This window comes from Clarias gariepinus, chromosome 3 (assembly GCF_024256425.1).
Source record: "Clarias gariepinus isolate MV-2021 ecotype Netherlands chromosome 3, CGAR_prim_01v2, whole genome shotgun sequence".
Taxonomy (NCBI): Eukaryota; Metazoa; Chordata; class Actinopteri; order Siluriformes; family Clariidae; genus Clarias; species Clarias gariepinus.
Window position 1 is genome coordinate 29,746,490 of NC_071102.1, and position 121,011 is coordinate 29,867,500.

Genomic DNA, 121,011 nt, shown 5'->3' on the forward strand with positions numbered 1-121,011 from the left:
TTACATAAATAAATAATTAAAAAAGAAGTCACCCAACCCCCGCCATCACTCCCCCCCCAAAAAAAACATGTCATGTTGCCATAAGGGCAGATTGTGAAGTCCTTTGTGTGTTTCTAATTTTCATGTGTTGGAAAGCACTGAAACCCCTCCACAAAATGCTTTGCAGTGTTCTTACAAAATGCACTTTTTATCCTTATAGCGGTAATAAGTTCTTTTAGCAAGCTAATTAATACATGCCTGGTGCCTTCCAGAAACACTCACACAACAGTGTAAGTTATTAAAAAAGTAATACATTTTAAATATTTTTACATTTTAATATATTTTAAGTAAAAGTTCTCAATAAAACACCATCTAATTGAGAAATCCACAACAAGCACTTCTCAGTAGCACTCCTGTCGTATAATCAGTAACAACTGTTTAAAATGCATGACTTAAACCTGTAAATAAAAAAATTAAAAAAGCCAGAAAATACAAGAAAACTCCCCAGGTCAGGGATCCAACCAGCTTAAAACAAAAACAAAAACAAAAAAACTTAGGGGAAAAAAGCAATACATTATTGTGATAATGACTTTGGCTCATGTGTGGTCATGCAGAAGAGACATTCTTTCATTGGAGTTTTGTCTCAAACAGGGGAGTGTTTCTGGGGTGGAGTCTTCATGTAGATAAACTCTCAGTGCAAAGCCCTTAAACCTCTGCTCTGGTCCTGTAGCTACCAGTGTGCATGTGCTAAGCCAGGGAGGGACACTTTGCAAGAAAACATTCTGTTCCATTTAGAACTGAAACGTTTTTCACACATAAACTGAGGTAAGTGCTACTTACTGAAACTGGTACATTTTTGTATTATTACTACAACACAGTGAAATCTTAAATGTTAACTCTTTTAGAATTGATTTCAGTCCAGCCTGACCTATATTAATACCGTACTGTGATAATTCAATACTGTTACTTCAACATTGTGCATTTCGCTGTGTACTACTACTACTACTAAGCTCAACTGTAAGGAAGTAGTTAAACAAGCATAGTGTAAATAAAGAACTCAGCATTTTTGTCAGTGTTCTGTGAAGTTTCCTGTTACTCCCTGCAAAAGAGAGGCATTTCAAACATCTAAACACAGATAAAGATAAAGAGAGGCTTAAATGAATAAGATGGATTGCAGGCACTGATCATAGTTCAACATAATTTCAGACCATATCATTCATTAAATCTTAAGGTTGAGACAAAAATATTCCATTATTATTAGTTTTGGTTGGTAGCCATCATGTAATGGGGGAGAGCTTCCTGACAGGTGGGATTTGGCTATGACCACTATGACTAAAACGGACAAAATCAGGAAGAAAAGGGAATTCCATAAAACAAAGAAGCAAAACAACAGCACTGCACTTCCCATATGACATTAGCTGTCATGCAGAAAGATGAATCATTTCCATTCAGTCAGGTGTTAAGCAATATTTTTACATCATCAGGAAAGAATGTTATTCATCACTAAGGTAGCTGTTAAATGTTTTGCCTTTTGATGGCAAGAGCATTGTTGAACTTCCACTGCATTTAGTTGTGTATTTCTAAAAAAGATCTTTTTCTATTTTTGCTCTTTTTGAGGGAAATAAATACATTATATTCTTATAGTCCCTACATACTGTAAAAAGTGGTACAGTACCCCCCACCCCCTGACAAAAAAAAAAAAAAAGTACCACCATAGTCTACTGGAACCAGCAGATCTCAGTATAAGCACAACAAAGGCAGGTTACAGAAATTCAATTCCATGAACTTCCCTTTTCATAATAATTCTGCAATTTAAGGAAACATTGTTTTATGTTGCTCTGGTCGAATTCTGGCAAACAGCAAACAAATAAGTTTTGTTTCTGTCTATATAATACAATTTGTACAAAGATGTCTTAAACCTTAATAGCTAAGTAAATGCATTGCTTTGATACAGACATAAGTCTAATCTAGTTTGCAGTCAACAAAATGACAGTTAAATTGACTCTCCTGTGCCACACTCTTAAAATTAAAACTTTTGCCAAAATCTTAGAATGTAATGTTCTCCTTGTTCACTTTTAGATGCCATTAAACTCTAAACTGTTGTACTGCTATTGGTGATTGCTGCATTGGAATCCCATTTGCTTTCATAACTGCCATAGTTATTTCATGGCTTGGATTCAATGCAGTTCTAGGAACATTCCTTAGAATTTCTTTTCCATATTGACATGATAGCATCATGCAGTTGCTACAGATTTGTTCCAAGAAAATGGCCCCATGCCATGACACCACCTCCACAAGCCTGAACAGCAGACACAGGAACGGATGAGATCTAACTTGAGTTACTGTTGTCTGTTGTGCTATCAGCACAAATCAGCCTGGCCATTTTCCTCTGACCTCAAAATAGCATTTTCGTAGAGAGAACGGCTACTTACTGAATATGTTCTCAGACCATTTTCTAAATCTTAGAGTTGGTTGTTAGTAAAAATTCCAATAGATCAACGTTTAAAGTCATTAAACTACCCTGCCCCCCCCCCAATTTTGATGATCAGTTCAGCAGATCATCTTGAGTTCCTGCATTGTGATTGGGTGATCACATATTTGCGTTAGGGTTTATTTTAACCGGTGTACCTAATTAAGTGCATGGTGAGTGTATTTCAGTGTATTTATTATTATTATTATTATTATTATTATTATTATTATCACAATTTACTGATCAATTTTAGTATTTAATATCAGTTCATCAGGATTTATTCTGTAGGTAAATAAATGTATTTTATCTATATTTTTTATATCTATTATTGAGTGAAACTTTAGTAAATTAAAACAGAATTTGTTGATCTGCTAACTGGTGATCGGAAATGCAACATTACAGGGAAAAGCTAATGGCTAGATTTGTTTTGTATCTGTTGAACTCAGTATTTTGTGTGATTCACTAAGGTGAACAAACTGGTAGAGGCAACTGTATGTTCTATTGGGATACACCCAATATCCTTCATAGTGACAAACATTTCGTAAATTAGTGTGTCAACGTCTGTATTCAGCTGCATGTCTCTTAATTTTTTGCAAAGGACATCAGTCTATGCCACTATAGACACTATGTCACTAAGATCATTGCTACCTCCAATAGAGCCATTAATCTTAGCCAAATACATTGTTAAACATCCCAAGCAGTTGTTTGATGACCAGATAATGAAGATAGATATTTTCCCAGATGTGTTATAGCTATGTATCAGCCTTCTGCCTGCAATCACTCTGATCATAAAAACTCTTTAAAGATGGTGACTTTTTAAGGATAGGCTAATTTTTAATTTGACATAATAATAATAATAATAATAATAATAATAATAATAATAATAATAATAATAGTCACTAAAAAAAATCTTGCATTCTTTCGTTCACTGCATTCACTGAATTGTGCTAAATGCTGTTGTACAACAAGTATTTGCTTTCTACCAAGTCTTTATTACTGTCAAGACTATAAAGGCATTTACTCTTTTTTAATTTGAATTGTCCTTCTGACAATGTCTGCTGTTAATGCAATGGAGAAATTTAAATGGGATGAGAAGGTTAAAATAGCAAAGATCCTTTATAGGCTTGCTAGATAAGGTCAAAGTCGAATGGCGATAAATATGCTACTAGTATAATGGCAATTGGAAATTAACCACTAATTAAAAAAAAAAAAAAAACCCTGGCAGTCTTATACGAATTCAAGCAGTGAGATCACCATAAAGATGGGTTGAATTATCAGGCTACTTGGTTTTCTTCAAAATGTAAATTGGTTTACAAATCCAAAGATAATGTTCATTTTGTTTAATACAAGCACTAAATAACTATCAGGTAATAATTTAACTGACCATTGCATGTTAAAATATTAGTGTTTAAATGACAAGAAAAAAAGTGACCACAATAACAAATGTGCATACGGCGTGAATAAAATAATCAATAGGATAACCCACTCTACATGTTTATTTATTTTCTTGAAAGTAAACATTCACAGCAGTTACTTTTTTTTAGTTAATTCTTCATTGGGTTAAAAAACTTAGCGATTTTAAAAGGAATTTTGCAGTTGCACTTTAATTACTGAAGTGATGTACTTTCCATATGTTAAAACATCACTGAAAACTTCTTTTTCATGTTTCATACATTATTTAATTTACAGGTTAAATTACAATTTATTTTATTCATTTACAGGTAATCAAACGATCTTCAAAATGTCAAAGAGACAAGAAGCTGTGTTCAGAGGCATCAAAAAGCAAGTATCAGCTCAGAACTTGCTAGAATCTAAAATCATTGATAAAACCATTTTTGAAGATCTAAGTACTGGTAAAGTCACAGTAGATCAAGTAAGCAATATGGATTCAGTACGCAAGTACTTGCAGGGCACCGACTGTATTGCAGGAGTGTTTGTGCAGTCCACCAAACAGACCATGCGCATCCATGAAGCAAAATGCAAAGGACTTCTGACGCCTGGAACATCACTGGTTTTATTGGAGGCTCAAGCTGCTACCGGATTTATAGTCGATCCCTTGCAGAACAAAAAACTATCTGTAGAAGAAGCTGTGGATCAGGGAGTTGTGGGGCCTGAATGGAAAAACAAGCTACTTTCTGCAGAGAAGGCAGTCACTGGCTACACTGACCCACACACTGGAAACACCATCTCATTGTTCCAGGCCTTAAAGAAAGATCTCATTGTCAAAGATCATGGTATCCGTCTTTTGGAAGCACAGATTGCCACTGGAGGCATCATTGATCCAGTGTACAGCCACCGTGTGCCTGTAGAGGTGGCTTACCAGAGAGGATATTTTGATGAAGAAATGAACCAGATTCTAGATGACCCAAGCGATGACACCAAGGGTTTCTTTGACCCCAACACACAGGAAAACCTCACCTACTTGCAACTACTTGACAGGTGTATGAAAGACCCACACACTGGGCTAAGGCTCCTTGTCATTGCGAAAAAAGGAGAGTTTTACTTTTACATTGATGAACGTACAAAGAAAATCCTCCAGTCCACAACGACAAACAAGGCATGGGGAAAATTCCAAGGAAAGGAGGTTTCCCTCTGGGATCTCATCCACTCCGAGTACATTGAAGAGGAAAAGAAACGAGATCTGATTCAGCAATTCAAATCTGGCACAATAACAATTAAAAATTTCCTGGAGCAGGTACTAACAATTATACGACAGAAAACATCCAGCACGACTGTTACGACTACCACCACTACAATTGAAAAAAAAAAATCTTTTTTTCGTGGAATCAAAAAGCAAGTAACAGCTCAGAACTTGCTGGAATCTAGAATCATTGATAAAACCATTTTTGAAGATCTTAATACTGGTAAAGTCACAGTGGATCAAGTAAGCAACATGGATTCAGTACGCAAGTATTTGCAGGGCACCGACTGTATTGCAGGAGTGTTTGTGCAGTCCACCAAACAGACCATGAGCATCCATGAAGCCAAATGCAAAGGACTTCTGACCCCTGGAACATCACTGGTTTTATTGGAGGCTCAAGCTGCTACCGGATTTATGGTCGATCCCTTGCAGAACAAAAAACTATCTGTAGAAGAAGCTGTGGATCAGGGAGTCGTGGGGCCTGAATGGAAAAACAAGCTACTTTCTGCAGAGAAGGCAGTCACTGGCTACACTGACCCACACACTGGAAACACCATCTCATTGTTCCAGGCCTTAAAGAAAGATCTCATTGTCAAAGATCATGGTATCCGTCTTTTGGAAGCACAGATTGCCACTGGAGGCATCATTGATCCAGTGTACAGCCACCGTGTGCCTGTAGAGGTGGCTTACCAGAGAGGATATTTTGATGAAGAAATGAACCAGATTCTAGATGACCCAAGCGATGACACCAAGGGTTTCTTTGACCCCAACACACAGGAAAACCTCACCTACTTGCAACTACTTGACAGGTGTATGAAAGACCCACACACTGGGCTAAGACTCCTTGTCATTGCGAAAAAGGGAGAGTTTTACTTTTACATTGATGAACATACAAAGAAAATCCTCCAGTCCACTACCACAAACAAGGCATGGGGAAAATTCCAAGGAAAAGAGGTTTCCCTCTGGGATCTCATCCACTCCGAGTACATTGAAGAGGAAAAGAAACGAGATCTGATTCAGCAATTCAAATCTGGCACAATAACAATTGAAAATTTCCTGGAGCAGGTACTAACAATTATACGACAGAAAACATCCAGCACGACTGTTACGACTACCACCACTACAATTGAAAAAAAATTTCCTTTTTTTCGTGGAATCAAAAAGCAAGTAACAGCTCAGAACTTGCTGGAATCTAGAATCATTGATAAAACCATTTTTGAAGATCTTAATACTGGTAAAGTCACAGTAGATCAAGTAAGCAACATGGACTCAGTACGCAAGTACTTGCAGGGCACCGACTGTATTGCAGGAGTGTTTGTGCAGTCCACCAAACAGACAATGAGCATCCATGAAGCCAAATGCAAAGGACTTCTGACGCCTGGAACATCACTGGTTTTATTGGAAGCTCAAGCTGCTACCGGATTTATGGTCGATCCCTTGCAGAACAAAAAACTATCTGTAGAAGAAGCTGTGGATCAGGGAGTTGTGGGGCCTGAATGGAAAAACAAGCTACTTTCTGCAGAGAAGGCAGTTACTGGCTACACTGACCCACACACTGGAAACACCATCTCATTGTTCCAGGCCTTAAAGAAAGATCTCATTGTCAAAGATCATGGTATCCGTCTTTTGGAAGCACAGATTGCCACTGGAGGCATCATTGATCCAGTGTACAGCCACCGTGTGCCTGTAGAGGTGGCTTACCAGAGAGGATATTTTGATGAAGAAATGAACCAGATTCTAGATGACCCAAGCGATGACACCAAGGGTTTCTTTGACCCCAACACACAGGAAAACCTCACCTACTTGCAACTACTTGACAGGTGTATGAAAGACCCACACACTGGGCTAAGGCTCCTTGTCATTGCGAAAAAGGGAGAGTTTTACTTTTACATTGATGAACATACAAAGAAAATCCTTCAGTCTACTACCACAAACAAGGCATGGGGAAAATTTCAAGGAAAGGAGGTTTCCCTCTGGGATCTCATCCACTCCGAGTACATTGAAGAGGAAAAGAAACGAGATCTGATTCAGCAATTCAAATCTGGCACAATAACAATTGAAAATTTCCTGGAGCAGGTACTAACAATTATACGACAGAAAACATCCAGCACGACTGTTACGACTACCACCACTACAATTGAAAAAAAAAAATCTTTTTTTCGTGGAATCAAAAAGCAAGTAACAGCTCAGAACTTGCTGGAATCTAGAATCATTGATAAAACTATTTTTGAAGATCTTAATACTGGTAAAGTCACAGTGGATCAAGTAAGCAACATGGATTCAGTACGCAAGTATTTGCAGGGCACCGACTGTATTGCAGGAGTGTTTGTGCAGTCCACCAAACAGACAATGAGCATCCATGAAGCCAAATGCAAAGGACTTCTGACGCCTGGAACATCACTGGTTTTATTGGAAGCTCAAGCTGCTACCGGATTTATGGTCGATCCCTTGCAGAACAAAAAACTATCTGTAGAAGAAGCTGTGGATCAGGGAGTTGTGGGGCCTGAATGGAAAAACAAGCTACTTTCTGCAGAGAAGGCAGTCACTGGCTACACTGACCCACACACTGGAAACACCATCTCATTGTTCCAGGCCTTAAAGAAAGATCTCATTGTCAAAGATCATGGTATCCGTCTTTTGGAAGCACAGATTGCCACTGGAGGCATCATTGATCCAGTGTACAGCCACCGTGTGCCTGTAGAGGTGGCTTACCAGAGAGGATATTTTGATGAAGAAATGAACCAGATTCTAGATGACCCAAGCGATGACACCAAGGGTTTCTTTGACCCCAACACACAGGAAAACCTCACCTACTTGCAACTACTTGACAGGTGTATGAAAGACCCACACACTGGGCTAAGGCTCCTTGTCATTGCGAAAAAGGGAGAGTTTTACTTTTACATTGATGAACATACAAAGAAAATCCTCCAGTCCACTACCACAAACAAGGCATGGGGAAAATTCCAAGGAAAGGAGGTTTCCCTCTGGGATCTCATCCACTCCGAGTACATTGAAGAGGAAAAGAAACGAGATCTGATTCAGCAATTCAAATCTGGCACTATAACCATCGAATACTTCTTGGAGCAGGTACTATCAATTATACGACAGAAAACATCAAGCATGACTGTTACCACTACCACCACCACAACTGAAAAAAAATCTCTTAAGTTTCGAGGAATCAAAAAGCAAGTAACAGCTCAGAACTTGCTGGAATCTAGAATCATTGATAAAACTATTTTTGAAGATCTTAATACTGGTAAAGTCACAGTGGATCAAGTAAGCAACATGGATTCAGTACGCAAGTATTTGCAGGGCACCGACTGTATTGCAGGAGTGTTTGTGCAGTCCACCAAACAGACAATGAGCATCCATGAAGCCAAATGCAAAGGACTTCTGACGCCTGGAACATCACTGGTTTTATTGGAAGCTCAAGCTGCTACCGGATTTATGGTCGATCCCTTGCAGAACAAAAAACTATCTGTAGAAGAAGCTGTGGATCAGGGAGTTGTGGGGCCTGAATGGAAAAACAAGCTACTTTCTGCAGAGAAGGCAGTCACTGGCTACACTGACCCACACACTGGAAACACCATCTCATTGTTCCAGGCCTTAAAGAAAGATCTCATTGTCAAAGATCATGGTATCCGTCTTTTGGAAGCACAGATTGCCACTGGAGGCATCATTGATCCAGTGTACAGCCACCGTGTGCCTGTAGAGGTGGCTTACCAGAGAGGATATTTTGATGAAGAAATGAACCAGATTCTAGATGACCCAAGCGATGACACCAAGGGTTTCTTTGACCCCAACACACAGGAAAACCTCACCTACTTGCAACTACTTGACAGGTGTATGAAAGACCCACACACTGGGCTAAGGCTCCTTGTCATTGCGAAAAAGGGAGAGTTTTACTTTTACATTGATGAACATACAAAGAAAATCCTCCAGTCCACTACCACAAACAAGGCATGGGGAAAATTCCAAGGAAAGGAGGTTTCCCTCTGGGATCTCATCCACTCCGAGTACATTGAAGAGGAAAAGAAACGAGATCTGATTCAGCAATTCAAATCTGGCACTATAACCATCGAATACTTCTTGGAGCAGGTACTATCAATTATACGACAGAAAACATCAAGCATGACTGTTACCACTACCACCACCACAACTGAAAAAAAATCTCTTAAGTTTCGAGGAATCAAAAAGCAAGTAACAGCTCAGAACTTGCTGGAATCTAGAATCATTGATAAAACTATTTTTGAAGATCTTAATACTGGTAAAGTCACAGTGGATCAAGTAAGCAACATGGATTCAGTACGCAAGTATTTGCAGGGCACCGACTGTATTGCAGGAGTGTTTGTGCAGTCCACCAAACAGACAATGAGCATCCATGAAGCCAAATGCAAAGGACTTCTGACGCCTGGAACATCACTGGTTTTATTGGAAGCTCAAGCTGCTACCGGATTTATGGTCGATCCCTTGCAGAACAAAAAACTATCTGTAGAAGAAGCTGTGGATCAGGGAGTTGTGGGGCCTGAATGGAAAAACAAGCTACTTTCTGCAGAGAAGGCAGTCACTGGCTACACTGACCCACACACTGGAAACACCATCTCATTGTTCCAGGCCTTAAAGAAAGATCTCATTGTCAAAGATCATGGTATCCGTCTTTTGGAAGCACAGATTGCCACTGGAGGCATCATTGATCCAGTGTACAGCCACCGTGTGCCTGTAGAGGTGGCTTACCAGAGAGGATATTTTGATGAAGAAATGAACCAGATTCTAGATGACCCAAGCGATGACACCAAGGGTTTCTTTGACCCCAACACACAGGAAAACCTCACCTACTTGCAACTACTTGACAGGTGTATGAAAGACCCACACACTGGGCTAAGGCTCCTTGTCATTGCGAAAAAGGGAGAGTTTTACTTTTACATTGATGAACATACAAAGAAAATCCTCCAGTCCACTACCACAAACAAGGCATGGGGAAAATTCCAAGGAAAGGAGGTTTCCCTCTGGGATCTCATCCACTCCGAGTACATTGAAGAGGAAAAGAAACGAGATCTGATTCAGCAATTCAAATCTGGCACTATAACCATCGAATACTTCTTGGAGCAGGTACTATCAATTATACGACAGAAAACATCAAGCATGACTGTTACCACTACCACCACCACAACTGAAAAAAAATCTCTTAAGTTTCGTGGAATCAAAAAGCAAGTAACAGCTCAGAACTTGCTGGAATCTAGAATCATTGATAAAACCATTTTTGAAGACCTAAGTACTGGTAAGGTCACAGTAGATCAAGTAAGCAATATGGATTCAGTACGCAAGTACTTGCAGGGCACCGACTGTATTGCAGGAGTGTTTGTGCAGTCCACCAAACAGACCATGCGCATTCATGAAGCCAAATGCAAAGGACTTCTGACGCCTGGCACATCATTGGTTTTATTGGAGGCTCAAGCTGCTACCGGATTTATAGTCGATCCCGTGCAGAACAAAAAACTATCTGTAGAAGAAGCTGTGGATGAGGGAGTCGTGGGGCCTGAATGGAAAAACAAGCTACTTTCTGCAGAGAAGGCAGTCACTGGCTACACTGACCCACACACTGGAAACACCATCTCATTGTTCCAGGCCTTAAAGAAAGATCTCATTGTCAAAGATCATGGTATCCGTCTTTTGGAAGCACAGATTGCCACTGGAGGCATCATTGATCCAGTGTACAGCCACCGTGTCCCTGTAGAGGTGGCTTACCAGAGAGGATATTTTGATGAAGAAATGAACCAGATTCTAGATGACCCAAGCGATGACACCAAGGGTTTCTTTGACCCCAACACACAGGAAAACCTTACCTACTTGCAACTACTTGACAGGTGTATGAAAGACCCACACACTGGGCTAAGGCTCCTTGTCATTGCGAAAAAGGGAGAGTTTTACTTTTACATTGATGAACATACAAAGAAAATCCTCCAGTCCACTACCACAAACAAGGCATGGGGAAAATTCCAAGGAAAGGAGGTTTCCCTCTGGGATCTCATCCACTCTGAGTACATTGAAGAGGAAAAGAAACGAGATCTGATTCAGCAATTCAAATCTGGCACTATAACCATCGAATACTTCTTGGAGCAGGTACTATCAATTATACGACAGAAAACATCAAGCATGACTGTTACCACTACCACCACCACAACTGAAAAAAAATCTCTTAAGTTTCGAGGAATCAAAAAGCAAGTAACAGCTCAGAACTTGCTGGAATCTAGAATCATTGATAAAGCCATTTTTGAAGACCTAAGTACTGGTAAGGTCACAGTAGATCAAGTAAGCAATATGGATTCAGTACGCAAGTACTTGCAGGGCACCGACTGTATTGCAGGAGTGTTTGTGCAGTCCACCAAACAGACCATGCGCATCCATGAAGCCAAATGCAAAGGACTTCTGACGCCTGGCACATCATTGGTTTTATTGGAGGCTCAAGCTGCTACCGGATTTATAGTCGATCCCGTGCAGAACAAAAAACTATCTGTAGAAGAAGCTGTGGATGAGGGAGTCGTGGGGCCTGAATGGAAAAACAAGCTACTTTCTGCAGAGAAGGCAGTCACTGGCTACACTGACCCACACACTGGAAACACCATCTCATTGTTCCAGGCCTTAAAGAAAGATCTCATTGTCAAAGATCATGGTATCCGTCTTTTGGAAGCACAGATTGCCACTGGAGGCATCATTGATCCAGTGTACAGCCACCGTGTCCCTGTAGAGGTGGCTTACCAGAGAGGATATTTTGATGAAGAAATGAACCAGATTCTAGATGACCCAAGCGATGACACCAAGGGTTTCTTTGACCCCAACACACAGGAAAACCTCACCTACTTGCAACTACTTGACAGGTGTATGAAAGACCCACACACTGGGCTAAGGCTCCTTGTCATTGCGAAAAAAGGAGAGTTTTACTTTTACATTGATGAACATACAAAGAAAATCCTCCAGTCCACTACCACAAACAAGGCATGGGGAAAATTCCAAGGAAAGGAGGTTTCCCTCTGGGATCTCATCCACTCCGAGTACATTGAAGAGGAAAAGAAACGAGATCTGATTCAGCAATTCAAATCTGGTACAATAACAATTGAAAATTTCCTGGAGCAGGTACTAACAATTATACGACAGAAAACATCCAGCACGACTGTTACGACTACCACCACTACAATTGAAAAAAAATCTCTTAATTTTCGTGGAATCAAAAAGCAAGTGTCAGCAAAGAACTTGCTGGAATCTAAAATCATTGATCAAACAATTTTTGAAGATCTAAGTACTGGTAAGGTCACAGTAGATCAAGTAAGCAATATGGATTCAGTACGCAAGTACTTGCAGGGCACTGACTGTATTGCAGGAGTGTTTGTGCAGTCCACCAAACAGACCATGCGCATCCATGAAGCCAAATGCAAAGGACTTCTGACGCCTGGAACATCACTGGTTTTATTGGAGGCTCAAGCTGCTACCGGATTTATAGTCGATCCTTTGCAGAACAAAAAACTATCTGTAGAAGAAGCTGTGGATCAGGGAGTCGTGGGGCCTGAATGGAAAAACAAGCTACTTTCTGCAGAGAAGGCAGTCACTGGCTACACTGACCCATACACTGGAAACACCATCTCATTGTTCCAGGCCTTAAAGAAAGATCTCATTGTCAAAGATCATGGTATCCGTCTTTTGGAAGCACAGATTGCTACTGGAGGCATCATTGATCCAGTGTACAGCCACCGAGTGCCAGTAGAGGTGGCTTACCAGAGAGGATATTTTGACAAAGAAATGAACCAGATTCTTTCTGATTCAGGTGATGACACCAAGGGTTTCTTTGACCCCAACACAAAGGAGAACCTTACCTACTTGCAACTACTTGATCGATGCATCAAAGATCCACACACTGGATTGACCTTACTAACCTTAAGAAAATGAAAAAAAAAAAAAGCTTTGCATAACTTACGAAATATATACTGTCTGGGCAAAAAGGTTTCACTGCAGCACACAATGTGGTGGCCAGTTCCTGTGTGAAAATAATTTCTCATCCCCCAGAACCCCTCTTCCACAATCTGAGTCTTAAAATATGCCTGTGTCATCAGGGACAAAAACCGCTTTCGTGTAATACCCTGACCATTCAGGTTATCAGCTAACCTTACCTACTTGCCACATAACGCTGCTGAGCCTAGACTTGACCTGCTGAAACCATCCCAGATTATAACACTGTCTCCAGAGTCTTGTACAATGAACATTATGCATGACCTTGCATTCCTGCACTTCTTTTCCTATGGAGACATATAAATTACTCTTTAGTAGTGTCAATTGGAGTTCATCAGAATGCATGACTTTTTCCATTGCTTTTAAGTCCAATTTTTATTATCCCTAACATATTCAACCTATTTTCTGATTATTCTTACAAACAAGGCCATATGTCCCAATCCTGTAAGTTCCTCACATATGGAGGTGCTCTTACATTCAGTTAAAAACAGCTATTATTTTTTTTTAAAATTTACCATTCTACTTTACCAAGTGTTTAGTGATCTCCCTTAGGCGTAGAGACCTTATTTTATCCTTCTCCAAGAAGTTTTATTTGTAAAATATTTGTCCTATACCACTTACTCATTGGATTTGTGAAGTGGTTATAAATGAACTGAGAAAATATGTTTCAGGTAGATAAAACTTTGTCTTTGTAAAGAAAAAAAAATTATTAATGAGTAAATGTAGATATAAGATATATGTAAAAAAGTGGGTGTTTTCTTTTTATTGGTCATTTTTACAGTTCTTTATACAAAAAAATGTATTTGGTAAGATTTATATATCCTATGATTCAAACAATCTATTGACCAGCATTGGTTTCAGAAAATCATTTATTTATCCTGTTAGATAAATTCTGAGGAAAATAACTGCAAGGAATCATAATGTTATACAATTATCTTTCTTCAAAAAACTGTAAGACAACTTTAAAGCATGTTTAAGCAATGCTTACATTTAAACGAATAATAAACTTTCCATTTTAAAACTCAGTTGTTAAATGATTTTAATTTCTCTTACATTATAAGTTAGTACAGTTAAACCTTGGATTGTGAGCATAATTCATTCCGGAAGCATGCAAATCACTTGTATATTAAAGCAAATTCCCCCATAAGAAACAATGAAAGCGTAAATAATTCTTTCGGCAGCGCAAAAATATTTATATACAAATAAGTACAAAATCAAAAGTAAAAATAAAACAAATGAACCTGCATTTTACCTTTGAAAAGAATCCAGACAAAGCAGTATTTCTGTTAGTGTGTGTGTGAAGCTAAAGTAAGACGTTCACACACTCGCACAAATGAAAACACTGCTTCAATAAGAAACCTCTCTAACAACACACACACACGCACACAATGAACACACGCTAACGAAAACACTGCTCTCTGACAGAGAGTAAGAGACCCAGAAAACTGGATCTTTAACAAAAAAAATCTCTCTAATGACACTTGATTTTGCTTTTACGCACGCACGCACACAGTCACAACGTTATAATTTATAATACACAGGCACAGATGTTCACTATACAGGGAAATATTTGCCCGTCTTGATAAATGCTCACAGACCGTTACCCGCAATCCAAGGTCCCACTGTACTTTTAAAAAATGTTTTATTTCTGTTGTTTCAATATCCAGATTTAGGGTTTGAATATATTTTAATTATCATATTATACACACAGCAGATAATTGGCCATTCATATACTTGTAGTTTTATGTTGTCCAACTTCAAGACAAATTACGACTTGAAAATTAAGTCTTACCATGCAATACAAAAGGATAAAAAATAAATAAAAAAAAACTACACAAAACATTAATTTAGGCTTTCCAGAAGCTGACGTATGTCTTCTTGGCCACGATAAATTCGCTTGAGACCCCTTGGAAGGTAACGGCAAGATGACAGATTCAAGTAGCTAAGAGCTGTAGACTGACCCACAAGTAACCTGTAAAATGTAAATCATCGTTAAGTTCTACAGCAAATAGCACTTTTTATAATATACTACCGGTGGTATATATACACATGTATTGCTTAACTTAGTAGTTGTTAAATGTTACTAAATACTTATTAGGCAAAAAATAATCTTCAATACATGTCTGTTTATGTATTTTTAAATAATTTGCCAGAGGCAGCCCATATAGTATATACAGTACTTCCACTGTGATGGTACCTGACTGCAGATGAGGTAATCTTGGTCCCACTGAGATTCAGAGAATGAAATGAGTCTGCTCCAGTGCCATGAGCCAGATACTCCATTGCAATCTCCATGTCCTCTTCAGAAAAAGGCTGGTTGGTGAGATCCAGCTCACGAAGGCTGTGGCTCCATTTCTGTGTAAGCAGGTGGATGCCTTTATTTGATGCCACCATGGCATTGCTATTGAAATACAGCCCCCAGTATAAACACTCCAAACCTAAAACATTGAGACAACAGGTGAATATATGGTGCCTACTCTAAATATATAGTGTGCCTTCTTAAACACAGTTTTGACTTTTTTTTTTTACCACAAAAAAATATTTTACACATCATTAAGTAGGAGCAGTAAAGTTAAGTATGATAGTCAAATGTATCTGTGCTGATGAGAAAAGCTAATAGTGGAGTCGACGTTCTTCTCCAACTTTACCGCCTGCCCTCGTTTTAGCTGTATACCGACATACTGTATCTCCATAAAATAACAATTTAGCATGCTTGTTTAATGTATTTTCTAAACAGGCACAACTTATACATGTGTAATTGGCTGGTAAATATAAAACATTTTACCTTCACATGGCAATGTATACAGTCCAGCAGCTGTAATGCGAGCGCATCCCCGCAGGTCCAGCACCCGCAGGTATGGGGAGCCATGCAGAATATTAAGCAGGTCCTGGTCATTCATAAAGGAATGGGATGAAGAGGCTATGCACAATTCCTCCAGCATGGGGAAGCCTGGTGTGGAACTGGGTGTGTTGCGAATCATTTTGGGAACAGGGTTGATATTCATCAACCTAAAAGTCTACAGAGGGTTACAAAGGAAAAACGATCCTTAGATTCCGTTTAAATCCACAGTTAATATTCACTTCATAAGATATTATTAAGGGCATTATTTTAGACAAGATGCAATGACTTGGATGTTATTTTACCTGTCATTTTACTAGTTAACTAGAATCCAACCAAATGTGCGAAAGACTAAATGTGGGAAAACAATTTAATATAAAGAAAGTACCAGCATTTTGTAAGTAAAAAAAAAGTTAAATACTATTATATTACTTTATTTATGTAATCTGAACTGCATAGGGACTGACATGCAAGTAATCACACAATGTAACCCTTGTGCTTTGCTGTTTAAGTGTATATTTACTTTTTATCTATTTGTGCTTGAGTACAAATTAAAAGTAAAACCACAGATGAGACATTTATAAGAAACTAGTTACACACTATAGACTACTATACCTGTAGCTTAGGACAACCAAGTTGTAAAGCTTGTACACAGATAGGAAGGGGGCAATATCCACCATCTAATTTAGCATTGATCTCCAAAAATCTGAGATCAGGACAGCAACCCCTCTGCAAACAAATACCACATCATTCCTTACTTTTAACAGAAGGCAATACTGAATTTTGCTTTACACTATCAACGATGTCAAAGTGACGAATGGAAATCGGCTTACACACAAAACACTGAGAAGTTTGTCACTTTTTGAGCTGCGCGTAAAGGAAAGCTTTTTTAGGTGATTTGCAGAAACCTCAAGGAAGGACAGCAGACCATCATCCTGAAACTATATTGCAAATGATACAATTGTGCATTATTTCTGCTTTATGTCTGTAAAATATTTAAGTATACCAACAACATAACACTAGACATATCATTTTATTATAAATTAGAACTTGAATTTTTCTGCCATGTATTCATTGTGATACTAGATCACCATAACCATCAGACAATAATTATCAATCTGAAAAAGCAGTTTCAGCATGCAGTCATTTCATACTGTACATACCTCTGTGTGTTGCACATTTATGCTCTCAAGAGACTGAAAGGCAACTCCAAGATTTTGAAAAGCCTCTTTTGTCACACCCATGCAGTAAGACAACTCTAATGACTGGAGATTTGAGCAGGAATTTGCAATCACCTACAAATGACAGTCGTGAAATATTTCATTACTGTATGACTATTTACATAAGGTTGGTCATTATCATTATGTATTAGCTGGAAAAATACCTGAACAACATAGTCAACATGCTTTTTCCAGTGACAAAGCTTGAAATTCCTCAGTTGTGAGAACCTTAAAAAACGAAATTAGAGACAGAAATTGCTTGGATTATAAACATTTAAGTATTTCTACTGGGTGCACATGCGCAAAGCATCGCAAAACCTCTGTAGGTTTTGTACAGGAAACATAAATGATCGGATCTAGTCTTCTAGTCCAAATCATTCGTTCTTTTGTCTCCTGACTCCCAAAGACGCTATGCAATGCAATAGATTCAAAAGAGCGAACGACTTGGACTAGAAGACTCAAGAGAAAAACCGCTTTACATTTTATTTTATTTCTGATCAAAAGAATGAAATAACTGAGTCACAAAAATGGTCAAAACTTTCCATCACTAATTCACATTGCCGTTTATATTAGTACTTTTTTATATCCATGACTTCCTGTTCCACTGGGGTAAAAATATGAGGCGACACAGATATGTATAACAGTCATAAAAAACAGCTAACAGCTGCTCAAATGCTAAAATATTTCTTATGTTAATAATTATGTACTTTAGTGTGACACCACTTCTGTGTCTAAAAACTATTTGCATTTTTTTTTCATATATCACAAATGTAAACAAATGTAAAGCACTTGAGGTTCCTGAAACACTCCTAATAACACAAATCAGATTCTGTGGTCAGATGGGACAAAAAGGAGGATGTAAATACAGAAAAAAAAATCTAATACCAATACATTTTAGAATGCACTCTAGTCGCCTAACCAAAACCTAAGGGGTGAGCTGAAAAGCAGCATCAGCAAGACAACTACCAAGGTTTAGGAGAAAGACGGTATTGAAAAATCTTAGAGCCCCAACTTATGTGACAAAGGCACGAAATATTGACCTAATTAATAAAAATAATATATATATATATCTTGTAATAATATATAAGATATTGTTTCATAGTCTTTGTAAACCAATTTTTTTACCCAAGGTGCCATTACTTTTGGTGCTAACTGCACAAATTGAACACTTGGTTTAAGCCTGAATACTGTGATCACTGACCTGTTTTGTGTTAGCCAGTCTACAGTGTTCTTAATCTTCTGTTCAGTTCCAGGTAACTGACTCTTACCAGGTTCAATCCAGCAGTAGCCAATGGACACGCTGCGCCAAAGAGCTGGTGAAGAGGCAGCCCTGTTCCACAGGGTACAAACTCGGCCAACCCTTTCAGAAAATAATGATTTCACCAATAAATGATCCAAAAAAAGAAAATAACAATTAAAAATGTCGATCACCTGTAACATATACTGCTATTAATGTCCAAAAGCCATACATTTTTGTAAAAAATATATAAATATATAAAACCTGCCCTTACCTGCAAAGAAATGGTATGGCACCATCTTGAAAAACTACCAGTTCAAAAATCTTAACCAACACTTCCAGTGGCATCCTCTGACCCCAGTCAAAGCTCAAAGCAGTCTCTGATTTCTTCACATCAGCATCATTGCCTAGATCTTCTTCTGTTGCTTTAGAGACTTTGGGTTTTGTAGGTTCTATCTTCTTTCTTACTGATGTGGTCTTTGTTTTGGCCTTTTTCCTCTTGCAACCTTTTCGCTTAGGTTTCCAAACACTATCAAATTGACTAACGTTCGATATAATCAAAAGCATATCCTCACCATGCTGTACTGTGTAATTAGGTCTCTGAACTCGTTGGATCTTCTTCTTTTTCTTTTTCTTGCTCTTTTCCTTATCATCTTTGAGTAAATTAGCCTTCCTTTTCATGGTTGCTTTTCTCTTGTTGAGCATGGTATTTTTCTCATCTGCCTCAGTTCCTTCATCCCGGGAAGAAGGACCACCCATATCTGGTATCCCGTGAACCTCGGAATTTAATAATTCTTGACGTGAACCGTCCATTCCTGGTAAAAATGACAGTTTCAGAAAGGGAAAATAACACACAATGTAACATTTTAAAAGAAAAATATTATGTAATATTTCATCATGATGGCTTGTTTTGATTTCTTGGTATACTGAAAGGTGTATCATACCTGTAAATAAAAGGGATTTGTATATTTTATACCATAGCTATTGAATTCTAGAATTTGGTCATAGAGTATGGTCATGGCACACAATCTAAGGCTAATAAGTGGATTAAAAAAATAGAATAAAAAATGATTGTTGTTCAACAAAGTAAAATTCATGTCCACTGGAGATCGGGGGGAAATGTATTCATTTACATATTTTCTTCACTATCATTGTAACTTTTATCTATGTTTGCAATTAAGGTGATAAAATGTTGCTTTTCCCTTTATGATCAATCTTTGTCCTTCATGTTGTTTAATGGCAGGTTGAATCCAGTAGGTTTTATTATTGCCAACTGTAAGTCTCATTCACCACATTTCGCAGCTCTCTTAAAGCCGATTTTCCAGTCCAGCCTTCCTTAATTTTTTTTTTTTTTAAACGTTAAACACTTTCTTCCCCAATCTTGTCTAGTCTTGCCCAGTGTCTTGAACTCTTTGTCTGTTTTTATCTGGCACTTGTTCCCTTTTAGTACAGCTCTGCATTTTTGGTGGGAATCCTGTAAGATGCATCACTGCCACCTATAGATCTCACTCTCCCTTCAAATTCCTTGACTTTTAAAGACAACTTTCCAATACAGCCTTTCTCAAAAATACTGTTGAATACTTCCTTCCCTGATCAGTGCCTTCTACCCTCCCTTGTTCTTGGAGCTGTGACATCATATCTAGCCTCTCCCGCATATATTTCCTGCATGAGATCAGTACATGCTCCATGTCACACTTTCCTGGCATTCTTCACAAAAAGTGTTATTAAAGTTGATGTGTCCAATTCTTAGTTTTCTAATTAATATTTCCTCTTTTCATTTTTCCCTTATTGTCACATATACCTGTATTAAATGCTTGTAATAAATGTCCCGCTTATGGTTTATTATCCAATTTCATTTGCCATTGCTGTTTTGCCTCTCCACACTATACATTTCCTCTCTGACTTTGATAAATTGACATTGAGATCAGCATTAATTTTTTTGGTTGATTCTTTTACCAGCTCATCCTTAGTTGTAGCTAAATTAGATTGCACCAAACCACAAAGTCCTTGACAAGGCTTCTGTACTCGCCCTCTTGTCAATCACTAATACACCCCACAATGGGAGTGTCATCTGGGAACTTCTGCATGTGGCAAGAATCCGTGTTGTATGTGACGTCCCCTGTTATGCTCCTGTGCTGCTGAAAAGGGTTTCATAAATGCAGACCCTCGCCCTAACATACTGTGTCCTTCTGGTGAGCTAGTCCGTGATCCAGATCAACAGATATAAATCCGCCTGCATGTCAGTCAGCTTGTTTCGCAATAACAGGGGGTGGATTGTGTTAAAAGCGCTGGAGAAATCAACAGGCACGATTTTTACAGCACCTTTCCCTTTTACTGAGGTGGGAGAGGGTCTGATGGAGCAGGAAGAGGATGGCGTCATCAACACTAACCTTCTGCCTGTAGGCAAACTGCAAAGGATCGAGTACATGACTAACCTGAGATCTGAGGAAATAAAACAGCCGTTTAAACGTCTTCTAGATGAGACGAGATGAGGCCATTTCCTTTTGAGATGAGACATGATTTTTGCCAGAATTCAGGTACTTTCCCTAGTTCCAAAATCAGGTTGAAGATGTACTGTAATGGCTCATTCAGATTACTGGCACAGGCTTTCAGCCTTGTTGGGGCGGAGTCTCCTCAGTCCTCTTCTGACCTGTTGTGCTGTGATTGTAGGGGGGGGAGGCAGTGGGGCTCCTTGTTGTAGTGTGGGTGAGAACTGAGACAGTAGTTGAGGAGGAGGGAAGGTGATAACAGGGCAGATAGTTGTTGGTAAAGTAGTGAGGCAGTCAAACTCGTTAAAAAATTGGTTGAACTCGTTGGGCCTCACCACCTCCCCAACTACTACAATGATTTCCTTCTTTTTACAGCCTGTGATGGTTTTCATACCATCCCAGACCACCCTCCTAACTTCTTCTCCACTTTCCTTTTGTATGTCTCCTTGGCTTCCTTAATATCGTGATAATATCCCGTTGGGAGGTACCTGGTGATTCCCATGCCTATTGCTGATGTGATGCTTTGGTGAGACATTTATTTAACACTAGAGGATCCTGCGGCTCTGTCCGCATCCAGATCCTGATGCCTGTGTGCTACCTTTACCTGCGACAGGAGTGTGCATTCAGCTCGCAGCTGCTCGGCAATGTTTCAGCAGTCCTTACATCTGCCTCAAATGTACCTGAACATTCATTCCTTGGGGGCATGTGACTAGTCCCTTAAGGAATTAAGGAATTTGTGGGCCAGGGGTAGCTCAGAGTTGAGGCATTGGACTACGATTCGGAAGACCCCAGAGTTAAACCCCACAACCACCAAGTTGCCACTGTTGGGCCCTTGAGCAAGGCCCTTAACCCTCAACTGCTCAGATGTGTAATGAGATAAAAAAATGTAAGTCGCTCTGGATAAGAGCATCTGCCAAATGCCTAAATGTGTATGACAAACGCTCACGTTATGACATAAAGGTCGATAATGACTCAGGGTACCTGTTACAAAACCGGCCACCTGTGCAAACACTGACAGCACTAAACCATTTTACATTAACGGAAGCAGTAATTACTGCAATTATTTTATAACAGTCAATGATTCCCAGAGAGAGAAAAATTGTTCCACTGACATTCCACATAAATAGATCTTTAAACCACTAAACTGTATTAATGCTAATATAATACACAAATTATAATTTAGATAAGACACTAAAATAAAGCTTAAAACTATAGGTTACCTTTCACATTACACGTGACCTAGGTGGATTTTACTCAACAGTGACTGCTAGAGCCTGAGCATTAAATAATCCATTTTATCGACAACATCCTGTTTCTACAAACCTTTGCGTGATCACCGAGACGTCTCTTTATCACAAACTTTATAGATCACTTCTTATCACCTTGGGCTAAGTGAACCTTTAGCCTCTTTCAGCTTTCTCACTCTTGACACAAACCTTAAAATATCGCGCTGGATCTCTTTGTTGTTGCTGTTACCTGTTTCCCACAATGCTTTGCGAACCGCGTACTTGTACAGCCAATCAGGTGCGCCGCCTCTGAATCGCGCAGCCATTCACACGTTGTGAACTAGGGTTGCCAGATGTACCATAAATGGGTATCTGTTTGATATACGAAAAAAAAGAATCATAGCAAGAACAAAAACAAGCTTAGTTTACATGACATTTTCATATTCATCATAATCTTTTTGTTTTATATGCAAAATAGGTAATATCAAGACTATTTTGGGGTTGTTGGAACCTATAATCAAACCTCCACAATGTTGCCACAGGGGATCCGTAGGTCTGTAAACGCTGCAATCAAACGTTCAATGTAATCCCGGAATATGATTATCTGGCAACCCTGTTTGCTGAACACCAAACCCAGAGTCGATTCGCCATGGTCCATCCTTCTTCTCATTTCTCTCGCCAGGGAATGCAGAAAGAAAACAAGCGCTTATAATTTACACGAGGCACCAAAACACGAGGTGAGAGCAAATTCATTATAAACAAAAATTATTGTTGTAAATGTTAGTTTTCTTCTTTAAAAGCAGGCAAGTGTTCGCGTGCTCCGCTGTACAATGTGACCGTAGTCACGTGTTTATTTGTGCGAGTTTTTACGAATCTACAAAAAACTATATGCAGCACAGTATTAGCTAGCTAAAACACACACACTAAGTGTTAGGTGTGTGAGGTTGTACACACCTAACACTTTTAACATAAACTAACCACCATAAGTGCAATGGTGAACGTGTCAGTGAGGAAATCTTTCATTTGATTTGTAAGGAGTCTCCAGTCTCATAGTCGTTAATACATTTCCTGTAACAGCATGTCCTGTTTTGATTCATTCCTTACTTTCAGCACAGTGTGGGTTATTTCTAATCCAGTAACCTGTTTATGTACAACATATCAACTCTTTCTTACCTGTGATGCGAACACCAGTTGGAGGGTAGGAAGTGATCAGTTTATCAAATTCCATAAGTAATCTGGTGGAATGGTATCTTAGTGGTTAGCTTTGTCGCCTTGCACCTCCAGGTACTGGGTTTGATTTCCATCTCTATGTGCATGGAGTTGGCATGTTTTTCCTGTGCTTGGTGGTTTTCCTTCGGGTACTTCGGTTTCCTTCCACAGTCCAAAGATATGCAGATTAGGATAATTGGGGTTTTTCTAAATTGCCCTTAGTGTGCAAGTATGCGTGTGACCTGCGATGGATTGACACCCGTTCCAGGGTGTACCCCGCCTCATTCTTGGGATAGGCTCCAGGCCCTCCGTAATCCTGTACACATTATAAAATGGTATAAACGATGAGACAGTGACCAAAGTGGCTTTGGATCTTTGTTGCTAGATTAATTATGAATCAGAATAATGATTGAAAAACCATTAACACTAGCCAAAAGCATATGACAGTCATCACAGTCGAAAATCCTTAACCTGTTTTCACGTAAGGATCATGCGATATTTTAGTCCGTTTCAGACTTTAACATGATCTTGCGTCTGTCATGACTATTTCCCATGTGTAAGATTACATAAAACCCATCAATCATCAGTCTAAGTATGCTTTATATGATAATTTTATGTGCGCCAGTTGAAGAAAATTTTACGGCATGTTCACGTCAAATCAGGACTTTGACGTGCAGAATTACAGAACACAGTTATGAGAGTAAAACTCGTATTTTGCTTAAATGTAAATAACAGTGGCTGATTGCAGATATACTTTAACCTTTTTTTTTTTTTTTTACTGTCTCGCTTCTAACACACTGAGTTTTTTCAAGTTTGTTTACAATCCCAAAACATACAGGTCACAAGATAGTGTTTTAAAATTTGCACAGGCTGTAGTAGCACTTGCTTCATATGTATGCTCATGTTAAGGATTCTTGCTGTAGTCATTGTAGATCACCTTGTTACTAAGGTTGGGGACCCAACCGCTTACAAAGAACGATACTTTTGTATGCTTTCAATTTTCTATTTTGATTTTTTTCGAGTAGAAGGTTGTCTAGGGGACAGGGTATTTACTGCCCAACTTCTGCCCTGATAGCAGGCAAGACTTCTAATTTAGTTTAAAAAAAATAATTTCTAATATTAAAAATAAAAAACAAATGAATAAAGCCTACGCCCAAAATATGTTGTTTTTCTGTTAACGTTTCTCTTGTCGTTTTGTCTAAACTAGCACAGTTTGAGCTTTCCTCCATCTCATTCAGTTTGTGTTTCACTTCCTTCTTTTCATCTGAATTTTGCATTCCATAATAATCATGTGATTACAAACATGCTACTGTTGAGGTTTTCTGTAAGGATATGTTTTCTTAGCATTTGTGAAAGTAGTCTCAGCTGTCTCCTGTTTTTACATCAGTATTTTTTGGTTTATTATCTTTAGGATTGGGAATAGAGAGAGACAGAGACACTACACAAAGAGTATTTTTTTTAATAGCTGCTAGAGGACATGTCATAGATAATAACCTGTCCTACAGATATTTTGTACCATTAATTATAAATAAATTATAAATTGATACAAAGAATGATGTATTGTTATTTAATAAACTAAACTATAAATTAGTTGTATAAACCCTTAAGTCTCCTTATATAAGAGTCTCTTTCTAACCTAATTCATTATCTTTACCTACTTTGCTGCTATAGAATGCTGCTTATCCGCTAAATAACAAGTTGCTAAATATCATACTTCTATTCAAAAGAGTACATTATTACTCAAATGGTGGTCAGGTGGTTCGATGAGATTCATTACCAGTGTAGATAAAATATAGCTGTTGTTTAGAAGGTGAGACGGATGTGAAGCAGCTGACCTTTTGCACACTTTCATCACACTGTGTTGAAAAACTTGTCCAAGTCAATCTTCTCTGCACCTTGACACTTCTGGTCTTGATCTAAAAACAAAAAAACACCCTCATTACAATAATCCATGATGCATGATAAACTGTTGCACAGCATCTCGCGTGTTATACTGTACATTGCAGGGCCGGTTTTAGGATGACCCTTTTTACTTTGATGATATTATTATTATTATTATTATTATTATTATTATTATTACACTGCCTGGCCCAAAAAAAAAGTCATGTCTGAATGAATGGAAGTATTGCGCTAAACTGTCACCTTTGTCACTGTGTTTGGAAAAATAAAATCACCAATAAGTGTTGATCACAGACCACTTAAACCCTAGGTGTAGTTGCTTTGTAAAAAATCAACAGCAGAAAGCACAGCTGTGTTTAATAGTGAAAGTTAGAGCAGTTCTATATGTACAAAAGGTAATGAGAATCCATAGGATTCTTACAAAACAGCTGTTAATGAGAATAATTCTAAAAAATGCTTTCGTTTGCTAGGGAGCATAAAGACTGGACTTTGGAGCAATGGAAAAAGGTCATGTGGTCTGGTGTGTCCATATCGACCCTAATCCAGAGTGATGGGTACGTTAGTTAAGAAGGAAAGTGCATTATGCACTGTGCCCATCATTCATAGTGTCCCCTGTACAAACCACTGGAGGCTTATGTGTTATGATCCAGGGTTGCTTCAGTTGGTCAGGTCAAGACTCAGCAACGTTATGTGGCAATAAAGTGAAATCAGCTGATGGCCTGAATGAACTGAATTAGGCTTTTCTGAATGTACTATGGAGTTTTTCTTCCCTGATAACATGGGCATATTCCAGGACTCAAAGTGTGAAAGGATGCTTCTGGAAGCAAGAGGAATCATTTTCACACATGAATTGACCTCAACCTTGTGCAATGTAACGAAAGCTAAAGGCTGATAAACTAAATCTTAGTTTGTGGTTTTAATTAATTCATTAAGTAATTTTTATTTATTTATTGAGCCAGGCGGTGTATAATTATTTTTCCTACAGTTGGCACCTAATTCCAATCTTAGAACCAGCCCTTCAATGAGCTATGTTTCCGGCCAACAGTGCTGAAACATGTGACCTTTCACGTCCATATATGAAAACATATGAAGACTGTTCATCTCCAGATGATTAAATTTTCCCCTTCCAATCCACCACGCTTCTTTGTGCAGCTATGGAGGACCTTCAAGACCCCAGTTTCAGTGTTCCTAGTGCCTTGAGTATCGCTGATGAACTGAGTGAGTTGGTTTTCTTCTTTAATTTTTTGCTAGTTATTAAGGTCCATGAGGTGGTTGAAAAAAACCCATTGGATGTTGCTATGCCATGTGCAGTAACGAAAGGTGTAAACCTAATCAGTTTAATTTGTAATTGGCTATAAAAATGTCATCTTTCTGTCATGTGCAAAAAAGAATCTTAAAATTCAGATTTGTCTCTTTTTAATTTTAAGGGTACCAGACTTGGTAAAATGCAAAATGCTAGAACTTTGCTTAAGATGCATGCACAACAGAATGGCTATTGTTAGAACCTTATATAAATTAGTATAAAATGTAAAAACAACTTACCAAGGGTTTTCTCAGGCTACCACACACCCATGCACACATACTGTAAAGTTATCATTTGCATTTTAAACTAGGGACACCATTTATCAGTATCTTTTACCAATATTTAGTTTATATTGTTTTGTTTATAATGCATTCATGTTTTATTGCAGAGGATGATTTCTACTTCAATCTTCTGGATGACTTCCTTGGGTCTCAGACTGGCGAATCACTGAATTTGGATGAAAAGCCCTGCACAAACCGGCTCCTGGTGCAAGTCGGTGTAATGAAAGAGGAAAATAATGTTTCATGGGTGACTGTTGTAAAATGGCTTCAGAAGCTTTTTCCAATGTTTCGGTCTGCAGATTTTCAAGGTTTAATTGAAAGAAATACAGAAACAGCTGTAAGCTTAACCGGAGAATCTAGGCAATGTTTTCTCGAATCAGACGTTAACTTTGACTTTGCGGGACCTATATGTGATAGCATTGGGATCAGCAGAACAGATTTGCTTGAAATGTCAGATTTTTCTGATCGTGCAAAGTTAACAGATGTTACTAATGGTCTGATTCTAGAACTAACCAGCTTTATTGAAAGAGAAAAAATCGAGCCAATTGTTTTAGTGTCATGGCTTTGTAACTTCGACTCTTCGTTCTGCGGTGACGGTAAAATCCATAAAGCCAATAAAATCCTTCAGGCGAGTTTAAAAAGGTTCAGAATACAGTGTCGGAAAAATCAAACAAGGAGAAACAGGAGTAGTGGAATGTTCAACAAATTCTTACGTAGTCCTTTTCATCTTATCACTGATACTGTGGATGACCCTGATTATAAAAGGGTGTCGATAATCAAAGGGCATATAAGAAAAAAGCATCTGTTATTCCAGAGTGAAAATAAATTGCACACCACCCAGATCAAGGGAGAAAGTGAACTCTTCAATGTCTCAGACTCTCAAGCAGAATGCAATCAAGAGAGTACTATTTCCTCTGGTTGTAGGAAAACCAAACGAAGGCTGGAATGTCGCAATGACTCTGATCAGGCAATCAGCCTAAGTCATGTAAAGAAGGAAGACGATTATCACTGCGAGCCTATTGAGCCCATGCTTGACTCGGAAGATGAGGCACAGGTCGATACCGGCGATTGTTTATCCATCCTTGATGTCTCTGTGCTGTCTTTGCAAAAACTTACAGAAATGTATGGAGGGAGGACTGATGGTGCTAATCTGGTGTCTATGGATCTCCTTAAAAATCAGTATGCTCTTATGTTGAAAGAAGATCTTGACATGCAATGTCTGAACAGAAAGATCCTGGCCTATAACTCAAAGAACAACCAAGCTGCAGTTCTACCATTGAAATATCTTTATTGCAACACTCATTTCCTTCTCAACTTTATTGATGCTGTTGAGAAGCAAGTCATGTCATTTGAAAGAGAAATTGTGAACACTACAGGGGACAAGCTTGGACGTGACAAAAACCCCAAATTCAAAGGTTTTTTAAACTTCGAAGAGAGCGCTGTTACCCGGTACATCAACATGGCTAGTGAAATCTTGTGCCCAAGAGAAGAAAACAACAATAATTACAGAAGACACTGGCTTGCATTTTGCCTCGAGAGGAATAACCCTTCTAGGCTCCCTGTCAGTCAATCTAATAGGTTCATTAACTATTTTGAGGCAGCAGCTGCACTTGTTCACCATTACAGTGATGTTGCACTGTTTGTGTCTGATATACAGCTACTGAAGGATGACGTGAATATCTTTCTGGAGAGTGTTAATTCTGATGCTAGCGATGAAGCCATACAGGCTCTTGTCTGTATAGTGGCTGTTGTGTACTGTAAGGTCTTGGGTCCCTTTTGGCAGCTCCTCAAGAGTGACGGACAGTACATGTTATTCAGCAAGTATGTTTGCTCCCTTTATGAGAAGCTTCTAGAGTGGTCCCGGGATGCATCTGTTCTCTTGCACCCTGAGGCTGTAACTAACGTGTTTTTCCAGGATCCAATGCAGGAGAAGAACTTTCCTGGGGTGTTTTCTTTCTGCTGTAAAAATGCAAATAACCAGTATGGGGCACTAATGAAGGAGTGCTTACAAAGGATGATGAAGGTCCTTGCAGCCGTGATGGAGGAAACTCTCAAAGACTTCTTACCTGGTGGGTTGTACTGCAAAGATCATTCTGGGGAGCTCGTGGAACAATTAGCTAGCTGCACGTTTTCCCACTTGATGGGTGAATACCCGTTCGGACACGCGTACTCCAAGAAAAAAAGACCAGCCACAGGCCAAGCGCAGCCCGAGGATAATGTGTCAGACAATTCAGAAGGCAATGATGCAGTCTCTCCACCTCTAGATCCTGCGGTCGAGGACTGTTCTGTTTCAAATCCTCCCATCCTGCTTGACAGAGAAAATCTGCAACCACCAAACAAAATTAAGTTTACTAACAAATCGCAGCAAGATGTCAAAATAAAAACAGAAAATTTCAAGAAGTTGATTATTTCTACGGTCACAAAAAATGGAGGCCCTTGTAAAAACGTGCAAGATGTTGAACAGTTGCTTATGAAAATGAAAGGAGCACACGTTTCTCAAAAGCGAGAGGCCATCCGTGCTGAATTAAACTACCTAAAATTCATCATTGGTAGCAAAGACGAACGGTTGAACCGATTAGGCTATACTTTGCCTGAAATGCTTGAGAAATTAAATGCCATCTTGTCTTGTGAGAACCAGTCTACAAGCTTGGCGACTGAGCCGCCTAAAAATGTGGATACCGGTGTTGAGTCGGAGACAAATCAAAGTACTTTACAAGATACACAAGTACAAGCCATGAATCAATCAGTATAGTCTTTTAACAGGGAAATCTACTGTAATTTTGCTGGGTTACAGATACAATGTTTGAGACTTCACCTGTATCATAGATTTATAATTTGCAGTCGTCATTTTATTGTAGAAGATGTAGATCTATGTTCTCTATTTTCAAAAAAAAAAAAAAAAAAAAAAAAAACTAACGTTTTTATACTAGGTCTTTAATTTGCGCTTATCAAGTTTGTTATAGTTACTTCAAGTACATGTATAATGTGGATTTATTTTCATAGCTTGTTTTTGTCAATATAACCAGCAGATAATAAACAATTGTTTAAGTTACCTTTTATGTAGTTTTTGTGTACAACTTAAACTCATGATCATCAAATTATTTCTGTATGCTCAGTTTTATTTCGTAATGCTAAGAGTCTGATTTAAAAGTCCATTCAGTTATAATGTTATTGAAGATATGCTTCTAAATGTGCACAGGTTACATGTACAGTTTTGAATGAGTTTTTACCCCCTTACTGCAAAAATGATGGCTGCAATTAAGCATTGAGTCTAATTTTAGTTTCACAAATGTTATTTTATTATAACGGACAAAATGGTTAAAAGTCAGAATATGAATGTACTACTGTAGGTAATCAACAAAAAAAAAAAGATATAAGATGTGATCCTTTTTTCCACTTGCCCTAAAGGCCTCTACTGGCAAAATTTACTGTTTTTGGTTATTGGTTCATGTTTAGCAACAACATTCCTAAACACTTATCCTTAGATAACCTTTATCAGCTCTGTGAAAAACCTTTGAGCTTGCCAAGGTAAAAAGTCGTTGCCATAGATTCAGTTGCAATAATATTTAGGCCATGTTGTAACTTGTTGTGGGATAACATGAAATTAAAATAAAACATGGTTTATTGTAATGGGCCCCCCACCAAGTTTTCTGTCAGTACATTTTTTTTAATACCCTACCAATTTTTTATACCCTACCAATTTAATATCTAACCACCATCAAGGGATTTTATATCTACCCTCTTCCACGTATGTAATCTTCCTTCACCAGCCCTTTCATTCCATTTCAAAAGTAGTAAACAAATAGTTCTGTGGATCTCAGGAAACTAACGTACACATTTAGCAAAGTTTATATGGAGCATCCACATCATAACATTTACTAGGGATGGGAATCACCAGTTACCACCCGATATTACAAGGGTGAGCCAAAAAAATATTCGCACTCTGGCTTTAGAATTTATTTAAATAAGCTTTGAGAAAAGACAAATACATACTTTTGGTGGTGTGCATTTATGTTCAGCCCCCCCTTAATCAATGCTTTGTAGAACCAAGTCTTTTGGGTATGACTCTACCAGCTTTGCATATCTTTCCAAGTCGTCCTTTTGCAGACACTAATGATTTTTTCTAATATTGATTTGTATGATCTTCCATCTTACAATCAACAGTGACCAGCTTCCCACAACATGGTGCTGCCACCACCATATTTTATAGTAGGCATGGTGTATTCAGGGTGATAGCCAGTGGTTAGTTTAAAAAGGTTAACCTTGGTCTAATCTGACCAGAGCACGTTCTTCCGCATGTTTGCTGTGTCCCTCAAATGGCTTGTCGCAAGCTGCAAACTGGACTTCTTATGGCTTACTTTCAACAATAGCTTGCCACTCTTGCATGTTTGTAGAGTACACGACTAATGCGTGTTCTGTGAACCCACCTGAGCTGTGGATCTCTGCACCTCCTACAGAGTTACTTAAGTTAATTAATTGCCTGGCCTATTAGTTTTTAGTGAACGACCAAGTATTGGTAGGTTTGAAGTTGTGCCATACTCTTTCCATTTTTGGATTGAAAGCTTGGAATATTTATATCCTAATCCTGCTTTAAACTTTACAACTTTATCCCTGACCTGTCTGGAGTATTCCATGGGCATCATGATGCCGTTTGTTCACTAATGTTTTTTAACAAACATCTGAGGGCTTTACAGAACAGCTGTATTTATACTGAGATTAAGTTACACACAGGTGGACTCGATTCACTAATTAGGTAACTTCTGAAGGCAATTGATTCTGATCAGATTTTAGTTTGTGGTATCAGAGTAAAGGGGTTTGAATACGAATTCACGCCACACTTTTCACATTTATATTTTTCTTATTTATCCTCTCCCTTACACTTTACAATTATTTTCCACTTGTGTTGGTCTATCACATAAAATCCCAATATAATACATTTAGATTTATGGTTGTAATGTGACAAAATGTGGAATATGCATTCCACATATGCAATATGTGGGGTATGCATACTTTTGCAAGGCCCTGCATAGGCCCATCAATAAGCATTCCGCTGTAACAAGCACTGATAATGTTGCTCTACTGGACCTTGAAAATCCCAGAAAACTGTTAGCAACATTTTTGGTCTGAGATGGAGGGTGACAGGAAGCCTTGAATGGAAAACGCTGATAATACAGTGATAATACAATTGTATATCATCACATTACCCACGTGCCGATTTGATTAATATTGCAATATTGTAAGTATCATGATATATATTTTTTTATCAAATCCCAAAAAAATTATATTGCTTTTTTTGTATTTTTTTTTTTTTTTAGATTTTTTAGAACTTTAAGACATGAAATCTTTAAAAAAAATTGTCATCATTTAAAAGGTTTATACCTTAGCTTCACAACTAAATTGAACAAAAAATAATTGTAAAATTCTGTGCTTATTAAACTGTTGTATAAAAGCAATATCACATAATATTGTCCCGTTGGACTGAATGGCTGTGATATCTTCCGCACCTGGCCTGCGTCCTTGTGCCTACCCCTGTATCACAGCTGTGCTCATATTGATTACAACAGCACTCTGTCTTGTGTGATATTGCTTAATTAATTGTTAAATAATCACATGTAATGACCATTTGGTTTACAATTTTCTTTCAGCTATAATAGCGAAATGTGGTGGAATCATGCTGCTGTCACGCACATTTTGGTGGCCTTTTTCGGAATGGGATCATGGATAGCTGTAAACTCGTTTTGGGTTGAGTTGCCTGTGGTGGTAAGCGTTTTGCCAGAAGGTAAATCATTTCATTTTATTGAATAATCATAGTGTAATCAATAATATTCATAGTGTAATTAAGTGTGTATAAAAATACATAAATATTTAATTAAACTGAATTTATTAACAAAGTAACAGAAATTTAAGGCTAGAAACATGATTTTGCATGGCTGGTAAAATCATCTTCTGTTTTCTGTTTGTAGGGTGGAATTTGCCAGCTTATCTTTCAGTACTCATTGCTTTTGGTAATGTGGGTCCACTGGCTGTCACTATAACCCACCACTTTGCTCCTGGGTGTCTGAATGAGCGTGTCCTCATTCATGTCATACAGGCCCTGGCGGTGCTTGCTTCAGCCTTTCTCGCCCTCTTCTGGTCAGAAGTGGCTACAGTTGCTGGGGCACAAAGATCCATTGCTTTCTTGTTGCTCTCTTTGGTGCTGGCAACTGTGTGCTGCACATCTAACGTTACCTTTTTGCCCTTTATGTTTCGTTACCCTCCACAGTACATCCGGACATTTTTTGTGGGCCAGGGGCTCAGTGCGCTTTTCCCGTGTATCGTGGCGCTAGGACAAGGTGTGGGAAAGGTCGAGTGTGTTGAGACGGAAAATGGCACACATCCTCATTATCTTAAAGAGAACTTCCCAGCACAGGACTTCTTCTGGTTCTTGTCTGTCATGCTGGCCATCTCTTCACTCTCCTTCTTGGCACTGACATACACAGTTGCTACATCTTCTGAAGCAAGTCAGGTTCCAGAGCAAGAGACTGAGAAATATCAAGGACAAGAGACACACCCGTTACAAAATGAAGCAACGCCAGTATCCGAGGAACATGCGGAAGTAGAGAGAAAGGACACTGTTGTGTCTTTTTGGACTTTACACAATATCTACCTGCTCCTGCTCCTCGGAATCTCCACTGCTCTTACTAATGGAGTGTTGCCGTCAGTTCAGAGCTTCTCCTGCCTGCCGTACGGTACCATGGCTTTTCACCTCTCTGTTGTCTTGGGAAATCTTGCCAACCCTCTGGCATGCTTTGTGGCCATGGCTGTTATTCTAAGGTGGGTTCATAAAAATGTTTTCCGTCTGCTAATGCAACATTTTGCAAATCAAATTTTACAAAGGAGTAAAGTATATACATTGTGCTTTCCTCTGTTTATTTGTCTATATACAGTATATCAATGTGAATTTCCCCATAAGAAATGTTGGAAACTTAGATTTGTTCCACAACCCCAAAATTCCTATAAAAATGCACTTTACTGTTTAAAAGAATCCCGACATAGCAGTGTTTCCTCCTTTCGTCTTACAGGGTAGCCCCCTCCCCTCCTAAATAAGAGAGGAGGGAGGAGGTTGCTGTGTAGGACAACGCACACACACACGGAAACAATACTCTGTCAGAAAACTTCTTTAGCAAGGAACCTCTCTAATGACACTTGCTTTTGCTTTACGTGCAAACACACACACACACACACACAGTCACACTGGTATAATAAACAGTACACACCCGCACGGATGTTGACTATACAAGTGATGCCTACTTATTGAGACTAAGGGTGGGAGATGATTACCCATAATCCCACAGCGCGCAAGAGAGAAGAGCCATTGCCCCTTGCTTGGTTATTAAGTAAATTTCTTTTATTTATTTATTTAACGCTCACAGACCATGGTACTCACAATCCAAGGTTCCAAAGTACATATTCAACCTCATTTTTAATTATACTACGGAGTTGTTACTGAATCTTATTGACCAAATGGTGTTGATTTAATTTACAATTTAATATTACTGGTGTTAATATTAATGGACTCATTGAAATAAATAACGCCTACATAATACAATACAGTGTACAGTGCTCTTTAGTAAAGGAAATATGCAATGAATTAGATATAATAATGAATGGTTTGTACATTTACAGAATCAGGTTTTACCTTTTACAGATTTTCTGCTAGTCTGCAAGATATAATGTTTTATTTTTTATTTATCACATATACTGTACATTTATAGCACAGTGAAATTCTTTCTTCACATATCTCAGCTTATTTGAAAGCTAGGGTCAGAGCGCAGGGTCAGCCTTGATACGCTGCACTGGGAGCAGACATGATTAAGGGCTTTGGTCAAGGGCCCAAACTGTGGCAGCTTGGTGGTGTAACTATAAGGACGAATGTGATGTTATTTTTTTAATGCCATAGGTCCAGTGTTGGCCTTACGTTAATGTCTCTTGGAGGAGGGCTGTTTGCTGTATATCTGTTAGTCCTGGCCGCTCTTAGTCCATGCCCACCCCTCTTGGGAACCAATGCAGGAGTGGCTATGGTGGTAAGTGATGACAAATTTATATAAAATTAATATTTAATAGTTTCGATTCAATAGGGAGGTAAACTTTGAACCTTCAGTTCAATTAAACCACAATAAGAATTAAAAACCATTTAGTGTTGAACGCATCCCCTAATGTTGTTCTCTCCACAGGTCATCTCATGGATCATCTTCACATTTTTGTTCTCGTATGTAAAGGTGGTGGTTAGCACTCTTCTCCATGAGCAAGGACACACCGCTCTGCTCTGGTGTGGAGTGTTCATCCAGGTTGGTTCTCTCATCGGAGCACTCACCATGTTCCCGCTAGTGAGTGTGTACCAGGTATTTCGGCGAGCTCAAGACTGTGTGAACGCCTGCAGCTAGCACCAATGTCGACAGACAACCACACTCATTTTGTGCCTTTATCTGATGAATAGATTTACAGAAGGAATGGAAATGGGAAGAATTGTGAAGTTTCTGTCATTATAGTTTGAAGTAATACTGTTTTAGAAGAAGTAAAGGGGTTTTTGCAATTCTAAAAATAAAAATGCCACTTGCACACGCAAGAAAGAATCCAATGTTTGCAACAAGACGCACTCGGTAATAGACTCAGTAAAGTCATAAATTATGACTTTAGTCTCCACATATCACCACAGATTTTGTCTGCCTACTTTGGTGTAGACTGTTAAATATTTTACAGCTCACAGCAAAATGTTGTCCATAGTCTAAAAAGGTTACATGAGGTCATTCCTCACCTTTAAATTCACAGGTTTGTCAGCTAAGGAGTGCACTGCTATAAGAAAAAAAATAAACAGAGAAAATTTTACGTCTTTAAAGGAAATCTGAAAATTACAGACTTCAGAATTCATTGTCAACAGAATTCCTTGTTGTTTGATCGATTATAATAATAATAGTTATAAAATGTGTAATAATAATTATAAATAATTATTTAACCAATTAAAGAGTTTCACTAAACAATCATAACTGTTCCATATATTATCATTCCACAATGCCATGATAAATTAAATTATTATTATAATTTCTCTTTATTCCACTGTAATAGCACTAATATTTATTGTTTTACTTTATATTTATATTAACTCTAATTTTAATGACAATTGTTGGGGTAGATAGATTCATTTAGACAACTTTACAAATTGTCAAAATTGCATAATTTTAAGTAATGTTATAGAATGTTTATTTTAATGTTTTTGAAGATCTTTTATTTTAACCTGAGCTATGCTCATTATTAACCTAATTATAGGACTGTATGGAAAATTGACTTTATGGACAGTTGTAATACTGTAATTATTTAGTGCAATGTTAAGTATTTTCATTTATCTTAAGGAAAATTATAAGAAGCTGCCTATCTTACACTACACTAAATACAGCTAAATACAACATCTAGTTTATTGCAAATGATATCCAAAAAAAACAAACAAAAAAAAAAACAAAAAAACATTGAGTTGTCTATGTGATGCTCATGCTTGGATGTTCATGTTTCTACCTAGTGTAGTTTTTAAGATGTGATTATACATATTCAGGGAAAGACCTGTGCTTACTATGATGATGTGTGTATATGATAGTGTGTTTTCTTTGTTTGAAGTTGACTAATTATATGTATTTTAATTATTTACTGTATCTATATACTACACACTGCCTGGCAAAAAAAAACATGTTTCATAAGGGTCAAAATATTGTCCTGCACCAAGCAAAATATTGAAATTTACTGGAATTGGGTTAAGAACTGCTCAATGCAATACTAAAATCTGGAAGGGTAGTACTGAGCCATCAACTTTGTGGAGAAATTTTGGTTAGAAAAACACCATGAATGTGTGTGATCAGAAATCACTTAAATGATTGGCAAAGTTGTATGATAGAAAAAAAATCAACAGTAGAAAATTAGATGTACCTTATGTGTAATAGTGAAAATAGCCTTTTCACAGAGGTAATGGGATGAAAACTTACAGGATTGGGACTAAACAGCAGTGGTCTTAAGGAAACCACTTGTTAGTGAGACTAATCAGAAAAAAAGTGGGAAGAAGAGCATGAAGCGATGCACCAATAATGCATTGTGAAAACTATACAAGCTACTGGCAGTGTCAGGTCAGAGTCAGTTAGTCTGGTCTAGGCTCAGCAAAATTGTTCGGCCTTAAAATTAAATCAGCTGATGACCTTGATGTACTGAATGACCAGATTACCACACCTATGCATATTCCAGGACGCAAATAGTAAAGGGGCATTTCTGGGAGCATAAAGACTCATTTTCACACATAAATTGCCATCACATTGTGCAATGTAATTTAGACTAAAGCCAGGTGAAGTGAACCCTAAAATGTTTTACTTTTTTCCTATTTGGCCAAGGTAGTGTATAAATGCCTAGTCAAAAGGGTTTTCAATGATTTGATTAAATTAAAGATCGATCAGATATTTAATAATATATTAAACATTTACTGTTTATGTATTTTACTTGAATAAATAGTTACAAAATGTTGGTAACAAATGGTTGAAAATATTTTCTCTAATATTTAGAGTATAGAAAAAACTTAAACACCTTTATCTGTGAATCTGATAGTCACACATGAAATCTTTTTTTTTCTTTTATCTGTACTCTGTCATCTTTGTAATAGCTGACTATCATGATTGAATTATGTTTATCAAAAAGATTTTTGCTGAATTACAGTACAGTATTAAAGAATGTCTGATGTATTAAAGATCATCTGGTGCTTGTTTTCACCAATGTTTTCTTTTTAAAAGAAAATCTTTTTGTTTCGACACACTATCACACCTTTGAAGTGTGTGTGTCTGTGTAAAGGATGTCTAAAGTTTCCTGAAAACATAATGTTTTATAATGCAGGCACAATTTACGGGATCGCTGTTAAAGGCTTACTCAAGTTAAAATTTACCAAGGTTTACAAGGCTTATTGTGCATGGTTGGATTTTTTTAAAATACAACCTGTATCTAACTAACATAATTTATCCCATGGGTAAGCTATAATATTTTGTTGAAGTTAAAGTACTCTCAAGCTTCAATTTCATTGCCTAAAGGGCCTTTAATATATGTGATATCTTTTTAGTAATAAGCTGAATATAATATGTTAGGAAAGAAATTGACTTGTCATTTTCTATCTTTATCTGTTCAAAATTTTTCCCTAAACAAACATTTGTGTTCTTGAATATGATAAATCTGCAAAGTCCTCTATATGGGTTTTAATCTCAAGTAGAAGTATAATCAGTTGTGTGCACCTTTGATAAAACATCAACAGGCAGGTCATCTTGGTTGGTCAGTGGACGCACATGTATCATGTCAAGCATTTAAATATTTATCTCGTGCTCCTCAGACGCCAGATCAAACTAACCATCTATCCAGTGAGTATTTAATCTTCTGCCTTAGCATTTTAAAGCACGATGATTGTGCATTTGAATTTATTTTTACTAGCATTTTTATTTTATTGCATAATAATTGCACTCAAATTATAGAAATTCTTTTAATGTGTTCCATGGATCAAATGTTTAGACATATATATTGAAAGCTTTGAATAAAAAGATTAAGTGTTGGTATACTCGCAATGACTTTTGCAGCTGGACAGTCTATACACATTTGTTATTCTGACTGTCAGACTACTGGAACTGTACTGATTGTGTGCAGCCTTGCTTAAAATAAACACATTTTCCTGACATTGTTGGAAAATGATTAGTCACCACTTTAGTACAGCTTTGAGAAACAAGTGGTCTGCATAATTATTACGTTAAGTTTGCATTAGTGCAGTATTATTGTAAACATATTTGCAAATCACAGCTGCACAGAGGAGTCAACAAATAATGTTTTGCATAGGCATGTAGTCTGCAATTAATCTTCAAAAGTTGAAAAGGTTTTTCTTTTTTTCGACATGTCAAAGATATATTTTTTAAACACTTACTAGGCAAGGCTTTGGAAATCCCGATTTAATCCATAGGCAGGTGAACTAATAATTCACCACGTTCCTAATAATTTACTAAGTTTACGACTCAGCTCTGTTTGTGTATCCTTCCTTGCTTATCAGGGTTTTTCTAATAATTTTGATTCATTCGCATTTTATACAAACGTCAATAACTCCTTTTAATTCTCTAAAGCTGCTTTGTGACAATGACAATTGTTAAAAGCGCTATGCAAATAAAATTGAATTTAATTATCAATTCTAATCTATGTTTTGTCTCAGATTTTTGAGTATATCTAACTTACTTTTTGTTGTGATCAATTTGTTAGAGACTCCAAACAGATCAAAGACATGTCCATCCTCACTCATGTCTTAGCCTGCCTGTTTGGGATGGGCTCCTGGGTAACCATATGTGGCCTTTGGGTTGAGCTGCCCCTCATCGTCCCTCAGGTGCCAGAGGGCTGGTATCTTCCCTCCTATCTCTCAATTCTAACCCAGATCGCTAATGTTGGTCCACTGTTTGTCACCCTTATGCACCGATTCCGACCGGGTAGGCTAAATGAAACTGCTGTGATTTACTTCATTGTCAGTTTTGGGACCCTTGCAAGCCTGCTCTTAGCTTTCCTCTGGAAGGAGACGGCTGTTATTCAAGGAGTTGAGCGCAGCATTTATCTCCTTATCCTGACCTTTTTCATCTCCACTGTGGACTGCACCTCATCAGTGACTTTCCTACCATTCATGATGCAGCTCAAGCCAGAGTATCTCACCACTTATTATGTTGGTGAAGGTTTGAGTGGACTGATCCCTGCTCTAGTGGCTCTGATTCAAGGTGTAGGTGTCATGCAGTGTGTCAACGGCACCCAAAACTTTAATCCTAACGAAACAATTAACGGGTCTTTGGACCTGACTGATTACCTAATACCGCACTATGCCCCAGCCAACTTCTCAGCTAAGGCTTTCTTTTTCTTCCTGGCAGCCATGATGTTTGTCTGCTTGGTAGCCTTCCTCCTTTTGAACAACCTTCCAGTAGTGGCTCAAGATCGCTCAATCAGCCTCAAATACCAAGGTGCTATTAAAAATTTGAACCTTGTGAGGGAAGAGAAAATTCCTGAACAGAAACCCATGATGAATTCCCCAAGTGGCATCCAAAAGTCCAAAACGATGTTTGGAAAGGGAACCTACACTTGGTCGCAAATTGTGTACATCTTCATAATCCTAGCCTGGGTGAATGCTCTGACCAATTCAGTGTTACTTTCTGTTCAGTCCTATTCGTGTCTGCCTTATGGAAACCATGCTTATCATTGGTCTGCTACTTTGGCCTCCTTAGCAAACCCATTGGCCTGCTTCATTTCCATGGTGTATGCTCAAAGGTGAGTGACTACTTTATTCTATTTCTTAGAGGCAGAAAAGGTTTGACACTTTGGAGAATTTTGTGAGCCTCATTTAAACTACATTCAAACATAGAAACCCTTCCATAGAAATATGTTCTTTCCCTGTTTAAAGGTCACTGGTGCTCATGGGGTTTCTAACTGCTTTTGGCTCTGTTATTGGTGTTTATATCATGGGGATGGCAGTGCTGAGTCCCTGTCCACTTCTGGTCAACCACATGTCTGGAGCAATTCTAATAGTAAGTTTTCTGTTCCATAAAAATTACTTAAATGAAGCTTTTTCAAAGATTTTAAATCTTCTTTTATGTTTTGTTTGTGGTGACCTGGAAAGACTACCAAATTTCCCAAAATTTAATTATTATTTGCACATGGTCATAAGTTCTATCCTAAAATCTGGCCATCCTAAAAGTAAAAAGCAGAAACATTACATGTTGAACACCTTGTTTTTTTTTATTATTATTAAAATTTGTTTCTGACTTGTATCTTTCACCATGGTACACACACTCCCTGGTCCAGTAAAGCATATAATAAAACAAGCAAATACTTAAGAGCCGTTGATTGGATAAAGTTCTAGGTTTCAGCTGGCAATGCTTTTTTTCAGCCTTAACTGATGCAGTGAGTAGCTTTTTGTGTCTTAAACGATAAGATCAGAATCTGTGGGTGTGGAAAATGTTACTGTATTTCAGAAGAATCAAATTATTGGCTTGCATCAAACAAAGGAAACAAGAAAGAGATGAAATGACTGAAATTGTGTTAAGAACTGTTCAATGCACTATTAAACCCTGGAAGTACAGTATACAGTTATCCTGCTCTGTCAACTTTCTGTCAACACAGAAAAAAAGGGGGGAAAAACCCTTAATGACTGTGATCAATGAGTCATAAACACTTGGAGAAGATACAAAAGTTACATTCTAAAAAGACAATAGAAACCACAGCTTAAAGCTCATCAGCTTAAATTGTGAAAGTACAGTGGTTCTGGGAGCATGATGATCATTTTCACGCATGAATTGGCCACCATAGATTCCTGACCTTAACCCTATTGAAGTTTTTGGGTGTGCATTTAGGAAAGAATGCAACTTTAGACAGAAATAAATATGAGGTTGAATAAGGTTGAAATTTTGCTGCGTGACAGGAAATGCAGCTTTCCAACAACTTAAAACAAATCATTTACTAAGAAAATCATGCATAGCAACAACATTAAAGGCACACTGACTGGATGCATTAGTAGAGTTATTAAACTGGCTCATTAATGAGAGGTTTTGATCAGTTTTAAGTACCGGTTTGACCTGAACAACCCTCATATACTGTATGTCTATATAAATTTGACCATAATGATATTTAGTGGATTTTTCCAGGTTGCCACACATATGTACACATACGTACAGTATGTGTAAAAAAAAAAAAAAAAGTTTTTTAAAAAATATTTGTAATCGTCATTGTTTATTTAGTTTTTTAAAGTATAAAGTTTACATAATTAAATGTAAATCTTTCTATAACAGGTGGCAGCTTGGACATTTTTCATTCTTACACTGTCTTATGTGAAGGTGATGATTGCAGTGATATTGCGTGAGGAAGGTCACAGTGCTCTAGTGTGGTGTGGAGCAGGAGTGCAGCTGGGCTCACTGCTGGGAGCTGTGATAATGTTCCCTTTAGTCAATGTGTATGACTTTTTCTCTTCAGGAGACCCATGTAACACCAGGTGCTAATGTCAAAATGCGGTAAATTAGAAATCTATTATTTGCTGAGGGAATATGGAATTTGGCATACATTACACACTAATATTTTAGTATTAGTTATTTCTGTATATAAAAAGAGATTTTCTTTAAACTCATTGTTAGCTTTGTAACATTATAAAGATTTAGCATTAATATATTAAATATGGTTGTTGTTGTTATTATTATTATTATTATATTATAACTACTACTACTACATAAAAAGAAGAATGAATCTGCTGTAAAAGCATATCTGTTTGAAGAATCCTGTCAGTCATGTATCTGATCTAGGTGGTGGTGGTGGTGGTGATGATGGCGATAATGATGATCACCAAAACGGTTTTGCAGTATAAAATTCTCATGAAAAATGACATGTATGACTGACAGGATTCTTCAGATATGCTTTAAAGCATACCCATTCTTTTATAATAATAATAATAATAATAATAATAATAATAATACATTTTAGAAAAAATAATATTTCTGTAGTGAAAATAAATGCAATTAAATGTAAAGAGATCTGCTTCAAAATGCTGCAGTGTGACAAAATTACCACTTGGTGGCAGTGTGCACATATTTTTAATATCTTTTTGTGTTTGGAAAGAAATTTAAAGACAAAACATGAGAAAACACATTTCTTATATAACACCAAGATATTAGGTGCAAGCTAGATAGATAGATAGATAGATAGATCTACCAGAATGATAAATAGACATCCAATTATGACAATGTAAAGAATTTAATTAATAGCAGCAGGATTGTTTGAGGTTTTATCATGTAACAAAAATGGTCAAATACTGTAAATGTAAAGATATTGTTTTCACATGTGCTTTACATTTTTCAAAAGAGTTAACAGCCTGAGGGCCCGTTGATGATGATGATGATGTTGTTTATAATAATAATAATAATAATAATAATAATAATAACCAAACTAAAATGATGAAGGTCTTGGTCTCTGGTATAGTACCTGATTTAAGCTACTAATAGCACTGTTACTTCTGGGCCATGGCTCTGATGATAACACAGCCAGGGCGGGTTCTGTCACCATGGCTGTGTCAGTGGGGATTCATGCCAATGGAAAATATGCCTGCTGTCCTGGCAGGTGTCACAGGGGTCTGGGCACAGAGCCTGAGCTCCACAGCTGTTTTTCTGGTGCTGCACTTCTCCTGATATCTCCTTCATGGTTCTTTAGGGACCAGACAGTTTACCCCACTCCACATTAATGGCACAGTGGAGTTCTGATAGTGTAGGTTCTCACAGGGGTGGGAGTTTTTTTTTAATTTTATATATAGTTATGTGTGTAGCATGTGCGACTGTGTATGTTTGCCACAGCAACTGTATGTGGAAAAGAATATTTACAGTACAGAGTACAGACCCTTCTTAGGAGAAAAAAAAATCAAACAGTAAGGTTAAGGGTTCTTAATAAAACCTGATTAACAAACCTTTTTAAAGAGTGAATCTGTAAATCATTTTTAACATTGTTGATTTTTTATTTACTCAATATAAGTGTGTTGTGTTTTATGCATTGCAAATTTGTCATATTGTAATAGCTGTGATACTTGGGTGAATAATAGAGTCTCATAAAATAACTAAAGGTTGACTAAAACAAGATAGATAGCGGATGAATAAATAGAAATGAATAATAACCATTAAGAGTACCATTCAAGTCAAACCAGGATTTGTAATGAAATTTCTGAATGAAGGCGTAAAGACATTTACAGAATATAACACCGTGATGAGACTCTTTGCCACAGTAAAACATTTGAATCATTTTAAAGAAGGCTGTGTGTCCATGAATGACGATGCTGGGCGAGGTGGATTGGAACCCACTACTATCGTTCCTGTGAACATTTAACAAGTGGAATGCCCGATCCTTGACAATCAACAGACAACTTTGTCACCAACTTGTGCCAACATCGATCTGTGAGAACTGTACACACAATTATTTACCAACACGATTTGCACATTACAGGAACTCAGCTGGAAGTTATTGTACAAGTTATTTCCACTGACCTCACTCCAAGCCTTTTTCACATGTTTGGGCCATTAAAGGAGTTCCTGGGAGGCCAGCATTTTAGATGTGAAACAGGCAGCCTGATCATGGCTTCTGCATACAGAGAGAACTTTCTACATTGATGGTATTCAAGCACTAGTGAACAGCTGGGATAAGTACATTAGTGTAGCAGGGGATTATATAGAGAAACAAATATAGAAATAAATCCATTGACTTTTTGCCCTCTTAACTGATATTCAATCAATAGTACCACATGATATGCAAATTAGTAAATGACAGACCATACAATTAATCTCATTATAACTTGACTAAGTGAGAGAGAATGCAGTAGGTAGACAATTATTTTAGTTTGTTTGTTTTTTCTTTTTTACATTATTTTTATTAATTAAAAATGTGTAAATTTTTCAGGATTAAACAATTTTTTAAAACAATTTTGCCTTTGTAATGATTATTTTCTCTACAAATAAACCTACCTAACAAAACACACACACACACACACACACACACACACACACACACACACACACATATATATATATATATATATATATATATATATATATATATATATATATAATCTTTATATATGTCTTTTTCAAAAGATTATTTTTTGTCAAACAATGTAACAAAAAAAATCTCAGCTATCAGAATTTTAACAGAATTAGATTGTCATCACCCCCCCCACACACACACTCAGTACTGTTGATCATCACTTTATTTTAATATTCTCATTTTAGTATGCCGTCTAAAAAACAGTCATGTTCAAAAGTTAGTAACCCATCTTTTCTTTTTTTGTGTAAAAACAATAAAAAACATCTGATTGATTTGACAAATACAACAATTTTTTACAGTAAAATTATTTATTTAACAGGAATTAAACCAAAAAAGGAAAAAACAAACAAACATGAGGGCAATACTACAAACCTTTTACTGCTTATACATGATTTAAGAGGTAAGTTGTAACCAGGTGCTGCTAATCATCAGCCCCTGATTATAGATCATCAGCATGAGATGATCAGACATCTACAGTATAAAAGCAGAAGTTTTGGCAGTTTGCTGGTCTGGAGCATTCAGGTGTGTGTATCACACTGCCAATAGGGAAAGACATTAGCAATGGTCTTAGCAATTGTTCCTGGTCTAATCAATTGTTGCTGCAGAGCAATCTGTTCTTAAGACATTTCCAAATAATTTGGACTTCAACATTCAACAAATAGAAATATAATTTACGAGGAAATCTTCCCAGGAGTGGATGTCCTAGCACATTAAACCCAACTTCAGATTGTACAATGCTCAGAGAGAAAAAAAAAAAAACAAGAGCTACAGTCCTAGACCCTCCAGGACTCACTGAGGATGTTAAATATTAAAGTCACGGACAGCACAATTAGAAGAAGACTGAACAAATATGGTTTGCTTGGAAGGGTTGCCAGGAAAACTGTCTTTCTCCTAAAAAGAACACAGAAGCATGACTGAGGTTCACAAAACTGCATCTGAAAAACCACAAGCCGTCTGGGACAATGTGACATGGCCAAATGAGACTAAAGTGGAGTTGTTTGGCCTTAATGCCCAGTGCCATGTTTGGTGAAAATCAAACAATGTTTCAAGAGAGACAGCACTGTCAAGCACAGCAGTGCAGGGGTGACGATTTAGGCTTATTTTGCAGCCAAAGGACCCGGGCACCTTGCAGTTATTGAGTCGACTCTGTATATCAGAGTATTATAGAGGCAAATGTGAGGCTCAGCTTTGGATCATGCTTTGGACAATGATCCCAAATCTGCCAGCAAATCTACAAGCTAGTCAAACTCTAGACCTCAACAATTATTGGCATTGTGAAAAAAGTTTTCACAAGTTTTCACAGCATTTTTATTATGTTTTTACACACACAAAAATAAAACATAGGATTAAAAGAGGGGGTGCTAACTTTTGAACATGACCGTATTCTGCCAGTAATTAATTTGTTTGTTTCATTTAATATACATAAGAACTTGTACTGAATTTTGAATTTGAATTCCAATGTAATTGTAATGAAATATACTTGTAATGTGATGTAATTATAATGTATTTGACACAATAAAGTTATCTTAATAATGATGCTTAAACAAAATGATCAATCACATAATATATTACAGTTGTATTAGTTTGTTTTAAAGGCACAACAAAAATGTTGTAATCCTTTCTGATAACATAACAAAGATAACATTTTTAAGCAATCACACCCTTTTACACCTCAAAAGATCTTTAATAAATGCATTTATTGTGCATATTTTGCTATTGCTAATGCAAAAAAATGTACTTATGATTGAAATTTGGGATACAAGATGCTGGCATGAAAAACAGTATTCTGGTATGTTACTTTCATGAATTCACTGTCAGGAATAAAAATACAAAAATCATACGCTGTAAATTTTTTTTCCCTCAAGAGATCATTAAGGAGAAGTACAATGTAAAGTGCATACATTAGCTAATAACCTAAAAAACAATGGCATCAATACTATTACAATATTGAGTTTCAGAAAAAAGAAAATAGTTGCGGGAAAAAAAATATTTTCCTGTCATTGGCTAGATAAAATGATTATATATATATAAAAAAAAAAGCCAAAGTGGGCATCATGCAACTAAGCAGAAAAGGGAATCTGTGTTCATATCGATGCACATAAGGCACAAAATGCTCACAGAGGCACAGAGAATATACAGGTGTTATATAGGTAGTGCAGAGGAAGTTCAGGAATAAAACAGATCACGGTCTAACCTGAATAATACACTTTGGTTTAGAAATTATTGAAATGTAAGGCTGTACTGCTTGTTCCATTTAGCATTTAATCTCCTACAAAACCCGCTACGTAATGTACAGTAGTTTCCTGTGTACAGTTCATTCCAGCTCAGGAAGAGACAATAAATATGATTATCTTGCAATATATTTAAAAAAATGCAATTCCAGTTATTTGTTTTGTTACATCTTATCAAAATTTCAATGTAAGCAAAAGGAATGGCTTTTCAGACATGATTCATTACAATATTAGTCACTGATCTAATTACAATAATATGACCATTAATTTTAAGACCCCTCATCACACAGTGAAGACCATAATGCTGCCATAGCATCCTAAAAATATCAGAGAACACAGTGGGGTGAAAATGTGCATTTATCAAGTTTGTACTACTTCCTAGCTTCGTCCCTGTCATGTTGTCAATCATTTACTATCATGCACATGATCATGCATCCAATGAAATTAAACTGAATTATTACTGTGTGCAATCAGATCACACTACACTCTTAGCAGGAGCTTATCACACACTTGCTACGTTGCTATTAGCCACAACACGTGCAGTGCTTTGTGGTGTGAGGAATACGATCTAGTATTTGTACTGAATTCTCTAAACCGTAACACAGATGGATGATAACCTCCAGCATGCACACCAAAAATGTGTTAAGCTCAAGAACATAATATAAACATAACATTGTTTTCTACGACGTGGCATGGACCTACCATGGTCATAGCAAAATCCTTGACACAGCAACAACGGAGTGACATGCCAATAACAGCCTGGTGTGGATAAGGCGTGTTGGCATATGTGCATACATTAAAGATTTGACAATTAAAATGGTATTAATGAAAATCAAATTGCACTTGGGTAATAATTTAAAGAGCTACACAAGGAAATGTAGAGGGGGCAAAATCAAATTAAAACCAAAACCTAACACCATACACAGGGCTTGGTCCATCAGTTCACACACATTGTTTTGGTAGTATATTGTTATTCCATATACGTCTGTGCTGCTTTTTTTTTAATTCATTTTTTTAGTCAGTCTTTTAGATCTGACTGCTTTACAATTGTAAGCTTTGCAATCGACGAAAGCTTTGTTGTTTTTGCACTCAGGCTAAGTGGACGCTTGTTTTTGTTCTGGTATGAAAGATTCAAAATGTCAGTTTCTTCTGTCTGATTCCCGTCCCGTTGTCGCTATGCGTGGGTATGTACGGAGATGCTGGACAGGTCGTTCCTTATGATCTCATTGACTGCAAAAAAAGAAAGGGAAACTTGGCGTTACTTGAGTAGTGCATAAATACAACCAGGATTCAGTGTGACATTTCCTGTGAAGGTCATAATTATAATCATTCCACCTAAGCAATCATGATAAGATTTTATTATTTTAGGGGTTTATATATTATTTTCATCATATACTGTACTGTAAGCTCATCCAGTAAACATCAAGGCATGTTTATATTTCGAGTGATTGTGTGAGAAAAAGAGAAAAGGAGGATGCTGTGCCATGCCCTCTGATCAGAGAATCCCAGCGCTCTGGTGTCCACTGCCTTCCTGCCTGCTGTATGTCTCACGGCATTCCCACAGCCGAGGATTCTTTCAGACTCTGTCAGCTATGTTCTTTGGCTTTGACATGGGAAGTGACAGTACACGGCTCTAACTTAAATCAACTCCAGGGCTTCCTAGACAAAGCGATAGCAGGGACAAGCGGATAAGCCCGGCTTGTGTAATTACTGTGTTAGTATGTCTGAAGCAGACATACAGTATTATCTTACCGCATTCCCATAGGAAGCATTTTGTGACTATAAAAAAAAAATCTAATCTTTTATATCTGTTAAATGGAAACATGAACATTTGAACTAAATCATTACCTTTAAGAACACAGTATCAGGTAGTGCGAGTGTACTAAAACAACATGTCTTTTCTGTTTTGGACAGAGAAAAAGATTAGAAGTGGCTGCATTCCTCAAATTGCACATAAACACCTGGAGACACACTCATGCATCTGGTGCTTTTTTCCCCCCTCATTCACAATGAAAAGGATTGTAGCTTGATTTGAAGAATTACAGCCTTTTCACAACCAGCCAAATCATTTTGAAATAACACTTCGAACTGAGCATGGCTTTTTAAGACATTCCTAAACTAAAATGTTCACCACCGAATTATAACTGGAATCTTTGCTAAGAAAGAAACACTCTGCTGTAATGACAAACTAAAACCATTGTGGATTAAAAGTGTTATAAAAACAATGAACTACATTTAAGGATTTCTTTCGAAACAAGTTTTATTGGGATATTTTTTTTCTTTGTAAAGGAAGCTCTCTGTTATTGGGTTTTATGTGAAACCTTAAGGGGTTTCCCGAGAGAAACAAACAGAAAAAAAAAAAAAACATTTATGGTGCCAAATATAACCGTCTCCAAGTATTTGCTTTATGCCTGGGTTCGATTTGGAACCTTTTCTGAAATAAAAATAAACCCTCTATTTTATTCCTCTAAGAAATAAAACTCAAGTATATTTTAAGGTTCTAAACTGTTTCATAAGACTTGATTCATTCTGCGGTGAACGGTCCAGCTTTCAAATGGGGTTCCACGCAGACAAACCAATGAACCACAGAAGGTGCTAAACTTACCCTGTTCTATGAATATTCTACTATTCTCCTCAAGCTACAAACTTGGACAAAAATCATTTCATAAGCCTTCATTTTGCGCTTAATTGTTCCATCTTTCTAAAGCGGATGAATCCCCTTTAAAGCCTTTTCACATAGAGACAAAGCAAACAACCAAACAAATGAAACCACCAAATTTAACTTGTTAAATTTTTTTTTTGTTGTAAAGTTCAGACTGCAGTAAATGTGTTGTTTTGCACAAAGGGAAGAAAAAGGAAAACTTGAGCCAGGGAGAAAAAGTGAGAGGGAGGGAGCGAGCAGCCACGTGAGCTGGAAGCTGTGGGTTTCCTTCCAGCCAAGATTGGGAAGCCTGCTGAGGAATTCCCTCTGAATGACCCGTGGCCTTGGCGCTCCCACCACAAAACAGCCTCGGGGACCGAGAGGCAGTCCAGATTACTGACATTCCCCATGAAACAATAGAGCCCAGGCTTCCTTTCATCTCCTGATGTGGTGTTAAGGAGACGCCCTACCTGACCGAGGCCTGACCAATAGCTCAGTGCATCCTAACGCGAACTTCTCATCCGCTCGCAAACGGATAGGGTGTGAACGATCTCGGAACTCCAGGAAGGGTCACAGAAGTGTTTACATTTAACTAGAAATTAGAGCGAAATATGAGAAATTGGAATCAGGATCACCCACATAAACATAAAACTAACAGAACCTCATGCACTTTATTAAGATAACCAAAAAACCTCATTAATCATGAGTAAGGAAAAGCAGCATACTGTGTGTTACCACAGATCTGGAAATCAGAAATCATTTCAGAGTATCATGAGGAGGAGTTTTCTCATGGCTACAGAGTCATAAATATAGGGGAACCTCACATTTCATTTGGTCTCTGTCTACGAGCTACTGGATTTAATCAGCTGTTACTAATATTCGTGCAGGAAAAGAATTAGCATGATGGCTGAATTATGGGGAGCGAATCACAGACGCTCATCTTTGAAACACCAGACCATGCTGAAACAATTAGACGCCTTTGACAGTCAGGAGTAATTTGCAAGGATATGTCCTCGTGACGAATTCTGGCAAGCCCTGAGAACGCTCATGAGAGTGGAGTCAATATTCAGATCACTCGAAATGCTCCCATCTGTTAAAACACAGGAGGTGTTCAGGAAGAAATACCTGTCTGGGTGTCATTGTGCACTAAACTTTCATTCAGAGAATTTATTACAAGCTGCAGCTATTACTTAAATATTAGTAACGGTTAAATAGCCTGCAGGTGTAGATGCTCGAATCGAAGCAAAGCAGATGTGACACCGGTCATGGAAGTTTTAATAATGCGCTTAGATCACAGGATTCTCGCTATTCATGAAGCATCAACAGAGAAGTAATGACAAATTAATCTCCATAGGCAAATACAGTGGATTCTTTTCATTCTATAATAATGCTAAAATATTAATTATTCTATTATCGCTAATTTTTCTCTATTTCTACCAGTGATTTAAATGTCTAGGTCTGTGCACAAGTTCAATATGAACCCCTCTATTCTCCATTTAACATCTGCCACGTGTGTCCACTGAGCATTAGGATCAGTGAAACTCAGTCTGCTTGCAACGATGTCTGGCTTTCAACTCACTTGGAGCTGCTTGTGATCAGACGGTCATCCAAGTCTCTTGGTGAAAATAATCCATTTCTACTCAAGTTACTCATGTGCATGGACTCATCAGGGTCTATGCTTCTGGCTCTAAGCTTTTGCAAAGCAAATCTTTGTTATGACCATTTTTCCCCCTTTAACGTCTGCCATGTGTGTCCACTGAGTACTAACAATACGTCCAGTTCTGATCTGGCTCAGTGTGCCTTTCCTCCAGCTTTTCATTACAAACAATAGTATCAGCTAAGATGTCAATACAAATATCCAGACAAGCTAATTTAACTAAACCATATATTAAAGGTTTTTCAGTCGATCCAGACATTTGGTTCCAATCTTTTAGTAAAGTTGTATGCAAATATTTTCACATATCATTCCAAATCGGCCTACAAGCTGCAACAAGATCTTCAAAAGTTACGGTATTTTTAATTTTCTTCCTATTTATTGATGTGTGTTAGTAAACACTTGTGAAAGCGACATAAATGAAATGCCGTATAAGGCAAGGCTCAGAGAGGTGAAAACTGCAAATTGACAGCTTAATGGTAAAGGAGTATACCCTTTGTGAGGCATGCCCTGAATAATGCAGCCATTGCAAAGTATTGTTAAAACAATCATACACCAACTCTCCAGCATTTCATAAGGTGCCATTTCATTTGATCTGATTCACAAGTCACTCACTCACTCACTCACTCACTATATAACTTATCCTGTACAGGGTCACGGGAGCCTGGAGGGTATTGGACTTGGAGCACGGGGTGAGGTACACCCTAAGTGGGGTGCCAATCCATTGCAGGCCATATAAGCACACACACACACACACACACACACACACACACACACACACACACACACACACACACACACACACACACACACACACACATTGGGGAATTTGGAAACACCAGTTGCATGCATGTCTTTGGACTTGCAAAGCTAAGTGAAGCTAAGCAATAAGCATCTTCTTATATGAGGTCACATTAGAAGGAGCTTGTTTAATACCCGGCCTATATATAAAAACAACAATCATTCATTTTTTCCTTGATAAAATGTTGCATTAAAACCACGAGCGCAATTCAAACAACAACATCTGTATGTAAAAGATTGCCCCAGTTCATGACATTCAAATTTCATCATTTAAGGTTGATATAAGTGAATCTTCTTATATGTAAATATATACAAACTGTTGGTTGGTAGCATAATATGTTTTTCAGCTAAGAAGATTTTGATCAGTACAACATTTGGTGTGCAAATGCTTCTGCAAATGATTCACAAATACATTTGTTTGTATCCACTTTGATAAATGACGCCAATAAATGACTTTATTCTGGTTGGGCCAGAACCCAACATTTTTTGCAGTGATTCAATGACTTCCCTTCATCCTGAGTGCTCATGCTCAGAGAATGTTGTGTTTTAGGGCTAGGAGAATTATATCTGAGTCAGACTTATCTGTTTGGTATGGGGTTTGGGTGCCATACAAGGTTCCTAATAAAAAAAATAAATAAAATAAATCAATTAAAAAAACTATGTTGCTGGCAGTTACCATGGCATCTATCTTATTTTGCTGTGAGATTTCATATACGGGGTCTAATGGAATGCCGTCAGTAGCAGACTGGTAACTGAAGCCAGATTAATAAAGCTGTAATGTGAGGCAGAGAAAAGAAAACAGAAAATGAACAGGGTATATTTCAGTCCAACTCTTAATTTCCTCACTTTGGCTATTTTGTTGGTCAAAAGTCAACTCCTAAATACTTTTTATTCACTCACAAAGTAACTAGATGAGACAAAATGGAATTTCTTAAGTGATTATCAGAGGTCTGTCTTTACTATGCGGCCTAGAAACAATCATGAACACCTTAGAGCTGATGCTTTTTAGTGACAAACTAACATGCAGTAGAAATATGACTAATCCAATCTGGTGTTCATTTCCTAATTTATCTTAAAAAAGACAACAAACAAGATGTTTATACTTAAAAAACTTTAACATCTAGGCATCTACATCTTCACCATATCTCCATTATAAGTACAACAATTTCCTTTCTTACTGTGTAAACATAAACAACAGCTCAATTATTATTATTATTATTATTATTTTATTTATTTACTTTTTAATTGTGTAAAAATATTACCATGGTAATGGTACAGGGCTGTTGAATAACTGGATATGAGGTAATCCAGGAACCTGCTTCCTGAATGTGGATAAGCAACAGCTGGGGCGGCCTGATAGAGCACGAACAGACTGCCTCGTCTCTGCCTTCAGGAAACAGTGCAAGAGTGAGGAACTCCTAAACAATCAGCACAGCACTGCTGCTCGTCTCATTATACAACCAAGAGCATCACTGCTCACCATACCCGAGTTTACAAAAACCAATGGGTTGGATACTCAACGCTGAACTTTCATCTCCTGAACCACAATCATTGCCACAACAAAAAAGAAACACCAGCATCCTGTGACACTGTCTCCAAGTTTAACACAGAAACCACATCTAATACATGGCTTTCAAACTTTGGCTTATTGGTCTACAAGCCTGCCTTTCAACTTAATCCTAATATTATTATTATGTATAGGATTATTACTTTCATTGTCAATTAAATTAATCTATCTATCTATCTATCTATCTATCTATCTATCTATCTATCTATCTATCTATCTATCTATCTATCTATCTACAGTTTAATTATTTAGCTCAGCAGGTATTTTGGGGTCTGTTTTTGGTTACACACGAATAATTGTATGACTATCGTTCAGCATATTTATCTTGAGCGTCAATGTCTTCAAATTATTTTACAGAGTACTTGTAAGAAATTTCAAAAGTCCTTAAAGCCTAAAAGCCTTATCTAAGTATTCTGTTATAGAGGAATTTCTTGTATATTAAAAAACAAACTTACAATTTTTAAGGTTTTAAAAGTATAGCAAACACTGACCTTGACTTGGATAATTAAAGGTCAATTGTTATATATAATTATAAATTATAATATAATATATACATATAAATCATATAATATATTGATTTTAATATTATACTGTATATAATTAAAAACTAATGTCTCTGACATCCCCCCAAAAAGTGTTTGTTAATGCTCCAGCTGAAATACTTCTTAGATAATGCATATTTTCACACCTCAAACAGTTACCTCCGTAACTGAGTAATCTGATTGGACGAGAGGCATTCCACGAGTGGTGATATAGAGCATAACAGCACTGGGCCAGTTAACTATACAGTATGTATCACTCTGTGCCACAGTGTATCTAATAATAGTGAAATAGCATAGCTATTAGCATAACACTATTTGGGATTCAACCCAGAGACCTGAAAATTATCTAATATTCTTAAGAAAAAAAATGGAAAATAAAGTCAATCTTGTAAGTTTCTCATGAATATCTCTTCGCCGTTTGGCTACACAGTACCGTTTAGGATTTGTAACTACTTTCACCCCCCATTATTTAGGCTAACAATTGGTCACTAACTGTCAGTCACTAAATATTGGCCAAATAACGGGTTAAATTAACAAACAAATGTTGATAATAAATGATGATATTCCATAAGACTGAGATATCAGTTGTACTAAATATCACAAGTGGCCGTAGATAAAAGGGCGCAGCCCAAGTGTTAAGGGCATCCAACTTGCTCTATGTAAATGAGATATGCTGAGCCCCGCCCCACCAGAGAACTTCAGAGCTGAGCTTGTTTAAGACCCAGCCAATAAAAAAAAATAAAACTTCAACAATCAGTGATTTTTTCCTTGTCACTTTTCATTTGTTTCTTAAAAGTCTAAGATTATACTGATAGTGTACCATCCATGTCCCTGTAAATTCAGTATTATGGTTAAAACAATAAAATAAACTATAGTGATTATGATGCTTTTTCCAACAATTGTATATAATATTAATACAAAATGTTTATTAATGTATACCAGATGCTCTATAGTACTCTTTTATGGACATATGAGATATTAGTACAATAATGCATTTATCTTTTAAATTTAAAACAACGTGAACCAGCAGATCTAAAACGCTATCCGTGGCTATACCAACTTGGCTATCCGTGGCTATACCAACTTATTGCGGTGTGCGGCCACAAGTCATCTCACTTTAAGAAAGTAGAAAAGACATGCAGCTAAGTTAGAAAGTGTTTTTATGAGAAAAGATCACTGCAACCTCTAGCCAGCCCAAGGGGACCCCTAGATCTTATCCAAAGGGAACAGAGTGAAGCCAAAGGCCAGAAAAAGATGATAAATATCACAGAAGAAAAAAAAATTAAAAGGGGAGTACTGTAATAACAGACTGTCTGTAGATTTAAGGTATGTGACAAACATGATTTAATATCAGAACATAATTTAAACGCACCAAAAGCATGAACATCACTGATGTGTCAGAAGATTATTGCCTGAAAAGAATTTAAATTAAATATAGACTTTCAGAGTGACGAATGATTCCACAGCATATATTACCAAATCTTAAGATCACATGCTTCTGTTTTTCTAGATGTGATAGAATATGTGTGGATGACAAGCCCTTAAAAAAACACCTCACCTGGAAGGGCTCAAGGAATCTGGAACCTTGCCAGAACTTTTAACAAGCACCAAGCAGTATTAAATCTAAGTGCTTCGAAAAATGTCAGGTAATAATTTGACAAGCCAACACATAAAAGAACCTACTCTTGGTGACCACACTTTTGTCATAGGCACATGCTTAAAACAGCACGGATAATATTTCAACTGCTTTACTAGCGGTTCCAGTCTGATCCTTTGACATGGCGGAGATGGAGTCCAAGACTAATTAGATGACCCGATCTATTATGTGAGGCAGGTGGAGCACTGTTTAGTATGAATAAAGATTTTGCTCAAATGAAGTATAGGACCTTTTGGTTAGAGACAGAAGTCCCAGACTGTTGAAAGACCAGATGATATAATGAATGTCAGATTTTATTTTCAATATCCATAGAACTAAATGATGTGTTGAGTTAAAACTCCATGCCAACAAATTAGTGCTAGATTACTAAAACAGATTTCTCCGTCGTAGTCCACTGATTAGATAATGTCTATTGACCGAACTTTTTTTTTTCTTAAATAAGACAAAGTGAAACTGCAAATGCTTTGATATAATAGCACTGTTGAATTTTTGATTTTTATTGTTTAGAATGTGCAAACTGAATCTGATTAATTTTCTATTATGCCAACTTTAACAATAGTTCCAACTGCAAGAAAAATCACAGGCTTATTTTAATTAATTTCTCCTAACACAATATGGTTTAGGGACGTATAAAGCCAGTTGCCCCACCTAAAAGGATTTTTTTTAAATGCGTGGAATTGTTCAAATGTACATTACTGTGCACAGGTCTTGAACCACTCCTTATTTCTTCATATTTTGCTTCCAAAAAGCCAAACAGTTTGTATTTTTAAATGTAGTCTTGAGTAATATTTCTCCAGGCTTTCTATTTATTTGGCTCTCATTTTTGGCAAGTTTTGGCTGTCATTTTCCCTCCAGTCCCTGTTCTTGACCAGTTTCACAGATTTTTTTTTTGTTTGTTTAGCCAAACAGTGACCTATGAATTATTCAAGCATAAAAAACATCTTACTTAGGGCATGAACCTGTGAGAAACAGGTACAGATGATGACAGATGATCAGGCCGGTGATTAGTCTACTGGTGATGCTAAATGCTGACTGGTCGGGACAGACGAGAGGGGAAATGAGGTCGCTGTTGGAATTGTTTTATAAAGACCCAATTTATTAATTGTATCTTTAGGAACTTTGCAGCATTAAGCAGTAAAACATTTGTTCACTTTTCTTCAATTTACATAACTGAATTTAATTTTATAAGAATAAACAAGGGGTCCCTCAAGACTTTTGCACCATAACGTATGTATTAGCATTTTGCATGTTTATATGTTTATGTAAAACATGTTCCTTTAAATTTTAAGATGCATGTTTTTTTTCTTTGTCTTGTTTCTTCTAGTGAGGTTGGAGTGGGCACAACAGATTATAACAGCTATAATGTATATAATACCAGGAACTAACATGTTTAGCAAACATTGCACAACTTAAATGGGTGGAGGTGGCTCTGTGGTTAAAACACTGGACATAGTTTTAAGTTCAAGTCCCAGCACCCCCAAGCTTATACTGGTTAAGCAAGGTTCTTAACCCTCATCTGCTCAGATGAACAATTAGGGGAATATATATTGATCTGAGGAAGGACGTTTGCCAAATGCTGTAACTGTAAATTAAATGGAACTGTAAATAGATTAAACACATAACCCAAATACGTTTAAATCTTAATTATTTACACACTTATTTCCTAGTCAGGAAACTGTTATTTACATTTAGGCATTTGGCAGACGCTCTTATCCAGAGCGACTTATTTCATTATTATCTCATTACACATCTGAGCAGTTGAGGGTTAAGGGTCTTGCTCAAGGGCCCAACAGTGGCAACTTGATGGTTGTGGGGTTTAAACCTGGGATCTTCCGAATCGTAGTCCAATGCCTTAACCACTGAGCTACCCCTGGCCTTGTTATAATTCTCGACATGTGATACTGAATACCAAATAAGATCACTAGATGGATTTAATAGTATATCTAATACATGTATGTATGTTAGGGCTAATATTGCAATACTCTATGGGTTGCAGCAAAATAAAATCAAGTGTAAACTGGAGCAATTTTTGGAGAAATATGTAAATGCTGAAAAAGTTTTTTTGTATTCTATTACCTAACACTTTGGGGTTAAGTAGATCAGTTTGTAGATCTTACATACCCCCTGGCATCCATTTTAACTTGAAAAAGTTCTGTGAAGACCAAACTTAATATTCAGATGGTGCATATGGTGCATTATGTGGCTCCAAGTTTCACTGAATTCAACCGCTTGTGTATATAATAGACTTTGTGATGAAGCAATGCATGTTAACCCCCCATCCCCCCCCCCCCCCTTAGGCTTAGGTTAGCCCATAATAATGTGTTTATTTGTGTCTGTATAATATCTCAACATTTTATGAACTGGTAAAATTGAACCATATGAAAATGTATTGAATTGTGTCCACATTGTGTATTACAGACTTTATTGTTTCTGACAACTCTCTAATTAAAAACATATTTGTACTTTTTTTCAATGAAGAGGAAGGGGCAGTTAACAAAGATCCTTTGTTTTTGCCTAAAAGCTTCACTTTGGTCACAGGTGTTTCTTCTAGCATTAGAGTAACTCAAAATATACCAAATAATCAACTAAAATTTGGCAAAAAAGAGGTCAAATAAATATCATTTAACTCAAATAAACTGCCTGGCCCAAAAGAAAAAGGTCACTGTTTCAGAAGGGCCTGCATCAAGCAAAAAAACACAACAAAGGAGAGTGATGAAATGACTGGAACTGGGTTACGAACTGTCCAAAGCATTATTAAACCCTGGACGGGATTGTGCTGATCCATCAAAATGTTGTCAGAAGGAAAACCAATGTCATGAGAACTCAGAGGATTGTGACCAAACACCAAAAGAAAACCAATAGTTTGTGAAACTAATTGGGGGAAAAAAGTTTGAAAGTTATCATTAAGATTAAAGCAATGGGGGAAAAAGGTCATTTGGTCTAATGGATCCTGACTAACCCTATTCCAGAGCGATAGAGGCATTAGGGTAAAAAGGGAAGCATATGCGGAGAAGCAGTGTTCCCATCATTTATAGTGCCTCTGGAAGCAGTCTCTGGAAGCCTCTGGAAGCAGTCTTATGTTCTGGGGTTGCTACAGCTGATGACCTGAATGTAATAATTGACCTTTTTTTCTGTTGGGACAAATATATTCCAGGAAACAAATTGTGAAAGGGTGGTTCTCAGAGCAGGAGAAATCAACAACTCGTACACATGATTTGGCTACCAAATTGAGCACTATAATCAAACCTACAGTAAATGACACAGGTTCAATGGTGTCCACAATTACTGAGAGTTTCTTTTAAAAAAAATATCCAGTCTTGGGGTCAGAAGGGTCTTCAGTCGTGTCATTGGCTGCAGCTTAGGGCTGCTAATGGGTTAGCCATTCCTTATATTGGTTATCTGGAATTGGATGCAAAGCTGTGTGGTAAGGTAATGCAGCAATGCGGAGTGCTGGTGGTTAAGGATCCTCCAGGTGGTAGCTAGCCTCAAGTGCCCGGTGTTTTGGGGATGAACATCATCCATCAGTGCTATAAAGAGCTTTTTGGGGAGCATAGTATGGCTTTGTTTAACTTGCCCTCTGTTTCAGAGGCTTTAGTATCTGTTATACATGCACTGCAGCAGTGTCATGAGTCCAGTGCTTCGTCTACTTCTGAGCTTTCTGGTTGAGTTCAGAGTAGTAGGACTTGTCGGATCCCAGCTGGTGCTATAAAGTTCTTAGCGGCCATGTGCTCTGACCAGTACTCCGGTCATACTTTTTTTTAAGCCACCGGATCCTGGTTTGCCGGCCGGACTTCTGGCATCTCGTGCTATAGTGCAGGTGAAAAGAGGTACAGTTTATGTACCTGTTGTTAATGTGTTAATTCATTGTTTTACTGAGGTGGTGTTGTATCCCCGTGTAATGGTAGGTACCCTCTATCCAGTTCATGTTGTTAACCTGCCTGCGGGTATCACAAAAGTTCCAGCCTGTGCGGTGACTGTGAATTTGCAGTCTGCTGTTCCGCCGGTTTGGAACCAGATAGAGGCCTTAGATTTGTCCCTGTTGCCCAAAGAAGCTCAGAAGCAAGTGAGAGCCCTTCTTCATAAGTACAGCTCTGTTTTCTCTGTTCATGAGATGGACCTTGGCTGTACTACTCTCGTGGCACATGACATCCCGTTTTTGGATGACGTTCCAGTTAAGCAACGCTATAGGTGTTATTCCTCCATCTGAATACAAGATAGTGAAGGAACATATTCATTAGTTGTTAGCGGCACAGGTTATTCGAGAGAGCAGTAGCCCCTATGCCTCTCCGATAGTCCTTGCTCGAAAAAAGGATGGTACTTTGCGGATGTGTGTTAATTATCATCAGTTGAATGCCAAGACAAGGAAAGACGGATTTTATTTTCCCCGTATTAAGCAGTCCTTGGATGCCATGACTGGAACGTGTTGGTTCTCCACCATGGATTTGGTTAGTGGGTACAACCAGGTTCCGGTCACTGAAAAAGATCCAAGACTGCCTTTTGTACGTCATTTGGATTGTTTGAATGGAATCGTATGCCTTTTGGCCTCTGTAATGCTCCCAGTACCGTTCAGAGATTAATGCAGCGGATATTTGATGACCAGCAGTGTCAGTCTTTGTTGCTGTATCTTGTTGACATCATTGTATTTTCTTCCACTGTAAAACAGCACCTGCAGAGACTTGAGGTGGTGCTGGGCCGGCTGCAACACGAGGGCCTGAAGGTAAAACTTTCCAAATGTGCGTTTTTCCAACAGGCAGTGCAGCACTTGGGCCACGTGATCTCTGACCAGGGATGTATCCACTGACCCAGGTAAAATCCAGGTGCTAGCCGACTGGTGACCTCCTACTACTGTCTCTGAGCTGCAATCCTTCCTTGGGTTTGCTAGTTATTATAGACGGTTTATAGACCGTTTTGCAAAGTTGACAGCTCCTTTACATAGGCTGGTGGCAGACTTGAGTGGTGCTGGATCGAAGAACAGGAGGAGATCCTGTGCTATTGGGGCATAGACAGAGGAGTGTAGTGCTAGTTTTGAGGCGCTAAAGAGCAAGCTTACCACTGCACCTGTATAAGCATATGCTGACTTTGCATTACCTTTTGTTTTAGAGGTAGATGCGAGTCATTCTGGCCTGGGAGCTATTTTTCCCCAGGAGCAAGGGGGAAAGCTAAGGCCAATAGCTTATGCCAGTCGAGGGGCTCAAGCCCAACAAACGTAATATGCAAAATTACAGTTCTATGAAGTTGGAGTTTTTGGCACAAAAATGGGTTATGATGGAAAAATTTAGAGACTATTTACTTGGCCATAGGTGCATTGTCTATACCGACAATAATCCTTTGAGTCATTTAAATTCTGCTAAGCTTGGTGCCACTGAACAACGGTGGGCAGCTCAGCTTGCCTCTTTCAATTTTAAGATTCGGTATCGTTCAGATAGGAGCAACCGCAATGCAGATGCCTTGTCATGGCAACTTCATTCAGGTTCATCAGTGGAGGCCATGGTTCCTAGTACGCCACTTCCGGTGTCTTTTCAGCATGCTCCACCGCCGGAGGTGTCCATGGCATCTCTAGCCGTTGTGAAAACCTTGTCAGACAGCTGATTTGCGGGCTTTCAAGGAGGCTAATCCAGTGCTCCAAGAGGTCCTTGTGTTTTGGAGACGCAATCAGCGGCCTAATGCTGATAAGCATAAGCAGTTATCATAGCCTGCCCTGGTACTGTTAAGACAGTGGGATCGTTTGGTAGAGAAAGGGTTATCGTTTATCATCAGATCTTTTCTCCTAGTGGGGGTGAATCTGTTGACCAGCTTCTGTGGCCACGTGTGTCAAAGCAGTGTCAAGTCGTTCTTAGTCTGCTATCCACTGGTAAGCTCAGCTCTAATCTGACGGTGTGTATTTTTTTTAGTATGTTCGTCATTCTTAGCTTAGCATATCCTTGATGTTGCCAAACTAAAGCTACTTTTAGTATTGTTATACATTACTCTTGGATTATTACATTGTGTATTATTGTGTAGGATTGTTTGTGAGAAAATAAATGTTTATGTATGAAACCCACACCTATTGCATCTTCAGTGAACGTACCTGGGTGCCTTAGTTAACTTCTTAATTAGGGTTGTTTATTTCCTTGGGTGCAATTCCCAAGGTGGTGTAATTGGCTACATTTGTTAAAAGTAGGGGAGCGGCGGAGCGCGAGCCAGCGCCCCTTAGCACTCGCCACATAAAGGTGGTCAAGCTAAAATGTTGCTTATTTCAATGGTAAGTAAGATCTAACAGCAAGTAACAAAACGAAAAATAATTATTTCATTTAACAATGATTTGTTGACATTGTGTTACATTGCTTGATGACTTACCATCATCTAGATACATTTGATCCAGTTCCTGTGGTTCCTGTTTGATGCTGATGGCCAGCGTGGCAGGTCCTCCTTCATCCTGTAAAAGAGGAGATGGCCCACTCCTCACTGGAACTTTAGGCAGCTCTGTGGCCTCACCTGTGACTGGAGACTGGGTCAAACTGTGACTTGGAGTAAAGATGACTTCAGGTGCTGAACTAGGGGTAGAGGGATGAGAGCCAGGAGAAGAGGATGTACTGCCTGATGGGTAGAGAACAGACTGCTGGTAGTGGCCAGGCGTGGGCTGGATGGCTGAGACGTGAGGGATGGCATTCGGCTGAAGCCCAGGGGTAGAGCCTGGAGAGATGCACTGAGGAGAGAACTGCGTAGGTGAGAGATCTTGCAGTTTAGGGCTGGTGCTGGGAGAGGAGGAGGAGCAGGACAGGGACGAAGGCTTTGCTGTGAGTCTCTGAGGGCCATAAGTGGCTGTCACACAGGCTATGTGTTCTGAAGGCATCATGGCAGGCACAGCTTGCAGAGCGTAATAGGGCTTGGTGAGGCCAGGGGAATGCTGCTGTGCACAAAGCCGAGGGAGCTCGTAGTCATCATGTGGCTCTGTCTTTATGGTGGGAACTGTGAAATAAAGACAGAGAGGTCTCAAATGAGGAAGAAAAAAAAACACGAATAAACAAACACTGTTGGATCATTAGGTGTCACGTGAGCTGGTGCGATCGAGTGGGCTCGTGGCTAGGATACCCAAAGCCAAACAAACATTCTCATCAATGAGACTGTGTGTCTGAGGCGTCGCGCTCCCGCCCAGCTGAAAATATTTAAAGAAAAAAAGGGGAAAAAAAGGATGAATCATCACCACAAGAGACTTCCAGCTGTTTCTATAATAAAAGAGACTATTTTCATTGGAGCTTTCCCTAGCAGTAATACACTTTATGTGTGTATTATGAAAACCTTCAAGCAGGAAGCTTCATTTCCAAAAGAGTTTAATTAATTGGTAGTCAAAAAAATATTCAATATCTTCCAAATACCGGCCTTTAAAATCTGAACAATTTCATTTGTTTGCCAAATTCAGAGGCCAGGTTGCACTATTAAAATATATACTGTAAAAGTTCAACTTTCATTCATTTATTTATTTATTTATTTATTATATATATATATATATATATATATATATATATATATATATATTTTTTTTTTTTTTTTTTTTTTTTTTTTTTACATTTTCACAATACACTGCTGTGGTGAGATTTTTTTCATTGTTGCTCTTAGATGAAATGGGTTTTAAACATAAAAAGAGACACTGAGTGTAATTTGTGTGATTTTCAGAGAAATGTGAAAGCATGTAGCCCATTGCTGTGTAGTGTAAGTTCTCACTTCCCTACTGTCCACCACCCACACGGCTAAAGACCACATTATTGCAACATACACTTTTTTTTTGAGACCTTGCCATGATTCATTATCAACATCATTCCACACACACACACACACACACACACACACACACACACACACACACACACTGCCTTAGCAGAATACTTAAGAGGAACTGTTGAGACAAGTCTCTAAGTTTTAAAAATAAAACCCAGACACCCATGATATTTTACACCCAGCAGGAAAAAATGAGCCATCAATCACATGGCAAATGTTTAATACATACCTTAGATGTCTATCCTTATTTTTTAACCACCATACAGATTGGTAACACGTTTTCTTTCTTTTTTTTTAAGACCGCAGAAACTGGTCAAACAAGCAATCTCAGGTCATCATTCATCAAAACATGTAATTTTCATTAGATTACACATAATGCTCATGCCTGGAGTGCTGTTAATGGTTTAAGGCAAGAGATTGTCTTATAACTTGAAGTGGAATTGTAATCTATTTGTTAGTTGTGATCTATTTGTTAGACCTATATCAGCTTTATCTACAAGTAAAATCCCAGCTTTAAACTCTAACAGTTTATGCAGTTACCAGTTTATAGAGTCTACACTTGTAGTCTACACTACGATGTACTGTATATTAGATTATTATTATCGAAATAAATATGGTATTAAAATATTTGAGTTTTTCTTTCCTGAAGTGTGTATATATTTTTTTCTTTAATGTGAATTCAACATTTACATTTTATTTGTCACATACATATGGATACATTTTGTATTTCTTATTATATCTCTCATAATAATTTTTTCTGTGTTTGCAGAGGGGGTTCCGTCTCTGACATCACCACTATAAATATGTTAATTTACATAGTTTACGTAGTTTAAGGCCATACTGTTATACCTGCTAATATCCCATGAATGCACAATGCACTGTTTCTTTAGTTTATTTACCTGGGTTAGGGTTAGGGTTAGTTAAACCCTAACCCTAACCCTAACCCTGTACCTGTAAGGTACAGTTATTTTTTTGGTTAATCAACCTATACATTTGTTTTATGTAAACAATATAATTTGTTAAGATGCAAATTATACCATTTCATGAAATCACCTACATTTACAGTCTTTAGATTTACCCACCTGACTGCACTAATGTACAGTTAATTATATCATTTAATACATATGTATATTGGGTTTGTTTTTAGGGATTCCTCCAAACTCTTCAGATGCCAATCTGACAGAGCCTCCATGGGACGTACCCGATCCATGGTAAGATCCATGGAACCCTCACTCTGAAATCAAGGGCACCTAAAGGATCAGCTGCATGTACCAAACACCAGAGCACCGTTAGAAGGACTGCAGAGCTACACCTTGAGCGATTCAGAGCCACCCTGGTGACACCAGGCTGAACCCAAAACCTACTGTAGATTGTTTTAAGTTTAGGGCTGATTGGTGTATATAAGCTATACTATTCCCTAAATCTGCATGTCGTTTCATAATAAGGTGTTGATGTTTTCGGCCAAGACAGTCATGAGATTTCTAGTAAGGTTGGTTTTATTAGCCAATTCTTTGACACTTAGAAGAGAAGCATTATTATGATCAAATTATATTAAACTGCATAACTTAATAGAGTATTATTTATTATAATAGAGTTTTATTCAGCTTGTCAGTTTCTGTGGATGTACCCATGGGCTCTGTGTTGTATCCAGTGTGTCAGCTGAGAGGACAGTGGAACACTGTCAGAGGGGACAGAGAGGCTTTACAGTGGCCAGGCTGAAGGAGACAGGGCAGGGCCGGGTTCGGCGGCCTATGAATCATTACTTTGAACCACCCACTGGTAAGGCACCCGAGTCATGAGTCAATTAGTGGTGGTTTGGCTCTTTTTAAGACTTTTTCTTCTGGCAATCAGTTGGCATCTGAATAATAGCATTCACATAGTCAACTCCACCCCAGTGTCGCCCTTCCAGCCCTTGTATAATCTAACAGGTACGGAAAAGAACATGTTTATTGAGATGGTTTAAGCAAAGAGAGGAATTTTTTATCCTGGTCCCGTTCAATAAATAAAACTAATATATCTGGAGGTTAAAAATAAAATAAAAATTTAAAAAAGGGTGACAGCATCCCTGTTTTGATCTCTGTTTTATCTGTTTTGATAAAATTTTTAAAAGTTGAACAAGTCATTTTATATTCCTTTGTATTTGTCAATGCTTTTTGTATTTGTCAATGCTTTTTGGGCCAAGGGTAGCTCAGTGGTTAAGGCATTGGGCTACGGTTCGAAAGATCCCAGGTTCAAACCCCACAACCACCAAGTTGCCACTGTTGGGCCCTTGATCAAGGCCTTTAACCCTCAACTGCTCTGATGTGTAATGAGATAAAAATGTAAGTTGCTCTGGATAAGAGCGTCTGCCAAATGCCTAAATGTAAATGTATTATATGTACAGTACCTGTATCCTTTTCCCCCTAAAACTACTAACACACAAGCTCAACTTTATTAAATAAAATGAGCTGGCATTATGGCAGCAAAACTAAAAACACACCAGAAGCTTAAATAAACTTTTATGTTTTAAGCCTGTTTAGCCAGAAGGGCTTATGTGATTGAGGGCAACATTTCTTTGTTGATGCAATAGTTCAAAATAGAGAACATTTGTGTTGCTCTTTGCTAGAAACACTAAGTTTGTTTAAGATCAAGCATGTTAACTATCTTGTTAAGTAGCAAGCTAAAGAATTACAATTACATCTGGCTTTTTATTAAAATAACAAAAGTAAAACTGATATTTTATTAATATCCTTTCAGAATTTGGGTTGCACTTAACATTCTTTTTTATAAAAGTTAATATCACAACATAATACTTAAAAAAAAATAAGTGAAAAAAAAAACACACAACTTTGAACGTAGTTGATTTTCAGGAAACTCAAATGATGCAGTTTCCTGTGGAACTTGTGACTTTTGGAACAGAGCAAATAGTTCATAGTTGAAACAAATGGATGACTCACTGAAAAGGATGTTTTAAGACAGACAAGTTAAATAAATTCACACATTAATGCAAAAAAAACCAACTAGATTTTTATAGTACAATGAACAAAATGCTCAATTGGAAGTACTGCAAATGTGGGCTGAACGTTATATTAACTGTCACAGGTTAGTAGAGTAACTCTTCATTTATATGGGTATACTATCTGGATCATCACAGTTGAACACAAATCTAGACTCATCTTTAGAAAGATGATTAAGATGACGCCACTGACAAGAGCAATGTGCACAGATAGATGTGATAGGATAAAGAAGAATAAAACCAACACTGAAAACAAATCATGGAGTGGAACAAAGAGTATTTATCAAAGAGGATTTAAGGGGTGGGTTTAACAATGCATCATCGCTTGTGATGTACACTATGTTATACCTTCATATAGAGGAAGAATATACTGACATATGCAATTAGAACACCTATGCCAACTAATAAAAACGTATTAGTTGACATAGGTGCCACTTATACAATTTTGCATTACTTTTAGTACATCCCTCATATTTTAAAATAAAGATTAATTATAGTGATTAATAATTATAGTTATTTATTTGTAATAAATTTATTGTAATAAAATATTAGAGAGAAATATACAAAAACTAACCACATTTTTAACCTTCTTTGCATGATTGAGGTTAAGTTGTGACAAGCATATACATAAAAAACATCGTATTTACCATTAGATGGTAGGTAGGTGAATCGCTGGTATTGGCTCCTCTTGCGTTTGCCATTGCATATGTAGAAGTTCACCAGAACAGGGCTGGATATTCTTTGGTTTCGGTAAGTTGGAATCTCCACAAGCAAAGCGGTCTATTGCAACAACAACAAAAAAAGGCACAAAGAATAAGAATATATATAAGGTAATACAAAATGTCCAGTATTAATCTAAAATATTTTACACTCCATTGACCTTAAGCCCCACATTTCAGTGGATCAAGTAAGGAATTTACAATGTGGCTTCAAAAAAATTTAAGCATGGCTCACTGGCCACCACTGAACACTGACTGAATTGTGCCTCTGGTTCATATTCACACCATCACTGGGGTCCAAAAACCACAGGCACCCGATGGTAATGTGAGGGTAGGTGAGGCTAAGAAAGACTGTTATTTTCATAGCTCTTACCCTTGAGAAGTTCCACACACAACTCAAGAACTCCTTCTTGTCTCCAGATGCTGCTGAAATGTTTGACCTTTGCACTGTATATTACAGTAAGTCCTGCTCTAAAAGGGTCTTCACCCTCCCACCCCCGCCCCCCTACCCTGAGATGAACCCCATGTGGCTGGAAGCAGACTGATGGAGGTGCTGAACAGTAGCCAGGGAGGAAGTCATCAGTCTTCAGAGGCATGTGCAGGTGAGCTTACTGTCACTGTTTATATTAGCACATCAGCATGGCTGCCGAGTAAAGCCAGATGAAGTGCATACTGTGAGAACGAAATTCATACCCAGTTCCATTCCTTCATACCTTCTTTTTTTAACTTTGTACTTTTCTGAAGCATATCAGAATTACTAGTATAAAATGATTCCAATATTTTCTTAAATCATTTCCCCTTCTGCTTTTAAATAATGTGCTCACTGGCCTCATGCGGCCGTCTCTAAAGGATAAGTACAGTATTATCCGCGGGATGAAGCTGAATGAGGCAACCATGTGAAATCCCTTGAACTTCAAGGAGCTGAGCAAAAGTTTGGCATGCTGCATAGGGCAACTTAAGAGACATAACCAAGCATGTGGTTTAGGGTGAGTTACAAAATGGTTCATATTGAAAAAATATAAAGTAGACAGACAGAGTGTGAGGACATGGCAAATCAAAATCAAAGCAAGCATTGTAAAGAAAATTATTTTTTTTTAAACATCAATACATCATTCTGGCAGATGGCCTTTATTCACTAAGTGAGCATAAGAAATGGGTGTGGAGCCTCATAAAGTTATGAACTAATGCAAGGTAAAAGAAAAAAAAAATCAAACCCAGTTCAATCATACCATTATTCAGATTTACTGTGGCAGTAAATGAAAATGCTGTTTTATCTCACAAAGCAAGAGAACAGCTTAATATGATTTACAATGACTACATACAAAAATAGATGAATGCACTGACATTTCGCATTACTGTTAGGTTTAATGCGAAACACTCTGCGGCTTACATAATTTGTTCAAAAAAATAAGGCCTAAAACGGGTCAGTGCACAACACTGTAAAAGCAATCCGCAGTATAAGAGGCTCGTGTTGTTTGGGATATGAAATATTCCATCCTATTAAACACAATTAGAAAGTCCTTTCTTTATATGGATTAGGAAGTGTTTGTCTCTACTTTAAACATACAAAAAAATTATAAGACCTTTACTTCAGACAGAGATCCGTTCAGTCAAATTCCCAGACTGAGACAAAAGTCTAATAGTTCATTCAAGCCATTCAACTTGAGCAAATTCAATGCTTTGGACGCCACTGGCTAGGTATTGCCTGTGTTTAAAATGGGCCTGTTCCAACAGTCTATGCTTAAGGGCCTGCAGACAGACATACTTTAATAGTAAGAGTGTGTGTCTGTATATATGTGTGTGTGTGTGTGTGTGTGTCTGTGTGTGTGTCTGTCTGTGTTTATGGGGAGCAGGTGTACTGCCTCACACATAGACAGTGACTATTCCCGAAGCCCAAACTGTGGCCAGTATAAGCTCTAGAAGAATGAGTCAGCCAGTCACTGAGAGGGCAGGGAGTGTGTATTTGTAATGTGTATACATTTGAACTAAAGGCGTACATACCTCGTACAATTCTGTATGTATTACCATTACTAAACTTAGACATTAAATAAGTACAGAACTAATCAAAATTTACTAGTCCTTTTTTTTAGGTTTGACATATTAGAAATAATAAAGAATAAAGAAAGCTAAAAAAGAGGTGTACAAACTTTTGGCTGGCATTGTTTGCATGGTGCATATTTGAATTAGGCAAGGCCTTGGCTTGTCAGTTCTTGCCATAGCTTACATTTCTAATCATCTGCCTTGATTTCTTTAATTACAGATTAGATATGTAGTAGTTTATTAAGTGTGTGTGTGTGTGTGTGTGTATGTGTGCATGTGTGTGTGTGTGGTGAAGTTATCAAAAAGCACTTGTGTGAATGACTTACAGGTTTAAAGGAGTCCTTTTCAACCTTGGCTTCCATCTCCCATATGTGATGACCATCTGAAAACAAAAAGAGGCATAACTTAATTACTTATGCTGTTTAAATTATAAAGTTTCTGTTTAAATATTTATATATAAATGCTAATGAAGTGGTGAAATATATATATTTTAATTGCTAGTTGATTATATACAAACAATAATAAAATATTATCAAATATTTATTCATATTTGATAACATACTGTATAATCAAATATTTGACAAATCATTACAAAGCCTTGCCAAAGGATTCATCTCAATTGAAATACAACATACATTTCAGTTCAATTCAATTTAGTTAAGATTATACTATATGTCTCATAGATGAAAGTCACAAAATACTAACGTCGATATAAATTAATACTGCTTACAAAATGTCTTCACTCTCTCATTCATTCTCTATAACACTTATAGAATCAGAAATTGCATAAGTAGTCTTTAAATGTATTTGAAGTCAGTCAACTTTTGTGCAATACAATTGTCATGTAATCTCAATATAAATACGTACACATTTCTTTAAAGAAGTAAAGTTTGGTAAAGAATTTAGCCAAAGGTCACACATTAATGTCTTTAGCTTTGATTACAGCACAAATAAGTGTTGGTAAATTTATGTATGAAAATAATGCCCCAAAAAGCACTAAAGAAAAAATTCAAAGGAAAGAAAAATTCAATTGATTGGCTGGCTTGTACAAGTATGTGTCCCTTCTTACCCTGATCTCCATTCATAATTTTTTTCTGACCACATTTCTACGACAAAGCCAGTGCTTAAGCAAAATCTGTCCAGGTTTTAATAATGTGGTGAAGGGTTCCTAACCTAAGATTCCTAAGATTTAAAATCCTCTTAGTTGTTTTCATTGCTTGATGTAAGCCAGTGAATTGACCCTTCAGCAAATCTGAAATAAAGTCCTGGCATTTAGTATCAATTAGGGTTGCTTCCACAAAAAAATAATAAACCAGACTTTAAAAATTGTGTGTGACATTATTACATTCATTATTAAAAAGTAAAAAGAATATGGCAAAAAATTGCGAAAAGGCTGTTCAATAAATGTCAGTGAAAGGGTAAGGATGACATTAGTCAAAGAAACAACCAGTAGCCAAGAGTATCTCTAAAGAAGCATATTCCCAAAAGGCATCTTCTTTTCAAAAGTTAATCTAGTCTAAGTGTTGGATGTAGCAGAACTAAAAACCCCAAGATCACCAACTTGGTGAAGCATGGTGGTGATAGTATCATTTTAAGAATTACCCATGACCTCTTGGTGGCTTCATTCAAACTGATTTAAATCCATTTAATTTCTAGGATGTCACACTATAAAATGTGGAAAAGCAACAAATTACATTTCTGGCCTGGTTTACAAAACGCTTTCAGTGCCACAATGTAGCTGCGATTTTTTTCTTGACCTCTTTGTATGAGCATAACCATGCTGTTAGTATATCCAGAGCTCAGGCCTTAAGCTTACATCATATCCTGCCTGCCTTTGACCCAGCCAGACTGTGAGAGTTTCTGATGTAACCCTAATGAGATGAGCAGAGCAAAGTGCGTGCATGTGTGTGTGTGTGTGGCAAGCCTCCATAAAGATGAATGAGACCCTTACGTCATTCCCTTGCGGAATCCCACAGCACTGACAACTAGTGTCTGAAGAGTTCAGTAAAAGCAGCAATGAACTTCACTTCCATCATAATGAGCAGCAAACTTGTGATGGCGAAGGGCAAAGGGCATCACGCTTCATGCATTTTGAAATCTGTCATCATTTGTTATCCTCATTAAAGAATTTTATTAAACTGTTTCCTGCTGGGAGATGTCACAGCAGGCGTTCTGGGACAAATGGTCTAAGACAAAAAGACATATTAGAATCTCATTTGCTATTTTTATAGAAGAGATCACAGACATTTTGACTCAGGGGAGGAAAACCAATGCAGTGGCGCTCATAAAGCTTTGCTGTGTCAAAGGATGGGGGGGGGGCTAAGAAACATTAAGTCAGAACAAAAGGGAAAGTCTTTCTCCTGATTTTTTCCATTGGCACACATTGGTAATATATTTGGATAAATATGCATCGCCGCCATTAAGTTCATGCCAATGTCACCCCTGGGTTAAACCTGATATTAAAAAAAAAGGTAATTGTATTTGGTTTCTGTTTTCATTTTCTTGCTCAGACAGCTGTGCTCAAATGGGTTTGGAAAACAGATCTAACCATATGGAAAGAAGAAAAAAACTTTAGGGAATTTATAAAAAATATAATATGAAAGATGAAAGATTTTTTTTTTTTAACATTACAAATAAAGTGCAAGTCCAGTGCAAATGTGTGACCAGTTAAGGTATCGTGACGCTTAGCAACACATCCCCAGCAGGGTGTAAATGACTCACAATTATAGTCCACATTTGGATACCAGATGTATTATTCAGACATTAAATTTCAGGTCTATTTTGATTTGCATTCAAAGAGTAAGGTTAGACGTTAGACTGGGGTTTAGTGGGCAGACAGTGAGGAGGACATCAGTCTGAGGCAGGAGGAGGCTGTGATGTGGCAGCCACTGAGACCAGCACTCTTTTATTAAAGCTTTTTCTCTTTCTAGGAGTTTTGCCAGCAGTGAACGTTGAAGCCTAAAGCCAGACTGCCAGGGCCAGAAATAAACATGTCTTTTTTTCTTTTGCGTATCTCCCCTCCAGTTTGTCTTTTAACTTTATGTCTCACATAAGTTCTCACTCTTTATTCCTCACTTGTTATCCCATATGATCTCCTCCTTTTTATTATATCTTTATTACCTCAGTCCTGGGTGCGCTGTTTTTGTCTCCTTCTTTCACAGTTTCTCTTTTTTCGCACAAAATACAGAAGTAAAGCCATAAATCGGGCAATTTCTTGGGGACTCACTGCTAGTAAAAGTGCTCGTGCAGACTGAAGTGCTCCTAGTTATTATGGAGGCTTTCCTGGAAAGGAGCCATGTGAATGAAATAGTTCGCCTGTCTCGCTACGCAAGAAGAATGAGCACACAATGTTCTTTGGCAGATGGCGTCATCTTTACTGGGTCCAATACAAGTTATCTTACTTCCCTTAAAGATGTAGTCATACAACACGCAAGAGAACACTGGTTGAACTAATTCAAACCAGACCACACCTCATGCTAGCTTAATAACCAAAATAAGGTGCCAAGTTAAGGAGCAAGCTTTGCATGACATACAGTGCATTATATACTGTATATTATCCTGTAAAGTTACAAAATAAGGGAATCAATCATTTTTTATTCATTCTTAAAAGGCTATTTGAGTGTCTATTTTTATGTGTGACATTTTTAAAACAATTCAATTTATTTTTATTTTTAATAGCACTTTCAACAATAGACAATGTCCCAAAGCAGCTTTACAAGATACCAGAATTAGATCTAAATCCCTAATGAGTAAGCCAGAGGCCACAACAGGAAAAAAAAAAAATGTTGTGCTCACATAACGAAAAAACCTTGAGAAATCCAGATCCAAAAAGAACTCATCATCTGGATACCAATATCACCTCTTTAAAAAAAAAAGGCTCTCTATTACCTTAAGCGATCCCCTTAAAGATTTCCCAGGTATTTATTCCCTACAAAGTTTGTAGGGATATTTCATTTTCTTAAAGGTTTTTTCCAACTCTTTTAGAAATCTGTAATTATTAACCAAAAGATTTCTAAAAGTCTATAGATTGTATTTAATTTGATGTTATACATATTCCCTGGTGAAATTCCAGGGTGGCTTAATCGTTAGGTAGCACTTTCTTAAAACCCTCGGTGTCCCATCACATGTTTATAAAATTTAGATTAATAACATCACAAGCTAGTGGATCTTGCCAAACCTCCCCCAGCGCTGCTCAGGCTTCGGGAATCAAAAAGCCTCTTGTGCTACTGATTAGGGTGGGCCAAAGAGAATGCCTAGTGCCCCCGGGCAGACACGCAGTAGGGTGGGTACACAATAGAGCTAAACTCCCTCCGTCTACATGTTGGACAGTAAACACAAACAGATGTTGGTCTGCTCATTGTTGGCTTCTAAAAGAAGTTGTCTGCCTTTCACAGTATTGGGATTATTGAGCAGTAGAGAGAAGAAAGGGGAAAGAGGAGAGACAAGGGAAGTGGTGGGTTAGTGGTTGAAGCCTTTGTGCTAGCGGTGGGTGATATGACCTCATATCAATATCATGATTATTTGAACTTTAAAAATTATGATTAATGTACTATTATTTTGTTTTTGGAGCGATTTGGAAATATGCTCAAATATTAAAGCTGGGATATTTAACTTCTAATGAAAGTTTTCTCCATGCTGCGTCCATGTCACAGGGGCAGAGTCATGTCAGATACATGTGGTGGTACGCTTTTAAGGGCACAGTCTATAGAGAAACAGGCACACAAGGCTAAATTCATATAATAGTTATTTTAAAATGACTTGCTATCACATAAACAACTTTACATAAGTTAGTGCTAAGATATGTTAGTGATGCTTTTAAACATGCTGACTATGGTGAAATACAACAGAATAACCCTCACCCTATCCTCGTGAAACTTTAATGCCACAGATATCTGTGGTGGGTAGATGTGACAAGGATGTGGAAGATGGCAGCTAGTGCTTTAACCCAGCTGTAAGTCTACCCAAGCAGCAGTTTGAACACATGGCGGTTTCACATGTCTTGGAGGAAGCCCACACAATTGTTCACATAAACACTCCACCCCCCAGTTGGTGGCTGTTATGTAATAAGGGATAAAAATAAAAATGTGTATTAAACACACAACTGACAAGTTCTTTGAAATGTCTAGAGCTGTAGTCCCTGTTTATTTAATTTTATTTTTTTTACTTGACAATTGTACTAGTCAAGCTAAATATATTGTAGGTTTTAGGCTCAACAAAAATTCATGTTGTCTTTGCATGAAAGAAGCCAACATGTTCAAATAAAGGATGATTTTCTGTCTTGACCTTGATGAGGTCTCAATTCAATTTGGACTCTATCTGTAATTGCCTTCAACCCCCTCAAGGCTTTGTCTTGACCTGACTTGGCTAGTTCTGGTCTTGGACTTCTTGACAATGGCAGTCTTACCGCCATAGAAATGACTATATCCTGGTGAGGGTTGAAGTGGAATCTGAAGTTTATTTTGGGAACACTGGGCAGAAGTCACTGGGTGCATTCCGTCTACTGATTTGTTTTACAGACGTGGGAGGAAACTAGAGAACCTGGAGTAAATGCATGTGGAAATGGGGAGAACCTCACCTAGACAGTAACTGAAACTTGTCAATGAACCCCAGACCCAGGAGATGTGAGGCTCAGCTGTAGTTGATATTAAACAATACATTTTGAACATAATATACGGCACTGACTGCTCTGTTGTCCAGTCAGTAAATATTAATTTGAATAGCACTTTAAAATAACTGTGCACAATATATTAACAGAAACTAAATTGATATACAGCTATGGGCAGATAAACAGAACGTTAGACAGACACACAGACTGGGAAACGTTCAGACAGGGATGGCCCTAATTGGAGCTGCTTCAGACGGCCTGTTTTTCAGAGTACTGATGATGTACAGCTGTGGACAGGTTAACCACAAGCCTATTTCTATCCCATCTATCTAATACCCAATGCTATTTTATGAACAAACCATTTAATTGGCTTTAACTCAAAAACAAAATGGTGGAATTCTTATCTGCTTTGTGTTACGCATTATTTGTGAAATACTACTATAAATATGCCATTGTTCACCTGTTAGACACCTTAAGAACCAGTACTGTGCTTATCAGGAAGCTGTGCCCATAGTGTAAAAAAAAAAAAAAAAAAAGGAAAAACTAAACAAAAAACAAGCTATTGTTTAAGAAGGTGTCAAGGGACAGCTAATATTTGGCAGTGTTTTAGAATTGAACATTGTTTTTTATTATGAAGAAGGAGTGAACAGTCACTGAAGGCTATTTATTAGATAAAGCAAGTCTCTTTCACTGATTTCAGCTCACACCTACACATAAACTCTTTCAACCAGCCCCTCTATTGACCCTTCATTGCCTTAGCTTTATTATGACAGAATGATTAATTCCACGTAAAGCATTTTGCTGCCAAGTTTAGCATTTTCCTAAGAATATAAATATATACAAAATACCTAAGTTAATTTGGCATGCCAGAATAAGCCTTAACTATGCAAAACTGTGGCTAACACTTCACATATGTCTTTGTAACTTAATCCAATAAACTCCTACTTCACGTTACCTTTTTTTTTTTCTAAAGGCTTCCCTGCCTTGGTTATTTTATACCGTTTAGCTGTAACTGAAGCCACCGGTGGGCAGTGTGCCCTTCAGATTAGGCATAAAGAATTCATTTTGGAGTGTGGCAGCAGACAGAAAGAAAAGCCAAGATCAATGTGAACTGTCTGAGCCTGCCATTCATTCTATACTTGTGCTCGTTCATCTAATAGTTAGTGACTCACACTTAGAACTTGAGCATGCAAAGTCTGTACCATGGCTACTGTTAAACTGTTCAGCTCATATAATGCATCGAGAGTTCATTAGGTAGTACAGGAGATTAGCTCCTAATAAACTGGCAATCTGTTAAACAAATACACTGAATGAAATCTTGTCACAATTACATCAGATACTGATTGGCTATTCACACATCAGTGTGTATGCATGTATAATACAATTAGTATAATATAATATATCATTTGTAAGTATAGTATAATAGGTTTTAGTGAAAATGTTTGAGCACAGTTAAACAATGTGTGTTCTAAGGCAGGATATAATGAAAAATTATTGAAAAATAATAATGAGGGTCATCCTAAAATATTTGATTCCTCTTATGCTACAGCAATTTACTGGTAATTACAATTTACTTGTTAATCAATGACACATTGTTAAAAAATCATGAATATACCTTGATACAAAGCAGAGTTTTGTTTAAAGGAGTAAGTGGTGAGTAAGCAAAATATTCTCACATTTTTGCCAGCAATTTCTAGTAAAGGTTCAAGGGTGGTCATGAGCATGGTCAGTTAAGTGGTTTCTTCACAGTACTGACTTGGCTCAAAGGCTAAAACTCTACCTTGTTGAAGAAGATCCCGCCTCCCTACCTCAGACACTTTCACATATAATAATCAGACAGACAGAGTGTGGATGCCAATGATGTGAATCAGCTCAGTCCGAGGGTTAAACAATGTCAGCTGTGTCAAAGTGAAAAATGCCTGCTTCTCCTACACTGTATATATAAAGTAGGTGCTATCTTAAAATTCGCGGTAAACAAACATTGCTATTGGCAGGCAGGACTTTGTTTTTTTGTTGTAACTCTACCCAGAGAATCTAGACTGTCTTCTTGGTCAGACAGTCCATGAACTGCCTACATTCCCTGAAAGTAGACATATAACTGATATAACAAATGCCCACCCAGACTATACAATACTTAAAGCTGGGATGCCAACAACCCAAAAAATTTTTTTTTCCCCCTTAAAGGTGACTACAGAAGTATAAATAGTGTGTTTGCTCCACCTAAAAATGAATACTACATAGCTAAAGGGTAGATCCAATAAAATCAATCTGAATAAGCTGCAACTGGCGTATTCTGTTTAATGTAAAAAATTAGTGCGCAATATGAAATCATGCAGTCACTAAAAAACTTAAGACAACGTGCAAATAGTGTATTCTGATGTGAACATTCTATAGGTGGAACACCTGATCCTTAAAAATCAACGGGTAACTTCCTATCAACTGGCGGAATCTATCTGTGGGAACTGCACACAGAATCATTCATCAACACAACACCACTTGCACATTACAGGAACTCAGCTGGGAGTTACTGCCACATCTCTGTATAGTCCTGACCTCACTCCAAGCCATTTCCATATTTTTGGGCCTTTAAAGGAGTTTCTGGGAGAGCAGCATTTCATATATAAAGCAGTCAGTCTGATCATTCATCTGGCATACTGAGAAGACGTTCTACCTTTATAGTATCCAAGCACTAGTGAAACGATGGGGTAAGTGCATTAGTGTAACAGGAGATTATATAGGCTACAGAAATAAAGGTAATTTTTACTCTCATAATCAAAAGTCCCGGTTTGTTTTAAACACCCCTTGTACATATGAGATGAAGTTTGTCTTGCTGATAACGCACACGGCTTATGTGGTTTCGCGTCTGCAATTACACTCTAGCTAAAGTGCTTTAGCTAAAACCGCCTTAACTGGAAAGTAGTTTTTAAAGTAATTCAATATAAAAAAAAAACCTCTGCAAACTGCCAGTTTTCTTTCACCTAATCAAGTTTCAGGGTTTGTTGTAATAAGTTTGTTATATTAAGTGTTATATAACTAACATGTCCCAAGACTAATTTTGGTTTTGTAGGCTCTGATTCATAGACATTCATCACAAAACTATCAGGTTACGTTGAGATTACTAACAGCAAACCAGACTGTCTCAGCTGAATTAGTTTTGAATTGCTTTAATAACTACTGATAGATCTTATTCAGCAACTACAATGACCATACCACGGGCTTGAGAGAAATCCTAAAGGGGAACAATAAATAATTATGATAGTGGTAATTTGAAGTAAATGCAGCCTTAAAAAGAACTACAATTGTGACGGCTTTCAGTAAAGGCAACGTTGTGCTTTCAAGTTTCTTAGGAACATGTTGTTTGTCCTATAGGTTCAAAAGAGAGGAGGGACTATGCAGGTAAGGATATTTATAACTTCTATAACATAAGAGATAATAAGAGCTGACTAATTTGGCATACATTTTACAACATGACATGTAAGTATAAATTGGAAAAAAGTTGAATTTATTATTCTCTATTAATAATAAAATGTAATTGTTGTGGTGTAAGAGGAATAAAACGATTGGGAAACATTGGAGGTGGAGGTTATTGGTTGCTAATCGAAGGTTTATTATTGCCTTATAACAGTACAGTACTGTATGTCTAAAAGTGTTTTATTCCTTAGTTCTTGTGTGTGTTTTATCAGTGTTGTAAACAGCATGTGAGAGGAATTTACGGTAAATGCTAATATGTAGTTGATCTTGTTTATAATAATTTTTATGCTGCAAAATGTTGATTGAATTCTACTCGGCACAATATGCCTTTCCTTCATAAACAAATAGAGGATCAGAGTTAAAGTAGTTAAGCAGATGGCCGGCCAATGAAGGATCCAACAAGTCCAGATGTGAAAGCACTCCTTCTTCATAAGGGAGTTTCTTTGTGTCTGCTTATTTCTTTCTGTTTTTTTCCCCTCTGCTAGGAATCCCCACTGATCCGTAATATACCCACCCACTCACCCGAGCACACACACGTGCACATGTTTTCTGCCAATCAATGGAAAAAGACTGCAGGCTACTTAAAAAATCAACTTTGGCTGAAGTCATACAAAGTCAACAAATGTGTGTGCCAAATATTTTAAGAGCTATTCACGGTTATCGTTGATAGCCATTTAGGAATGCCAACTTAGAGAGATGAAGAGTGAATTAAACGCCGACCTCTTGTTTGCCGCTTATCTTAGACATCAGCTTGGCGGGATAAAAAGAGGGCTAAAGGACGGCCGGAGATCTGATTGCACTCAGATTTTTTCTCTAAGTGCATAGAAGCCAGCCACACACACACACACACACACACACACACCGTGAAGACTTTTGCTGATGTTATCATCAGCATACATGATGACTAAAAGTTGAATGCGTTGTGAGCTGCACTGTACACAAGCCACATATTGACTTACGGAGTCCCTCTTAAGTGTCCATTTACACCCATTTATCTGATTTTATTTGCTCAACCAAAACACTGTGTGGCAGCAGTAGCTGCATTTAAACACACTGATTTTTATTTTGTTTAAAAATCACACAGAGAAAGGACCAGTGTTATATCTGTACCCATTTACTCTATAAACTATATTGAAAATCTGACCACATTTCACTCAAATCGGACCCTTCTCAGACTACACTTAAATAATCTCTGATGTATTTATTTTTAATAATCAGGAGCTTGAAGCATTAAATCATTACTAGTTCATCTCAGTGTTTAAAGCTGTGTAAACATAAGAAGTTAGAGGTTTAAATTTGCCCATTCCAACTTTGCCTCTTTACTGACAAACACAGATAAAATTTTCAGTAAAAGCATGTCTCTGTATTTCTCTTATTTTAAATCATTACTCAAAACCCTTGTAGAGATACATTCCCTGTTTGTGCAGCTGGTATCCTGCTGAATGTCAGTTTGTCTGCTTAGTACTGTGAGAGAAAAATATGGAGGGTGGAAGAGAGATTCCCTAAGTATGAGTCAGACTGTGGGAGATCCCTTTTCACTCAGATTTTAATCAGAGTTTTTCAGTTTGCTGTGGCTTGTCCAATGATGCCCACTCACATTAATCTTCTTTCTAGCATTACGTTCTGCAGATATGACCAGCTAACAAGTTTTACCTCGGAAATATCATGTTTATTTACGCTAACAGCATTCGCCACATAGCTATTTTTACCCTTAACATACACACATGCACCCACACATACACAAGCTTTTGTTGACATATAACATTTGCAGCACTATGCTAAATGCACAAATCTTACAAGATAGCTTTGTTACTGATCTCTTACTGAGAGTTTGACATTAATACTGTAGTTGGCCTTAATAATTATTTCACTTTACCATAACAGCCAAGTTAGTTATCTAGCTAGTGTTTGAGATATCAGTAATGTAGATAAAGTGACAGGCTTGTTAACGTTAGCCCAGTGCTGTGGAGATTGTTAAATTGTTACGTGTAAATAAATTACATATTTTTCGCTAAACAGTATGGCAAACCATACGTGTCAAAAATAATACAAACAGCTAAACCTGTTCGCTATGAAGCTAGTTAATGTTAGGTTACTGTATTTTGTAATTAAAAGCCATAGCTAGGTTCTTTAGAAAAGCTAGCTGTAATTTTTGTTATATTTTGTAAAAAGCAGTAGTCAAGTAGGTTTACTGACAAACTGGGTGGCTCAATTCTAATTGATATACTTTGTAATAAAAAAAGCAAGAATATCAAGAATGCTGGCAAGCTATGATTGTAAGATATGAAGCTAACTTTTATCTTTTGTAACTATAACCAGTAGCCAGGATTTATTAGCGAACTAGCTAGCATTTTACTACACAATGTAATTAAAGCCAATTAAATCCTTAATTTAGATAAAAATAACGACCTTAAAGATTTCTACAGATTCTTTTCTGAAAAGTAAAAGGTAACCTCAATCAGACTGTTGGATGAATTAATTTTTACATTTATTTTATGGGTACATCTTTTTAATAATAATAATAATAATAATAATAATAATATGACAAAAAGAAAAGTTTCATATAACACCCAGGGTTTCTTTCAGCGAGGGAAACCTTTTAAAGTTTTATGTAGAATAATAAAATGGAGGGGTTCTATTTTAGGAAAGTTTCTCAGTAACCCCTCTTTACTTACTATGTTGCCACCAAACACAGGTGCTGGTTTAAGAAAAAGCAGAAATATTCCATGCTGGACATGAAGAAAGAGATAGAGAGAGTGAGAGAGAGAGAGAGAGAGAGAGAGATGGTGCCATGTCTGATCTGCTAGACTGACAAGCGGGAGTTTTCATTCAAGGACTACCCAAAAATCCACAACATGTGCCAGACACAGGGAAGCCCTAAGCACAAACAAGAGGCACACACGTCATCCAATCAGTGGGAGCACATACACCACAAATGAGCTGCTGATGAGACAGTATACCTTAAAAATCCTAACAACATGCAGTTTGAACTATGATGCATAATACTGACTATGAATGTCTCAAAACAAAAAAAAATTATAAAATACAATTCCAACCTCCATTGCAAATCGATTACTTAGTGACAATGTTGTTTGGAGTCTAGACTTTATTATTATTATTATTATTATTATTATTATTATATTATTATTATTTTATTATTATGTTTAGGTGCATATGGTTAACGTTGCCAGCACATAGAACTGCTAATTTCTTAATATTTAATTAAATTGAATGCAATTATGCAGATTCAATTAAAGAAATTGGAACAAATGGTTTAATGCAGCATTATGAAAAATGACTAAAGATACAATTTATAACTTGGTTGTTTATGTAACGTCATTTCTCCTCTAGTCTGTTCCAACCACTCAGCATTCAGGATCACCAGTACACTAATCACCGGCCTGATCATCTGTCATCATCTGCACCTGTTTCTCACTGGTTCATGCCTTAAGTCAGATGTTTGTTTGTTTTTCTTTGTCTTTTTTTTTTAGGCTAAATGATTCAAGTCACTGTGTGGCTTAACAAACAAACAAAAAAAATCATTGCTCTTAAACTGGTGAGGTACAGGGACCAGACTGGAAATGAGAGCCAAAACTTGCCAAATATGAGAGCCAAAACCTGCCAAAAACAGGAAGCCAGGAGAACTATTTCTCAACACTACATTAAAAAAAAAAAAAAAATACAAGAAGGTTTAAAAGCAAAATTTGGAGAACTGAAGGGGTGAGCCAAGACTTTTGACAAAAAGAAGATTGAAGGACCATATGCACACACTGTATATATCTTTCAATGAGTTTGTTTTCGTGTCTGTGTGTGTAGCTCATCCATAATGATTGTGCTGATGTACATAATCGTTTCATCAAAATAAGGTGAGTTGTTGACTCTGTTCAATCACCGAGCTACAAGTTATACAAACTCCAGGATAAATCATCAACATCTTGTGACAAACCATATCATGTGGTTCAGTCTGAAACAGACGTTTATATGTCGTTTCTGGCAGTGTGTAATACACATTTATCTATTAAAAAAATGAACAATGGAGCTAAATCTATTTCTTTCTCAGCGAATAGTTTGGCATCAAACCCCTACTTCAAACCAATTTTTGACTTTTAATTTTTGGGTTGGATTATTAAAGATTGAATAAAGTTGTTGGGTAGTACTGTATTTGTAGTAAGTATAACAAGAAATTGTACTTGTTGTCAAAAACAAAAAATCTGTGTTTTGTTTTGTAATGCATCCAGTGGCTTAGCGTGTCTTTCTTCACAGTTTAAACAATAGAGAGACTTCCTCCAGCCTTGTTCTCGAGGCTGTAGGAAACCCAGCATGTTTACAAGACTCAACTGAGTCCTTTCCTGTCCCTCCTGCTCTTTTTTTCACCAACTCATCAAGGAAATTACTGTTTGTAAACCTCAGGTATCAACAGCCAGGGGCTACCGTTGCTATTTTCTGTATGGAAAAAGATGGAGAGAGCGAGAGAGCGAGAGAGAGAGAGAAAGAGAGAGAGAGAGAGAGAGAGAGAGAGACGGATAGAAAAAAAAAATCAAAACAAACGCCCAGGCACTAGGGACAGTAGAGACTGCCACATTCTGTGTTTGTGCTTCATTCCAGGCCTGTGCAGGCAATGGAAACTTCTGGAAATGTAAATCTGTTGAGTTAAAAATACAGCACATTAATGTGCTCCACATGTGGCTTTCTGGCAGAGAGAAGCATATTTTGACGGCAGAGAAGGGAATGAGGGAGAGAGGAAAGCAGGGAGGTAGCGGTCTGAGGGGTTTTCTTCTTCAAGGGGTGTGACGGAGCGTGCAGACAAACTCTGGTGTCTGAATACACACATACATATAAAAAAAATAGCTTATACTATAAAGGTTACTTTTAAGTCCTGAAGATTTTTTTTGTGACGGGTGTACAAATTTGACATTTTTTCAATCTAAAAATATGTGATCCGTCACATCAAATCAGGTATTAAGTGACTTTTTGGTTGATTTGAGCTATGCATGTTTTCAGATTTCTGGTTCAATAAGCCCTATTTTAATAGCAATTATATAACTTAATATATTACTATATCATGCGGTTGCTGCAATGTAGCCAGCGTTTATGGGCGCAGGTTGTTTACGGAAAAATCTGTCAGAATCCTATTTTTAGAATCACTAAATGAGGATTACGTGACATAATACAAAAGAGGGAACCCTCAGTCTCATTTTTACACCAGGATTTCCCTACTACCCCAAAAATAACTTCACCAGCAGCATGGATTTATAGCAAACAAATGCATGCTTTTCTAATGTTGTCAATTCTGTTGAATAATCAGGAAGTAATTCTGAATTTGCACAAATTTCACCTACAGCGCATAAAACTATGTGCAACTTTCTTTTTTTTCTTTCTGCTCAAGGGAAGAAATGAATTATACATGCATTACATTTATGTCTTTTATATATGATACTTAGATGTACTGAGGTAGTATAGAAATAAACAAGTAAATAAATAAATAAATTTTTTGAAGCACTGGATTCAGAACATTATACAGTACCTTACAAATCTCATTTTAAAATATTGAGCTAAAAATAATTCTATTAAATATTAAGCTTTAATAAAGTCAGGACAGAGACAACATGTCAACTAACTTTCAAGTGTTTTGCAAGAAAACGTATAAATAAATTCAGAAAAAGAAAGTCAGCCAAAAGTCACCTTTTTAAGTTCAAGATGTTGATCTTTTTTTTATTATTATTAACTGTTTACTTGTTTCTGTCTAGGTTTAATTAGATAGTTTGTATTTATTAAAATTAAAAAAGTAAAAAAAAAAAAAGTGAGATATGATTTATCACAATTTTACTATTATATCATCTTATGGCCCATCTCTACCAGCTAATATTTACACATCGTCTTGACTGAATCATGATTTACTTACACATACATACACATTCTCACTCTCACTGTATACCTACATAAGCTAGATAGATTATAATGACTAAGCCTATCATCCCACACATGTTTTGCTCCTGGATGACTTTTAAGTAGCAGAGAGCCTCACTGATTCCTACCTTGTCCTTTCTCCACAAACACCACCTTGGAGTCGGGTTGGAAGTTATGGCCACTAATAAGCATGCGCTCTCCCCCTGTGGCAGGACAGCTGTCCACACTCTGTCTGTCCACAAGAGGCAGCTCCTGTGCCGAACGCTGGGCTAACAACACACAATAAGAAAACATTGAAAAAGATATGATATAGAAATTGGTCAATAATATACAGTAGTGTCTCCTACAGCATGTTCCCAAAATGTGTTAAATGCAGCTTTGATTTGAAGAAAATTCCATTTTATTAATTGATGAATTCAAGAAAACAATGACAATAATAATACAGCATTGGCAATGATGCAATGCAGAATGATCTGTCTGTGCATCCTTAAAACTAAATATGCAAAAGTTGGCAAAATGCAACATCCTAATAAACCTAAATCCTGTACCAATAAAATGCTTAAACCACTGAAAGAGGCTGCAAATGAATCCTGGCATGCGGTCACTTTGCTGTTTCTTATTGCTCCTGTTTGCAGTGAGTACCTGGCCTTGCAGCAGGACCCCTCCTATTTTACGAGCTGTGCTCATTACAAATTAATCCTTCTCATTTACCTCCCAACACATCACTACTTCTGGCAAGCACCAGAACCATTTAAAAATGAAAATCCATGATACGCTTTCTTTTTAATATTCTTGAATGCCACACTCACTTGCTAAAGGTAAATAAAGTATGCCAAACATAATCCGCCTGTAATATAGAGTATATGGTTAGTTACCGTAATAATGTTGGTTTTTCTATTATATTCAGTATTTTTTTTATGCATTCAGGGAAGACTTATACAGAGATGGTTAATATAAATCAGCTAGCGGGTCTAAACTTACTGTGTCTGTTAAAGAAAACACTTATTTTCTGTTAACAAATAATATATCTTGAAACAAACACCACCACTAACATTTTTAAGGAAAATACACAGAAACATCTTTCTAGTCCAAACAGCATCTTCAGACATAAATATAAATTGTATAATATTATTTATAACAATATAATATCATTATTTATATTAATGGTGAGAATATAATATACTGTAATAATTGATGATTTTATAAATTGTTTGTTTATTATTTGGAAGGTATGCAATGAAAATTAGGAAGCATTACCAATAAGTCTTACAGTTTGCTATTGTACCGTATATGCATATTAATTTTAGATCCGTTCCTATAATAATATTTTGTGCTAATAGGATAAACCTATGGTTTCATAATAGTAGGGGAATGTTATTAATAGGCAGATTCTACAGTTCAATATTACAAGCAGTCATCACCGGCTATTCTCCTTTTTCTTTAGTTTACAGTTAAGTTTACAGCAGGATATGTTTTTACATAAACATTATAAGACTTTAATTCAAACTTAATTGTATGGTTCTGTAACCTGTCCTTTTCTGTAATTGTGGACTTTGATTAGACAATGTGTGTTTAGTCTACTTCTTAAATTTTATCTATAAAGATATCTAAGATGAAAAAATTTATAGTGTAAAAAGTCCACCTTGTTTGTGTTCGTTAAATCCGTGAATGTGTTCCCACTTATACCATCTGTTCCTTGGGTATAACAGTTAAACGTGTACAACATTGTATGTTGACTCACAGCATTCGATGGGGTTGGATGCGACCTGCAGGGACACGGTTCTGCCATTGGGCTGGTTAATATGGACGCGGAACACCATCCTGACTCGCGTGTTCTTCCTACCGATATCCGTCTCACCTTTCCGCAGCTCGATGTCTGAGTTTCGCAGCTTTAGGATGCCAGCACAGTCGATTCTTTAATATAAAGAGAACACAACTTTCACAGGTGTAAATCAATCACGTGAAATCCACATGCACTATGGTGCTAGATTATTAATTACTGGAAAGAAATGTCTAATAACCAGTGTGTCTATGTTCTATGTATCGTGTATGCATAAACAGGTGGCCAATCAAATAGCCAACAAACTGGGAACTTACTCTGATATTATTTTAAGTCAATAAATATGTTATTTAATGGTTTGCAAAATCAAATGTACTATATGCAATATGCTGTGGGGCTTGTCAACTGATTCTAATGCCAAAATTTTGACTATACTGTAGATGCCATTTTTACAGCACTCAGCATCTGCTCTAGATTTTATTAGACTCTGTACAGTGGTGGCCAAAAGTACTGTTACAAAAGTGAAATTCAATGTTTTACTGGCATTTTTGTTTAAATAATTAATAATGAATGCCTTTATTCTTCAAAACCTGCTGGATCCAACTGGACATAGAGTCAAAAAAGACTTCTGCAGTCCTCTGGTGTCACTTCCTCAATCCATGTCTGCCTTATTGCTTCCTGAAGATCATGTATAGAAATTTGCTACAAAAGTTCACTTGAGAATTCACCAGTTTTAGCCATTTCTGCAAAGAGGTGAACACCCCTGCTTCAGGAAGTAAAAGTCCTGCCACATGTTTGTTCCATCCATTAACTTAAACGGCTGATCATAATTTGCACAAGACTTCAGCCAGATAGGCTCGAAGTAATTAGTGACTTCACCGGTTTTGTGCACAGGGGGAACTATAATATATGCCATATGTTGGCCTAATACTTTGAGCCACCACTGTACTCTTACTATTAATTTTCCAATTTTCTCTCTGTCTTTTTTTTTTGTGTCAAACACACAGTACAAAAGCTATTGTCAGCTTTGATTATGTTGAATGGTACATTTTGGTAAGAGTAGATAATAATGATAATAATGATGATGATAATAATAATAATAATAATAATAATAATAATAATAATAATCTTTGTCTTTCGACTGTTGCCTTTTAGCGGTCGCCACAGCGAATCATCTGCCTCCATCTAACCCTATCCTAATAATAATAATAAAATACATGTTTATTAATAATAATAATAATAATAATAATAATAATAATAATAATAAATACATGTTTAATAATAATAATACCAATAATAATAATACAATTATCATGAAAAACCTTTAGATCTACAGGAATCTAGTTTACTATTTTATTTATTTATTTATTTATTTATTTATTTATTTTTACAAATTTTCATGAAAATTCTTTAATTCATAATAACCCTGACGTGGCCTACAAGCATTACCACAATGCATAAAATGGTTCCAAATGGCAAGAATTAAAGACAGCTTTTCCCCAGTCTATGCTAAATGCCCTCCAAAAATCATGAAATACAAGACATCATTCAAATATAATACATATAACAACCGTTATATTACTTAAAAGTGGGTGTAGGAACTTTTTCTTTTTGGTCTTTGTGAATGCTTCAGAAGTACGTTGGCTGATGCACAAGCAACAAGCAAGCACACTGGAAGGCCTTCCAACAAGCCTGAAAATGGATACGAGGAGGTTTGGGTTTTATATAAGCTGAGTTAAGTAATCCATCCATTAAATGGCAGGGAAAAAAGTGCTGAGCTGGACGGCTGCTACTGCGAAGCTCACACAGCAGACCCCAATGCCCTGTTAGAGGCTCCCCACACATCCTGAGGCCTCGTGTAACACGAGCCGTACTGCTCCTCAGAGGGAAACCCACTGTGCTGCGGCTCCACAAAACACAATGTGCCTCGCTCTTGCGCACGCACACGCACACACACACACGCACACACGCACACGCACACACACACACGCACACACACACACACAGAGCATCCTGTACCAGGAGCTGAGTAGGTGTCATAAAACTAGCTTTGAATTAGATATAGTTTCTTTCTGTTTTCATAATAATAAAACCAGACTAAGAATTATGTGCATGGTCAATCATTTTTAATACTGTTATTTATGACAAGATCATGAATTTGTAGCCTTTCTAATGCTGCAGATTATCACTATTATAAAAGAAGCATGCAAACACACACGCACACACACACACACATGCACACATATAAAAAATACACCCACACAAACAAATAGAAACACACACAAACATACTCACGTGGCCCTCATGTTGCTCTCGGGCAGGAGTGGAATCTCCAGCACTTTGGTGTTGGCCTGCATGATCTCGTGGCTGGGTGTGGACACGGTCTTGCCTGTGATGCGGTGGACCTGGTAAAAGGCGTGTGGCCGCAGGAGACGGTCGTCTGCCGTCCCGATGAACAGCTGCAGAGTCAGAGGCTCGCTCTCCATGTAGCCGTGAAGCTGAAAGACATGACCCGCTCATTTACAGTTACAGTAGACTGATTTTTAGAAGATTTTAGATTCTAAAAAGTCAGGCCAAGTCTTACAACCTAAACTCTCAGACAAATGACAGTTTCTTGCAGTCTACTGGAAATCAACATGGTCATGCTGTATGATTCTCCCATAACACTGTCAATCTGTGATCTAAATATAAAACACTATTCAAGTTCAAGTTCTTGGCAAAGTTCAAGCTCCATAAAAAAGTGCCGAGCACACCGAGTTCTAATAGGAGGGGAAGAGCTCAAGGTTGTGAAGTTTGTATATTTATTTAAGCGGGTATGTTTAAGCCTGGCATTTCAGTTTAGACAGGCAGAGGCAAGAGCAAAGGAGAGGAAGAGCAAGAGAGAGAGAGAGAGAGAAAGAATCTCCCCACCCTTCATTACATTATCACCTACTATAGGAATGCCAAGATCGTGGGTTCATGACTCGGAGGGCAGACTACCTCGTCCACACCTCCATGCACTGTGATCGGCTCGCAACCTCACATGCTCTGAGATACACGTTGGCTATTGCTGTGTAACAGACAGTGCTATATGGGGAGCTCCGACACGTGTTCTCCAGCAACTTGTAAAAAGTGGTATGTAGGGCACTGGAAAAATATATTGAGAACCATCAGTACCAAGAAATCCTTTAATTAAAAACAGTTTTCAGATTGAAATATTTCAAAGCAAAATGGAAATTCAGGTTCAGGACCCATTTAAGTTTAAGTTCGGCCTCATTTGGGATGATGGAAGAATTATTGTTAGCAGACCGCCTACTTAAAGGCATTCTCCTCCAACATTTGCAGCATATGTGTGATTACTACAGACAATAATGACAATCATTTCACCAAGTTGCTCTGGAAGGATAAACAAAGCGGTAAGCCTGTTTAACTTGCAATCATTTAGAATGAAAGTCTAAGGACAGAATTCTGACAGTAAGGATTTAAAGCAATAATAATAAAAAAAATATTTAAAGCAGACATTAGTAAAGGTCAATCCAGGTCTAATCCAGTATAAATGTGCAAAAATATATTTGCAACATATTTATGGAAAATAGACTTCCAATGTAGAAAGCTTGTTTGGGTTTGGATTGTCCTCTTACAGTACAGTATATATCCCCTGTGTATACACTACTACTAGTTTCATGAAACTGGGTGGGAGCATGGTCATGGGCTGGGTTGCTGGAAAGGGATAAAGTTGCCTGTCAACATTTTACTGGTATATAAGACAAAAATATATAACAGTAAAAAGGTGACAAGATCATGCAGCACAAGTGGATGCTGGCCACAATAGAAAGGCACTAGAACACCCAGTTATTGGGTCCCAGGAGGCAACGACCTGGGCTTCAAAGTCGCCAGATGCCCATCCAATTGAACTCCCATGGGATGCACCAGACAAACACATCCACGAACCCCCCTCCTCCACAATCCAAAGCACCCAAAGGAAATGCTGCCAACGTCCTGAAGCCAGACACCACAGCACACTCCCAGACGTCCCGTGGAGTCCATGCCTCGAGGGGACGGAGCCACCCAGGCGGCACGTGGGAAACTTCATGATACTGGGCTTAATGTTTTGTGTTGTAATGTTATGGCTAAACTGAAATATGTTTCAGTTTTACACATATCTAAAGCACAAATAAAGGCAGTTGAATTTGGGAGAAATTTGAAATTTAATGTCCCAATGTCGGGGGGAGAAAATCATCGTGTGAGGCAGTCATACTTAGAAGTTTTTAGACAGACTGACTGTTCTTTACCACTAAGTTGGTTAAACTGGCTCCTCAATCAACAAGATGTTTGCAGGAAGATAGCCCAGACCATGATATTTTGCTGAGAGAGATGGTTTCTTAAACCAGAGGTATGAAAGAATGTTATAGTGTATAATGTTCTCTTTACAGTCCAGTAAACCAGTTGAAATGCTTACCTGTGGTAAGCATATATACACTACAAATGCAGTAAACTGAGATTCTACTTTGTATACAGTATATTCACAATCATTTTTTCGTGTTGCTTAATGAAAACTTGTGCAATTATTTTGTCATTCTGTCCAGTTATGACAGGGCCAGTCATATGGATTTCCTCAGTTAACAGAGTTAACAGCAAGAACTGAAGCTCATAACTGTGGTCGAACGGAGAAAGTTCAGCCACGTACGTGTAACATCCATTTGATGAATCTTGCGGTTAGACATAAGCTGTGGTCTTTAAAAAAAATCCCTTGAATAAGAAACTGAAGAAAGAGAGAGCTCCAGGATGAATGGTGAGCCTTAGAGGAAAGCTTACGTGGGAGGTGCTATCAAGGCCAATTGAAGAGTATGCACAGCAGAGCGAGCGCGCTCTCTAATCTGGAGGTTTTAACGGGACGGGACAGCCTTGTGTGAGGCTCCCTTGAGAACTCCCCTATCCCACACACGCACACACACACACACACACACACACACTCCTTTTTAGCAGCCAGGGGCCAGGAGCCAGAAACGTGTGTGGTTCAGACTGGCCGCCTCCACTGCACGCTGGCCCCCATGATGTCAGCGCTGCACTGGGAACTTCACTAAACAAAAGGCAGCCTGTGTGCTAGGGCGGAAACTGCGGCGAACGTAAAAAAAAAAAAAAAAACATAGGGGACGAGTGAGAGAAAAAGGCATGCTGGGTTCTTCACAGGAGAAATGTCCAACTGCATGTGTTGGGCATCATTAGCACCTCATGAAGCTGAACTGAGCTGTTCAATCAGCACAGATGTGAAAGTAAAGCATTTAAGCAGATGTGGGCAAGATCTGTGTGTCATTTCTCCTGCGTGTCATGAGTAAAGCTAGGTAGAGTGATCCACGGACAAAGGTTATAAGAGCATTAAATGTGTGTGATCATGTCACAGTTACTGACTGGAAGTTATATTTGTTCTGACCACTATGACTTATGCTCATTCATGATATTTGTCCAAGCAGTAGAGTTCGAGGAGACGGGTGAGTCACAAATGTCTGTTGCGGAACTGACTGGCCTGTGCTGTCGTCAAGACTTTGTGGTCTTGTGTAACATCTGAAGTATTTCACCTAATCCTCAGAGAGTCAGCATTGCGCTATTGCTAAACCATACAGTCAGCTTCTGAACAACCACTGCAGCGATTGCCAAGATAATCATTTGTCTGTCAAGTCTGTCCTTATTTCAAATTATTAGTCCATAAAACAAGTAGGTAAAATATACATCTAATATGAACCAGAGACCAATGGCAGAACTCAGACTGACCAAACACTGATTTCTACTCATTAGTGTGTAATAGCAAAGGGATGTTGCTGGTCTGATTAGTTTACAAGACGACCTTCTTTTGCACAGAAGCCTGTCTGGAAACCAGCCAAGTAGGATTAAAGGATACTTCCAAGGCAGCTATAGTAAAACACTGTTACCATTGCATGCTGCTAAGAGAAAGAAGATGGGACCATAGATGGAAACCAGCACTCAGTAAGAGATCTATATAGATAAATACCTGAACAACGGGATGTCCCCCAGCAAGTGCCTTCACAGCCCCTCTGCTTCCCTCTGTTTCATAGTGAGCACGATGGTGAGATTTAGGCTGGACATCGATCTGTAGGCTGTATGGGCCAGAACTGGAGGGCAGCTGCCAGTCAAGCGCTGGCAAGGATGGGCTAGATAATATGAAAGTGTGATAATAATAAAAGTTATTAGTCTACCAAACTGGTGTATAGCAAATAAAAACCATAAAAGCTGTTAAGGATCCGAACCCTTATACCTAAATATTCATGCAAAACATACACATTTTACCTGGTATAAGTCTTCGGTTTAGACCAGTATGAATGAATCGGTACATCAAGAAAGCTAGTGTAGCCCTCCTTCTTAAATGCCAGCCGTGATGCGGAATAGTCCTCATGACAGAGCTCTGTAGAGCCTGTTTCTTCTCCACCAGGCTCGGTCTTGAGGCTAACAGAAGCGCTATGCTCCATGCTGGTTTTCCTGGTCTTCAGTGGAATCCCCTCTCCGATATCAGTCATTCCATCTGTGCTGAGGGCATTAATGGCTGCCACAATGGCTGAATTGGTGTACTGGTTGGTGTTAGGCAGCCACGTGTCTTCGGTCATGCTGAGGCGAGGTGAGGTTTGTGGAGACAGTCCTGGTGACTGGTTAGGTGAATATGGATGGTACTTGTGAGAGTTGTTACCACTGAAGCTGTACTTCCGTTTCCCACCACAAGGGGAATTTGAGCGGGAGCCACGAGGCGCCGTCCAGCTTTCATCAGTCACGCTGGTGCGTGGAGATCCTGCAGGCGATTGGCGAGGTGATGTGCCCAGGGTTCCAGACAGCAACGAAGAGGAACCTTTGGGCGAGACACATGGTGACTGCCATGGAGAGTTCTGTGGTGAGTTATCATAATTGCATGAATAGCCTGACTCGTATGACGATGCCTCCGAGTGGCAGCTACGTGATGAAATGCTGCTAGCAGGGCTGAGGCAGCTGGGGTCACGGTAACCTTCCACACTAGGCAATGTTAACGTCACAACGGAATTTAAACGCTTTGCTACAGGTGCATTGTTCTCTTCCACCTCATCTTCAGGGAACTGACTGTAAGCTGTGATCTCTATGCGTGGGCTTTCCAGAGCAGGAGCTCCATTGGGGCCAGATGACTGGAAGTATCCCATCGAGCCCATGTCTTCACTGGGGGAGAATGATGAAGGTTGGCTAATAGAAACAGAGATGGAGGGACTGGTCTGAAGGTTGTGGTACTGGGTGGGAAGGCAAGGACTACTTAGTGGGAGGGATAGGCTGATATTTGGCGTGTAGCTGTAAGCATCTGCAGAAGAAAGAAATAGACGATAATTTACTATGTTTTCATATGCCAGGTCCAAAACCATGAACTGGTTTGATACAATTTTATGCTGGTTTAAAAAAGCAATACGGTAACCCATGCTAAGGTCATTGAATCTGCAAAAGATATATATAAGACTGGAACTAAAAATAACCACTCCAAAATAAATTTGCATTAAAAATAAATAATAAAACACACAAAAAAAGTCTAAATCACAGATTATAGTATTTGCAAGTTTATTGGTTACTTAAAATCTTACATTTAGAGTAAAAAAAAAAATGGAGTTATACATGATAATTCAATAGAGACATCCATGTTTATAAGAAAATCATACAAATCATACAAAATGTCTTCAATTTCAGAAAACATTCCACCTTTGAAAAGCTTTAGAGTGTGGATAGAGAAGGTCCACAAGTGGTCTAGATAATAAAAAAAACCCTGCATATTCTCTGCTAAGTACCATAGAGGGTTTTCACTTTGTCCCTCTAATGAGGAGCTTTGAGGTTTACACTTAAATCTACAAGAAAGGGTACCAGGTAGAGCTCCTTTATGAATCTGTTATGGTTAAAAATCAAATCAAAGTTTGAGAAAACTTCTTTTTTTTTTCTAAAAGGTAAAATGTGTGGAACACTTCTTCTCCAGACGGAGACAGGAGAGATTTAGTCTGTGAGAAATCATGCACTGTTGAGTCTCACAAGGGAAATTAAGAACAGTCTCCTTTGAAAGCCAGTGCCACGCAGACCCTGAAACCACAAGCTCCTCTAAATGAAGTCAAAGAGAGCAACAAGCCCTACATCTGAATCACTGCAACTAGGAGGATTTGGGATATTACAGCGCAAGACTAACACACATTGCACTGAGTAATGAAGTGTATATGATAAACGGTTGGCTTTGCCTGAGATAAACATGTCATGTAAATGAATCTCTTTCATGAGGCGATAAGTGGAGCTCTAAGACACATAATAAAACTGTATAACGGTCTGCTTGTGAAGAAGGAGCCACGCCCACCCGAACTCAGCTCCAGTCTCCTTCAGTAACCTTAATCAGACAACGCCTTTTACTGGTTTACATGGGAGGAAAAACGGCTCGGATATTTTTATATGAAGTATTTAAGGATGTTAATGAAAACATATTCTCACCATGCATAATAAATAATAATAAATGATTAAAATGAATAAATAAAGTTAAATGTTCTACTACCTTCATCTGCTGATTTCATGCTTCCGATCGCTTTGGTGAAAGTTAAACGTCCAAGTTATATATATCTCCAAAAACTTGGGTGAAAAAAAAAAAAAGTCAGTTGTCAAATTATGTCATACAAAACGCTGTCACGAAAACGTGCGCATAATTTATACTTATTCCAAATCCCAAATGAAGATATGTGCCTTAATAATTAAGCTTTGCTGCTGTTCAAAATCCAGTTGCGTCGTTTTAATGCAGGAGTTGTAAATGAAGTGCCGGGCTGCTCGGGGTCTTCGTGACGCACTAGCTCACGCGGTGAGGTCTCCGCTGCTTTACAAAGCCGGGAAATACCTCCGCTCGGTAACGCCCCCTGTCTGACGTCACGCCACACGTCTCAGCGGACCGCGAGAGGGATTCTCTCCAGTGTTGCCAGGTGCACGCTTTTCCCTCCGAACAGAGTTGATTTGTGAACTTGATGGGCGTCATTCTGATGGACCACCAGACCTACACATTTTAGTGTTTCCTCAGCTGTCAGTATATCTGATTTACCTAATTAGCCTTTCCTGAATTGTAGTGGGTGTGATAGATCAGGGAAAACACTAAAACGTGCAGCCTGGTGGTCCTCCAGGACCAGGGTTGAGATAAATAAGAACAATATTAAAGGATTTAGGCGTTTGAATGTTAAAGGCATAGATGTAATTTACAGGAGATGGAAATTTATAACCTGAATAACCAAAACTGACCAGTACAATCAATCAGTCAATCAATCAATCAATCAATCAATCAATCAATCAATCAATCGAGTAAAGGTGCAGACCTCAGGTTTTCACAGAATGTGACAGTTTCTGTTAAACAATACCACCAAGTCTGCAATAGGACAGGTTTTTGATTCACACTAGGGAAATTATTTAATTTTTGACAAACTGCTACATACATCTTATTGTACAAGTTTGATACATCAGGCAAAGTTTTAACATTTAATGATACCAAAAAATCAGCCACAATAAATATTTACAATAATAAAAGTAAAATTCAAAAACAGTTGACTTATTTAACTTTAATTACAATAAAAATCTATTATGTACCCTCTGATTGATATTTGATAATATGATGTTTAAAAAAATACTATTTTAAGTATCAAAGTAATGGCCAAAGCATTTTTTTGGTATCCACCAATAGTCTCTGCTTTTTCAAAAAATAAGTGATTTATAATCATATTTATAATCTCTTGTAATTGATAATAATCTACTTTGCTTTGTTGCCTTTTCAATCTTTTCATTTGTCCAAACCATTTAATGGTTTTACTCCTAGATGGACATGTAGATAGACGTGCTACAGGAACAGTACAATACAGTTTTCTTTTTTTTTTTTTTGACAATGTATTTACTTATATCCTAATTAGCTATAATAATAACAACAACATGTAACTTTAACACTTAAAATGTAATTTATTATCAACTATAAGAAATAATTATCAACAAATTTTTAGATTATGTAATTACAAATACACAATCCAGGTGACAGGATCATGTACACCCAAGAATCTGGTCTGATCCAACAAAAAAATCCATTGCAACACAAATCATTGAAAAAAAGTAACTGTTGGATGATAGAAAGGCACCAGAACACCCAATGCACGACTGGCCCAGCAGGGAAAGCTGTTGACCCAGGTTCTAAAATTCCCACAAGACTTGTACAATTTATCAGGTAATGCCCATCATGGCTGAGGGATTTCTTTAAGGTTTAATATATTTTTGTACAGCTAAGATCTTCTTATCCAAAAGGGGTGAAATGGCTACAGGCTTTCATTACTGCAAAAGTGAAACCACAATTGATATTTGTTTATACACTAAGATGAACGAATGAAATCAGACTCTTTGTGTATATAATTGAACACTGCTAGCCCCCAAATGTGTCTCCCTGTCAAAAAAAATGGTTTCACACTAGAACTCCTTCAGGGAGCAACAAGAGCATACAATATGCACAACCCCTTTAAGCCCTGTTTGCTAAGAATAAACTACATACAGTATAGCTACAGTATACTATATATAACTGGTGCAGCTAGTAGACCCACACAGTTTCTCATGTCTTTATAGTATCTATTTGGGTTTCCTTAGGGTGTCCTTAGGGTTCTTTGCTTGCTTTTCATCTCCAAAAACATGCCAGTAGGTCGTTTGGCTACCCAAGAACGCCCTTGAACAAAATATTATAAATGTGTGTGTCCATGTGTGCACAGGATTGCACTGAGGTCTTGTCCAGGTTGCATTCTTGTCTTGCACCCAGTGTTCCCAGACTCCAGATCTACTGTGACCCTGACCGGGATAAACTGTTACCAACTATGAATGAAAGAACATATTTTATATGTGCACTTCTGTTGCTATGCAGAATTTGCCAGCCTTATTATACCCTATCCATAGCTCCGGCACAGACTAAATGTCATTAGGGCAGTGGAACATTCTCTCTCTGTGTCAATCCTGAGTCCCTATAATGGTTTATGACTGCAGTTGCTTGATAGATTTAGGACTAAAATTGCCTTAAACAAGTTTATTACCAAAGTCTCTATAAATCAATGAACGGTTAAAATTGACTTCATGTTAACTAAAACACAACTCCTATTATAGTTGCACATTTGACCGTATATCACACAGAGGGTATTTATTTATGGTCACTCTATCCAGTATCATCCAGATGATTTGCTTGTTGTAATTTGTATATTTATTAATTGTCTGTAAGATTATGGAATGGTTGGCTGCAAACAAAATTTCCTTCAAGGTAATATAGGATAAACGTGACTGAGGATGAGTTCTCATTAGGGATGGGTTGCTTATTGGGGATAAATGAATAAAACTATAAATGTATTTATATTGCATTTATATTTCAATACATTCCTAAATATATATCAAGAATATTCCTGAAAAGTTGATTAATTATCCATCAGCATATGTGTCCGGTTATCATAATTTTCACCATTTTCCACTGATAGCCTGGAAATGTAAAAAAAAAAAAAAAAAAAAAAAACAATCTTGGGGGAACATTGTTTTTGTGAGTTAACGGAAATTGCACTGTGTATAGCATTTTAATCAATAAACTTGTTTCTTAAATATGCAATATAAATAATTTTGACTTGACCGCCTTGGGCCTGTGTGTAGAGTTTACAAGTTCTCCCCAGGTTTCTTCTTGGTACGTTGGTTTCCTCCCACAGTCCAAAGCCATAACAGATTAGGCTAATTGGCATTCTCATCCGGTACCCCACCTTGTGCCCAAAGTCTCCTGGGATAGGCTCCAGGAACCCTGTAATCCTGTACCGGATAAGCGGTATAAAAGATGAATGAATTAATATTTGAGGGTTCCAGCTTGCTCAAAGGGATGGTTTCTGGTAGAAAAACACTCCATTGCAGGGTTAAACATACAATAGTTAAACCCTTCCCTAGAGGCCCAAGCCACCTCTGAAAAAAGTGCACTTACACAATGTGTCTATTCATTCACTATCTACAAGGAGCACTTTATCTTTATTCTCGTGGTTTGACTCTGTGTATTGGAAGTCTATACTGGGAAAACTGGACATGAAGCAGGAATAGACCCTGGAAGAAATACTAGACTGGTGCAGTCCAGTAGATGTAGCTACAAAATTGGTGAACAAAATGAAATGTCCTGTTGTATGACACTGCTAAACAATGCAACACGTTTGCAAAGATATCCATGATGTTTAAGTTTTTTTGTATTTAGGTTTGGAGGTCATTTTACACATATCTGGCAACCTTGATTCTCCATATTTGCAGATGGGCGCGAGGAAGTGACTGCTTCGGGAAAAGACAACAGAAAACGAAGAGCAAAACGATAAGACCAAGCGCCCTGAAATAGTGAACTGGTGTAAAAATATGCTTAAAAAAAAAATATATATATATATATAAATATATATATACTTTTTTATTAGTACTACCATTTAAGGAATGCCGGAAACCGGTGCGTTGTGAACGACAGTCCGTCGCTTAGCAACCGCAGTGCGTCGGCGTGGCGGATAAACACAAATACTGCCGCGCTCTATTTTGAGACTCGGCAACGTTAGGAAACGAAATACAAAAGTCATGACTGTGTGAGGGTCAGACATGTCTCTTCTGTCTACAGAGGAGCTGCCAGAATCGTTAGACTCTTCATCAGACTCACTTTGTCTCTCCAGGTTTAGGAGGAATTTACGACAGAGTTTTATTTTAAACGGTTACCGCAACAAACAAAAATAAAATAAAAAAAACCTGCTGAGTCTGCAAACCATTACAACGTACTAGATCTCAATGCTTTGATTTGGTCGGGGATATCTAAATAAATTCAATAATAACTTTTGCATCAAGCTTATTGTTTTATCATTCATATTAATAATGTTGTATTGTATCTTGGTGGCTTAGTGCTGTCGCCTTGCACCAACAGGCTTCAGGTTCGATTCCTGCTTCGTGGTCCGTGTGCATGGAGTTTGCATGCATCCCTGTGTCTGGTGGGTTTCCTCCTGGTGCCTCTGGTTTCTTTCCACAGTCCAAAGAGATGTGCTCAATCACTTACTCACCGTCTATACCGCTTTATCCTGTATTCAGGGTTGCGGGGGGACTTGAGCCTATCCCAGGAAACTTAGGGCACAAGGCAGAGTACACCCTGGTACACCCCATACTCTTACTGGCACACACACACAACGGGTAATTTGGGAATGCTAATTAGCTTAATCTGCAGGTCTTTGGACTGTGGGAGGAAACCCACCAAGCATGGGGAGAACATGCAAACTCCATGTACACAGAGATGGGAATCAGACCCTGGAGGTGCAAGGCGACAATGCTAACAACTACACCACCCATGCCGCCCCCAAGACATGCAGATTTGACTTATCGGCGTTCCCAAATTGCCTGTAGGGTGTGAATGAGAATGTGACGTGTGTGCCTTGTGACGGATTGGCACCTTGTCCAGGGTGTACCCCGCCTTGTGCCCCAAGTCTCCTGGAATAGGCTCCAGGCCTCCTGCAAACATGTATACTGGGTAAAGCTGTATTGCATCGTTACATCGATCCTCAGTATTTAACTGACATTCAAAAAGTCACCGTAAATCCAGAGTGTATCCCAAGAACTCTAAGCATGATGCACACGATCACTCTCTCTCTCGCTCACCTATTCCCCTAATGGCATGTTTGGTACAAAGACTGTAATCTGAGTTGTACTAAGTATTGAGCTTGGAGCTATGTGCGCTGTACCATCATCACACCCTGTATTCCTTAACAGTTCCAGGATGCAAGTTGATTGTTACCTCAAAATTAAGGCAAACATAAGAGAATCAGACACAACACACTGAACTCACATCTCCAGGGTCCTATTCTGAGCTCTGTACAAGTCTCAACCACAGGTTTCATCTGGGTTCTCTGGTTTTCATCCCATCAGCCAAAAATACTAAACACTCCAAATATGCACCCAAATGTGTCTAAAATGAGGGCAGTTTTAATAAATGGACACCTTGTTTTTAAATATAAAATGTGTATTGCAAACTATATACAGTACAAATCATACTGACCTTGATTTTGTTGGTGAGCAAATAAATGCACAGAAATCGATATGGGTTAAAAGGTAAGGCAAAAACTAAATATTACAACTCTAGCTCCATTTAAAGTTTTAAACAGTATTAAAACCTGTTTGAAAATCCAGTGTCAAGAGGATTTTCAGTCTGGTTCTTTTTAAGAATTCACTGTCACGTCTGGCTCGTTAATTAACCCATAAGAACCCAGACCTATTTTTCCTTTAAGAGAAATTATGGGTGACAGACCGAATAGAGACACATGGCATTATCCCTGATTATTTAAGGGTTAAAAGTCCTATGTGACCTATGTCACAGCAAGATTTAAAAAACTAATATTTTCAAGGTTAAATATAAAGATAAGATTTTATTAAATCATAAATATTGTTAAATGTGATTCATTTCAGCACCAAAAACAGATTTTTTAAATTAGCTAATTCTGTTACATTTGCTACTTAGGAACACCACTATTTTTAAAATTATGTCATGGGTACACAAAGTCACAGATAGTCACATGACTGCACCAGGATGTACAATAAATGTCACTTAGGCACTTCATGAGTTAAAGTTAGGGATAAAGATGAATAAGATAAATGTATTATTAATAACTTTCTCAGAACATGTAAGGGATATGGTGCCACCGTGAGTTGTACAAATGGATTCTAAAAAGCTGTTTTGTGACCGTGTCTATCCTTAAAAAGAAGTGCTATATATAATATATTAATCTAAATGAATGGAAACGGTTAATAATGTGACTGACATTATGGATTCATCCAACAATCATTGGCAGCACAAGCATGAAGGCTTTCATCGTGGGGACGAAATAGCAACGTCTGTCCACCTCTTCTGGCATCCTCTCTCCTGTCACGATGAAAGACCCGCTCACTGTGTTGACCTCATGGAAACCTCACGCCCATAGGCGAGCGCCCTAATTGGAGCACTGGGACATGTGTTTCTCCCTGTCCTGTCCAGCTATGTGAAACTGAACCGTTTGCTGCTGTAAACACTTCTCCTAGTTTCTGGTAATAAATAGCTCCAGCCTACGCTGATTGACGAACATCCGTTCCTGCAACAGGTCGAAGAGTCCTCTTAACGCAGTCGCATGCTGCCTTATTTGCCAAAGGAGAATTACAAGAGTTGGCTTTGCAAATCTGTATTGTATGTAATGGCATGAATCGTTATATTGATCGGTCCTATAAACCTGGTTTAGCTGCCTGTAGGGCTCTGTGGCGGGGTTGTCGTGGTGTTATTGCAGGCTCAGATAGACAAACCAATAGGTTTGCTGCATATGAGATTTGTGGCAAATTATTTTAAGAGCTATAGCAGCCATCTGCTTAAAAAACAAAAGCCACGCTGATTAATTGAATCGAATTGAACTGAAAGATTTGTGGCTTTTTTTTTTTTTTTTTTACTTTTGTGCTATAAAAACGTACGCCATTTACATGAATCTTTTTCTTTTCCTACAATGATCTAAGTTTTGAGGATTTTTGATTCCACAGCTGTATTGGTCTAAGAAATCCCACAAACATATATTATACAGCATTTCAATCATTAAGCGATCGTTAGAGTTACGGAATGCACACTAATGGCTTGAACCATTCAAAATTCTTGCATTTTTAGAACATCTGGTTTGTCTCTTGGTGCTAGATGAATGATCCCCATAATGACATTTTGCATTGGATTCGTGCAGTAGTTTCATTTAATGAATCATAACGTATCCCTTTTGTGTTAAGTTTACTCTTGGGAATTTGACACTTTTTCCCCCAAACCTTTCTCAGAGAAAATCTCTTTTTAGAACCAAGTTTAGATAAATTTTTTTTAATATAAACTAATTTTACATGATTGAATGAGCATGGCATTATATATGAGACTGATCAGTAATGGAAGTGGGGCAGTATTTACTTAAGTGCTTGATGCTCAGGGATGCTGATCTGGGGATCGGGGGTTCGAGGCCCAACACTACGGAGATGCCAGTGTTGGGTCCTTGGTCAAGACTCTTAATGCTATGTCACATACAAATGCCATGGTCGAAGCAGGTTACAACAAATAGAGATCTTGTAGATAAAAAGATCGGATATCACAACCTCTAGGATAAAAAGGACAAATCGAAAACAGCACATCTGGAAATGTTCTATACCTCTAATACCATTAACGTAAACCATTAACTATTGTTCTGGAAAATGACTCAACTTATCTCTTTGACAGATTCAGAAAGATTTAAGCCATTAACGGCCAAATAAACAGAATATAATTAATTCTACTAACAGCTCCTGTAAATAACACCTTACAACCCACTGTAGCTGTGTTTAGTGTTAATGTAATACCCGGGATTTTTTTCTTTATTCAGCATTTATAAAAGTTTCAGTAAACAAACAAAAAACAAACAAACAATCAAGACAACACTGAACATGATAGAAATAAATAGAGATAATACACTGAACATGTATATTTTGTGTAACCTCAACTCCAGATGTTACAGATGTTGAATGAACGTCGTCACGTCCAGAAACTGTCGGGAAAACGTCTGCTGCGCTCATACAGATGCTATGAAGGGTGATGCATTGCATCTGCAAACGATGTGTCAGCGATTCGGAAAGCTGTTAAAATAAACCAATACCACATTTAACCTCTGTGAGTGTGTACGGCTCTGATGTCATGTGCATACTCACCCACGTTTTGTATCCCACAGGTCAGCCTGTGTCTATAAGCATCAGGTCTGTTTTGAGGCCCGGTGTGCTGGAATGACGTGAACTGGCCCACGTGCTGATGAGAAACATTGTCCTTTCTCTCCTGCAGTCCTGCAGAATCTTTATGGATGAAATCAGGAATAACGAGAAGGGTTAGTCGGTAGCATCATTGCTTTATGCAGCAAAACTTAAAGAGAAGTGGAAAATCTAAAATAAAAAAAAAAAAAAAAAAAAAAGAATTACACCCAGCTTGCATTTTTTTTGACATATGTATTTATTCATGCTTGAGTGTAATCAAACATGTTATTTTAGCTACTTTTACAATGTGACTCATGCACCTATGACAGGACATGTTTAAAAATAAATTGTGAGAAACGTATAAAAAAAGGGCTCAAAGTAGAAACAGTAACGGCAGTATGAGGAGCTTTTATACAACGTTCCCCCTCCTCTCTTTACACAGCCTTCCTGTCTCCACTCAATGCTCTCTTTGACTGCGGCATGGTGACGGAATCCCCAGTCTGTTTCCTGTTGTGTAAAGCCGCTGCCAGGAGACAGTGGCCGCTGTCCAAGAGGGAGGGGATTCTGGGATAGTACTGGCTCCCCTGGGCCCGGTGAGCAAACAGTGGGTCTCGGCAGGCAGCTCCACCATGGGGCCTATGCGCCAACACTAAATCAGAACCACAACACAGAGAGAAAAGCTCTGGGAAAGTGGTTAGAGTCAGGATTGTGGAGGTTATATTTCTCAGCACTTCACTCAAAAGCACACTTTTATAGCAGTAATGGCGATTTGTAATAACTGGTAGCACCACCTCGCTCTGCAGCATTAACTCCTACCCAATGTGTAACCAGATCAGGATGTTTACACTATAGACCAGTAGAACGAGCTTCCTGAAGATTCATGGATCAAAAATAAAGCCGTATAGGAGTCTGCCAGCATTTCAACCTAATATTTATCCACATCAACTGTAGCATAAAATGAATTACCGCAAATAAAAAAAGCTCAACATATTTTCCTGGACAGAAAAAAGAAGCTGACTGTTATCCATGAATCAGTATACAAATTTGGGGGTTGATATTTATTACTAGCGTTTAAAAGAACAACAACAACGATGTAAATTTTTTTAATGCATTACAGTGAAGTGCATGGCATGAAGGTCTGAGATTGTGTTTATTAAGTAGGTTTCAATTGCACACTCATAAGCATGTACTAAAAAAATTACAGCGCCATCTGTTGAATTCTGAGATGAACTGAATAACTAAGTCGATAAAAAAAAAAAAATACAAGTCTTCCATTTAAATTTCAAGGTAGCATATCTTCCCGTGGGCCAATTGCAATAAAACAAAGCCTATATGTTAACCAAGCTCAACCAAATATACCTGCGAAAACCCTATTAAAATTTGGTTAGTAGTTTTTACGTGATGAGTGCCCAAATAAACAGCAAAAAATTCCAATAACCATCTTAATGTGTTCTATTACTCATCTTACATTCATTTTTTCGCAAATATATTGTGGCGTGGGCAGGGTTTTGATGGGCTACCATCATGCTTTGCGGGAGGGATTGTTTTGTGTTCACCCTGTTGGGAAAAGGTGTTTAAGTTAGTGGCTTCGGCCAGAGGTGTGTGTGTGGTAGAGGTGTGTTTTATGGAGGTTGGATGTGATTGTCTTGGTGTTTACTTTCTGAAGAGCAATAAATTACTCCCAGCCATTTGCATTGGACAGCAAAGTAGCTCACTCGTCTCTCCAAGTTCCTGCGTGGCGGTGAAAATCGCTACATTTGGTGTCAGAAGTGGGATGGAGAGAAGCGGGTTGAAGCGCACCCCGGAGGAAATCCGGAGGATTCAGGAGGGTCGCCGAGTAGCAGAGCGGCTGAGAAGGAAGAAAACCCTCCCTGACGGGGCCAGCGCGAGCAAGGAGCGGCGACCGGAGCGGAGCGGCGCGCTTCGGGTTCCGGCGCTGGATTTCGGAGGGGATTCCTCCAGCGACGCAGCGCAGGAGCGAGCTACAGCTTCGAGCGCCGCCAGCCGGCGAGGCGACATGCAGCTGCGCCTGCCCGCCTACAACGGCGCCGTCGAGCCGCACGCGTTCCTCGTCCAAGTGGAGCTAGCCGCCGACTACGCGGGTTGGTCCCCGGCGGAAACCGCCGTCCGGGTGGCCCTTTCGCTGGAGGACCTCCGGGCTGATGAGCGGAAGGACTGGGCGAACCTGCGGGAGTCGCTCCACTTCCGGTTCGGCACGGGTGAGCGTAGGGAGGCTGCGTGCGAAGAGCTAGCGACTCGCGAGCGGCGCGCCTCCGAGCCACTGGGGGCGTTTGCTATGGACTTAAGATCTCTCGCGCGCCGGGGCTACCCAGAATTTGAGCACGCCCAGCAGGAGGAGCTAGCTCGTCGCGCGTTCCTTCAGGGAATCCGGCCGTTACGGCTGCGCGAGCACATCCGGTTAGTGGCACCGGCTTCCCTCTCTGAGGCGCTGCGCGAGGCCGAGCGCGCCGAGCCCATCATGGCTGAACACCACGGCGGAAGAGCGGAGCGATCTCCCGTGGCTTGGGGCCGCGCGGTAGGTGATCCTAGCCGGGGATAGGGCTACCCGTCGCGGCTAGGCCTCGACTCAGCCTCCGAGTTTCCGCGACGACGCCGAGGCCAGGGACCGTCGGACTACAGCTGCAACGTTCTTCGGCCCGAGGACAGCGTACCCCAGCAGCCGTTAAACTAGCTCCGGGGGGCGCTGAGGGGAAGCCGCCTCCCACAGCCGTTTTTGTTTCCCCAACTGCTGGATGTAACTTCCGGTCGGGACGTTTAGGGAATCGCGCGGGTGTGTACGTGGACTGTGGCCTGGACGACGTTTCGCTGCGGGCGCTCATGGACACCGGCTCTACAGTTTCGCTGCTGCGCTGGGGCCTATTGGGGCGCGGCGAGCGCGGTTGTATGCTGCCGGAACCAGCGTTAAACATTCGCACGGTGTCGGGGAGTTACCTGAAGATACGGGCCTGTCGCACAGTGCGAATAAAAGTAGGTGCAGTCATTCTTTCTCATCCATTCTTTGAGGCAGACATAGAGGATGATTGTATTTTGGGGTTAGACATTTTGCAAAGGTGGGGCGCGGTACTGAATCTCGCGGACGGCACTCTGTGCGGTAACTTCGGGTTAGCTAGGCTGCTAGTGCCCAAAGCGCAGCCGGACGTGTTAGTAGCACGCACCAGGGGGGCGGAACTTCCGGTGGACGCGCCAGGTAAACATCCGGGAGCCAACCGAGTGAGGATAATGGCCGAGCTGATAGAGCGTAGCAGTGTGGGGCTAAGTCCGACACATACCGACACCGTGAAGTCTCTTTTGCGCGAGTTCGTGGACGCGAGTGCACTCATACCAACTTGGTGCAGCACACCATAGATACGGGTAACGCAGCTCCTGTGCGGCTACATCCGAGACGGCTCCCATTAGCTAAACGGGCTATCGCCGAGCAGACGCTGCGGGAGATGGCCGACTCGGGCGTCATAGAGCCAGCGTCCGGGCCGTGGTCTTCGCCGGTTGTGCTTGTGCGGAAGAAAGACGACTCGTGGCGGTTTTGTGTGGATTACCGGCGGTTAAACGAGGTAACGCGCAAAGATTCTTATCTGTTACCGCGTATAGATGATGCGCTTGAACACGTTGTGGGCTCGGCGTGGTTTAGCTCGCTGGATTTGCGTAGCGGGTATTGGCAGGTAGAACTCGCCCCGGAAGCACGTCCTAAAATGGCGTTCTCGATCGGACAGGGGCTGTGGCAATTTCGACGCATGCCATTTGGCCTATGTAACGCTCCAGCTACGTTCGAACGCTTGATGGAGAAAGTATTGGCAGATATTCCTCGCAACCGGTGTGTCGTGTATTTAGACGATTTACTGGTGCACGGCAAGGAATTTGGGGTCGCGTTAGCTAACCTACGGGAGGTATTTTTAGCCATCCGGCGGGCGAACTTGCGGCTTAATCCCAAAAAGTGTCAGCTGTTGCGGCGAGAGACCGTATTTTTGGGACACGTGATTAGCGCCCAGGGGATTGCCACGGATCCAGCCAAAATTGCTGCGGTACAGAATTGGCCTGAACCGGTAAATGTGTCGCAGCTACGCACCTTTCTCGGGTTAGCCTCGTACTATCGCCGGTTCGTAAAGAATTTTGCCACGATCGCCACCCCGCTACACGAGCTCACGAGAAAGAACCAGCCGTTTCGCTGGGACTGGGTGCACGCGCGAGCGTTCACCCAGTTACGGGAAGCTCTGGTTACGTCGCCTGTTCTAGAATATCCGGACGCGTCCCGTATGTTTATCCTCGACACGGACGCAAGCGATGTAGGCCTGGGGGCCGTCCTGTCTCAGGTGTCCGCCTACTTCAGCCGCGCGTTGTCTGGACCGGAGAGGAACTACTGCGTCACGCGGCGCGAGCTGTTAGCGGTCGTCGCGGCTCTTAAGCATTTTAGGCCGTATTTATATGGGCAGTCTTTCTTGCTGCGGACCGATCACGCTTCGTTAGTGTGGCTGCTTAGCTTCAAAGAGCCTGAAGGACAGTTAGCGCGCTGGCTTGAGTGGTTGCAAGATTACGATTTTATCGTTCAGCAGCGAGCAGGGAAACTGCATGCTAACGCCGATGCTTTGTCCCGCCGGCCGTGTAGCAACGAGCGCTGTCGGCACTGCGAGAGGTTAGAAGCGCGCGCGGGTGATTGCGACGTCGAGCACTTTTCGAACCTCGTGAGTCAGAACAGTCTTCCTGCACAGTCCTCCGGAGCCCCCGTCGGTAACCAGCCGTCCGAGCCGGCGTGCAGCCGAGTTACTGCGGTGCCTAAACCATCGCCTATAGCCGTTGCGCCGGTGCCGCAGCTGGACTGTGAACAGTTAATCGCCGAGCAGGAGAAGGACCCGGTGCTGCAGCAGGTATTAGGTTGGGTTAAAGCGGGCCGGAGACCGGAGTATAACGCGGTCGCCCACCTGGGCCTAGAGGTAAAAGCGCTCCATTCGCAGTTCGACAGACTATCGTTGCGGGGGGGCCTACTCTATCGCCACTAGGAGCGGCCGTGCGGCGCTGGCGAGTATTTTCAGCTGCTGGTGCCGCAGACTTTGCGGACACGGGTGTTAGGGATGGTTCATGGGCACGCGGGCGCGGGACACTTCGGCGTAACAAAAACTTTGCGGCGGCTGCGCGCTCGTTTCTATTGGCCGGGCTGCCACACTGATAACGAACTCTTTGTGCACAGATGCGACGTCTGCACGGCAAAGAAGGGCCCTACCCAGCGTTCGCGAGCACCCCTGCAAGACTTTCGGGTGGGGGCACCTATGGAGCGTATGGGCGTGGACATTCTCGGGCCGTTTCCCATTTCCGATCGCGGGAACCGGTATGTGCTGGTGGCCATGGACTACTTCACCAAGTGGCCGGAGGCGTTTGCCGTTCCTGACCAGAGCGCTTCCACCACGGCTCGAGTGCTGGTGGATGAGGTGTTCAGCCGGTTCGGCGCCCCGGAGCAGTTGCACAGCGATCAGGGGGGTAACTTCGAGGCGGAGGTGTTTGCGGCGGTGTGCGAGCGCCTCGGGGTGAAAAAGACCCGCACCACACCCCTTCATCCGCAGAGTGACGGCCTCGTGGAGCGTTTCAACCGGACACTCACTACCCAGCTCGCCGTGCTTACCAGCGCCCGGCAGAAGGATTGGGACGAACATCTGCCCCTCGTGCTGTGGGCCTATCGCACCGCAGTGCAGGAGTCTTTACAGCTGACGCCAGCGGCGTTAATGTTCGGTCGCGAATTGCGCACGCCCGTGGACCTGGTGTTCGGCCCCCCTCCACAAGTGGATTTACCTACGAAGCCGGGGTTGGATTATTTTTGTTCGCTAAGAGACAAACTGTTCCGTGTCCATGAGTTAGCGCGTAGACACTTGGCGGACGCTGGTGTTAAACAGCGCCGCGTGTATGACACCCACAGCCGGGGACGAGACTTTGCTACTGGGGAGCAGGTTTGGGTGTATTCCCCTGAAAGGAAAAGGGGGCTTTCCCCTAAGCTTATGTCTCACTGGGTGGGGCCCTGCACGGTACTGGCCCAGCTCTCTGACGTAGTCTACCGGGTGCGGTTGACGGGGCGGTCGCGAGTGGTCGTGCTCCACCGGGACCGTCTCGCTCCTTATCAGCCCATTGCCAGCGAGATATCGAACTCTGTGGAGGCCGGGCCGCCTCAGGAGGACGGTTGCAACCCTCCTTCCTCTGCAAAGAGACTCTGGCGTTCACAACGCCAGCGCCAACCACCAGCACGCCTCCTAGACTGAGTTCGCCATGATGACCGGGAACGGTCACAGCTCGGGTGGGGGCAGTGTGGCGTGGGTGGGGTTTTGATGGGCTACCATCATGCTTTGCGGGAGGGATTGTTTTGTGTTCACCCTGTTGGGAAAAGGTGTTTAAGTTAGTGGCTTCGGCCAGAGGTGTGTGTGTGGTAAAGGTGTGTTTTATGGAGGTTGGATGTGATTGTCTTGGTGTTTACTTTCTGAAGAGCAATAAATACAAATAAAAAAAAAATAAATTACTCCCAGCCATTTGCATTGGGCAGCAAAGTAGCTCACTCGTCTCTCCAAGTTCCTGCGTGGCAGTGAAAATCGCTACAATATTTAATGTACAGTATAGACACAACAACTTTACAGTTTTATTTTATGTATAGAAGATAGAATTGAAAAAAAATTGTGTAACTGAGAAGTCAAGAAAATGCATAAAAAGACTTCATCTTTTTAAACGTTTTCCTTACTATATGTAAAATTATTGCTCATAGCTCTATGCCACACAATATGCACTAGCTAGATGTCAAGTTAATACCATGATATTAAATGTGATAATGATTAAAATGTTTTATTTATTAATATTAACACTCACTCACTGACTCACCTTCTATACCGCTTTATCCTGTATTCAGGGTTGCGAGGGGCCTGGAGCCTATTTCGGGAGGCTTAGGGCACGAGGCAGGGTACAACCAGGACAGGGTGCCAATCCATCGCAGGGCACACACATACACACACTCACATACTCATTCACACACTACAGGCAATTTGGGAACGCCGATTAGTCTAATCTGCATGTCTTTGGACTGTGGGAGAAAACCCATCAAGCATGGGGGGGAACATGCAAACTCCATGTACACAGAGACGGGAATCGAGCCTGGCCGGGAACCGAACCCGGACCCTGAAGGTGCAAGGTGACAGTGCTAACCACTACACCACCAGGCTGCCCACTAATATTAACATCAATGTATTAATTTTATTTACTGCCTGGCCCAAACAAGGATAGCTATTTGAATTTAAACAAGCAAATGCTTAAAAGCTTTTGATTGGATATTTACTACAATGATTATTTGATTTAGCTGGCAAAAATTCTATTAACCCTAACTAACGCAAATAAGTACTGTATCTTTCTTAAGTACATTTCCTAAACTACCATGCTGTTTACCACAAACTACACCTACCACCTTGTTTCAGGAGGAACAAATTGACTTGAATAAAGCAAAGAAAACAACTAAGGAGATTGCTGAAATTCTAAAACCTGAAAGGATAGTGCTGAACTATCAACTCCAAAGAAGGAATGTGGTTGGAAAGAAAATCATAAATGACTGGGATCAGAGATCACTTAAACAATTGATAAAGCTGCACTGTAAATTAAAAAAAAAGGACAGTTATATTAAATAGTGAAGGTACTGTAAGAGCATTTCCACACACAATCTGACAAGAACCTGAACAGCTGTGTGGCCATAAGGAAATCACCTGTTGGTGAGGCTTTGGTTTGAAGGATGAAGATTGGAGCAATGGAAAAAGATCATGTGGAGTGATACATAAGTCCTTATTTGACAATCAAATTAAGTCAGCTGACTGCCTGCATGTACTGAATGTCTTGGAAACCGGAAATCCTGGAGGCGTGAGGCCACAATGCCAACCACCACCTCATGGTGGCAGCCCAAGAAATATTAGCGTATGCAAATTTTTTGGGAACCAGTCAGTGTATTTTAATATGATCACAGTATTGTTTTCAGGCAAGCTAGTTCCTGTTATTACTTATGTTATAGTCACCATAAAGAATCGTTCCTTACTGTCTTAAAGTTGAAAAGAAAATATACTGTTTAAAAGCGCTGACATTGGAAACTTCTTCAATAAAAGTTAAATTATTTTTTTTATGAGTGCATTAATAGAAAACCTGAGATTTATCTTGAGGCTGGCAGTTGTTACAGAAAATCTTATAGAACTGTGGTAAAAATGATCATATAATGAGTTATGTGGCAAGAATAATAATAATCATAATAATTAAATAAAATTCACTTCAGAATACGATTCCGCTCAAGGTTTCCTTTTGCTTCCCTTGCCATCGTCACCACTGCTTTACTCATTAAGGATCTAAATCTACATCTGATTTCTATAAAGCTGCTTTGAGACAATGTCTATTGTTATTGCTAAAACTGAACTGGCACCTGCATTGGTTTCCTTTATGCCATTTAAGCTGGGTTTTATGTGTGTAACAGATTTCTATCGTAAACTGCTCTCCAGTACTTTATTTTGGTCAGGATGGCTGTAGTTTAATTGACTATATAGCTTATATTATAAATATTAACTAAGTGAACTGGTATCATAGGAATAATTATTCAACTACTCCTCCTACTACTAATACTAATAAATGTTCTGCTTAACATTACTAAACCATTCTTTAATCCAAATACCATATTATAAAAAAACAAAACAAAACAAAAAAACACCTTGGACTTTGTGATAAATAAGAGATCCGTTTAAAAGACACGTAATTGCTCACATGTGCACTACCACATGAGAGTGAGGCTCATCCGTTGTCTTTCAAGCATAACTAATTCAGGTGCAACTTTCCCCAAAAAATGCAAATAAAGTTAAAATAATGAGTTCACGTAAACTTAAAAGGAAGGAAAGGGGAAAAACAGATGTGTGGCATAGATAGATTAGTTCTGATGTTGGCCTAAAGCAATCTACAACCTTCAGCCTATATAATTAGGTGAAAGTAGTTGTAGCATTGTACAGCTAATTGTAACGATTGACACTGTTTATAGCTCTGAGATTGTACATTTATGCTGTGATCAGCTAATGGCAGAAAAGGAGTAAGTGCTTCAACAGTTTTTTCCAGCTGTGGCCAATATTTTAATCTGAATGGGTTAATCATGATAAGACCCCATAGTTTCCCTTCAGTAGAAACATCATCAAGATAAAACTTCTATGAATTATTTCTGAAGGTCTTGGAAAATCTTAAGGGCGTAACTGTGAAGAGGTCTAAGGAAAATAACATTTTGGATAACACTGCAAAAAGCAAAAGACAATAACGAGAAAAGACTGTAAAATCCATAATTCATAAATATATATTTTGATAGTGACAAAGAATTGGTTTTATTTGATTTTCCTTTTGCATTGTCTATCTTTCTGCAGAGATTGTTGTTAAATGAGCCACTTTTCTGTCAAATTCTGCAAAAAGAAATGCAGACATTTCACCATGTAATAGGTTTTCCCACCGTCCGCTACTGCTTTTGCAGTCACCAAGACTAATTTAAAAGCTAAAATACACAAAAAGTTTGAGAAGAGAACCTTAAGTCCATCTACAGCACCCTAGTGCACATGTCTACATTTTGCTCAGGTTACAATTTGTTTATTGCATGTATATGCAGAGAGAGAGAGAGAGAGAGAAAGAGAGAGAGAGAGAGAGAGAGAGAGAAACTGAGATGAAAGCAAGTGTGTCTAGATTGTTAGACGCAGCAGACCATCACGTGAACATCAGGTCTCTAACGTACCACACGTTTCCTGCTGTAGGAGGTAAACTGCATGCTAGTACATGAGTGATATATTGATAACACATTTTTTAGGTTTCTTAATAAGCACAATATGACTACTGCAAGCATTTATATCTGGGATTAAAGGAAAAGAAGTACAAGACGCAATGCACTCAATCTCAAAGTGAATTGAAACTCTGAATAAAATAAAATATTTATACAACAGTTCTTCTGAAATCCCAAAACTGATTGGTCAAAGGGTGTTGATTCATTTTCTATAACAGCCTTTGTCAGAAACGTATATGCTGATTTAATATATTATCTTTTCTATAGTAACAAATCATTTACAGAGACATTACAAATTTGTTTAGTAATAAACATATATAGTAGTGAATATGTTGAAGCTTTCTATAAATGTAGACAAATGGAGACCTCCTTAATGGAAATTTCACACCCAGACAAATATCTAAGCTTAGGATTAAACCAGGGTTCCAGAGTTGCACCATCATTACATTTACATTATGGCATTTGGCAGATGCCCTTATTCAGAGCGACTTACATTTTTATCTCATTATACATCTGAGCAGTTGAGGGTTAAGGGCCTTGCTCGGGGGCCTGGTGGTCTTGGGATTTGAACCTGGGACCTTCTGAACCGTAGCCCAACGCCTTAACCACTAAGCTGACCCATGGTAAATATTGGTATATTGCTTTATTTACAACAAAAGTTCGCATGAGAAAGTGCTGCAACCACCATCAATGGAATTTAGACACACAATATATATTTGTTTTCAACACCAGCAGTCTATTTGTGTGTGATCTACATCAGTCAGTGGGGAATGACTTAAAGTGTTAAAACACTTTTAACCAGCAGTATAGATCCCTGATGGTAAAATCCATGTTCTTACCAGTGAAAATTTAGTGTATGCAATAAATTGCTGCCATCTAGTGGTTAAAGGCAATCCTGGTGGTAAAATAAGTATTTAATCCAATAAAAGATTTATTAAAATAAAAAAGCTCACTGTGTTAACCATCTTTTAAAAAGGGGGGGAAAAACACACAAAACTTCCAAAGATTATTTTCAATAATCAAATGTGTAGCTCTTTAATGCTGATTATTCAATTAATCATATCAATAACATCAACAATCATACTGATTTTCACTGTTTTTTTAAAAAAGTGGTTTTGACACTTAAAACAAGCTTGAGCCTATCAAAAGCAAACACTTTTTGCTGGTTATTTAACATTTTAGTAGTCTGTATAAAAATGTCCTCAAAAAGCCAAATACTTCTACACACATTCTGGGGAAAAAAAGCAGCAATACTTCGGTCCTCATGTGAAGACAAAGTGATTCGATAATTAATCAGAACACAGTATAACTCAAATATTTACAAACCCGACACAAAAACCAAAGAACAGTGTATAGCAAATATTCAATTTAGAATGTAGAATACAGTTACAATACTTTTTTTTTCTCTTTTGTAACATAAAGAATGATAAAACTCATTCCTTAAACACACTGGTTGAAAACCGGGCAACATATTCATTTCATGTCAATATAGTTTTAGTAATGTTACATCTGGTGTTAATCAGACAAACACTCAGACTTCATGTTTATCCTGATTGTGCTGACAATGAACCAGACACAGATTTACCTCGATAAAGATTATATGAGCGACGGTTTGGGAAAACCAGTCAGATGTTCCTGTGGCTGAAGTCTGGAAAACATTTCGGTTTTGACCAAAATGGAAGATTTCTACTAATTATATACTTCGAAACCACTACTTTAGGGAAACATAAATATTTAGTATTTAACAAAAAAAGTTATATATTAAAAAGATTATGTTCTAACCATGCCTTGGCTGTATGACAAATACAGCTGGGAAAAACAATCAGTTTGCTTAGAGATGTCTAAAATCTAAATAGTGTGCTTTTCTCATGATTTGATCAAGTAGTTCCATAGTGCCATAGGAATTATCCACATCCTGTCTAATCCTGTCTCATTTATTTTGTATACAATTACCGATATCTGTGACATGTTCAAATCAAATGGTCATGAAACTCACTCAGCCCAACTACATGACCAAACCAGTGAGCAGTTCTTCCCTGATGTCCGCATAAACAGAGATACTGTAAATTGAGTGAAAGGAGGATGACGAGGCTTGTGTTTACATGTCCTGAGTGATTCTTTGCTCAGAAAAAGAAAGAAAGGTTTTTCATTGTAAATGTAGAATTCTTTTAAATTGGGAAGTGTTGATCTTGTTTCTGAAGTCTGAAGTAGATACAGTAACATCTAAACCAATCAGCCATAATGTAACACTAACAACACCATCAGGTAAATTGAATAACATAGATTAGAATTAGAATTGTATATCAGTAAACTGCTGACAGGATCACAGCAATTAAGCCTCATTTATGCCTGTGGGGAGCAAAGGCTAGCCTGTCTGGTCTGACTCCACAGAAAAGGCAATGTAGCACAAATTGCTATAAAAAAAAGTTTATGTTGGCTATAATAAAAAGGTATCAGAACACTCAGTGCATCACAGCTTGCTAAGTAATGAGATTAGTAGGCTGTTGGTAAATCCTTCAAACTCCCCAGATTTTAATCTGATCAAGCATCCTTGGGATGTTCTGGACAAATAAGTCCAACCTGAAAACCACAACAATTAAAAGATCTAATTTTAACGTCCTGGTGCCAGACACCACAGCACACCTTTAGATTTCTTGCAGAGTCGAGCCCTGAAGGGTCAGAACTGCTTTGGTGGCAAAAGGGAATCAAAAAACCTCTGTGGTTTTAATGTTATGACTGATGTTCTGCCTTCAACTTTTGTTCTTTGCATATTTTGGGGTAATTACATGCAAAATATGAGCATGTGAAGGGTTTTCCCAGACTGCCACACATACATAAAAAAAATGATTGAAGAAGTGAAAAAGGTGTACACCCCTAAACAAGACCAAATATAAAATACATATCACAAAGGACGAGCTGTGTGCTATATTTGCAAATTTATCTAAGTAAATGTGAGCAGTGCTGAAGTGTCACATGGTGATGATAGTCATGTCTCTTCCTAAATCGTACTAAAGCTCTAAACAGCTTAATAAACAGCATATCTTGTAATATTTTTTCATTGCTCAGTGGAAATCCAGCAATTTAAACATGCCTATAGTTATTTGTGCAACACACAGGTGGGGAGAATAGAAAAACCAAAAAACACCTAAAACGGCCCATCGGTCTATAATAAATAGGACAAGTTTAGAAATTTCTGCAGGCATAGAAAAATCTTAAAAAAGACAATCAGAGCTGAAGAAAATCCTCACAGGAAAGTAAACAGCACTGTGGTTTTCCCATTCATAAACAACCACTTTGCTCATTCTAACGATTCATCCTGCTGTACTAATGCACATCATTACAGATCAATAAAACACTATTTATTTATTTATTTATTTAAAAAACAAAACAAAAAGAAAAGTAAACAATCAACAGATTAGATTGAAGTGCACTCTAATAAAGGAAGCGCCTAATTAAGATCCATGTTCTTTTTCTACAAATAATCTAACCAGTTCTATCACTGGAGTTGATTCTTGGTCACGTTTTTGTGCTTCACCTTTTTTTTTTTCAAGTATTCTCAGTACATCTCCTGTTGTTCCGAGTACATACATGCTATCCAACAATAAATAAGGAAAATAAAGAAGAGCTGGATAGACCAAAATTCCAGAGGATAAGCCATTGTCATTAATTGAACACTTAAACTAGACACACCAGCCTCATGAAGCCCTAACAGACCACCAAACCTTGACAGCTACAGTCACTATGCCTGCTATATACTGTGTACACTGTGTGTGCATGTGTGTGTGCATGTGTGTGTGCATGTGTGTGTGCATGTGGGTGCGTTTTGACGTTCTGCCTGAGTGAGGTTCAGTCAGCTCAGGAGGAAAGTTTGGAGTAACTTGGTGGAGAAAACTTGCGCTTCAGGTACTTGATGATGTACAGAGGCAGGCAGCTGACCAGTGTGATCACACACACCTTCCATAGGAACGTCTTGGTCGTGATGAATAACAGATCTGGTGGAACAACACAAAGGAAGAGAGAGAGAGAGACAATTCCAGATCAGATCAGTATTTCTGCTGCATCTAGTGTCTTATCAGCTTTGACTGGAAAAGGGTCTGGCACATGGTGATACAGTGAGGAGTGATGGTGGAATGTTTTGGAGGAGGAGGAGGTGGAGGAACGAGTCACTGATTCATAGCACTGTCATCGCACAGCTCCTGATGAGACAATGAGTGAGAGGTGACTGGGGGGAAAGGACATGCATCTGAGGAAGGGAATCCATGTGAGATTAGAGAACATGAACCTACCCAGGAAGGCTCCTAAGGACACTCTACCTATGCCTGAGTGAAAGCCATGGAGCAAAGCAGCAGGAGAGAGAGACAGGAGGGTGAAAGAGAGACAAAGAGAATGAGAGAGAGAATATGCAAAGAGCTTAGAAATCGAGCAAAGACATCAATCAAGACAGGATTATAGCACGGTGGTGTTAAATTCTCAAATGTGATTAATCAGAAGGTGTTGATTCATTTTATACAGCAGCTGCAAGGGTTATAAACTCCTGGGTTTATATGAATGCATTTGTATAAATGTGTTACTGTATCAATACTCACACTCATTGCGAGTGCTTCATACAAAAGTTGTATTTGTTAAGTATGAATTTCAACAAAAAGAAGCAATTTGCAGGCATGCTTACCAAAGTACTCGTTGAGAAATGCGAGCGAGGCGAGGTAGCAGCCGAGGCTGAAGAACTCTGCCACCACCATGAGCCAGTGCCAGGTTCGTACGGTCAGAGCCACCATCAGCAGCTCGGTAAGAACCAGGGCTGTGAATGAGATAGCCACCACATGTACGAACTCCTGATCGAATAGCACTAGGGCGCCGTACATCAGGATGCCCCCTGGTGGAGAAAAAAAATTATGATTTATTCCTTTTTTTTTTTCAAATAGCATGATATACTGTACATAACTAGAGCAACACCATACAGCTGGAAATTTCCAAAACTAATAAGCAAAATAATCAAAATAATAATAAGAGAAAATGTACTGATGTTTGCATGAGCAAACATACACAAAAAGCACAGATTTTGTTCTGGATGCTCTGCTGTAACGCCGCTTTCCAATACCTACTGTATCAGTATCTCCTTTTTTTATTTTCATCATAAACGGCACCCGGCTCAGCCTAATGGCCTCTGACTGATCACATAATTGCGCCTCTTCATGTGGCGGAGGCTTGGGGCATTCCTCCGAGTTAACTGCCGTATTAAATGAGGCCGTCGCCCCTATAGACCCCACTGTCGCTTTTCTCTGTGTACCGAGGTTTAATTAAAAAGCGGGAGCTGTCGGGATGTCACGCTTGGACAGGGACACTGATCTCTCTCGCTCGCTGAACGCCCGGATCCGTTTACGTGACAGAAAGCGCCTGGGCTTTCAGTGCTTCCGGATAAAAGTTTATCCAGGACATAAGGTATGGTATACATTTGCACTATATTGTTTATTAGGCATTTAATGTTTATTTATACCATTATTATGTATATAGGTTCATAATTGTTATAATTATACCACTTAAGTTTATTTTAGCCAATACCTACAGCACTAAACTCCTACAGTACTCCTGAACACAAAAAAACATAAGAAGACATTTCATATTTATATACAAATATAAAAAAATGATGCTGTACCTTGATACACACTTATCAAGACCCAAATGAGAAAGGTTTTGAATGACAAGGAGCGTCCCTAAAGAAAAGTAGAGAATATAAATCATTGACACATACATCAAGCAAAGAAAAAGGCAATACATTTCCAATTTGAAAGATAAACACTGAGTAAGTAGACACTGTGGAGTTTTGAAGGTGGTTAAACATGCTTTGCTGCATTACCTTGGTAAGGTCTTTGTAAAGCTCTGGGTAAAGCAATGCCATATCTGGCTTTACATCCTGATCTAGCACCAGAGAGAATACTGGGAACATGGTGTATATTGTAGCATACCTGTAAATATAAGCAAACATTAAGACAACGTACATGCAGCTCAAGTGAGAAAGATACCAAAAAAAAAGATCATGAGACACCATCGTAGCTGACGTACCCAACCATGAGGAAGCCTTGGTACAAAGGAACGGATGCAAAGTAGAAAATAGATGAAAAGACGGCCTATGGAAAAAAACAATCTCTGAATAAACAGCTTTGGAGCAGAACAATATTATGAAAATATGACTAAGAATTAATTGTATAGAAAAGTGTGACATAAAAGACATTTTAACCAAACACAGTCTTACCTGCATGGTTGATATGATCATGCCGCGGTGCATAACGAACTGGCCGAGAGCGGCGGAGCGCTTGTAGCTGTTGCGTCCGTGCACCACCAGCAGCCTTCCAATGTGTTTAAACTGCGTTATGGAGAAATCTGCCGCTAGCGACGCCTGCTTGCCCTCCTACACACGATCACAAACGTACAACATTACAAATCACACTACACAACACTAAACACAAACATTTACTACCTGGCGATTATTCATCCTAAGACTTTCTTTTGTTTACAATTTTGTTAAATATTTATTCAATAATAAAATAGATAAATAAATATTAGAAATTAAGGAAATTTTTGCTGATCAGAACATATCGTCAGACTCAACCAGACTGATCACGTTACCTTTCCTTCAATGCCGATGCCACAGTCCGCAGCCTGGATCATACTTACATCATTTCCACCATCACCTGAGCAGTGAGCAAGAATATAACATTTGAGTGTCATAAAACATAAATATCACATGCAGTACCTTGTTAAAAAGCAAAAGGGTTAAAATAGCTTAAAAATATAGTTTGAAATCTTTTACCTTCATAATAGACCATATTTTTTAGACCATAAATTTTATTATATAGAATAATAATGTATAAAATATATAAAATAAATGTGAAATTAGATGAACAAGACAGTGAAGTCTATTAAAACGAATGAGAGAAAGAGAAAGAGAGAGAGAAAGTGCACGAGCTGACCAATAGCACAGGTTCTGTTGGCTGTGTGTTGCTGCAGCAGTCTGACAATCTGGGCTTTCTGTGTTGGAGAACAGCGACAGCACACCACCGCAGGGCACTGGCACGCCAGCTCCACAAACTCGTGCTCATAGTAACGCAGACACACCTGGAAAAACAACCGGATGTGCGCGCAAACACAGAAACAAGAATTCAAATGATCTAGGTATGCATGGTTATTTATGTTTCAGGTTTGCAGCACCTAACACCAACCTCATCAATAATACAGAGTGTTTAGGCTGGCCTACCTCCAGAGAGTCTCCTGAGATCACCAGAGCGCAGTCATGTTTCCTCCTGAAGGCATTCAGTTCCAGGTGGGCTTCACCACGATTAGACACCTAGCATCGACAGTGCAATTAAAACCCCACTGATTAGCGCCCAAGCACTATAGGGTGCGCGGAACCCTCTTGTTTTCCTAAGGATCATATATATATATATATATTTTTTTTTTTTCATTCTACCCTTTTGGGCTTTTTCAGTGTCTTAACATACTCAAAAACTCTAACCATGTTAAGAAAATTGACAGACAGGTGGAACTCTGCTGCCATTAGGATGTATAAGAGTCGCGTGGCCCACACAAGATTTTGCTGGATAGCTCATACACAGTTTCACGTAGGCACACGAAACTACTTTCAACTCAACAGGAGGCTGGTTATTTTGGGTCGTTCGCAAAAACGCACCCGATGGATTTTGATATACTCCTCCAAGGGAAGTTATACGATCGCCACCAAACCGGGCCGATGTGATCTAAAGACATTGAGGACGCAAAACTGCAGAGGGATTTTTGAAATCTCCAATGGGTCAGCCGTGATAATGTCTTAGACTTACACTGAAAAATTATTAATAACTTTGTGTCATTAAATTGAGTGACATTATATATATATATATATATATATATATATATATATATACATATATACATACATATACACACGTTCAGTGACATCGTTCAGTGACATCACATACAGTGACATAGTGTGAGGCTTATTTTCCAGCATTTGCGGCCTATTGTACACATCACAAATGTTCGCACGCGCACCTCTCTCATGGTGCACACATGCACAAACACAATTATATCACAATGTTAACACTCTCACTCTCACACAGACACACACACACACATGTATACACAAACACACTCGTAGTCATGTATATCACATATCACAAATTTTATTACGTACGTCTCTGTCTCACACGCCCGCACGCAGAAACACACACACTCGCACACACTAACATGTCACATGTCTCGCACACACATACTAACACATACATCACTAATATTAACACACAGACTCACACACCACACACAAACGTGCATAAACACATTTACTCGTCACACACAGACTGACACATCCACACGTCACACACACACCTCTCACACACACTCACACACACTCACACACACTCACACACACTCACACACACTCACACACACACACACACACTCACACACACACTCACACACACACTCACACACACACTCACACACACACTCACACACACACTCACACACACACTCACACACACACTCACACACACACTCACACACACACTCACACACACACTCACACACACACTCACACACACACTCACACACACACTCACACACACACTCACACACACACTCACACACACACTCACACACACACTCACACACACACTCACACACACACTC

At 38.6% G+C, this 121,011-nt stretch overlaps 6 protein-coding genes across 11 annotated transcripts in view; 3 read left to right on the plus strand and 3 right to left on the minus strand.

Moving 5' to 3' along the window:
* The first annotated feature begins 693 nt into the window (after positions 1-693).
* Positions 694-14,109, plus strand: eppk1 (epiplakin 1). Its single transcript, XM_053491977.1, has 2 exons — positions 694-804; positions 4,171-14,109. Exon 2 carries the CDS (start codon positions 4,191-4,193, stop codon positions 13,026-13,028), a length of 8,838 nt encoding a protein of 2,945 aa, XP_053347952.1. The 5' UTR covers positions 694-804; positions 4,171-4,190; the 3' UTR covers positions 13,029-14,109.
* A 604-nt stretch (positions 14,110-14,713) lies between these two features.
* Positions 14,714-22,355, minus strand: fbxl6 (F-box and leucine-rich repeat protein 6). 3 transcript variants are annotated; one of them, XM_053491980.1, is made up of 10 exons: positions 22,310-22,355; positions 18,659-19,199; positions 18,349-18,507; positions 17,312-17,375; positions 17,091-17,222; positions 16,761-16,868; positions 16,543-16,656; positions 15,874-16,105; positions 15,286-15,526; positions 14,714-15,060 (listed from the first exon to the last, which is right to left on the minus strand). In XM_053491980.1, exons 2-10 carry the CDS (start codon positions 19,195-19,197, stop codon positions 14,931-14,933), a joined length of 1,719 nt encoding a protein of 572 aa, XP_053347955.1. In that variant the 5' UTR covers positions 19,198-19,199; positions 22,310-22,355; the 3' UTR covers positions 14,714-14,930. The 3 variants fall into 3 exon arrangements, with proteins under 3 accessions (XP_053347955.1, XP_053347953.1, XP_053347954.1); XM_053491978.1 differs by having other exon boundaries at positions 22,197-22,350; XM_053491979.1 differs by having other exon boundaries at positions 22,094-22,338.
* A 359-nt stretch (positions 22,356-22,714) lies between these two features.
* Positions 22,715-37,549, plus strand: slc52a2 (solute carrier family 52 member 2). 3 transcript variants are annotated; one of them, XM_053492224.1, is made up of 6 exons: positions 26,355-26,425; positions 26,899-27,002; positions 32,437-32,570; positions 32,755-33,604; positions 34,731-34,854; positions 35,005-37,549. In XM_053492224.1, the coding sequence occupies exons 2-6, from the start codon at positions 26,968-26,970 to the stop codon at positions 35,212-35,214; spliced, it is 1,353 nt and encodes a 450-aa protein (XP_053348199.1). In that variant the 5' UTR covers positions 26,355-26,425; positions 26,899-26,967; the 3' UTR covers positions 35,215-37,549. The 3 variants fall into 3 exon arrangements, with proteins under 3 accessions (XP_053348200.1, XP_053348198.1, XP_053348199.1); XM_053492225.1 differs by lacking the exons at positions 26,355-26,425; positions 26,899-27,002 and adding an exon at positions 22,715-22,836; XM_053492223.1 differs by lacking the exons at positions 32,437-32,570; positions 32,755-33,604; positions 34,731-34,854; positions 35,005-37,549 and adding an exon at positions 22,722-22,836 and having other exon boundaries at positions 26,360-26,425; positions 26,899-29,693.
* Positions 37,550-38,155: 606 nt separating this feature from the next.
* Positions 38,156-41,968, plus strand: si:ch73-196l6.5 (riboflavin transporter 2). The gene is made up of 4 exons (XM_053492933.1): positions 38,156-38,199; positions 39,077-40,117; positions 40,251-40,374; positions 41,635-41,968. The coding sequence occupies exons 2-4, from the start codon at positions 39,099-39,101 to the stop codon at positions 41,839-41,841; spliced, it is 1,350 nt and encodes a 449-aa protein (XP_053348908.1). The 5' UTR covers positions 38,156-38,199; positions 39,077-39,098; the 3' UTR covers positions 41,842-41,968.
* A 4,125-nt stretch (positions 41,969-46,093) lies between these two features.
* Positions 46,094-94,587, minus strand: nfatc1 (nuclear factor of activated T cells 1). Its single transcript, XM_053493140.1, has 10 exons — positions 94,300-94,587; positions 92,061-93,084; positions 91,765-91,924; positions 88,074-88,276; positions 85,740-85,912; positions 84,127-84,267; positions 69,342-69,397; positions 66,904-67,036; positions 61,843-62,454; positions 46,094-47,874 (listed from the first exon to the last, which is right to left on the minus strand). The coding sequence occupies exons 1-10, from the start codon at positions 94,316-94,318 to the stop codon at positions 47,819-47,821; spliced, it is 2,577 nt and encodes an 858-aa protein (XP_053349115.1). The 5' UTR covers positions 94,319-94,587; the 3' UTR covers positions 46,094-47,818.
* Positions 94,588-113,753: 19,166 nt separating this feature from the next.
* Positions 113,754-121,011, minus strand: part of atp9b (ATPase phospholipid transporting 9B) — a 44,403-nt gene continuing 37,145 nt past the window's right edge. Inside the window, exons 21-30 of one of the 2 annotated variants that reach the window (XM_053492678.1) lie at positions 119,585-119,674; positions 119,301-119,445; positions 118,957-119,021; positions 118,583-118,738; positions 118,393-118,457; positions 118,187-118,295; positions 117,986-118,043; positions 117,002-117,205; positions 116,619-116,651; positions 113,754-116,324 (exon numbers count right to left, since the gene is read on the minus strand). In XM_053492678.1, the coding sequence (XP_053348653.1) occupies positions 116,188-116,324; positions 116,619-116,651; positions 117,002-117,205; positions 117,986-118,043; positions 118,187-118,295; positions 118,393-118,457; positions 118,583-118,738; positions 118,957-119,021; positions 119,301-119,445; positions 119,585-119,674 (1,062 nt within the window). In that variant the 3' untranslated portion in view covers positions 113,754-116,187. The remainder of the gene's footprint in view (positions 116,325-116,618; positions 116,652-117,001; positions 117,206-117,985; positions 118,044-118,186; positions 118,296-118,392; positions 118,458-118,582; positions 118,739-118,956; positions 119,022-119,300; positions 119,446-119,584; positions 119,675-121,011) is intronic. The other variant, XM_053492679.1, reaches the window with a different exon arrangement.

Excerpts from the sequence above, each read along its gene's own strand:
- eppk1 (XM_053491977.1), top strand. The coding sequence starts at position 4,191 with ATGTCAAAGAGACAAGAAGCTGTGTTCAGAGGCATCAAAAAGCAAGTA.
- fbxl6 (XM_053491980.1), bottom strand. The coding sequence starts at position 19,197 with ATGGACGGTTCACGTCAAGAATTATTAAATTCCGAGGTTCACGGGATA. Across the intron at positions 17,376-18,348 it reads GACTGGCTAACACAAAACAG|GTTCTCACAACTGAGGAATT; the intron begins GTCAGTGATCAC and ends TCGTTTTTTAAG. Across the intron at positions 15,061-15,285 it reads ATTACCTCATCTGCAGTCAG|GTTACTTGTGGGTCAGTCTA; the intron begins GTACCATCACAG and ends TACATTTTACAG.
- slc52a2 (XM_053492223.1), top strand. The coding sequence starts at position 26,362 with ATGGAGGACCTTCAAGACCCCAGTTTCAGTGTTCCTAGTGCCTTGAGT. Across the intron at positions 26,426-26,898 it reads GAGTATCGCTGATGAACTGA|AGGATGATTTCTACTTCAAT; the intron begins GTGAGTTGGTTT and ends GTTTTATTGCAG.
- si:ch73-196l6.5 (XM_053492933.1), top strand. The coding sequence starts at position 39,099 with ATGTCCATCCTCACTCATGTCTTAGCCTGCCTGTTTGGGATGGGCTCC. Across the intron at positions 40,118-40,250 it reads TCCATGGTGTATGCTCAAAG|GTCACTGGTGCTCATGGGGT; the intron begins GTGAGTGACTAC and ends CCCTGTTTAAAG. Across the intron at positions 40,375-41,634 it reads TGTCTGGAGCAATTCTAATA|GTGGCAGCTTGGACATTTTT; the intron begins GTAAGTTTTCTG and ends TTTCTATAACAG.
- nfatc1 (XM_053493140.1), bottom strand. Across the intron at positions 85,913-88,073 it reads GAGAGCAACATGAGGGCCAC|AATCGACTGTGCTGGCATCC; the intron begins GTGAGTATGTTT and ends TTTATATTAAAG. Across the intron at positions 62,455-66,903 it reads CACCTACCTACCATCTAATG|TTCCCACCATAAAGACAGAG; the intron begins GTAAATACGATG and ends TTTATTTCACAG.